Below are 144,179 nucleotides of genomic sequence, written 5' to 3'. Positions count from 1 at the left end.
TGATGGCAGTGGCTGATAGTTGTTATCGAGGGCTCTGGCATTTTTGAGAACGTGGCCTATACGCTTGAATATTTTTGGGAAATATGAGGCACGCCACTTGCGGGACCTATTTAAAAATCTTGTTTGTATATTTCAAGTACGTTTCTAATAAGTGGGTGAGTTCAAAAACAGGCCAATGTTCGGGGGAATGCTTGTAAGGTCAACTACTCCCCGGGAATAAACAAGGCAATCATCTCTCCGAGTTTCATTTTTTACCAAAGTGGATGAAGTTTACCACATGCTTTGAGAAGTATAACGGTAGCAGTGACTCTACGTGAAAGGGCACCCAGCGATTTTCTGGGTGCTTTTGCCCGATTGCTAATTATATCACAAGGACCTCATCTGTCTATGCAGCCCGTCTGGCTATGCAGCACATTTGGGGCCCAATTAAAGAAGCTTGTATGTATATCTCAAGTACGTTTCTAATAAGTGGTTATTTATAAGAAGCAGGTCAACGTTCGGAGAAATGCTCAGAATGTCAACTGAAGTGTAGTACATGCGTTGAGAAGTTTAGCATGAAGTTTCGCCCACGCTTTGAAAAGCATATAGGTAACAAGTATTCAATGTGAAGGGCATCAAGTGCTTTGCCGGGTGTTTTTCATGATACATAATTGTATCACAAGTACCTCATCTGACCGTAGGAGCGAACCTTTGCTGTTCGTATTGTTCTGAAAGGTTCTACAACTTGGTACAATCGTTATTAGAAGGTGAGCAGGTTGAAGCTGACACCATTGGCAATTCATCGTGTACGTTCGCCACTAGCTTAACACACATGCTAAAGATGGGAAGTGGCGAAGTGCTAGTGAATTTTCTAGAACTTTTTTTTCTTCTGAAGTTAGCAGTGTGATTTGATATGACAAAAATGTGTTTAAATCTCCTTCACTGCGTATAAAATACAGGACAGTACCTTGCACGCACAATGCTCCACTAAGCTCCAAAAGCTATATAGTGAGACTGCCATGAAATTTAGGTACCGTGTGCACTTTAAAATCTGCTTGTGTTAAAATGGAGTTAAAATTTTGCTGAGAAACAAAAGCGCTGGGGTTGACTACTATTAGTCCGACGTTATACAATACCACAGCGAACAGAAACCGCGGGAAGGGGCAAACAAAATAAAACATAAAAGCACCGGGTGAAAAAGAACAACATGCGAAATGGTCGCTGTAGAGGAGTGCACGTGCATAGTAGAAGGTACCACCGTGTTAAAATTTTCAGTTCTTTCTTTGTCAGAAATATGAAAGCAGAGCTAACGCACTCGCCTTTCAGTCAAACCATCAGTTAGGCGTCGATGAGTTAACTGCGCAAATACTTCGGGCTCTTGTCATGGAGGCCCACCAGATAGTTTCACAGCAAGACAAGTGAATTACCACTGCTTACATAGCACTGACAAAAAATAAACTGAAATTTTTATCCATGAGGTAGGTTTTGCCATGCGCCTGCGTTCATCTGCCGCGACACTTCACATGCATTCCTTCATCACCGAGTACGCTTTTATGTTGTGTTGTCTGGCCTCTTTCGCCCTCTTCTGTTTGTTGTGTTCCCGTATAATATCAGGCAAAGCACTGTGACGACAATAGAAATGTTAGTAGGGTAGTGTAACGTGGACTTGCTCTGTTGTTCGGCTCCCCGCTCCACTCTTTTTTCTCAGTGGATGGATCGCCCAAGTAACAACATCACTGGCAAATTCGTGAAGTTTTGGGCCTCATTGTTGAGCCTTAGATATATTTTCCTTAATAATGCATCACTTCCAATCAATTCCAACTAACCAGAAGGTAGGTTTACAGTCAGATCTATAATTGCAACGCTGTCTGAGCACTAAATCTTTATATTCCAGCTTTAATTGCAGAACAAAATGTGTGGCAGCGGAATGCCGAAATTACATCCCACACGTCAGCACGGTACTACGTTAAGGCAGACACGCCGGCATAGAAACGGTAGGAAAAAACATGATCTTTTACACAGTCCTAAAAGCTTGCATCTGACATGCAGAAGAATCTAAACAGTCCGGATTAAGAAAAATGTCCCGAAAAATTGACTTCCACTGCTCAAATACCCAGCCTAAATGTACGATAAGCTTTGAGGAAGCAAAAATTTTGAATTTGTAAAATCCCTCGCACATTCACAACCACGACCGTTTACTTTCTCGTTTATCACAAGTAGGTTTTTATGTCTTCTAAGCCTTCTTGTGATCCCACCGGAAGGAAAGGCCTACCACTAAATTTTATATAAAATAGTGGTTTGTGCTTCAATGGGTTCAGAACATCACTTCAGGAATGAAATGTGGTTTTCAAAATCAATGGTGTAGTGCACTCTTACAGTGAGCGTGCGCCCGCTACGACATTCTAAAAATCAAGTTACCCATTTATTCTACATTGCGGAATATGAATCAAACAGCCATGGATGAACCTGACAGCTCTGGTATGGTGGGCTTATGTCAGGATGCGCGGATTGAGTGCGGACAACCGAAACGTTCGTTAGGAATTTGCAAGAATATATTTACCGCCTCAAATCCAGTTTGTACGCAGTTCTTGTTGCGTTACAAAGTTTTTAGCTGGCGGCCACAGTTCCATGCATATTATGGCGCGCCTGAAGCTGGCTTAGAGAGGGAAGCCGGGTTGCGATGGTTCGCGCATTCATCGGGCCTGCTTAGTAAGGCACAAGACATATGATTTACAGTGAAAGCTGGAGCATCGAGTAGTAAAATGAATAGTAATTGAACCGGGTTTCTTCTACAGAGAGAAATAGAGTAATTCGACGTCGAGTCCATTGCGGAAAAATATTTGCATCCCTTCAAATGTTTTAACCCGAACCGTCGACAAAGTTTGGTCGAAGCATTGTATAACGAACGAGGCAGATCCAAACGTACCGGGACGGCTGAGATGGTAGACGCTGTATGGTTATTAAGTTGCGACATACTTCGACGCGGCGACTAAAAAAACATCTGAAAACAGTGATAGGGTGGTGGGAGACTCCGTAACGCTAATGAACACCCTTTTTCAAAACCCTGCTGCGATTCTGGCCGAGATTTAGAATGTACCAGGGGATCAAGAAAATACAGCTGTCAGATGGTGTAATAAAGTAAAAGTTGTTGTTGAAAGGAGCATGGCCGGACCTGACTCTCCTTCTCCTGCGCTCCCCTTACGGCGTACGCAATTCCGGCTCGGCTATGGGATTTTTTACACGCGGAGTTGGAGGGGCTTACCGCAAGAGGGCAGCACCACCTCACAACAAGCAACGCGTCGCCACGTTGCCGCGCAAGGCAAGAGGAAGGCAGCTTCAGCATCGACAACATAGCCAGTGAGCTTTCGCGGTAGCATTCCGCATGAAACGGGGCAGTTGGAGTACGTGATATGGCCGAGATTTTTTGTTCAGGTATATAAACGATATATACGCAAGGCAGTTGTTTACGCAATGAGACCAGATCAAAAGTTGTTCGTGTCTGTACTATATTTGCTTGCAACATTCCTGACTTGAGGCGTACCGTGACACATAAAGTTTTGTTTTATGCCCAGCTTTATACCATTCTGAGAAAGAAGCATCTCCCGTATATCCATACACGATTAAAAAAGCAACACTCCCTACAAGAAGTGCGTGTAAAATGCAAAAAATTACACCAAAGACGAAGGAGTACGACAGGCAGAAGCGCTACTTCCAAGTAGCATTTAATCGTTGCTCAGGGATGCGGGTTCAATTCCCGGCCACAGCGGATGCTTTTCGGATAGAGGCGAAAAGCGCAAGAGCCCGTGTGTTTGAGATTTCAGCGGACGTTTAAGATACCAAGGCGGTCAAAAGTAATCGGGAGCTTTAAACTAGGGTGCGCCTAATCTCCTGTCTAGCTTAGGCGCATTAAACTCTATAATCAATCAATCAGCATTTATTTGTAAACACGCGGTTATATCTATTACGCAAAAAAAGCGCACATCAGCGAAAAATTAGATTACGCAGCGTTTATAACCATCTGTCAGCCGACAATATGGCAGTATGTTTTGACACAGCTCGTATTCTGAAGTACAGATAACAACTAGGCAACAACCGACAACTGTGTGACACCCGGTACCACACACAAAAAAGAAAAAATAACGCAGAGAAAGCCGGTTGCGGCCGTATGGAATCATTCAGCGTTAACATACGCAATTTATTTGACCGGTAAACCCAATAACAGCATACTTACAAGAGTATGACCAAGGCGAGCCATCTAAAACGTCGCTATGGTTTCTCTTGCGAGCTGGTTTTTCTACTTTGCTATCCCTACAGTCTCATTAGGAGAAGAGCGCATTCGCATTTGCGGCAATGTGAACTGAGTTGCAGTGCACATTCTTCATGTGCCGCAGATGCTCGCACAAGCGCACGTTCAAGCATCGTGATGTCTGCTCTACGTATTTCTGGCCGCATGGTACGTGTACGATGCAATACAATTTTCCTCAGACGTCCGCCCTAATCTGCACAATACAGTACATCAGGCAAGTACTTGGGAAACAGCAGTCCTTAAAATTAAACATGGCAGAAACATACAAAGGCAGACAAGTTTTCCAGTCTGCTGCAACTACAATAATCGCGTCTGCGCTTACAGATTAAAAAATGCATTGCTTGAGAGCTGTGTTCCTACCCCGCGGTGCGAGTTTTTCTGGTTGATTTATCGGAAAAATTGGGTACGCCTGGATATTTATATACAGCTTGCCAATCCTCCTCGACAAATCGTAAATCCCATTGTTAAGTGGATAGCAGTTCAACGATGAGGCTTCAACTGATCAAATAATGCTAGCTTGTTTGAAGGCAACAGCACTACGATAAGGGGATCACTATGTGAATGCAGCCATTTCATGTCCTTGAATTGAACCTTCAAAACCCGAACCCATTTCTCCACAATGCAGTCGATCTTCAGGACATTTTTTTATGACGCCACCTTTTGTTTTTGACACTGTGAGTGCTGGCCAAATTTACTAGGTTAGAGGCTGGCACCTTACTGTACAACAGTCCATATTCGTCTGAGGATGTGAAACCATGCAATTTTCCTGTCACAAATTGCCACACATGTGGCTGTAACCGAGGCTGCGGTGCACACACTGCGCGTGGGAACGCGCTTGACAGCGGCGGAGCAACAGTGGGCCAGCAGCGCCACCTTCAACTTGCGGCGGCAGGCAGCAAAACGCCCCAATGTGAAGGGCCTAATGGGGAGCGCGTGAGAAGCAGCCGCGTCCGGCCGTGCCAGGAAGAGCGGTTTGCTATATTATAAGGTAGTTCATTTTATAGCCGGAGGACAGCAAGACATTTGAGAAGAGAGGGATACCAAAGACAAGCAAGGCAGCAGAGGCCGATGTCTCAGCACGTTCTCTTACAGCAAGCTTTCGTTCCGAACCACGGGATATATTTCGTGCGTCTTCTTGCGTCCAGCAGCTTGCGCTTACCATCATCGTACAGCGCATAATAGTCCTCCCAGCGAAACCCCATCCGCCGCAAAGGCGAGATTAGTGGATATCAACGACATGCCATGTCGCCTTGTCGGGGACTATTACCTCCACTGAAATCAACCACGTCGAAAAGAGGAGCCATTCTGTCAACTTAAGGGGATGAAAGGACAAGGGGATCGTCGTACGGCGTTACCCGTTCCATCTGCACAATTTACCTCGACGATGAAGGTCTGAGGTGGGCGTATCCGGCTGGGCGAGGTAGTTCACGGGCAATGTTTGTTTGATACTCCTATATGGGCCATGATATTTCGCAAGAAATTTCATGGAAAGACCAGGAGTGGGGCATTGAACCTGAATACATGCAAAGGATCCAGGCACAAATGTTGGTGCCGCGGCATATCTGTTATGGCGGGACTTCTAGCGCCCTTGGTCCTCTGATGCCAATGCGCGAGCGAACTGGCGACACTCCTCGGCATACCTCGCCATCTCGGAAGCTTGGTACATTCAGACTAGTCGGGGCGATAGGATAGAATAGTGTTACGAGGCAGAACTACGCAAATGCAGTGTATTGACGATAATTACAATACTGAGCAATTTCCAGCGAGAGAGTACAGAGACCGGTAGCTGTAAGCCCTTCGTCCTCTTCTAAAGTTCAGCCCAAACCGCACATAGCCGTAGCTGCCCTCATCGTCTTCTTCCAACTATTCCGTGAAACAACCCCCCCGGCGGGAAGACGCCGCCACGGCGTCTGGGGACAAACGTTTAGGTGTTGGGGTGGTAAGGCTTGAGCCGAGCCACGTGAACAAGGTCCGTGTGAGGCTGGGCAGTGGAGGGCGGGTGCGGCGTGATTTCGTACGTAACGTCGGTGACGCGGCGCAACACGCGATAAGGGCCGGTGTAAGGAGAAAGTAGTTTGGTCGAAAGTCCTACATGACGCTGGGGTACTCATTGGTACTTCATTGGGAAGTGGTTCAACACACTTTCACTCTCCCGAAAAAATGTCAAAATATCTTCCGAGTTACTGACCGAATACGGTCGTTCACTTTGAGACTACTGAGATGCTTGTGCAAAAACCAATGAATGACTCCTTGCGACGAACTTTGGCACGAACAGGACAAGGTGAAAGTGTGTTGAACCACTTGCCTGCTTTGTTTTTATAAATTTAGACGAGCCCTTTTATTCAATTTCTCAAGGGGAACGCCTGGCTTTAGTCAGAGATGCAATTGTAGAGTCTCGGCCAGTACCTCCCAAACCGGGCGGGTTTAACTATACGTAACTGTTCAAATTGCTGTCATCTTTTTGGCACATTTTTTACTTTTATCATCAATTTTTTATCCAGAAACAAGGCATCTGGATTGGGTCGTGTATTGCACCGGTTTTAAGTAATTTGTTTTTATCAAAGTATGACAGGAGTATGGAGACGCGTATTGCCACGTCCAACATAGCAAATATGTTTAGGTATGCAGATGATTACATGGTTTTTACTAGATCGCTGAGGCCAGAAGAAGTAGACCTTTTAAGTCAAGCCGGTTAAGAAAACATTTCTGGAGTGTTGGTACAGCTTGAAATTCCCTTATAAATTACCAAATGAAGGTCCCTTGTAGATCTTGTAGTTGTGTTTTGATTTCACTCTAAAACACTTGTGTTGGGCGTATAGGCCACGGTCGAAAAAGGCAATATGGGATAATCGTTCAGCGCATTTGAAGATATTGAAAAGGGGTATTGTCGTTAGCTGTCTTCGCGGTGCTCTCGAGAAGTCTTGTCAGCACCAAGTGTCCGGTCGGGGGTCGTCTCTCGCGTACACAATTTCTGCCACCGCCTTAAAAAGGTGGCGGGGAAATGTGGTGCCGGCCTTGTGTACTCCGCCCCAGAAAAACTAGAACAAATGTGATCTGCTGTGAACGGCGAGAAAAGGGGCAATGGTTGTGCTAAAAGGCACGTCACGCATTTGTTGGGTGCAAACTACGTGTTGTTTACAAAGTGTCTCTATCTTGTGGAAATTGCTATTTGGTGCAGTCGGATAGGTGCAATAATGGCGGGCTCCAGAAGCACCGTACAGCTGTTCAAGCGCATGCTGCGGGGGGTCATTTAGCTGAGCATTGCTGCCTCTGCATGTGCGTTCCACACTGTGTTCCACTGTTTGAAAAGACACTGATATTGCGCTCTTTCAAGGACCAAGCCAGCCGTGAATTGCTTGAAGACAGGTGCATCATGAAAGCTGGTGATAACGGTATAAGCACGGCCTCTACTACATAGGAAGGAACAGCCCGCATTTTGAAGAGGGACCAACAGAATTACACACCGCAAGTTTGTTTGTCAAAGTTTGTCCAAAAAGGTAATAGATTTTCTGATTGCGAACTTGTCGCGTACGTTACAAAATGAACCACTTGAGTTTTTCGTGATTTGTTTTGATACTGTGGCCATGTTCACGCATGCGCCGTTCCTGTCTATTCTCCTATGTGTGCAGTAAAAATTTCAGTTGATTTATAGCACTAGTCCAGTCGTGTCCTGTGTCCCTTACCGTGCTACTTAACCATGTTCCACCGTTCACTGCCAACCTTTGCTGAGTTCTCCGTGGGCGGATCATCATCGCTTTCAGTTTATTGACGATGTCAAATTTTCCGTCGCCACGTCGGATTCCTTTCACTCTATATATCACACCTGACACCCTCTTAACGATGCGGAAAGGACGCTTCTATTTCGGCGCTGTTTTACTCGCAAGGCCAGGGGTGTTGTATTCTACTCTCACGTATATCCTCTCTGTCATATTGTACGGCGGGATTTGGCTGTTCTTGTCAAAATTCTCGTTTTGTCTTACCGCAGCTTCATTCAGTGCCTCTGACGCGAGCTGAATGTAATCTCAGAGACGTTGAGATAGCTTTCTGCGGTAACATTTAACTGTGCCGTTACTCGTACCGGCAGGCGTGCCAACAAAATTCGGCAATGATGCGTCGCGACCATGAAGAAGGAAGAAAGGAGACTCATAAGTTCCTTCATGTACGTAGGTAGTGTAAGCAAACACTGCAAAAGGAAGCCATTGATCCCAGTACCTCTGTCGGCTGTCGATGAGTGAGATGGCATTTTTACCATAGTTTGCTTCAGCCTCTCAAGAGCCCGTTTACATTAAGGTTGGTATACAGTGGTCTGTAGATTCTTAATGCGTAAGAGGTCGTACACGTCTTTCTGACACATGACTTGAAATTTTCGCCATGGTCCGTTAACAGTTGCTTGGTAACATGTGCTTGAGAATAATGTTTATTATGAACTATCGAGTGACTGTTCGGGCTCTTTGGGTCCGCACTGAATCATTGTACTTGTGCTCTTTCGCAGACGCCGATAAGGGGTCCACTATACTTATGGCTGTCCGCTGAAAAGGTGATTTAAGCTCCTCGAACCCCTGCAGCGGTGCTACCTTTTCTTTGGACAGTACAGGAACGACACGTTCTGCAGCACAACTTGACATCCACCTCCATGCCTCGCCAGAAGTAGGCCTTACTTCTCCTCTGGCACCTTGTTCGTGCCCCGGTGTCCCCGCGTACGGGGGGTCATTGTTTAGCCGACACAGTTGCCCCTTCATTGAGGTGGGTTACACAAATCACACCTCCGCTTCTTCAGGACGGTGCCTGGATTTTAAGTCCCTCTTCTTCTTCAAAAAAGTTTGCTCTTCGGTAGCACCCGTTTTCAGTGACATGATGATCACCTCCAATTGTTGATCACCACGCTGTTTGAATAAGGGGTGGTACGCCCGTCGGCTCTTCCGGGTTTCGGTGTACGCTGTCGCCTGTTGGTATCAACATCCGAATGTCACAAGAGATACTATTAAGGTTCGTTTAGCTAAAAATACACGTGTGCGTATGGTTTAAAACAGCGAAAAAGGAGAAGTAAAAAAATTGGCTTAGCTCTCGCTAGTGGTGGAAGGCTGGAGAATGAGTAGAACTCGCGGCCCTCTCCTTTTTTCGGAGACCCGGCTATTGTACCTCACACGGACTTCAGAACTTGGCCCTTAAAGTTATCTCTAACTGGCTGGCCCGGATGGTTTCGTCCGCAGGGAGTTACATCTCTCCCCATGTAGACCACGTTGGCACGTGCCAGATCCCGTGGCCAGTTCCAAAGCTGACGCCCGCGCTACAAACCCAAACGAAATGATCTGCGCCCAGAGTGCGACGATAGTTCAATCGGATAGACGCTGGTTTCATAACACGTGGGACCCAGGATAGATTGTGACCATGGGAAGCATTTTTCTTTCCTTCCAATTGACTATCCATGTTAGTGTTCCCGCCGCTGCGAACCCTGTACCCCTAGGTCCTTTGGGGTGGCTGGTTTCAAGGCGCAAACGTCCTGTGTTCAATGTCCTGCACCTCCCAAGAAAACGTTTCTTGCCGTGAGGTTTCGAGGTTTTTGGTGTGACGGACAGATTTGCCTCGGGCTAAACAGGTCTGTTGTTACAAAAAACCAACTCCTCTCCTACAGAGAACAGGGGCTAGCAGCGAAGCTTGTCACTCTTCACTCTAAACCAAACAAAAGCTCAAAACCACACACCAGAGCTTAACCAAACCGAAACCCACCCCCAATCAGCCCCAAACAATTCTGTGACAAAAGTCCAACCAAATCGCACATAACCCGCAACCATACATCGCACGCTCCAGAGGAAGAAATCGCCTCTCAGGACACAAAAAACAACCATACCAACTGATGACCTACAGATTCCTTGCCGCTGGCATCCCCGCTATCACGCCATAGTTGTCGGCAACTTTCCGGGAAGCCGCCAATCTCTATCAATGATACCGTTCATATACAGCAACATGGACGGAAAAACAAGTAAACAGGTACATGAGTCCTCAAGGCCTCCATTTCAAAATTACCTTAGCCTAGGAATCGGAAGGCGGCCTAGGAATCGCAGTGTCCGTTCTTCGCGTGTGAATACCATGTCTGAGTGGCGCAAGGGACTAGACAGTAGATTCAGAACGCGAGAGAACTGGTTTCGTATCGGGCAATGCACGACACAGGTCAGTAAACACACGTTTCAATTGAAAAGAATATTTTAACCAAAAATACACAACGGTCCTATGATCGCGGGTCGTGCACCAAGCTAAACACACAAAAAAATCCATGCTGATGGCGACTGTTGCCCGAAAAGCGCTATTCGATATAACGAAAGGACGAAAACATATTGAGTAATTCATAAAAGCAGCCAATTTGCTCTCAACTACATACTCACCCCATTGAGATTCTCTACGGAAAAACTGTACCACTGCTACCGCTACATTCGACGATAACAAACTGTACCAAAAAAGGTCTACATCGTAAGTGTCAAGCCAAATAATCCGGAGCTTTTGGAAGATAAATTTCTCTGGCTTAGTAAAAAAGACATATTTTTTGAAAACGCATTTTTCTCATTTACGTGCCTTAATATATGTCCGCGGGATATTTTCAGTGTCTAGTCGCAGAAGCTGTACCTTTCGGTTTATGAGTCTGTCGGTAGGCTGGTTGCCCACTTTTCTTTGCAGATAAAAAATTTTTGTAATCAATAAATGAAAGCTCGCAGGCTTATTCTGGCGTTTGGGCGATAGACTGTAAAATAAAGTAGCCAAGGCGATGAATTTGTTCAGGTGTTTCGGCCGAGGTGCCAAGGAAGATGCTTGTTGCAATCGTGATAAGAGTTCTTCAGCGATTCATCTATTTCCTCTGATAGTGGTATTAAACGTTTCCGATATTTTGCCCCGAAGATGACCATTCAAAATGTGCTCAGTGCTGCACTGTAAAACACTGTACACCACGTTCAACACGAGTACTCATACTCACACCCTGATCAGAGCTCCTAATCATAATTCCCCGGAGAAAGAAAGGAGAGCAAGAGAAGAGAGAGACGAGAATGAGTGCAGCTTCTGTGTGCAAATAGGCACTCTCCGGCCCGTCATCGGAGAGTTAGAGTTCACCGAGACCATCCCCCCACCCCTTACCCAGCCCTGTACCACCCTTCCTACACCTTTGACGAGCGGTCGGAGAACTTGCTAACCAGCGCTGCCTTGGAAGACCAGCTCGTCCTGATCTCCAGGGGCCAGGGAGCCGAGGAAGCACATAGGTCCCGTGAAGAGAGAACACCCTCATCCGGCACGTAATCGCCGCAAGTTTGCTTGGCTAAATAAAGTTGCTCTCTCGCTCCCTGATTCAAGCAGCCTAATTTCTTACTGCATATGGTAACCTTTTGTAATAGAGAAGGGCCAGAACAGAAAAAGGTCATCTAAGGTTTCGGGAACGTTACTTAAGGCGCCCTTATCTAGGGCACTCTATTCGAAAGCTCACAACTACGCTAGCGTGCAAGCGCTAGTCTACAAGCACGTAGTGGGCGAGACACGAATTTCGCACCAATAGAAAAGGACGCTAACTGGGGGTGGATTTGAAGCGTTCAAATCAGCCAGCACTGTTCGTGGCCTGTCTTCCCAGGAAATCAGGCCGAATGTTTTATTTTCCTCACATAATGGTGTCCGTGTGGAGTGTTTGCGGCTTGACGTTGCGGCCCATATTCGATTGCCGCTTGCGCGCACGTTCTGACGATCAATAATTGGCCACACTAATAACGCTTTCCCGCATTTGTAACTTTGTGTAAACCGTCATAATTATTCTAGCAAGTGGAAAGAAACCCTTGTCGCAAGTGCCTGCGTCCTTCCACGCGGGGTACAACCAAAATTATGCAGGGACGGGCAGCGTCGCGCTTAGCCGGGGTAAGTGCCTTGGCCGCATAAGAACAGGTAGCGTATGCACCCGATGGTTTTTACTTAGAAAGAATGGTTTATTGTTTTCAGCTCGATACATTTGCCGCACTGGATTTGTTAAACCTGCCATTTATTGTATTCTGCAAAGTTAGCCAACAAAAGGTACTTTTGGGATGCGGAGCCACGTACCTTAATTGTAAACCGAATAAGTTAGGAAAAAGACGCGACTTCGGCATACGTTTGGTACTCCAAACGCGTCCAATCGCTTAAACATGCGGGAAGACAAAAGGTAAGTAAGGTCACCGCATTTGCCACTGACATCTATTGCAGCCTTTACGCCTTCTATCTTGCCTACTCACCCGTATAAAGTGCCCTTCACAATTTAAATTGCAACTTTATTCACCTGTAGGTTCCCCCACTTCCATTCTCACGCTTTTAAAGCACAGAATTCTACCTCTACCAGCGAACGGCTCTTTTGTGGCATTAGGGATGAGAAATTTCCCACGCGTCAGCGGAGGGAAGAGCGGTTTTCACTTACGAAGCACACTGTAGATGGCGCAGCCAATTTACGGAGCATGCCCCGCGCGTTAGGCTGGCAGGCGTATCGACGCGACCAGGCTTTGTCGTCCCCTTTAGCGACGATTGTTTTTTCCTGTTTAGGTGCAGCTTCGCGTCCAGTGCGCGCTTCCTTCGCGCGGCTTGAATAAATTGTTCGACAGCACCTCCTGGGTGACCCGGACACGACGGAATTAAGGGGTAGTATAGCGAAGATACGTTAAAGACTGGTTTGTACGGCACGGAAACAAAATGTAGAGACAACATACAGACATCTGCGCCTGAGCAGACTACCTTTAGCGCAATGCTGACCATGAATGGCACTCTGTGTTCTAAATTGGTGAATACCAATTCGGTTTTGTTTTAACAGGTATTTGAAAAGGCGAAAGGAGCTACTGGTTTTGATAAATAGAGACTATAAAAGTTCCCTCAGCTTTGTCACTATTCTCAAACTTACTAAACTAAAGAGTTTAAATCGGTATCAATAGAAATCACTATGCTCACATGCGGCATTATTTCGTTACCAGCGCTTGTACCACGTGGTGATGTAGCCCCGAGATAGCACATCAGGATGGCTAGGTTCCAGTATCTCACCCTTCGAATGACGCTCCTTGCCATTTTCTTTCTGCCAACGCACGTCCGGGCTACAGTAGCGGCGTCCGCCGATCTAGCCTGGCCGTAGCCGACACTTCTGCATTCATGATGCCACTCCTGCTAATTTTAGGTAACAATAGGCCGAATCTCTGGTTTCACACTTTGTAGAGCCACGTGTGTGAATTTCAATGTTGTCGCAAAGGCAATTTCTGTGGGTATCATTTACAGCTTTGCTTTGCAACCACCTTCACGACGCGGATTAGAGGCAATTTTTTCCTTTTACTTTTTGATGCTGCTGCGATTTAAGGCCAGTTGCAATGTTCATCACTCTACATGAGCACTGCGGACGCTTAGAGTGCCGTTAACGTACGCTGGTTTACCGCCTAAACATAGTTAGTGCATCGTTGTGATAGTTTAAGACGGTAGTCTTTTGTGCGGTACTTGGAAGCGGTAATTTTGGTCGGTCTGTATATCTGTCGGTCTGTCTGTCCCTCAATTCATCCGACCGGCCGAAATTTAGGCAAATGATGAACGAGACGCCTATATACGCAAAGCCACTTCTAAGCTACTAAATCTGGAGGCATTGTTAAACCATGTTAATTTTTAATTGAAAGCGAAACATTACTCATATGTCAAGCAAAAGATCTATATATACGTGATTCTTGCAGTATTCAATTTGTTTTCAAAAAATACATGCATGCATCAGTTTTGCAAAAGCAAATCATACACTACAGCCACTGTATAAAACTCGGACGTCTGAGGCACTGGTTGCGTCACCTGGCAGTTGCTCTGGGTGGGCCCATTTGTTTGTTTCGTGATATCGCTGCAGGCTAGACAACCAGTCTCGTCCGATAAACGGACTGAGTGGCTATCGAAACAGCGTGAGGCGAGTCGCACCGGAGACATCACGGCACACACCAGGCGCGCCACGCACGAATCGTCGTTTTCCTTCTTTCAACGAGCATGCCAGTAGTCATAAAGTGCTAAAATGTGAATACGTAACCAGAAAACGCGAGGGAAAGACCACAGATGACATGAGGTTGAGAAGCCTAATCTCGATGATCCCGTCGTCCCAAGCATGTCCAGGAAACGTCCTTGGCCTGTACACGGACCCAGCCAGCGGTCCTTCTTCACCATAAAATGCATTCAAACTCACAAATAAATCTGCTATGAAAGCCATCATGCTATACTGTACCAAACGTGACACTAACGTTGCGATGTGGTGTACGTATCAATACACGGCACGGAAGCAGTGAAAACGCTGCAAAAATGAAATCTCCTTAAAGAAAACCCCATTGCAATTGTCATGCCAGGACCGAAATCGAGGCAAAGCAACACGGTTGGGCCGTGGAGAGGCGAGGATTTCTGTAGCAGGGGCGACAGAAGACTATTGTTTTTCAATGACATTTGCGGCGAAGCAACCAGATAAGCGGCCATTTTTTGCTCTTGGCACCATGCAACAGTTATTTGTTTACGGTTGATATTGAGATGATTGATAAATATTCATTTCGCTGAGGTGGGGATGCAAGCCAACCCGCCTAATGGGGGCGTTCGTAGTTTCTTATGTCATGTGGTCTTTGAGCGGTCTAAGCGTTCGTCTCTAGTTCACGCTAGATTCCAAGTTCCGGGCTTGTCAGGCGTTTCCTCCAGTTCCCTTTGATGACTACAGTATTTTGACGAGTAGGGTAGGGCCTAGGGCCAGTTGGCGCACCCAAATATAATGACATAGTTTTGCAGTTGTTATAAAGATACAGCAAATTAGCTTTAGGTGTGATAACTTGCATTTGTACGCCCGTACGTATTTTTATTCTATCTTCGACGGATGTCGGCGTTTCCGCTTGTGATCTGGAGACACAGTGCCGAGATTCGTTTCTGTCCTGACGATTGTGAGTGAAAAGTTTTTTTTTTACTTGACAAGCGGTTCTCTCTCTGCAGTCCCGAACAGTATTTGCCCCTTTCGAGCAATCATATTGTCACGAAGCCAAAGACGACGCAGTTGTCTTCATGGAAAACATGTTATTTGGAGCGAACTTGTACTCTCCTAACAACTCAAAGAATACAAAGGTGTGGAAACAGCAGCCAGCAAAGTGATGTGCGAGAGAGAAAAAGCGATAACGCAGTTTATTGGTGCTGACGAGGTCTGTCCAGCAGATAGCCTAACATGCTACGCCAGGTGAACAATGACACCAATGAAAAAAAAACGACATCAGGTCTGTAGACAGAGTTTATTAGTTCGAGGTAAAAAACGACGTGTCAAAACACACTAGACAAATTTTCTACCGCACTGGTGAAATGTTCGATTTCAATTTTAGCAGAGTTCAGGAAACCGCGGAGCGACTACACGTGGTCATGTGATCACTAGGTCAGGTTACAAATAAAAGAAATGGTAAACACGCAGTGTATAAAGGTTCGCTTTGAATTTGAGCAAAGTTTAGGAAACCGCGGAGTAACCACAAGCGATCACGGCACGTTGACAGACAACCTAGCAGTCACGGTGATCACAGCCCCGAAATATTCACTGGGACACCACTAAGAGTTTTACAGCGCAAAGGTGACGATCAAGGTCCTGTAGCACATGTCAAATCAATGCTTGGCACTATTACACACTGTGAACCAGGCCTGAACTGCGAAGGAAGCTTAGGAAGGTCCTCGTCGCACGGGAAGCCATCTTTGCGCATGACAAGGGGCCAAACACATCATTCAACGTAAGACACGATGTGGGTAGCCTGACCAAAGTGACTGTCAAGGAGAGTCTTGGTTCGTCATATTGGTTACACACACATAAGAGATGGTGAATATCTTTTTGACAGTCACAGTCTGGACAGAGGGGTGAGCTGGTCTGCTGAAGCTTGAAACGAAAAAGGCGAGTGTAGGCGACGTTCAGGGGCATGCGGTGTAATACGGCTGCATCGTGTTTGGTCGGATTAGAGGGCAACTTGAAAGTACATTCTGGGTCGACAGAATAGAGCGGGGTATAGCGGCGTGACGCTTCCACCCATATTGAAAGCTGAATGTGCCGCGCAACACGACACACAAGTGCGGCCGCATCCTTCCTAGAGAACGGTATTGCCGCAGTAGGCACTTGGCAATTGTGAGCTTGGGAACCTGCAGCGCCTGCTGTAGATTACCCTATACACCGCAATAAGACGGTATCCACTGTAGTTCGACAAAATGGCATGCACTGACGGCTTGGTGATGTAAAAACGAAATGTTCCAGAATACCTGGTCAATATCAAAAGACTAAAGGCATTGAAGGGCCGCGGGAATCCGCAAAGATAACCCATTGGCTGGGCGACTGCGGGGTGATGTATTCAAGAGCAGCATGCATGGCGGCGACCTAAGTCGGTGTTGATGACGTCCTGTGACTGCGTTTTTTGGTTATAGTAGTGCACGACGCAAGTATCCAAACACCAATAGTGGAAGATCCTTCTTTCACTGAGCCATCAGTGCATATATGTTTATGTCCGATGTATTTGCTGTCTAGAAGTTGTAGAGTACAAAACGTAAGAGCTGGAGCTGGAATATTTGCTCTTCGCGTCACTCCTGCAAGGGCTGTGTGAATACTTATGGGTGGGAAGAACCATAGCGCGTACGAAGGCAGGGATGGGATCTCGTAATGTTGCGATGCAGCGATTGCGTAGAGGTAGAGCATCCACCTCGCGTGCAGAAGAACCATGGTTCGAATCCCGGTGCCGGACAATTCTCACCTGATTGATGGAACGCGTATTGATGGAATTGCACAACGGGCTTGGCGTGCGGCCTGACCCCGGCGACCATTGCCGGCAACGCATTCCCTCACCAGAACAGGATTGGCCACCCTGGTGTAGTAACGGCCGCAACCTCCCATGAATACGCCAATTACCCACGGCCCTCAGTCCCGAGCGGCTGCGAAGCAACTGACCATTGCGGCGGTCAGACCTGTGACGCAGCAGAGGGTGCTAAGAATCCCTGGATCTGGACAGGCCGCCCTTGGAATATGAACCTGGCAACGTTTAACGCGCGAACCTTGTTTAGCGAAGCGAGTCTCTAGGTGTTGTTCGAGGAATTAGAGGGCATTAAATGGGATGTAATAGGGCTTAGCGAGGTTAGGAGAGCAGGCGAAGCCTTTACGGTGCTGAAAAATGGGCACGCCTTATGTTACCGGGGTCTAGAGAACAGAAGAGAACTGGGAGTGGTATTTGTAGTCAATAAAGGCATAGCTGACAACATAGAATAATACTATACCATTAACGAAAGGGCAGCAGGTCTTGTAATTAGGCTCAATAAGAGGTACAAGCTCAAGGTGGTGCAGCGCTACGCACCCACATCCAGCCACGACGACCAAGCAGTGGAATGCTTCTATGAAGACATGGAATTGGCAAGAGCTAAAGTAAAAAAAAACAAGTACACCGTAGTTATGGGGGACTTCAATGCTAAAGTGGGCAAGAATCATGCTGGAGACAAGGCAGTTGGGAACTAAGGTCTGGGCTGTAGAAATAGCAGGGGGGACCTACTAGTTGAGTTTGCGGAACGGAATAACCTACACATAATGAATACCTTCTTCTGTAAACGGGAGTCGGAAGTGGACCTGGAGGAGCCCGAATGGGGAGCATAAAAATGAAATAGACTTCATATTATGCGGTAACCCTGGCGTGGTGCAGGAAGTGGAAGTACTCGGAAGGGTAAGGAGTAGTGACCACCGCATGGTAAGATCTCGAATTAGGCTAGATCTGAGGAGGAACCGCAACAAGCCAGTACGAAAGAAGCTGATAAATGAGCTAAAAGCAAGACGTAAAGAAGAAGAATTAAGAACCGCGCTGCAGAACCGATATTCAGCTCTTAACGAGGAACCCGAACTTACGACACAGGAAGCCAGCGACAACCTTACCCGTATTATCACAGAGAGTGCAGTAGAAGTCGGGGGCACTATGGCTAGACAGGATACTGGCAAACTTTCACAGGAGACGAAATATCTAATTAGGAAACGGCAAACCAAGGCAATATCTACCACAGCTGACAGAATAGAACTAGCGGAGCTTTCGAAGTTAATCAATAAGCGTAAGACAGCTGTCATACGGAAGTATAATATGGAGAGGATCGAATACGCTGTAAAGAACGGAGGTAGCCTGAAAGCTGTGAAGAGGCGTCTTGGCGTGGGGAAAAATCAGATGTATTCACCTAAAGATAAGCAAGGCAATGTCATCACAAATAGAGATAAAATAGTCACAGTGACCGAGGAGTTATACAGGGATCTGTACAGTAGCCGGGACATCCAGAATAATGCCGAACGAGACAGTAGCTCAGATGAGATAGACATCCTACTAGTAACGAAAGAAGTAGTAAGGAAGGCTTTGAAAGAAATGAAAGGGGGCAAAGCACCTGGTAAGGATCAGATTACAGCAAACCTCTTGTAGGGTGGCGGAGAAATTGTGCTAAAAAAACTGACAAACCTGTATACGCAATGCCTAATGACCGCAATGGTACCGTAATCTTGGAAGAACGCGAACATCATCCTAATCCATAAGAAAGCTGTCATGAAGCACGTGAAAAATTACAGGCCGATCAGCTTACTGTCAGTCGTCTACAAGGTACTTACCAAGGTAACCGCTAACACAATTTCTGCAACCTTAGATTTCAGTCAACCTAAATAACAAGCAGGGTTCCGTAAAGGTTATTCACCATCTTCACACGATCAATCCGGTGATAGAGAAGTGCGCTGAGTATGCTGAACCCCTATATATAGCCTTTATTGATTATGAGAAAGCATTTGACTCGGTCGAAACCCTAGAAGTCATTCAGGCATTACGGAACCAGGGGGTAGATGAGCATTATGTAAGAATACTAGAGGATATCTACAATGGGTCCACAGCTACCATCATCCTCCATAAGGAGAGCAGTAATATACCTATAAGGAAGGGTGTCACACAAGGAGACGCAATCTCTCCAATGTTATTCACAGCATGTTTACAAGAAGTATTCAGAACGTTGGATTCGGAACAGGTGGGAGTAAGGGTTATTACAGAATACCTCAGCAACCTCAGATTTGCTGCTGACATTGCCTTGCTAAGCAACTCGGGGGACGAATTGCAAAGCATGCTTTCCGCACTGGACGAACAGAGTAGAACAGTGGGCCTGAAAATTAATATGCAGAAAACTAAGGTAATGATCAATAACCTCGGGACAGTACAGCGGTATGAGATAGGTGGGGAGGCAGTGGAAGTGGTAAGCGAATATATCTACTCCAAGTTGTGAACCCAGATCCCAACCATGAGGCAGAGATAATTAGAGGGATCAGAATGGGGTGGAGTACATATGGCAGGCATTCTCAGATAATGAATAGCAGCCTACCATTGTCGCTGAAGAAGAAAGTGTATGACAACTGCATCTTACCGGTACTCACCTACGGGGCAGAAACTTGGAGGCTCACTAAGAGGGTTCAACTTAAATTGAGAACGACTCAGCGGGAAATGGAGCGCAGAATAATAGGTGTAACATTAAGCGACAAGAAGAGAGCGGAGTGGTTCAGGGAACAAACACGTGTTAAGGACATATTAGAAGAGATAAAGATGAAGAAATGGACGTGGGCACGACATGTAATGCGAAGGCAAGATAACCGCTGGTCAATAAGGGCAACAGAGTAGATCCCTAGAGAAGGCAAGCGTTGCAGGTGGCGGCAGAAAGTTAGATGGCCAGATGAGATTAAGAAGTTTTGGGGGATAAATTGGTCAGAGTTGGCACAGGACCGAAGTAATTGGAGAATAATGGGAGAGGCCTTTGCCCTGCAGTGGGCGTAGATAGGCTGATGATGATGATGATGATGATGAATGTTGCGGTAAAAGATCTTGCACATCTGAAGCAGAGTTCAGCCAATGGATGGTGACGTTGCCTCGTGACAAAACGCAAACATGCCCGAAGCAATTACTGATTGTGCAGCGCTACCGGCGTCAGTCGTCTACTTTCAATGACAATTGCCAGAGTGGATGTTGTTTTTGGGACGCCGATACACACCCGGAGTATGCACTCCTTCATGCTTTCCAAAGCCTAGAGATTTCCTGCTGAGAGGGGAAGCAACGCAGGAAGGCGCTAGCGTAAAAGACCTTCGCAGAGACCGTCGTGTAGACGAAGAAGCGAGTAAACTGTGCAGCCACCACTGTTGCTGGAAAGAATTCGGAAGATGTTGAAAAATGAAGAGAACTTTTCTTTCAAACTGCGAATATGGGGTGTCCATGTCAACAATCAGTCGAATGTGACGCCGAGAAATTTATGATTTTTTACATAAGGTATAGGTATCCTCATTGCCGCGAGCTCGCACCGTGTCACATCACGTATTGTAAAAGCGATGGCTGTTGATTTTGTTGCCGAGATTTCGAGTCCACGCACTGCGAAGAATTCTGAGATAGAATCTCTGCCCCGCTGAAGCCTCGCACAAAGCACACGCCTATTTCGGCGGAAGCACCATATGCATATATCATCGGCATATAAGAAAAGCGCGATATGAGGTGGCAAACATTTTTCAATGCCGATGAGGGAAATAATATAAAGCGCTGGGCTGAGTACACCTCCTTGTGGAACGCCACGAGTTACGGTGTGCTTCGATGTGTCTCCATCACACGTGGTCATGAAGATGCTTCTGTCGCTAAGGTAATTCGACAGCCAATCGTACATCCGACCACTAATACCCAATGAGTGCATTTGGAAGCGGATAGCGTCATGCGTGACAGTCATGCGCACAGTTGATGTCCGAAAACACCGCTATAACGGTGTTACGGAGTGCTTTTTGGCGCTTGACGCAATTAGCAAGGACGATTACATTGTCGATACTGCTCCTGCCTTTGCGGAAACCGGATATTTGTGGGGTGTAAATATTTCTAGTACTTAGATCCCAATCTAGCCGAAGCAGCACCATTTTTTCCATCAGCTTGCCTACGCAGCCAAAAAGCGCAATGGGTCGATACGATTGAATGTTTGCGGGATCTTTTCATGGTTTCAATATAGGCACAATGGCTAGTCGATTCAATCTGTAAATTGGTCCTACTTGGAGCACCCCAACAGGAGCCACGGACTCCAATGCGCATTTCACGGCAAGGAGATTGAAACGGGTGATGAGTTTTGAAGGAACTTCGTTTTATAACAACGAGACCACGTTTTGGAGCATAAGAAGCAAAGTTTCTGTCGGCGACGTGCTGACATTGTGAAGAATTAGGGGGGCGCTTTTGCCGGAGGGGGCAAAATTTGTCTGATTCCTCAGAGTGCGAGATGGTATCACCCTCTACTGCTGGGAAAACGGCATATGCTTCTTCTTGTAGCTGTGGCTTTGCATCAGGTGACGTCGACTTTGAAGATACTGAGGCCATAACTGAGCTTACTTGACAAGGAGGTAAAGGTGGCCAAATAGACTCGCAAATTCGGCTCGTGAGTGGAGGCATCCGGTTGCACTAGAAGACCATGTAGAACGAAAGCGGCAACAATTACGGGCTCGGGGTCATGTCCTGTTGCTGATGAATGGCTGTGAGGCAGACTATACCGCGCTGATACTGGCCGCACTCCTGCCACGGGTTGTATATGGGATGCTCACAGTATCGTCACAGTAGGATTACATCGTGAAAAATGGCTTCGAGTCTAAAATAGGATCCAGAGGAAAAAGGCTGACGCGTCTCGTCTTCTTCCTCTTCCTCTCAGTGAGGTGCGCAGACTCGTGTTGCCGAATGAAATACCGCGGCGTCTGCTCTGCAGGCTTTTATCGTTCTGCGCGAGTGTTTCTCGAAACGTCCAATTACATCCAGAACATTGTAGATCAAAGAAGATTATTCTAAGCAAGTGAAGTTAGGGCGAAACGCTCGCCATGTCATAATGAGATAACCAGTGTGGCATAAAAATAAAGAATGCAACATTCCCTTCGCTTAGGACACATAACACAACCGGATGCGGCCGGGCAGTAAAAATAAATCATAAACAAACCGAATGTATGGTTCGCAATATTACTCCCACTCTTAGAGTGCGTCGATCCGGTAAAAAAAGAAAACTACAATTCTAACAAACATAAAAAACAAAAAAATTACACCATCTCCCCGAAGGGAACTATGTGGTGATGCAAAGCAAAATTGTTGGCGTCCATTCAGCTCATCTGACGGTGCAGCGTGTCTCAACCGAAGGAGCAACTGAGGACGCGGCGCGCGGACTGGGTTTATTATATAGAGCAGATGGAGTGGAGAGGCGGAAATGAGAGACGAGATGAGCACACGCGCTTATCACGCAGCTGGAGTGTCGCCGGTATGTTGAGTGATCTGGTGTTTAGTAGCGCCAGAGCGAATTCCACGTCCGGGTCCACATGGGTGGCAAAGGCATGCAAGTACTATTGTGTAACGATGGGTAGGCGGTGGTGCTCGAGGCGCCGAAACTCGTCGATCATGTTCTTGTCGATGTTGTCGTCTCTGTGGTAGAATAGGTAGTCTCCGTCACCGTTGGTGAGGTAAAGGTTGTTGACGTTGGTGAAGCGACTGGGACCAGCGTACACGCCCTCGTCTTCGCAGCTTTGTCTTCTTCTCCTTCTTCTTCTATAGCGGTTCCCCTACGGGAAGATGACGGCGGTGGTTCAACGTGAAGCTATCTCGTGATGAATTCTTTGGTTGGCCCATCCCTAGGGCATCCTGCCCAAATCATCATCAGAAGCGCGCCGGCGGGGCGAGAGCAACGTACACGTCCACCTGTTCGCGGCTTTGTCTTCTTCTCCTTCTTCTTCAGCGGTTCCCCTACGGGAAGATGACGACGGTGGTTGAACGCGAAGCTATCTCGTGATTGATTCTTTGGTTCGCCAGTCCCTAGGGGCGTCGTGCCACAATCATCATCAGAGGCGCTCTGGACGGGGCACGGACACGAGAAATCCCCCCGAGCAAGATGCGCTAACATCCTCCTCTAAAGTTTTCAGTTCGTCATTTCTATTGACGTTCAGCTTCGCGTGCCTTCGTTGTATCAGTAGCTTCTTGACGTAGTTTTATTAAGTCAAGGACATAAGGCGCATTCGTACCACTTGTACCTTGGCTGGCCTTTGCACCAAATAAGGAACTCGGGACCACACTGGTCTTCAGCACTCACGCATGTCAAGCGTGCCTCGCAGGCATGGATGGGGCGAGAACTTTCTGTATTTGCCCGTGCGCAAGTCTGCAATGTCTTCTTTGTAGCAAAGCTTGTTTATCTGCTTCAGGTACTGCACTGTTCGCGGGCGAAAGTCCAGGCTCTACACAGAGTGTTTGCTACCTTCGTGTGGGGATCTGAATGGTACCCAATGCGCAGGGATAATTTATTTCTTCCTTTACGGTCTGGTGGTGTTGGGTTAATGCATTTGTTTGTGCACCAACTTGTGTCTCGGTTTTTTTTGTGCAAGTTGGCGGAAGATCCATTTTTACGTACTGTAATTGAAGAGCGCAAAAGTTACCATTTCCTATTTCTCCTTGTTTCTACGGGTGAGGTGAAGCAAAAGGCGCCATGAGGTTTTCTAAAAGTAGTTGTGGATACTTTTCATTTCCTTACGTCCTTACGGCGCGCTTTTCTCTGGAGTACCTGTTTAGTCTTTCAAGGACGGCTAAAATGAACACTTTAATTTATAATCTATTCCCTAATCCTCTTTTTCGGCAGCCATACTTGTGGGACCATACGAATAATATTTTAGACCGTGTCAAGCGTATGTTCGTGCCGCCAAACGCCAAAACGTCTTTCTTTAAGCTTCCTTCGCAAACGCGTCCAGTTAAAACATGGCTGCGAGACAAAGGAATGTGGGTCAGACAATTGCCGCTTGTGCAGCCAACCAGAAACTATTTACAACTGTTTTGTGCTGTGCCGTGACGCGGTGTTTTTCTGGGACGTTTTGCAACGGCCACTAAAAAAGGACATTGACATCACCCCATACATCATTCGCTTCTTGCCATTTCAGGACGTTAATCGGGTCCCATATGACGTTTCTGTGCTCCTAGGTTTGTTTAGCTTGTGGAAGTGCCGCATGACGGATCGGCATGCTGAACCGCCTACGCCGACCAAGTGCATTTTTCGGGAACAGGCGGCGTTGGTACGGAGCGTTTATGTTGCGCAGAGTGATCCACCAGAGTCGCTGCATGTTTTGGATGCGTGCGTTTGCTTCCTGAGTTTTGAATTGGTGCCGACCTTTGTTAGACTGACGCGCTTACCCTTTGCTGTCTGTTAGTGTTTATGTGTTTATATTGTGTGTCAATTATCTTGGCTGACGTCTCTCTAAAATTTCCATGTATTAAAGAAACAAAAGTTTTGTAGCGCAGTGGGAAGAGCACCGCGTACCTACCGTTGCGGCCACAGAGTCGTGCGATCGCAACCGGGTGCCGCTATTTCTTTTAGATGCAAAGCATCTCTTGCTAGGGGCTATGTCTGGCGTCCGTCCGTTGTCCGCACCTCTCCCCTACACTACGAAAAAAAGAAACAGTTAGTGGCACCCGGTTTTGATCCCACGACTCTCTGGCCGCAACGGGAGGTACGCTGCACTCTTCCCACTGCGCTACAAAACCGATACAGGAGCAGGTCCTACGAACGCGCCTTATGTCCTTGACTCATTCAAACTACGTCAAGAAGCTACTGATACAACGAAGGCACGCGAAGCTGAACGTCAATACAAACGACGAACTGAAAACTTTAGAGGAGGATGTTAGCGTCTCTTGCTCGGGGCGATGTCCCGCGTCCTTGCCCATTCCGCAGTGCCTGTGATGATGATTGTGGCAGGATGCCCCTACGGACTGGCCAACCAAAGATTCCATCACGATATAGCCTCGCGTTCAACCACCGTCGTCATCTTCCCGTAGGGGAACGGCTGCAGACGAAGAAGGAGAAGACAAAGCTGCGCAGAGGAGGGCGTGTACGTTGCTCTCGCCCCGTCCGCAGCGCTTCTGAAGATGATTTCGGCAGGATGCCCCTAGGGATTGACAAACCAAAGAACCCATCACGAGATAGCTTCGTGTTCAACCACTGTCGTCATCTTCCGGTAGGGGAACCGCTGAAGAAGAAGAAGGAGAAGAAGACAAGGCTGAGAAAACGAGAGCGTGTACGTTGGACTCAGCCAGTGCAACAACGTCAACAACCTTTACCTCACCAACGCTGACGGAGACTGCCGATTCTACCACAGAGATGACAACATCTACAAGAACATGATGGGCTAGTTTCGGTGCCTTGAGCACTACCGCCTACTCACCATAACACAACAATGATGATGATGGTTGGATGTTTATGGCGCAAGGCCAACTGGGGCAAAGAGCGCTAAATCAATAGTCATATATGAGGGGTGGAACCCTAAACACTAAGTAAATTCAGCAAAAATAAAAGTAAAATCACAAAACGACAATGAGCATGGCTGGTGTTCAGGGCCAGTTTCATTATGCGTGATAGGAAATGAGGTTTAAAAACTTGACGTCTGACAAATACCCAAAAAATTAAAGCCTTTCCACTTAATGTGGAAGCTGTCGGAAGTGCAGAGCAGTGATTCGCCATAATGGGCTGTAGCGCCGTTATCCGCTCACTGCTGCCACCCAATGAATTGAAATTTCCAGCATTTGCAGTGCTCGCGCGCCCCCTGCCTGAAACTACGCCAGCGGGAGTTCTGTTTTTATTGTGCTTGCTTTTCCACCCGCACGCGCCGGCATTGCACTGCCACTTTTTTTCGCTTACTATCCTAATTTGGGGAGTTGGTGGTAGTGAATGCGTTGTATCAGCAGCGTCTTGACGTAGTTTGAATGAGTCAAGGATATAAGGCGCGTGTACATTGCGTTCCGCCCGCAGGGTCTAGCGGTCGAAAGGAGGCGCCGGATATTCTTTTTTTTATATAGTGTAGGGGGAGGGGTGCGGACTACGACTACGGACGTCAACGCGGGTGACATCGTGAGTTACTGAAGTGCTCTGCATTTAACACACGTTTCACGGAAACAATCGCATCGTCACCTAGAAAAAACGATGGATGTAGGGGAATATGTTATCTGTAGAGTTCTCTGAAGTGTTTGTGTCGTGTTGTGTGAAGTGCGTTGCATGTGATTAGTATGTGCACTACGAATAGGGCCTCTCCGCACCTGCTGCACTGGGGTCTAGAAGATTCCGTCAGCAGATACGAGTGCGTTGCATGGGTGTGCCCTATCCGCAGCCTACCCAAGGCGACTTCCGTGTGCTGTTGAGTGAGTCAGTTGTGTATCGTCCCAAGTGTGGCTTTATTACATGTAGTTTGTTATCTGTCTGTGCATTCCACTTTGCTTTCCATTTCCTACGAAGGTATTGTCGAATTTGTGGCTTAAGGTCACTCTGTGGTAGTATTGTTATATCTACTGTGTTCCTGAGTGCAGCAACTGCGGCCTTCTGGTCCGCAACCTCATTGCCAGCAATCCCAGCATGGCCTGGAACCCAGCACAACACCAGAACACGTTTATGGGCATATATAGACATGATAGTATTGAAAACCATATGAACAATTCTGTTTTTGCATGGCTTGTATGATGCCAATGCCCGCCCAACGCTCAAGGAATCTGTATATATGATGGACTTCGAGATTTTGTGTTCAAGAACGTGTTGTGCAAAGAGTAAGATGCCATATGCTTCAGCTGAGTAAATTGTGGTGTATGTGCTCATGGTTCTGCATGCATCAAAGTTTGGTCCATGAGCAGCGCAGGACACTATGGTTGCAGTTTTTGATGCGTCACTATAAAACTCTGCACATTGATACTTGTACTGCAGGGAAAAGAAGTGCTGCAAAATTGCAGTTTGTGGTACCCTGGTTTTATCAATATTCATGAAAGACAAGTCACAACGCACAGATTGAAGCTCCCAGGGTGGTAAAACGTCAGTAAAAGAAGATGTGTAAATGTCTGAAAAGGAGATGTTGAAATTCGAAGCTTCCTCTCTAACTCTAAGTGAGAATGGCAAAGGAACGGACGGGCGATTTACAAACACTGGTGATGTGGATGCATCATTAAAAACAGGTTTAAAAGGATGGTTATTCATCCATGAAATTTTGAAAGCGTAGAGCAAGTCTATGTACGTTCGTTGGTCCTCAAGGCACCATTTTTTACATTCAACGTATAGACTCTTTACCGGGCTAGTGCGGAACGCACCTGACGCAAGGCGGAGGCCCAAGTGGAGTACTGATTCAAGCATTTTTAGTGCGGTTTTTGATGCCGACCCATCCACGACGCTGCCGTAGTCTAACCGGCACCCGACTAAGGCGGTAAAGACCCGGAGAAGTAGTTCTTTGTCTGCACCATAGGATTGGTGGGAGAGGACCTTGAGAATGTTTAGTGTTTTGTGGCTTTTATGTTTAAGTGCTTTGACGTGAGGTATGAAAGTGAACTTGTTATCAAATATGACACCGAAAAACTTGTGCTCCCTTTTAACAGGAATAGATGCACGGCCAAGAGCAATCTCAGGGTCCGCATTAAGCCCGCGCTTGTGGGAGGACAGAACGCAAGTACTTTTGCGCGGGTTCAGTTTAAAACCGTTAAGGTGCGTCCATACAGCAAGCTTCTTAACACCGAGCTGTACTTGACGTTCGCAAATTGACAGGTTACAGGATTTAAAAGATATTTGAACATCGTCTACATAGATGGAACAGGAAATGGTTGGTGGCAATGCCTTAAGGAGGGAGTTCATCTAAACTATAAACAATGTGCAGCTTAGAACTCCACCTTGCGGCAGACCATTTACCTGCACATGTATCCTGAACAGGGATGACCCAACCTTAACACGAAATGTCCTCGTGGGCATGTAGCTAGAAATGGTATTTAACATGTTGCCTGACAGAGCAAAGGTTTTCAGGTCGCTAAGGATGCCATATCGCCAGGCTGTGTCGTAAGCCTGTTCAAGATCAAAGAATACCGTAAGGCAGAACTGCTTATGAGCAAATGCATCTTTTATGAAGGATTGCAACGCAACAAGTTGATCGTTGGTAGTTCGCCCCACCCTAAAGCCTGCCTGGCAGCTCTCGAGAAGACCGTTGTACTCAAGGAAGTACACGAGCCTGCGATTTATCATCTTCTCGAGCAGCTTGCACAGGCAGCTTGTCAGAGCGATGGGACGATAACTGGCGGGAGAGGCAGGGTCCTTCCCTTCCTTCAGGAACGCCACTACTATGGCCTCCCTCCAAGAGGGTTGAATCGGCCCCGAAAGCCATATTTTATTATAGGTGTAGCAGTGTTTCAAGTGTGTCTGGGTGTAGGTGTTGTATCATGGCGTATGTAATCTTATCTGCCCCTGGAGCTGAAGGTTTACATGTACTCAGAGCAACCCTCAACTCATAGAGTGTAAATTCAGAATTGTAACGAGATTATGACCTGTTATTGTCATGTAGGGACTTCTTTTCACAAGTATTTTTATATTTTAGGAAAGTGTTTGTGTAGTGTGCAGAGCTGGAAACGTGTGGGAAGTGTTGTGCAAGTGTGTTAGCCTGGTCTTCTAGTGTGTCCCCTGTTATACTGACCAGGGGCAGGCTGTGTGTCTGTTGTCCTTTAAGGTTACGTATTCGTGTCCAGACTTTGTGAGTGTCGGTGTATGAGTTGATGGAAGTGAGGAAGGCGCGCCAACTCTCCCTTTTCGCCTCACGACGCACACGCTTCCCAAGAGCGTTTGCCCGTTTAAAGGAAATGAGATTATCTGGCGTGGGGTACCGGCGAAGGACACCCCACGCCTTGTGCTGGGCCTCTCGCACCCACCTACAGTCCTCGTTCAACAAGGGCCTCCTTGGGTTGCGGGACGCACTGAAGGCCTGGGGCATAGACTTTTCGGCGGCGTCGAGTATGTGTGCCGTGACGAGGTGGGCTGCTTCCTCCACGTGTAGGTGTTTTATGGTGTGTGGTGTAGTTTAGATGTTTCTGTGAATGTACTCCGGTTTGCTTTTGATTCATTAAACCTTTTATGGGAAGATGGACTGCATGGGCCTTTACCTATGTACGTTAGGGAATTGGGGAAGTGGTCACTACCATATGGGTCCGTGCCCACACCCCACTCAAGACATGGACAGAGAATTGCAGAACCAATAGCCAGGTCAAGATGTGAGTATGTGTTGTGACCTATGTTATGGTATGTAGGCTGCTTATTGTTGAAAAGGCATGCTTCTGAAGATGTAAGAAATTTCTCTATCAGGCGACCTCGGGCATCCGTTCTGGAGGAGCCCCAAAGAGAGCGGTGTGCCTTAAGGTCGCCTGTTAGAACGCGCGGTTTGGGCAGCTGGTCAACCAGTGCCTCGAAGTCAGAGCTCAAAAGTGCATGATCAGGAGGAATGTAAATGAAGCATACCGTTATCAACCTATTAAATAATATGGTACGGATTGGTACAGCCTCGAGAACACTGTTCAGAGTGACAGGGTGGCAGGCTAAGGATTTCCTGGTGACAATTGCCACACCTCCTGAAGAGTGTGTGCAGCCAACCCTGTCCTTTCTGAATACCATGTAACTATTTAAGAAATTTGTTTGTTTAGAATTGAGGTGGGTTTCCTGGAGATACATGATACTTGGCGGACTGGCATGCAGAATCTCATACACATCGTCAAGATTTTTAAGGAGGCCGCTGCAGTTCCATTGGATGATGTTTTCTTTTCCCATTATTTAAATTAAAGAATGACTGGAGTGTGTGTGTTCGTGTGTGTTCATGTGTCGTCTTTCAGGGATGTTACTCTTGTATTTTTAGGATTTTCTGTCGGCTTGGACATCGGAGGCCGCTACTTGCGCTGCGTTGCAGGGAGGAACGGCGTGACATCCATCTCCTCGTCGGATGCCAGAAGGGTGCCCGGTGGACCAGGCCCCTCGGACTTGGCCCCCTATCGGGAGCCCTTCGTTTGAGCCGCCACCTCCGAGGGCGTCCGGGGCACCAGAGGTGGCATGGGAGGTGCGGTGGCGGTGGGAGCCGATGCGGGGCCCTTGGTGTCCATCCGGTCGGCCCCTCCAACGCACTGGAGGACGGGGAGTCAGAGGCGGGAGCAGCACCGCTCCCTACAGAAGAGGTTGTCACCACAACCGCTGCTGCCTCAGCAAGCGGCGTGGCAACAGATTGGGCTGCCTGAGGCACCCTAGGGGGGTACAGGAGGGACCAGGTCAGACTCGCTGAACTGGGTCCCTGTAGACACGAGACGCGGCTCCGCCCCCCGGGCGAGCTGCGTCGGCGTACCTCCCCAGAGGGAAAGAGGCGAACCTCTTTCTCGCCTCTGGAAAGGTGATGTTCTCAGTGACCTTTACATTTATGGTTTCTTTTTCTTGCTTAATTTTCTGACAAGTGCGGGACCACGCTGCGTGGGGCCCCTGGCAGTTGGCACAGGTGAAACTCTGGGTGTTGCAGTTTTCGGACGGGTGGTAATGTTGGCCGCATTTTGCACAGGTAAGGCGGCCGCGGCAGGAGTTGGTGCCATGCCCAAACCGTTGGCACTTAAAACAGCGCCGCGGGTTAGGGATGTAAGGCCGGACCAGCAATCGAACAATACCGGCACTGATGTATTCTGGAAGGGTCGACCTGTCAAAAGTTAAGGTAAGATGCTTTGTAGGTATTTGTCCTCTCTACGTATGTTTATAAGCCTGACCCCTGTTCCGTCCTGACCTCGAAGGCCTTCCAACAGGTCGGCTTCAGTTTTGTTCAGTAGATCGGGATCGGAGATTACGCCCTGGGAGCTGTTTAAGCTGTGGTGGGGCATGACCCTGATATCAAGATCACCGATTCGGGTCTGGCTCAAGAGTTTTTCTGCCTGCTGCTGCTTGGTGACTCCGACCGGCAATTGCCCAGTTCTTTGTTTCTTGGCTTTGTACGCCTCACCAATTATACTTGTCAGGAACTTCGATACCAAGAAGAGAGACAATGAAGCGACAGATCTTTCGGTGTCAGTTGACTCAACTACAAAAAACGGTAATAGTTGTTTACGGTTGTTCGAAAGACAGTTGTTCAAAGAGGTGGAAATAAAACTTCGGTGCGTCCCCTTTTCGGAGGACGATCACGTTTGGAGGGGGGTTTTCAAAATGCCATATAGCATAGTATAAAAGCAGGGAGACGGCGGTACTTTCTCCTTTGACCTTACCCTGGTAGTCAAAGAGGTCCCGGAGCTCCCTGTCGGAGCTCCCTGGTAGACAGGCAGGGAGCCCATCGGCCGGAGCTTGACCAAGGCTCTGACGGCCACCGTTTATGGCTTCTACCCTTCACCTTTAAACACCTCGCCACGGTTGGACACAGCTTATGTTTGGGAGCTCGGGGTCCGCGGTGTCGCTGCTCACCGTCACCATGAATACTCAAGGTGCCCCGTGCGGGGCATAACACAACAATACTTGCGTGTCTTTGCCCCCGGTGTGGACCAGGACGTGGAATTCCCTCTGGCGCTACTAAACACCAGACCACTCAACATAATGGCAACACGCTAGCTGCGCGATAAGCGCTCATGCGCGTCCCCTCTCTCATCTACTCTCTCCACTTCATCTGCTCTAAAAAATAAACCCGGCCCGTGCACCGCTTCCTCAGTTGCTGCTTCGGTTGAGACACGCTGCACCGTCCGATGAGCTGAATGGACGCCAACAATTCTGCTTTGCATCACCACATAGTTCTCTTTGGGGAGATGGTGTAATTTTTGATATAGTGTGGGGGGAGAGGTGCGGACAACTGATGGACGCCGGACATAGCCCCGAGCAAGAGATGCTTTTCATCTAAAATTCATCATCTTTCTCGGTAAGGTTTGAGGCGAACCACGTGGACGACTTCGGGTCACGTGCGTCGCCGTGATGTGCCGGAATCACCACCGGGAATCACCTCGTAGGTAAGTTGGCCAACACGTTGTAGAATGTGATAGGTTCGGAAATACTGTCGAAGAAGCTTCTGACTGAGTCCGCGTCGTCGGACGGCAGTCCAAACCCACACGCAATCCCCTAGGTGCTACTCGGCGTCTTGACGTGGAAGGTTGTAGTGTCCGGCACCCATCAGCTGCTGGCCCGTTGTGTGAAGTCGAGCAAGCTGGCGAGCCTTTTCCGCACGCTGATGGTGTCCTTGACCTTTGGCCTTGAGGTCGTCGTCTACTACGTGGGGAAGCATGGCGTCAAGAATCGTACTGGCCAGTCTTCAGTAGGCAGGCTGGAACGGTGCTATTTTCGTTGTTTCCGGTATCGCTCTGTTGTACGCACACGTGACATATGGGAGAACCTCGTCCCAAATCTTATGTTCAACGTCGACGTACATAGACAGCATATCCGCGATCGTTTTGTTCAGGCGTTCTGTTAGTCCGTTCGTTTGGGGGTGGTACGCTGTCGTTCATCGGTGATCCGTGTAGCTGTAGCGTAAGATTCCTTGCATAAGCTCCGGAGATAAGGCCGTTCCCCTGTCAGTGATTACGTTTTCAGGGGCCCCATGTCGGAGCACAACTTGGTTTATCCAGAACTTCGCGACTTCTTGTGCAGTCCCCCTCAGAAGAGCGGCTGTCTCTGCGTAGCGCGTCATGTAATCTGTCACTACGACAATCAACTTGTTCTCGGATCGTGACGTAGGGAACGAGCCCAGAAGGTCCATTCCAATCTCTTGGAAGGGCCTCGACGGGATGGCGTTTGGCAGAACAATTCCTGTAGGTCTTCACTTTCTTTACACGAATGTATGTCGGAATTGTTCCTGTACTACTGTCTGTATTCTTGCTATGTGTGTACTATGATTTCGCCCCCCCCCTTATGTAATACCCCGCAAGGGGCCTTTAAGGGTACAATAAATGATGATGATGATGATGGTCTCATCGACGGCGTGTTTCGTCGTGGTAGTCACGGCAGGTCCAAACGTAGTACTGGAATGTCCGGAAGACGGGTCGTCGTGGCACGCTTCCAGAATTTCGTCGCAAGGTCCACGGGGCCGACAAAAAGATAATTCCTTCTCGTTCCGGGGCTGAAATTTGTTCTCGTACCGGGATGAAGCACCGGTAGTATGCGCACAGTCCGAGAAAGCTTGGCACGCTCTTCTTGCCTTTCGGTTTTGGGAAGTTCGCTATGGCTGATGTATTTCTGGGTAAGGCAGGACTTCCGCGGCGTGGACGACATGGCCAAAAGGTGGAGTTCCTCGTATGCAAGGGGAACTTCTCAGGCTTCAGTATTAACCCCGACGTGCGAATAGCCTCGAGTGCAAACTCTAATCTTGCGAGGTGTTCGTCGACATATCGGGCTAATAACACAATGTCGTCGAGGTATATGAGTCAGGTTTGCCACTTCAGGCCAGCTAGCACGGTGTCCATGACTTTTTGAGACGTTGCTGTTGCCGTGGACAGCCCGCTCGGAATCACCTTGAACTCGTAAAGGCCGTTCGGGGTTATGAATTTATTCTTTTTTCGGGGTGTCTCATGTACTTTTATTTGCTATTCTATTTCCATCTTTCGGCGCGAGTGAATGTATGAGGTCAGTGAAAACGGCATGAGTCGTCTTATCGTCTTCAAGCGATTCATGGGTGCCAATGAATGAGCTGTGTTCGTTATATAGTGAATGCTATCTTGTTCGCAGTTGCGGCACTGTGCCTCCGTGTCTAGGAGAATTGTGATGCCGTCTTTTCTGGTGTTCGCGCCTAGGGCAATAGCGAATTCTTAGAAACTTCCGTTGATGTGGTACGGAAGCTGAGGGCGGTTGCCCTTTTGTATGATGGGTTTGTAAAACACACTATGTGGTGTGTCATACAAATGTGGTCACCGTGGCGGGTGTTCATGAATTGTACTGACGCGATGCATCGGTCTTTGTTGTGTAGTGTGGGTGTGCGTTTTTGCTAGCAAGGGCACCTTCCAACCTTGATATTTAAAGAACACACAAATTTTACGCAAGAAGAAAACTTGAATGCTTTCTTGTCTTCTTCGTGCCCGTGTTGTCTTCTTGTGTATCGACTGTCAGCGCTTTAAATATGAGTCGAACCAACTAGTTGACTTTTCTGTTCTAGTTTAAGACATGTCTGCAATGAAGTGACACTTGTTCATTGCGGCACTGTGATGGCGGTGAGGTATATTCCAGCATTTGCAGTGTTACTTACCCGGTTGGTGTTAGGAGTGATCAGTCGGGTCGAGAGATGTGGTGCGCGCCTGCATTTTCATCATTGTGTTATCTTCTCCAGCGTAAAATATTCTTATCGTGGAGGTATTTTGTGCACTCGATAAATATCTCGTAGACTGGACTAACAAACGTGTGGGGCCTTACCTTTTGTGCTGTTTTGACCACTACATTAGGGGTCGCATGGGCTACTTGGCTTATGATATTCTGTTATTCTTCACTTTCTGAAATTTTCACTGAAGAAATATAAAAGCTAGAAAAAAAACAAAGAACACAAAGTTTGTGGTTTGCATGAAAAAATATATTTTGCGTGTTCAGTTTGGGCGCCATGTTTCAATAAAGCATATATTTAAAAGAATTTATTCCGCTGTCGATCGAACATGAAGAAAACCACGTATTTTGGTGTTCGATGACCTCGCCTGCTTCTCCAATCAGAGTATGCAATTAAAATTAATAGAATGTAATTTAATTTTATACTGAGCACGTAGAGACTCACTTGTTTGCTGCAGGTTACCATGGTGTTAGTGTGTCTGTTGTATAAAACATTGGGCTGGAAGTATACGAAAAGCCAACAAAGCCGTTACATTCCAGCTCAGGAAAATCATGTTTATTGACTATTCTAAGCAACAGTATTTTCTGAAGAGCCGTAGCAGCGATCGTCATTAACATTTATACTGAGTTTAGGGCATTTCTGTTGATAAACAGCCATACAGCATTCACTTGGGATTGATTTACTTGTACCCTTCACTTCAGGCAAAGGGTTTTGAACCACCCATACTTGACAGTGGTATTCCTCTTCCTCTGTTGGGTAGTTGTATGTTGCTTCAGCGCCTGGAAAACAAAAAAGAAACTGACGTTGGCGGTAACAGATTACCACTAACCTGATTACACTAGAAACTAAACGAGTGGGTATAATAAACCTTGACTACAAGAAATAAAATGCGGTAGCAGATTGGGTGTGTTGGAAGGTGCTCGTGATGGTGAGCACTAACCAGAACACGGGACAAGAACTGCCTATATCTGCTTTCTTCTTGTCCTGTGTTTTGGTGTCGCTCCCAATCATCATAAAAGCGAAAAGACTCGCCGTTAAACTAAGTCCAAGCGCAATTACAGCGAAAAAATATTTATTGTGAACCCTGTAAGGAGTTATATGGGTGCTGCAATAGACCCTATGCGAAATTGCTTGGTGATCTAGCAACACTGATGTAAACGAGACCGCCGGCCATATTGGTACGGGCGCCGATCGGGAAGTCTCGTATTGTTTACTGTGGAAGAGTAGGTGACGGTAACGCGGTATGGCTCGAACTGGACGGTGTTTTCCGACTCTCGACCGCGGATTGTAGACGAAGGACTTGCCTGCGCTGCCGACTGTGTCTGAAGACTCATACCACTCGGGGTGCCGCGCCAAAGACCCATCCGAGCGGCAGCGGAGCAGGGCATGCCGCCTAGCCACCGAGGCGCATTGCTCGCCTTCATCGGTGCGGACAAACACGTGCGACTCACAGTAAGTAAATCCTTCTTTGTTTTTACTTGACGCGAGTTAACCGGTATGAGCATTTGTAGAGCACTTTGTTCATTGTTGTTTACCACGCAAATGCGTAGCGGCGACCCTGTTGCAGTAACCCTGAAAGAGGAGAGCGACAAACGCCAGACCGTACCGCTAGTGGGTGGATTAAGTATTTTCAAATGCTGTACATGGAATTTACGGGATGATTTTTGGCGAAGATGTTTACGGAAAGGTTGCGGCCGTTTTCCGTGACGGTCGTCCACCCGCGCGTTTGTCGCAAAGCAATCGTGCTTTGCAGCGAAGTCAACTACAAAAGCGCACATACGCCTTGAATTTTATTTTTTTGTGTGTTTTCATTATTTATTGCGCATGTTCTACGCAAAAATCTGTTTGTGTGTCTTTCTTCTCCGTTTTTGGCGGTGGGGTGGTTGTGTTTATTTCTAAAGCGCATGTTTTTGGTGTGCACGAATAGATAATACAGTAAAACCTCGTTAGCTCGAACTCATGAACTAGAAGATTTTTTTTAATTCGATGGGTCATCGGTATAGCCCGAATGTTTACCAGTTTATCTCGAAAGATTCTGGAAGTGAGTTCCAGATAATCATATTATTGCTTGCTTAAGTTATGACGAACACGATTATGCGGGTACTGGTATCATTACCCACGCTGAGGTTTTTAAATGTTAAACTTCCTTCTCTTGAAAAATGCATTAACAAACCATGCAGAGATACTTACACACTCGAACTTGACAAACAATTTTGACATCATTGCTGTTTGAGGTGTAGATTATTGCCCTTGCAACAGTGTTAAGCAAGACACAAAATCTGGTCATTTTGAGTCTGTTCCTTGTGGACACTTCTTTCTGCTCTGTCCCTTTACCATAAACTGTAGCGGACTAGTCCTGTTCTTCCCTGAGTGTTATTTACTGATATTCTCTCGGTTCTTGCAGGTTGGGCCTCATCCATGTGCTCAGCAGCTGCTTTCGCTCCCAGAAGAAAAGTGGCCGGCCCTATGTTGTGTGCCTCACCTTTGAGACGGACAGTGGGGCGATGGAGAGGCATCGTGCGAGTACCCAGTGGGTTTCAGTGGAGCATGGAGTCACATCCTGGCTGCTGTGCACCTATTCGCCCTCTTGCAAGCCGAAGGTTTTAAGAGGCGCCAGCGGCGCTTGCGTGCACTGAGTTGCCACAACAGTGGGGACGTCCGAGACAGCAGGGCATCAAGCCAGCGAGTGTCCAAAACATTGACTGGAGAAGCCCGCGATAAAATGGCCCCTCCCTTCCATTGCCAATGCGTCTGTTCGATGCACGTCGAGTACAGGAGCAATGCGAGCAGCAGCAAAGTGCCGTGCAGGCGCTTGGGAGAAAACTTGGTAGCCTCGGGAATGAGTTTTTTGCCCCAGTTGTGCTGGCCTCCCGCTCCTCCCCCCCCCCCCCCCCCCCCCAGTGACAGAAACAAGGACTAGCATGGCACCTGAAGGGTCACCTATGAGCTACCAGCAAGCATTCATGCCACATTTCGCCGTGGTCATCTCGCGAGCACGCAGAGGCTGGGCAACATCGTGTTTACTAGACCGCGACATGCAGGGGTGCGCGAATGCTTCTGTTTGTTCCATTTATATTCACAGTTGGCTATACTGCACGCGCTATAAATCAGCGAAGTAGTTTAATTTACTGGGATTTTCACTGTGGATACAAAACACGCAAAAGCACTCAAGCTGATGCGCGGCGGCCTGATGCAACTGTGGCCGTTTTCTTTTTTCTTTTTGAATAAAACTTGAAAATTGTCTCAGCTACCTACATCAATGGCCACTATCATTACGTCGGAGGCATGCATGCAGCATGTGACAAACTGGAGGAGTGAGTGTGTATTTTAGTCGCAAAATATTCGACAGTAAATACATCGTTGCTGGAATGACAATGGGCACCAAGTTAACTTGACGTAACAACAAACCTTTGAGCCCGGCAAATCGGGAACCAAGTGCAAAAGCTCGAATTTTCCACCGTTAGATCATCATAAAACAGTGTTCGCCACTTCTGCAATGACACGCGGCTAAATGCAACGTAAAGAAACCAACAACATACTCCCATACCGTGCGCGCCCGCCACAGAGGAAATTTTCAACCGCGCCGTGACGGCGTAGTGCGGCAGGAAAAGTTTGTTTACAGCCCTAGGGAAGATAAAGGCTCGTGTAGGGGCTAAGCGGTACCATTTAACAATGAAATGAAGCGGGTGCAGAGCCACGGGACGAGTAAAGAAACAGCCTAATTTTGGCAACTTGTGGTGCTGTTTTCCCGGTCGAGCGCCGCTGTCAGTCGCCTGAATAGGCGGCGCACGCTCAGGCTTCATTTAGAATACAAAGGCTGGACAACAGAACTCCAACGCAGCTGTATTTTTCATACGGACAGCGACTACGGAACCCGCGCTTAGCGAACCAACGACAAATATTCGCTCCAAGCGCACCGCGCCCAGCGTGTCACTAAGGTTGCTCGCGCCGGCACAGTTCGCGTCACAAAGTTCGTTCAAAAGCGTGGAACTTCAGGTGCCTTTTTTCCATTTGAACCGGTATTTCCGCATTGCGTGCTCTGCGGCACGAAGCAATGCTCCGGCATTGTAGTCAATCACCAAGAGCGGTCAATGCCCGCCTGCTATGTTTTGCTAATTGGTTTCGGTTTCAAACGACCGTACCAAAATGGCGGACCTAGTTACCGGAGTCGACGTGAGATGGCGGGGCGCATTTTGCATAGGGTCTATTGCGGTACCAAACGCGGTCCCGCCTTTTTATGGGAGAGTTCAATTAGGAGCCGCACAAAATTTAGATGCAATACCATTGCAGTAAGATAAGCAACCATTTCACCGGAAAATATATGAATAACAATTTATTCATGAGGACTAGAGAAATTGAGCCTGACTCTTGGTTTGCTGAATTACAACATATAATTATCACCGGCATTTAAAAACGTCACCATTGGTTGGTATTTTTGAATCACTCGGTGTGGAAGCAAAAATATCGTCTCTACAAACTCTGCTTCAAGGAGACAATGAATAGTGCTGTGACAAAATCGGGGAAGTATTGAAGTTTTAATGCTAAAACGCGACGCTTTGTGGTGGCTGGTTATAAAAAAATACCCCCTCCTAATGAAAGTAAACGCTACTCTAATGGCAGGGAACCCACTGCAGCCTCTAAACAGCCATCTTCCTACAGAAAACGCCGGCTGATACGGCTTCCATGGATTGTGCATAGTGAAGTTGTGTATGTGACCCTTTTCCGAGGCCTGACGAACGTGCCTTGCGAATGAGGCAGCGGGAGAGTAAAGCACGTGCTCCCCAAGGTTGCGCTACAATAAATAGGCGACGACGCCTGGGTGGCAGGCGCGTCCAGTGATATTTGAATAACATAAAAAACTTTGCACAGTTTTGGTCTTATACCTAAAGTATTGCGTGAAAACAACCACATGTATTTCCTAGTAAAAATGGCTGTGCATTGTCCGGGCAGGCAGACGCAAAATTGTTTATGAGAAAAATCACTGATGCACAAATATTAAACGATACCGTTCTTTGCCGGTTCGTTTGAGATTTTTTGTTTGCCCATGAAAATAAAACGTGTTTTGCACATCTAAAATAATGATTAGTAGGTTAAACTTCTAATGTGTTTATTTATTTACAATACCGGTAAAGGCCCTCTAGCGGGAGGCTGTTGGTTTAAAGGGGGGAGTAACATACAAAATATAATCAATGTGTAACTGGTGGCACAAATACACAAACTGCAAAATCGATAAACATTACAAATGAAATACAAGGCTGGATATTTTGCTGTATAATAATAATAATCCAGACTATAAAAGTTACAGTACCAATCAACGAAACACAAACAGGAAAGTAGTCTGGGTTACACAAACAAAGGAGCACTTACATTTTTTCTTATAAGATCCGGCACATAACAAAAAATGCGTAAAGCGGATAAGGCAATCACCTTATAAATTGCTTGGAAGCAAACAAGAAGAAAAAAAGTGGAGAAGTGGTCACTAAATTGGCATGCACTGGTGAACGTTGCTAACTTCAGTTGCCGAATTGACCATGCGCGTTAACTTGCTATTTTGCTTTGTCATTTTCTTACGCAGCATTTGTTCTAACATAAACCGAACCCTTCCACCCCCCCCCTCGGAAATCGAAATATTATGTGCACAGTTCGGTACTAACTGATGCCCCAAGGCATCAAAAATAACATCTTGTGCGGTGGCGCAAAATCCTGCCATAGAAATACAGTTTCTATAAAATTCACCATTTTATAGAATTCATGGCGCATGTCTAGAAGACGTCACTGTAATAATAGCAACTAATCACTTCACATGCATTTTTTTTATGTTCATTTCAAATATTTTTATTGACGCGCCGTTGTCTCCACAGGATGAACGCTTGGATATGCGCCCAAAAAATTGTTTCCCTGTTGTTGCCCGCTTCATATAAACTGCGTTTCTCAAGGCGCTCCGTTCACGCCAAAAAATTTGGCTCGGCGTAATTTGTTCATTTACTCGCTATTACGGCACTACAAGGGTCGAGCGAAGCATGTTATTCAGGATTATTACACGATTTATATAGTATTCTGCGGTAGTTGATTTTGACGTTCAAGATTTATTGCGCTACTTCACCTACAATTCGTCTTGCCCCGTTAATTAGGCGTTACATCATTGCCGGTGGAGACGTACATGAGTCTTTTGAGATGCACCGAATGGCTGTTTTACACCTATATTAGTGTTATATAATATTTCAGTGACGTCGGCATACCATTCGCTCAATTTCGTTAGGTTGAGGGGTGCAGAAAGGACGTTTTTCGGTCCTCCTTAAGCACACCAGCTATCTAATGACGAGCGATGCCGTAAGTATACACATTAGCCGTGGTATCTAGTGTATGAGAAGATATGACCAACCGAAAAAAAACAAGTTATCGCACTACCGAAAATGTTCACTCCGAAGTAATTAGATAGTTTATCATCCTATTAAGAAATTTATGTCTAATTAAGCATAAGCTTCTCCTCGTACTAGCAGTACAGCAATTGGTTTACAACGTGGAACCTCCTACTCTGGTTTACAGTGCTCCAGGTTGGTTCGTATTAAAGATATAAAAATTGGCTTTACAGTTAAAACATTCGTAGGATCCGGATGGCATTTTTATGCAAGCCTGCTTCACAGAAGAAATGTTAAATAAATAACAATAAAAGAAGGCGGCGAAGCTACCAATTCGAATGTATTGTCTACTCAGCTTCTTGGGTGCCCAGACTACTTAAGACTGCGCCTTCCTTGCGTTCGTCCGCACTAGAATGCACAATTATCCACTTCTAAAAAGTGAAAGTTCTTTGTTCCCACGAGTTGAAGTGGGACAACTCCAGTGTCGGGTGGTAACTTTGTTATCATTACTTATTTTCGATTTCTTCAAAAATGATTGGTCTTGCCACCAAGGGCGTCCGCAGAACTTTTTGCAAGGGGGGGCATCCATAGCTGGGGGGGGGGGGGAGGGGGGGTATTGTTGGGTAGCACCAAAAATGCGCTATTTGTGGTTTGAAGTACGCATATGAAACAAAAATGATAAACAGCGAATTAGAACCACATTTGGAGAATATACGTCGGATTTTATTACCGAGCAAAGAACTAAAGTTAATAAAGTAAATGCGAAAAGTTACTGTCCCTTCGTAAATAAAAGTGGTACGTCTTGCTGCGTGAGGCTCCTCGACTCACGCCAACAGATCACCTGCACACAGCAAAATACGTTCACAAACGTACAACTGCACTCCGTCAATCTTCCTTGAACAGCAGCTGCAGACGCCTCGGGTTTTTCTGGGCAAATTGCGAGATGACATGTGTGATGAAGTCATTCTTATGTTTCATTACACGCTCTCGGTGCACACTCATCATACAAAGTCCGTCCAGCCTGCCATTTGTCATATCGTAGCCAAGTTTTTACCCTTCTCATTGTGCTGAAGGAGCGTTCGACGTTCGACAGTGCAGGTCGTAACTGGCAAGGCAAGTGCTACTTCAATTGCTTTTGCTACAGCAGGAAAGAATGGCTTGGCCTGAAGCAAAATTTCGGCGTAAGTTATTTGTGAGGGGTCCCCCGTTTTGTTGCGCCACATTTCGTACCAAGAGATGCCTTCTTCCTTGAAGTTTTCAATGCTGTAAAAGCCTTGGAGCTCTTCAGCAATACCATGAAATTCAACGCAGCTCAAACACTTCATTTTTGCTGGATGCAGTTGGAGGAGTTTAAAACTCTTCGCAGTGCTTTCAGAGAAGCGGCGAGCCAAAGAAGCAGTAAGCGAGTCCAAGTATGGCACATATATTGCCACGCGGTAGTATTCCTCCGGTGACTGAATCCTGTAGTTTTGTCGGTGGGCCTGACGAGAGACTTGTCTTGGCACAGATATCAACCCGTTTAGGTGATCGGCTGCCTCACTTGCTGTTTTCATGATGTCAGAAAACTGCTCTTCAGCGTTAGTCCGGTGGCCACCAAAAATATTCTGCAACTCAGTGATGTGGTCGTGTACAGAATGGATGTCCATGGATACGCTCTGCAGAACGTTCGTAACCGTTACAGCCGTGCGCTATACTTCGCTACAATGTGCAAGCAGACAATAAAAGATGAACTTGTTATTGCACAGTAGAGGATGTGAGCTCGTTGCCTACTTGCAGCGTTAGATGTTGATTCCATTGACGCGAGCTGTTCGAGTGCTTCGACTATGGCCACGTAATGCTGAGAGAAGATCCTAATTGACTTGTATTTTGCAGACCACCTTGTTTCATAGAGCATCGGAATGTTGGGCACTAATTTCCTTCGAAGCACGCTCTCACGGAAGAAGTTTATGGTTTGTTTGATAACCCCTATTGTGTTACGAATTTCAGACACTTCATTCAAATCGTTGATCACGAGATTCAGCTTGTGACTTGCGCAATGGAAGAACAGTGCCTTTGGAAGCTCGTTCTGTATTAATCTGTTGATTCCAGCTTCTCTTCCAGCCATTGTAGAGCATCCATCGTACCCTTGCCCAACGAGGTTTGAAAGAATCAGCCCGGCGTCCTTTAAAACTTCACGATCGTAGCAGCGATGCAAGCAGAGTTCAGTTGCTCCAGCTCAACAAATCCCATAAACTGCTCTCGAACGTATACATTAGTTCCCGTCTTGTCAATGAAGCGAATACCTATAGACATCTGCTCTCTTCCTGCAATATCTGCGGTTTCATCCGCGAGGACCGAAAACGCAAACGCTGTGTTAGCTTCGGACACTATCTGCTCTCTCAGGATGTCGCACAGATTGTGATGATCTCGTTCTGGACTCGTACGGACGTGTACTTAGCATTGCCAGCAACGGATGCGAAGTGTTCCTGAAGACGAATATCTCCAGCTTCTACCCGAAAGTCAAGGAGATCATTGAAGACTCCACTGCCAGACTGCTTCCCGCGAATTGGCATGTCATGCGTTGCGCAAAAGATGATGGTAGAAACAATCGGAAATAGTTTCTGGCGGTTCCTTTCAGCTTGATCTTGGAGTGATCTGTTGAGCTGCTGAACAATGGGTAGCTGCTTGCCTGTCATCACATCCATAAAGTTCTGTGAGGCTGCCATTGCCTCCTGGTGCCATTGGGATTTTACGTGATCCCTGCAAGCCTTGTGAATTTTTTTGTAGTTGGTGAAAGCGCGCACGATAAAACTACCCTGGGTACCCCGGTGAGCATTCGGCGGAAAAATGACGCAGAAATGACAAAGGGCGCCTTTCAATAGACAGATTTAGTTGGGCGTTCTGGGCGTTAGCGTATTGCTGGGCGTAAAGCGGAGCGTACGCTCGTCGCGACGCGCCCATGTATAGTTTTAGTACAGCGTTTTTCGTAGCGTGCGCTACCGCTTGTGGCGCCACCTGTTGAACCCAACGCGAAGTACCCAAATTTAACCTTGCGGCGCCACCTGTTGAACCCAACGCGAAGTACCCAAATTTAACTTTTTTACGTGGCTAACCAAGGCAAACTGTAGCTGGACGGCGTTTCTTTTTTTTTTTTTTTTCAATACGTTCACGCTGGTTTCGATTGTAAAAATCTTGCAAGTACGATAAAAAAATACCCTCTTACCTTGATTCAGTATTAGGGAAAAATATGATACACCCGTCGCGATTGTTTTGCTCAACCGCGCGACGCCGAAGTTTTGAAGCAACACGCAGTGCTCGGGATACTCACTTTATTCAGCTCTGAAATATGGCAGGACCATGCGACAAATACAACTGAGCATGGCATGCGACGCTAATGCGACGCGCAAAATGAAACAGCGGGTAGGCTGGCACGGCGGTTTAGTGATACACTTCACCCGGGTGTAGCAACTCATTGAGATACACGATGCGTTCCTATTACTCACTTCCTCTTATTCGTGCAGTCCAACTACAAATCCGTCACGTTTCACACGGTAGCGCAACGTCCTCGGCTCGCACCCGAGGGCGCGACGACGGCGCAGGCGAAAATTCTTGAATTCCCTAAATGGAGGCCGCCGATCTGCACCAACACTGCACGCATTCCACCGCCGCGATACGCACACAAACACCGCCGCCCGCTTCGGGAGCCATCCAGGTTGCCCTTGGTCGCTCATTTCTGGTCTGCATGCTTGTCGGAACTGAAACGTTGTCGCCCAACGAGAAAAACACGCGACGGTCCGCGTTTTCAGTCGATGAACCTCCTGCCACGACCGGCCGCCGACATCGCCGAGGCAGCAGCCATTTTGAAAGCAAGGGGCCTCCCAGCAGGTCCGCAACGCCCCGCAAGCGCCCCGGAGCATACGCTCCCAGCCGTTGCGTGCGTAGCACCGCATCGCCGGGGCGTTTACGTAGCGTACTGCGCATGCGCAGTCGCGAGCCGCCCCGCCGGGGCGTACGCTCGTCCGGAGCGCGCGCCCAACTAAATCTGTCTAATGTCGCTGAATACGCAAGCCAAGGGGCGTAATCTGCCAGCCATTGGTAGCGAAATGTCCTCTTGTCAGACATCTTTCTTAAAGTCGTATGTAACATTTGGCGACCATGGGTTAGTCAGAAGGCGTAACTTCAAACAGTCCGAAATGTCCGTGTGTTTAGCTTTGCCCAGAAAGTCTCCTAAACCGTGTTCTTGAGACAAGTTGGTTGCTTTCTTGCTACTCTCACCGCAATTCAATCCCAAGGAAGGACAAAGGGAATCATCATGACTTACTACGTCACGGGAGCTCACTGATGACGGAGTCCCTTCCATGGAGTCGACGACCTCAGCTACTGTCCGCTGATGAAAGTCTGCATCACTCTGGTCAAGTGGTGTAACGCTGTCACATGTCACACTAGATTCTTCGGCTCGGCTGCTGGATAACCCTTCGTCAGACACCCGCTGACGCTTGAAGAAGCGTCGGATATCCGTCATTTAGGCCCTCACAAGGTAAATCTCGCTAGAGAGTTCCTGGTGGTTGATAATATTAGAAAATATACGCCGATTGAGTGGATGGATAAATAGTTATGCGGGAGTTGAAAACAGAAAAGCGCCTCATTTACAGGGAAAACTTATTTACAGGCTAAACTACACGCTCACAGCTTCGTACATGTCGCTCGATCTCGCTCGCGCACCCACACAGTCGAGCAAACCCACACACACTGCTGGCCACTGTCGTTCTCTCGTCGGCTGTCCTGGTTGTTCCCAGCTCCGTTGACAGCTGGACACTTAAAAACACCGAATCACACAAACACACACAGAAACGCACGTGCAGGGGCTTACTATCGAAGGAACGCCACAATGTGCAGCTCAGAAACACGTTTCCGTGTCGGCTCTTGTAAACGGGTGTTAGAGATGAGGGGCCATTAGGTTGCCTGACTCGTTCAGGCCCACAGGTCCCGGTTCGGCGTGGTGTCGGACTAGAGACTCGAGATGACTGCTTAGGAGGAAAATGTACAGTAGGTTTATTCACATGGTGACGGTCGAGACAGGAGTACCAGAATAGCACAAATACAGTCGTTCAAATAAAGTTCGTATTCCCCATATCCCTAGCTAGGGAATTCAGCTTCACACAAGTTGTCCAATCAGGTGAGCAGTTGACGGCACTTGATGTACCGCCCACTACATGAGGCGGGGCTGATGCACACGGGCCACTTGGTCGATGGAAAGGGTGAATGTCCACGTCACCGATCATGCCTTGTGCCGGAGTTGCACCACTTTGCGCAAGTCTTGATTTTGGAGGCCCCGTGAGAACGGAATCTCAACTCGCCTCCCAGCATGTGAAGAGGACTGACCTCTTGCTCTCGCCGACGGTTGGAAACCGAAGAGCTTGGGCACTTGAAACCGCAGCTTCCTTTCGGTGAACCCTTCTATTGTCCGGGTATGAAGGAAAGAAGTGGCCTGCAGCGTCCGGTGAACCGAGGGTAGAAGCCGCAACTTGAAACCGTCGCCGCCGCCGTTGGCGCCAGCGGTTCTTGCTGCCTCGTGCCTCTGGGTCCACGTAGACCTTGCTAGAGAGCTTGCGGGGAATTTTTCCCAGGCCCGCGTTGGCCGATCCTAACACGGGGTATTGCCCGCCGCAAAGTGGGCGGATGGTCGGAACCGTTTACGCGCAGCCGCCGCTGTGGCGAGGTTCCCCGGCTACGGAGAGGCGGCATAAATCTAGAGTTTAGATAAAGAAAACGTAAAACCTTTAGAACTGTTCGCTATCTTCAATAGCCAACACGTTCGATTCCCGGCCGCGGCGGCTGCTTTTCTGATGGAGGCGAAGAGCAAAAACGCCTGTGTGTACGAGATTTCGGCGCACGTTAAAGATCCCCAGGTGGTCAAAATTAATCCGGAGCCCTCCACTACGGCGCGCCTCATCGCCTGCGTTGCGTCGGCGCGTTAAACCCTACAATCAATCAATCAATAGCCAACACAGGCAGTCTGTTTCACTCCCGTGACATGACCGTGACAATGTTAGTCAGTGTTTAATGAGCAATGTTGACTCGCAGTCCTGAATGGCGTTTACGGATACCCAGGACCTGAGTGTGCTGTCATTTGAATAGCGTGGATTGTTGGGCTGGTTGGTTCACGTACACAATTTTAAAAACTTTGCGCTAAAGGACTGGACACAGGAGAAAACGTCGGTGTTCTTCTCTCCTCTCTTTCGTCCTTCAGGGCAAAGTTATCTTTTACAGGCCAACAAAGATGTGCAGCTTTTATGTAGTGCATGAAAATATCCGAAACTCCAGGGGGGGGGGCAGTTGCCCCCCCTTGCCCCCCCTTCCGGACGCCCATGCCTAAGGGTCAACAAACCCATTCCCCCTTCATATTTACGGCGTTGAACTTCGCAAGCATGAAGCGAGCATACATAGTGCATAAAGTGCAGGTCGTCGGAAAATTTCGGCAAAATAGATGCGATAGGGGTCATACGCTGCGCGAACACGGGACGATAATGCCATTTTAGCATGTATTTACCAATGACCTGCCTACAACCCCTCTGTAACCAGACTTTTTTACATACTGTCGTCCTGTTTGACTACATTTAAACACTGCACTCTACCATCGTATATAGAGGAGCCGGTTTGCTCATCTCCTCCACCCCATTGGCGTTGCATTTTATTGCAGTTGTGTCTGTTCGGTGCATTTTGTCGTCGTGGCAATGATTAGCAGGATTCGGAATCCTGCCAAAAAGCAGTCTGTGTTTTAAAGGATACGGAACACAGCGCTTTTGCACTCAATGCTAGCCCCCGTAAATACCCTGCCCGGGGAGGCCAAACTGGACGGAACCAAATCTCCCAGGGTGTCACCGCCTTCCACAATATTTGCGTCGTCCTGGCCCGTATGAGCCATATGATCCCCTCCCACCCAGGTGATTTGAGGGCGAACCGCTGCGGCCTTCTGCTACGCTTATCAGAAGGCACGCCGGCTGCCGGCTGTTCAGAATGCGGCTTTACTGCGGCAACATGGCGGAGTGCCTGCACAGGCAAGGGCCCAAAGACTGGATCCCCTGCATGTGCGGACTCTTCGTAATCAGAGGCGCTGGGAACGTGCTCTGCTTCTGCCGGCGCTGAGGATTGTGGTGGAAGAAGCAGGGTAGGTGCTCTGGTGTCGAAGCTTTTCTGAGCCGTCTTGGGCTACCTAGTATGCCGGCATAGTGCCGGCCGCCAAACAGCTTAGAAGTTTACAATAATTTCTAGCTACCATTGGCATTTAATGTGTAACGTATGCGTAGAGAATGTTTATTGCTATTTCTTGAAATATGTTTCCTGTTAAGGCGGATTGCTTACTGTGTTTATTACTTACCGTGTTATTAGTAATGTTGCTTGTGCTATTGATCAGTTAGATTACTAGTATTACTCCCTGACAAGTTGTTTTACCGATGCTTTGGGTATCCTCCTGTATGTATCCTCCTTATGTAATATCTAGTTGGCTCTTATTCCTAACGTATTTAAATAAAAAAATAAATAAATAAAAAAAAATTAAACAACCAACGTTTTCGACCAGCTGCCCCTTATACTTCAAGGCGACCAAACTCACGCAGCGGCTTTAGCCCGGACTGACGTGCTGCTGACTGACGTGCCTGGACTGACAGAGAGAGAGAGAGAGAGAGAGAGAGAGAGAGAGAGAGAGCGAGAGAGAAGGCTTTTTATCAAAAATGCAGAGCGTTTTGCCGGTGTATACAACCGCCTACATGCTTCTCTGTTTAGGTTTGCGGATATAGGGAAAAATCCTAGAAAAAGGTGGGAAGGAAGGAAAAAAGAACTGGCGTGGCTTGAAGTACTCGATGGGCTATTTTTTTAAATTGCGCACAGAATTCAAAATTTTCAAATGTCACCATTTTCCTACAAGTAGGACAGCAAACTTGACTGAAGGCTGGCGCTGCTTTGATGGAGTAGTCCATGTTCCTAGAATAGGGTTCTATATTACCTGCCCTTATTTAAGGTGATTGATGCCTTAAAAATGTGAACTTGCTTTCATTTAGGCGGCACATACTAATACTATGTGGCAGCGGCTTCTACAAAACAACAATTGTCGAAAAGCGGTTTGTTATAAGTTCAAGGCAAAGAAGGTAACTTATTGGGTAACTGAATTCATCGTAGGCGATGGTATAATATTTCAGCATAAGAAGGAGCTGTCTTGGAAGTCTTGATTTTAACTCAGTGTCAGTCGTGTGCAAAACGCAGTGGTTATTTTACTGGTTACACCATAGCCGGTTTCTTTGACATACTATAAAATGGTGCGCCACGGTAGAAGACTCTGTTTTGGAAAGAAAACTTTGAGGTATTTCTTGTAAAGGCCCTTACGGGCTGCTTTAGTGGCTTTTTTATTTCCAGTAATGCCACTTCGACGAGATATCTGTTGCAGTTAATACTGTGTCCAGCAATGCAAGTTAGGTGCAGGTGGAGGGAGACATCACAGGCTGCTTTAAAGGAGCCATGAAGAGAAAACACAAGTTTGGTTCATTCGAAAGATTGCCTCGTTAGAACCATAACGACACCACTTATAACGCAAACTTCGCTCAAATAAGCTACATAATTAGGAAAAAAGGAAATGACCATGCGACCCACCAGCTCATTTTCCGCAACAGAACCTGTGATGTCACTTGGGAATGCTCTGCGATTGGCGGAGGCCGGCAAAAGCAAACGCATGTTAGGCAGGGCTAACAGTTTGCATAGCGAGCTAAATGCCCGTGAAACATACTGCACATTCTTTTTATGACAAAGAACGGTGGAGTAAACGGTTGAAGGTCCGAACGAACTCGCAAGCATGTGCACCAACGCGTACGAAACTAGCGCCGGCCGAGCTCGACATCTCGCCGTCGCGCAGACGAATTTTCGGGTTCGAGGCTCTTCGGGGCCAACGAACCGTTCCAGCACGCACAGCCGCGACCTTGCTTCGTATCCTAATCCCTTCACAGGAGGTTGGCCGTCATATCGCCAACCAGCAAAGGTAAAAATCGAAACGAGGGAAGAAAGGAACAGCAAGAAGCGACGAGATAGTGCCAGTCGTCGCGTAAGTTTCGAATGGTGTTGGCTTGCTGCTGTCGTTACGAGCTCGTTTCCAGTTTACAACCACTGAAAACTTCAGTTTGTTCGAGTACTTTACAATGAAATTTCGTTGCTGCGTTTTGAAATGCCGATGTAGTACGGGCAAATCGTCGAGGGAGTGCGACATCCCCGCCGGTGAAGAGATCTCCTTTCATGTGCTGCCCAAGGACGAACCTCGGCGAAGCAAGTGGCTACGTTTTGTGAACTTTGCAAACGGAGGAGAAATGGAGCTAAAGGAAGTACGAGTGTGCTCGGTTCATTTCCGACGAAGTGATTACGGCAGGGACCCTTACGTTAGCTCACTCCTGGGACATGCTGGCGCTCGTCGCCGACTTCGTCAAATCGCTCTGACCTTGGGGAAAAAAATGCCGTAAACACCGCGCATTGACGCTCGTATCTTTCTGGTCGAAGCAGAGAGCTCGCGCGAACGGCTTTCCATACACGACACCGGCCAACTGGCATAAGCGATACTGCTACTGAAATTGAACTATTATTAACCGTAATCAAAATACGGCACGTACGTACCAGTCTATATTCGTCCGTCGCGACGGGGCTGACGAGGCAGCGGTGCCGACGGCTGGGCGTTCGTCTGTTGTGGCTATCGCGGAATGGTCGCTTTCCCGTCCACCGCGTATACCACAACTCTTGCCGCTCGTGCACTTAAAGCATTGAGCGTTTTTGTGGTGTGAGGTTGTTAAATGCAAGCCCGAGCTCCTCGGCGAGAGTTTTGTTCTCCGGATCAGGCGATTCCATGACTAGGGCTGCGGGTGCGCTAGGTTTTACTAGTATTTTTAAAATGGCCGCCGTCTCGATCGACTCCCGCGTGTGGGTGCTATATGGAGTCGACGTACTAAGTATCTGTTTCATGGACCGGCTCTATGACGCCATTGTACACGTCACGGAATGTTCAATTTTAGCGGTAGATTTAAAATGTTGGCTTAAATTGCCTTAGTTCTCAGTGAATAAAGCATCATTTGCTTCCGGGAAAGCGCTTGGGGTACTATGAAACACCTAATCTTCCGAATAAAACAAACTTTTGTTTTCTCTTCATGGCTCCTTTAAGTTGGGGGAAGACGTACTCCTCCGGGAAAAAAAAACTTGCAGCGATGCCTTGGAGTCCGTAAAGATGCTGCACTGGTGCGACACGTTGCGCAGAATGTAAATAATCGATTCTTTCAAGGAATGGAGCTCAGCCACTGTAGACGATGTTGGTAGGCCGAAACGAACTGAAAAAAGTGCACCACTGAGTGGCTCGCACAATATAGAGGAATCGCTCTGCGGAAATGATCCATCAGTAATTGTGTATGTTCTATTTGAATACATTCTATACCTGCATTCTAGCTCTATGTGTAGGATTTCAGTCCGTTGCATTGCCTTTTTTGGGCCAATTCCAAGGATGCGGCACTGAATTTAAAAGGGTGCGATGCTCCAAACAGCAACATTTGGCGGCATTAATTGTATCAGTTGGGTTGGAATGAATAGCGATATACTGCCAGCTGCTTTTCCAAATCCACAGCTGGAGCAGCTTGCAATTATGCAACTTAGGAAGTGGTTCGTGCACGATGTCAATGTCTCGGCTGCACTCGGAGTCTGCTGTTGGCTAATTACAAATAAAACGCGGACAACGTGCTTCTGGAAGGGTTCCGACGCTCCAAGATCCCTTTGGACACCCGCGACAGATCCGTAAATTGTGGTTTGTACCTGGTTCAAGACTCTTCCTTATTTCCGATAATCGATGTAGCATAGTTGGTCTGTACCTCAGTACTCCATCCACACATATTTTGGGCAGCATAACTATTGAGTGTAAATCACTGCCTGAGCGCAAACCTGCAAGACACTTCACAACCCTAGTAACCGAGAAAGTCCAGGCCCCTAACCATTTCCTCAGGGGACAAAGTCAAGTTGCGGTCTATTAAAATTCCATAAAATGTCTGTACTCGTCCACACAAAATTTTGCAGAATAGTTTCAGTACATAACAATTCATGCTTTTCTGTGTGAGCGCAATGGCTACGTTCTTATCTGGTGAGATTTAAAGAACGCGGGATGCGACGCAGCTGCAGTTGCTATGAATGGCTTCGTTTATCGTCGAGAACGTCAGGCACACCAGATACAAATTATGTCTGCATATAGCGTGATCCTCACTCCACCCCACAGGATTCGCTAGATTGAAACAAGTGTCACGTAAATACCAATTGTCTTAACACGGAACCTTGTGGTGCACCCTTTTCAACAGCATCGTAAGAGGTGCAGTTTGGATTAAACATAAAACATTGTGATGCATCAAGGTAGCCTCCTTTCTGTGCTGATGTGCTGCCCCCGAAACCAGGATATTCATGAGCAGGAAGGATTCCTGCGTGGAGGACCGAGTTGGAGGCCGCTGTGATATCAAGCAAAATGGCAGCTTGTGTTTAGTCACAAAGGAGTGACTCCTCGGTAGACGATACTAGACCAATTTTGTCATCTATCGCTGAACTGTTCTGGCAGAAACCATTAACTCCTTTAGAAAAATTTTCATGCTAAACAAGGTCATCCTTGAATGTATCATTTTTACATTACGTTCCAACACAACTGAACAAAGCGATAGGCCGGAAAGGTGCGTAACTTGTTGGCGCTTTCCCAGGTATTAAAAGGGAAGCTTTTTTGTAAGCTTTCACTCAGTAGGCGCTTCGCCTCTTTGCCACGTTGAAATATAAAACTCCATGAGACGCAGCTTAAAGGTTCAGTACAAAGGAGCTATAATTCATAGCTGATGATGCTATGGCCTGCTGTGGAGCACTTGTTTACATCCAAGATGAGCGAAGAAAGTTGCTGTATGGTAGAAGGAAGATCAAGAGCTTGTTTCGACGCTCCATTCGTATAGAAGACACACGTACAAGGCGTGGTGGAGTCATTGATGGCGTTGAGAGATACCTGCTATATTCCTCGAATACTTCTTTTAAAGCTGCGCGGTCATGGAGTCACAGGGCATTGAATGAATGTAGCTGCTGGCTGCCTTTGTGCCTTACACTAATACCGCGCCGTATGCGTCTTAAAGGCTGCCCAGCGCTCTGCGTAGCAACAAGGCTCCTCTCAGGTCATATTAACACAGCTACAGGACCTGGTCTGCTATTTCACTATAATTACTTGAAGTCCACCGTTTTCAAGTGGAAAGCATTTGATACTTGAGATCATTTGGGTATATTGCGGTGCTTGATTATGCTGCGCGTGGTTTTGCACAGATAAAACGCAATCGCAGCTATGAGTTCGTCCTCAGCAATCTGAGCAGGCACACATCTGCTCGTAGAGCTGGGAAAGACGTCTCATTTCGTATAGTTCTCTTTCTCAAGGCGCGTTGATGGCAAAGCGTCGAGTGCGGTTATAACAATAGTGTGGTGGTCACTTCCTCTTGTTTCTCTGTCAGTGGTCTATGTTATTCGTCCAACAAACTCAGCCGCGAAGAATGACCTGTCAACGCAGCTCGTGACGATTGGGCACAGTTTATGCTGCCATCATTCAATGACGGAAAAACATGGGTAAGTACAATATCAGCACTTGCATTTGTTTGCGTGCTCCCCCACATTGCAACATAGGCTGTTTGTCACCTCAAGTTATGTACGGTGCGGAAGTAGTCCTAACGAGATTGTCTGGCCATGTAATGTCCAAAACAGCGCCTAGCTCGTTATAGGCAGCTAATATAAAGAGAAAATTTGACGGGCGATAACCGTAGTGGCACTAGCATAGTAGTTTCTATCGTGTGATGTCACGGCAACCGCAGCGAATCTCATGTCGTCACGAAAGGCCGCATATAGTAGGCTTGATCCGGTAAATTCCCTCTGGTGCTATATTTGGTAGCCCCATATCCGAAATTCTTTGCCCACACGCTATTCAGAGATAGCACTGAATAGGAAGCCGTAAATTTCCACACAATAGCGAAAATCGGCAAGCTCTGCACGCATGCTGCGCGCATTCCGCTATCTCCGAGCTATCTGCACTATCTGCGCATGCTGCGCGCATTCCAGTTTTCTCGATTATTGTAAAGTGGCAGTCCGAAGCTGTATCTTTTATCCTAACGTGCCCCCCAAAGAACCGCGCAGCGTTTGAAACGGGGCGTTCACTAATGCCTCCAAAGGAAAAAGAGATTCTACCTAGTGGAGCCTTCGGGAGGGCAGAAAGTTATGGAGAATAGCCTTGATAGCGCCAAAAAGCATAGAAAGTAGAATCTATGCGAAGTCAGAACAGAACATACCTGGACCGACTGATGGGCTAGCCAGATATAACTCCTTATTTCTTTTTTTTCTTATCTCTTTGTTTATTTCTGTTGCCCCTCCTGTTCTTTACCCTCTATCCTCTTCTGCCACACTAGGTTGAATGCATGCCAGCTCCCTGTCCACGTCAATAATATACTTGCGACGACGACTCGTGGAATACCGACCCGCGAATCTCGTTTGGGTATGGACGCCTATTCGCCGCAGCGGGCTTGCACAGAAGCTGGTTCGGCGCTACTTCGTGCCCTATAAAGTTATCCGCCGTGTGTCAGGCGTCAACTACGAGGTTCTACGAGAGAGCGAGGCCCCTATTTCCCCTAGACGGTAGCCACATGCTAAAGTCCTTCACGTGGTACGTCTTAAACCGTACCATGCCCGGACATTTGACACTACCAGTTGACCTGCCGTTCATGCACTTCTTTTTTTTTCTTTTTTCCGTCCCCGTCTTGTCAACCTGCGTTTCCTCTTCCGTCTGTTTGTTCTGTGAACCTCTTCTCTTCCATCGTGCCCGGCGTGCTTACGGCATCGAGTCGATGCCTACCGGGAGGGGGGGGGGGGGCGGGGTGTTATAAAACATGTTTGAATATTACGCGTCGACTGGACACTGACGTCACGCATCAGCGAACGAGTGAAAGGCAAGAAAGAAGAAGTCGAGTGGCACTAAAGGAAAAGAAGAGGAGGTAGACGACGTTCCAGCTCTTAGTCTACGAGCAGCGCATCATTTCTGGGCACTTGTTAGCCTTGTAAATAACCTTTTCCAGTCCTCATTCGTAACCATTGTTACAATATCCCTACTGCACAATTCCTTCGTTCCATTTCACTCGGACCACAACTAACATCTGAGGCAGTGACAGTAAGAATACAGAAAAGGAGAGCTCCGAATAGTGTGGTATTGCCACTACAAAACTTCGGCTCGACCACGTCCCCTGTCTCATATTAACGGCGCGGACTACGGGCGAAGCACACGAAATTGCCGTGGCTTTGCCTAATTACACGGCGAACGGGAAATATTTAACTCACCTGCCCAGTGTAAAGCCCCCAGCAGTCGTATTTTTGCCACTCAAGCCGACAGTGCGTGACAAGGTATGTTGATTCCACCGCGTTTCTTTGATGGTTTCTCGCAAGTGGGCATGCGGCTGCCATTCAGGTTATTCTATTTTATTTATTACACTTATTCCCGCGGTAAATGAAGGAGGGAATACCTAAGTCTGGCGTCCGCAAAAAGCGGCCGTAAATGATGACCCCATGGCACGCTGAATCCCATTGCTTACGAAGGGTTTCATAACGGCCGCAACCAAAATAATGAAAGAAAGAAAAGTGGGTGCATAAAAACTACCTCTCCGAGGTTCGGTTTGCTTTGTGGCTTTGTATGGGCAGTGTTTTGGCAACAACAAGCATGATTCGGCAGTATCTAGCTGAAGTGAGTCTGATGGCGACGTTGTTGAATATAGTAGTCCTGCACCGAACACCCGTCAACAAAACCAGGCAAAAACATGTTACTTCCTCATTCAAAAAGAATAAACTTAAGTATAAACAGCTACATTTCTTTTACGTTTTCAGTCATGCTGATATCTTTGCTTTTTCTGACACCACACTTAAACCCAGATGTTTTTTTGTTATGGCGAGGTTCGTGTTAAAGCTTGTTTTTTTAAATATCGTAATTCTGGTATTCTATGAAATATCACTTTTCAATCCAATGCGACCTAGTTTTTTTTCCGGCTAAATATTAATGACATTCGTCACCCTTTTAACCACTTATACTTGTTTCGTACACCTTTGACGATACATAATTATGTTCAGACTTGTACGTTTTATACAAGCTTTTTCAAACCGTATTAAGTGTTTTGGGACCAGAAGATTTCTTCAAATAAAGCGCTGATATAAAACATTAGTGTCCTTCCACTCCGTCACGAACAACGATCTGCGAACCCAGACGGACTTTACAGAGTGAACGAAACAAAAAACATTTTCTTGCATGTCGAGATTGAGCATACTTTTAGCCAAAAAGTTCAATGAACCATGGAAGGACCCGAGCTTGATTCGAGAGGACAAATATGGAGCGTATTATCCTCCTCCCGCGTGGTAGGCATATTAATGTTTTCATAAAACACCAACCAAATCCGCACGACCACTGAGTACACCTGACATGTTTCATTTTGCCGATTGACGCCAGCTTTTAAACCACCTGCCAGCACAATGGAGGTATCATAGTGCAGGCATGAAACCTATAACTGCGCGAGAACCCTCCCTCCATCCACTCCCAACCTGTGCAACCATACACCGCTAACCATTTATGTGCACGTGCTTAAAGGTGAAAGACCATATCTTACCACTTACCACTGTCGAAACTGTCGCTGTGAAAGCGCCTCATGCTGAACAATGTCAAAAAATAGCATTTGCGTACGTGGGCGTTCCAAGCAGGAGAGGTGCATTTTATCCGGAGGGGGGAGAGGTGGGGCGGGTAGCTACTGAACTAGCTGAAACTAGAGGCGTCAACGGGGGCGGAATAGGCTTTTCGTTGTTTTAGCGGCCATTGGCGCTTCTGTTGCTGCCGACGCTTCTTCAATTCCTGCTCTTCTTCCTCCAAGCGAATGACATGCGTCTTTCCTAGAGCGAGTTATAACCTGAAAAGCCTCAGGCTTTATTTTAAAGGGCTAACATGACGCGGTTTCTTTCCCTCCCGTGTCTTAGGCATCTTACTGTCTTACCCTTACCCAGAACCAATCACTCCATTACAGAGTGCAGCTGACAGGGAGCATTCGGCCATAGGACATCCGTGTTTAAATGTCTCACCAGTACAATGCGCATGGCATCGGTAGCGGCATGAAGCCAAGGGGAGCGTGCAAGCCTCATCCTTCCGACCTGATTAGTGCACGCGTATACCGGGAACTGGTGATAGCGCTTGCTTAAGCGTGAAATACAGCCGCAAAAATGTTGCTCGGAAAGCCTTTCAAACTGAAATATTATAGGCTCACGCCGGCGTTCGAACCGGGCAAGTTGCTCCTAAACCATGAGGGATTCGCAGCTACTGGGGAGGTGTTGTTTCATGCCTATTCACGCGTATGGTAATTCTCGGCAATCTTCTGATAACCGTGTTACCGTCCTTGATAGCCGATATCTTCACTAGTCAAACAAATAGGTCATCAGTGCTGGTGAGTGAATAACAGTTCTGAAAGAGAAGCCACGGAGCGGCGTCGAGTAAAGCGACTTCACCGTAACGAAAACTGTGGCGGTTAGACATACAGTGGAACACGGATATATCGAACACGGGTATATCGAATTATTGTGTATATCGAACTCATAAATTATCCCCTTGAAAATTCTGTGTAAAAGTATAGGAATTCGTACGTTTATATCGAACCGTATTTTTCCCGACATTGGGTATATCGAACGCCGCGCGAGTTGGAAGGTGCTCTTCGGTGGTCGCTGCACTCCCGATTGAGGTTGAGGAGGATGTGGAGGAATGCGCGGGCATGGCGAAGACTGGCTCGCGTAACTAATCTCCTTTACCGGGACGAATTTGCGCTTGCCCAGTCGGGCCCCGCTACCGGCCGCCGTAGCGTTAGCGGACGGAGCCCGGTATGCTAAATCTCTCTAGGCACACAAGCCCTAACGCTCGGAAAATATGACATTGCGAGGTAGGCATCTGCCCCGACTGCACACGTCCTTTTTTTTTCGGCTGCGTGCGTTCCCCCGCTTGCCGAAAAAGAGTTTTTCTTTCTCTCTCTCTGGGTCTGTCTTCCCCAGATGTCGTCTCGGGAAAGGGAAGAGGGAACGAAGGCGCTGGCGGCCTCCTCCTTCTTTTGCATTTTGCTGCTGTTGCTGCTGTTTGGCGAGTTGTCCCGCACCTTTCGGAAATCACTGTTTCTCTCGGAGATGACCATTGAGAGTGCTTTGTTGGAGTCCGTTCAGAGAGCCTTGGAATTGTTACCTTCAAAGTTCTTGTGGTACGTGCGCGCTGTTCTTTTGCGTACGTGTTGTGCGTGGTGTGCGAAGGCGCAGCGTGCTGCTGGAATTTTCTAGTTGTGCGGCCTCGAGAAGATCGAGACCAGCGTCTTTAATTTCATTTCCAGGACGAAGAAGCAGGCCAAGATGAGCGATTTTTTTTTCACGGAAATAAAGTGTCCTGTTGCGTCGTGAGGGCGGAATTATTTGTCATCCTTGAATGCGACGATCGTCCGCCATAGGTGAGGTCTCAGAGCCCATTTTTGTTATATCGAATTTTTCATATATCGAACTAATTCGCGATCCCCTTGGAGTTCGATATATCCGTGTTCGACTGTATACTGCTTCGTAGCAAAACGCTGCATCCACGTATCGATGCTAAAAAACGTCCTGGTGCTCTACAACACATTTTTCGGGCGTATACCTTTTCTGCTTACCCTTACGTTTTGATTTCCTGGAGTATGTTTTCACCACTGTGCAGTTTCCATCGGTGTACAAGTGGTCCCAGCTTGATGACAGCAGTGAGAAAGTTAGATGACCTAAAATAATTTCGTAGTGTAAATATTCTGCAATGCACATTGGGCAATGAGCACGATGTAACATCTCCGCAATTCAACAGAAAGCCATCCGCGCTCTGATCTTGTTGAGCCACTATGAAAAATGGGAATTGAAAATATTCCTGTAGACCCGAAATGATTCGTAAGCCCTGTAACATTCACTAGTGCGTAATTCCTTTGACCATGTGTAATATTTGTAAAAACAAAACCTTCCGCACTTTTACTTATTTATTTTAAAGTGAACAGATGCTTCACATTTAGAAACTAAAATACTACTTTTGACTAACAGGCTAGAAGAGTCTTTGATAATCTAACAAGTGTGTGTACAGATGCTGATGCTTGCAATATGGGTAGATCACTTTTTACGGGGCCCGCACAATATGCACAATAGCTTCGGCTAATGCTATTTGCTGTCAGCATTTCCAAGTATTTTTTAAGCGCACTCAGTCCGGGTATGATAGGTTCATCTTAAATACTTTTACAGTCAATAATAGACGTGGGCAGGTCATGTAATGCGAAGGCAAGATAACTGTTGGTCATTGAGGGTAACAGAGTGGATCCCTATAGACGGCAAGCGTAGCAGGGGTCGTCAGAAAGTTAGATGAGCAGATAAGATTGAGAAGTTTGCAGGAATAAATTGGTCGCAGTTAGTGCAGGACTGGGGCACTTGGAGATTATTGGGAGAGGCCTCTACCCTGTAGTGGACGTAGATAGGTTGGTGATGATGACAGTCATTATCACCGGCGAGGGAGGTGCAGTTTTTGCAGAGTCATTGCTTGCAAATCAGTGTGTATTGTACCCTCAACGTTTAAGAAGGAACGGGTGCTAAAAAGTCAGGCTACTGGCTATCCAGACTGATGGAACAATAATCTTTTCGTTTCAAGCATGCAGCTTCCCCATGCTTCCTCCAGTCTCAACAATTTAGTATGAACTGGTAAGATCCATGACAATACTCATGGTCAAAATAAAATACACACACAATACCTGAACAAAGTGACCCATCATGCACGTTAGGAACTACCCTATCGGTACATATTATTGCTATGTCTAACTGCGCGCTCCGTAACGCCTCTCAAACGGAAGGTACGCTCGCAGCGTACTTTTGTGCTCTAGAAATCCTCTGAAATGTCAAGCGGCCTAAGCTACTCAGCGATTTCAAAGCGTGGTCTGCATTTAAAAGCGGAGGCGGGGGGGGGGGGGGGAGGGGGAGGGGGGCGGCGGCGGCGGGCGGGAGCGCAAGCGTTGCTGCGGTTTACGTCCACCGGCCGTAAGCGCGTTCTTTCATATCATTAATATATAGTCCATTCCACCAGTTTGCAATCTGCCGTGAGATACAAGGGCACAATATACCACCAAATTGAGATCATGACAAACAATTTGGCGTTTTCCCCTGAATTTGCGAAAGAAGGAGAGAAAAAAAAAACTAAATGGCTTAGGCAGCATAGTTCGGGCGGTCGTGCCCGAGTCTCTTCATTAGAAAACAGACAGTCCGTACCTCTCTGGAAGTCCTTACACTGTCGAAGGCAGTCATCGACGGGAGTTCCTTCATTGAGTTGACATCTACGCCATTACCTTGATTACATCTAAGATCCTAGTTGTCTTCGATAAAAAAATGTGGGAATCAACCTGTTGTTGCTGGTGTTTTTATGAAGATAAATTCCAATTTTGTAAAGTTTAGAATAACTAGTTTTCGATAACTCATCCAGCCATTTTCTAGCATCACAGATGTTTTCTAGCCGGAACAAAAACGCGCGTGGTAATAGAAGACATGGAATGTTTGCTCTGGGAGATGCTAGCCGGGATGCAATAGAGAGATTATTGACGCCAAATTGGCACACTGAAAATTTACTTAGTGTTTTACCTGCACATTAGCATTTAAGTGATACAAGTCAATGGAACCAGAGGCGTGTTTCTTGTGGGTTGTGCTTGTGGCGGAAGGAAATCAGATAAACAAGGTACTGTGGCGTCACAGACACCTCACCAAAAGGTGACGCGGGTGTCAGTTACGGCTTATTAGTTTTCTCTATTATGTAAAACATACGTCGAACCTTGCAATAAAATTGGTATATTTCTTTTCTGGACAAAGCAGTATTGTTAAGAACCAAAACTGGGCATTTGTTTCTGTTGCACCATTACACGTCTCTTTTTGCATAGCACTAATTGAACGAACAAACGATTGCTCGCTCTACAAAATGGGTGCACTTGGTGAACTTTTAACGGCTGACGGCAGTGACGGGGGCACTCAGTGGGATGCTCCTAAGACAGTGAGCAAAAGTAACGGGTCAATAACAAGGATAGTGCCTTCGAACCAAGGCAGCAGTGCGAACAACCACAAAAGTGCGAGCGGCTGTTAAAATTTAACTATAGCTGAACTTTTCCGTAAAGTGTAAGTTGTACTGCATTAGTTATGGTAGTGGTTTAGTGTTGTGCAACGGAACCGATATTATGGGCGCTGTTTTCAGGGAAAGAGTTATAATGTGGAACAATCCGTTTCGATTTTGCAGCTTTCCTTCTGAGGGTCGGGCATAAAGTTCACAAATGAGCATGTCATAGAGGCAGGCCATAAAACTTGATAGTTATTTCTAATGGCGTTCGTTGTTTCATAATGAACCATTCCGCGGATTGCAGTTACAGCTGGCTTTGTTAGAACATATGCTGAAAAAAACGCTAATTTTATGTTGTACTTTATCACATAGTAGGGCCTTCTTATAAAAAACGTTGCGGGATCACTATGCATCTAAAATGCCAATTTTCCCTGAAGCTTCCACAAGATTGAACATAGTGCGCTGATGCTTAGAATTGCCTTTACCAAAAAAATTTTCTACAATTTCGCCAGCTTGCAAATACCTACCACTAACCAAAGCTCGTTTCTTCTAAGTTTGTACCATAACACCCCATACAACAATTAGCACTTTTTTTCGTCTCATGCAAGTTAGCCTTTTTATGCCTTTTTATGCTACGAACATCACCTGGCGCTTATAAGGACACTAACGGCAACATTAATTGACTCACATAGATATACAGATATGTCAGCAGCCGTAATTTCGTTACTCTCAATTAAGCTGTATACTGTTACGCGTTTTATAGGATCATTGGTCATACTAACTTACTGTCAAGCTTTGCCGATTTCATGTGGTTGTAGTGACCCTCCGGCGGTGTTCTGTTGGAGCTGTACTGCATGATGAACGTGGCACTGGGCCTGTTTGAAATATAATTTGTTATAAATGTCTTAGCTCATTGCAGCAAAAACTGATTCAGTGCAGTGTATGACTGTTCTTGAAACAGCCCATATTTTGCAAAAGAAACATTTTATTTCGGAGCAGACCATTCCGCATGTAAGGCCCCTAAACTGATTCATCAATAAATAAGCCATCACTTACGGAATTCTGGGAAAGCAGCGTGGTGGAAACCAAAACAAAAAGTTAGGAATGAAGGAAGTTACAATAAAAATATTGGGCACTAATACTAAGCAGCTGTCGATTAGACACATTTCAGTTCCTAAGCGCGATTTCTTATCAATAGCGCACTATCCTTTTTTTACTGTACATTAACACATTCATACTAGCAATCTGAAAGCTCTGTGGGGACTAATTTGTCATACAGTCAAATTTTCCGCATGTACGGAGTTTTTTTTACCACTTTATTTTTGCCGTAGCAGCTCTACCATATGAGTATGTAGAACCTTGAACAAAACATTAGTCGCTATTTATTGTTTTTCTGATACCCGTAGGCGACTAAGGATGGTATAAAAAGTCTACATTTGTCGCCATATATAAGTAATGTTTTTTGCTCCCTGACGTCGGTCTGCGGAGTTTGAAGAGGAAGGGCTGGCCATTAAAAAAACTTTTCAAAGCTACATCTTTTATTTTTTTAATTATTTTTCAGAACACCTGCTACGGCGTAAGGTATTTTGGCAAGCAGGGGTACAACCTTAAAGAAGTTAGATAATCAAACACAAAAATAAGATTATTGTACTAAAATTGCTTCAGCAACCCGTTTGTGAGCCATCAACAAAATCAAGTCGCATGGCGAAGGAACGCATTGAACTCTGTATCAGTTGTTAATTGAACAGTGCGATTCGGCAACTTACTCCAAACAGAAAGAATATGCGAATAAAAAAACAAGCTCTGAAAAGCAAGTGTATAACACCTGTATTCAAGAAATTTGAAACTGCTGTCGCAGCCCTACGATAAAGAATTTGCTTTGTGAAGACACACGTCCTTATCGATTCCTGTTTTATCAAAATATACACAATAAAATAGTTCCAGCAAGTTTGTTTCTAATTTTCTTGTGCTTTTTGTCTTCGTGTTGCTTCCTCTGTATTTCGGTGCGTATTACTTTGGCAGACAGACGATCCCACTTAACGCGGCCGCTTCTTCAGAAACTTGGCTCCTATACCCCTGCTACACTAGGGTTAAAATGTCATTTGAACCAAATGTCATTTCACTCAAATACCAAGTTGTGTTGCTACACTACGTTTTCGAATGCCATTTGGCTCAAATGACATTCGAGCCAAATGAGCACCGAGAGAGCCATTTGGGATTTCAAATGCCATTTCCAACACTCTAGGACGCAGCATCTTCGATCGGCAATAAAAAATATATTTCCGTACGCAAAACAAACAAAATATTTATTTATTTATTTATTTATTTATTATTTCAAGTACCTACATCGCCCATTGGGCATTGTTGTAGGTGGGTTACAGTAGAAAATAAAATACAAACTGCAAAATTGTGACCGAACTGAAATCATGCATAACATTATACATGACAAATCTAAACACTTGCAGTTCAGCATTGTAACAACAGTACAAAAGACACGATTATACAACCAAAGCAGTAATTATACATATCAAAAATCAACAACGACGAGAAGTACAAAGCAACGTTAAATACTTGGGCTATTTCAGCAACTCAAAATGCTGCTTCAATTGCTGTTAGGAAATTAGAATCAGAGAATATTGATATTTTTAGTGCATTCCAGTCGCGAATAGAGTTTGGAAAGAAAGTGTATTTACTGAGATTCAATCGACAGGTAAATTCTCTAATTTTATATAAGTGATCTTTCCGTTCGGACATATAACTAGGCGTCTTTAAATACCGCTCTTTATTTATTCCAGTCTTACCATGATATATATTGACACGGTCGTAGGGAATGAGATGGGCTTTATTAAAGATGGGGCGGCCAGTGCGCAGGGAATCCGCAGGCGGGGAGCGGTGAGCACAGAGCGAGTAGCGCGCAGCACCAACGTCTTCCTCCTCTTTACCACTCGCGGCCGGTCAGTTCGTTTTCGTCGTCTTCTCTGCAAGTTTCGTTTCTTCCGTTTCCCTCGTAACATTTTCCCCCGGGGCAGACGAAGCTCGCCGAGCGAGTTAAGGGGTGCGAGAGTGACAGCGTTTCAGGCGAGCTACATGCACGACCTGTGTCCTGCTCGAGCGGCGACCATTAGACGTGACTTTGGCGACGACATAGTTGACATCGTTGAAGCGGGAGAGCACCACGAACGGTCCGGAGTAAGTGGAGAGGAATTTTTGGTGCAGTCCTTTCTTGCGCACCGGAGTCCATAACCAAACTTGTTCGCCCGGAGTGAAAGCGATGGGAGGATGTCGGTCATCGTAGCGAGCCTTGGTACGAGCTTGCGAGCTCAGAGTACGAATACGGGAGAGCCGGCGCGCCTCTTCAGCACGGCACAAAGTTTGGGCAAGTGAAAGGTGGTGATGTGGTGAGAAGGGCAAGATACTGTCGAGAAATGTACGTGGAGCACGGACATAGAGTAGGAAAAATGGAGCATAGCCAGTAATTTCGTGTTTGGCGGTATTGTAGGCGTACGTAACGAATGGCAGCACAGTGTCCCAATTCTTCTGGTCGGACGCAACATACATTGATAGCATATTGGTCAGCGTGCGGTTTGTGCGCTCCGTCAGACCATTAGTTTGCGGATGGTATGCGGTGCTATGGCGAGAGACAGAGCCACAAAGTCTCAATAGTTCTTCTAAAACGTCTGCCGTAAACTGTCGCCCGCGGTCACTGATGATAACGCGCGGAGCGCCATGACGAAGGATAACAGAATGCAGAAGGAAGGCTGAGACGTCCTCAGCTGTAGCTGCAACGAGAGAGGCCGTCTCGACGTATCGTGTCAAGTAATCGACGCACACGATAATCCACCGGTGACCTGTCGAAGACTTCGGTAGAGGTCCAAGAAGATCTATTCCGACTTGTTCAAATGGTGACGTAGGTGGAGTCACGGGGTGCAGAGGTCCCGGCGAAGGGCTCCCAGGGCGTTTATGACGCTGGCATTGCAGGCAGCCGGCAACGTATTGCTTCGCAAGTCGCCGCATTCCTGGCCAGTAAAAATTCTGTTTGAGCCGATGTAGCGTGCGCACAAAGCCAAGGTGACCAGCTGTGGGGTTGTCGTGCGTAGCATGCAAAATGGCGGCGCGAAGGCTAGCTGGAACAACCAAAAGGAAGCGGGCGCCATCCACCGAATAGTTCCTCTTGAACAACAAGCCGTCGCGCACGACAAACGGGCACGATGGCTGTGCTCGCTGCGCTGCATCAAACATGGTTTTTAAAGAAGTATCCTTCAGTTGTTCTTCCTTCAAGTTGGAGGCGGTGGGAATTGCAGTCGACAGAGATGCCAGACAGTCATCAAAGTGATCGTCGTCACACGGAGGCGCCGGGACAGGAAGGCGTGACAAGCAGTCTGCGTCAGTGTGTCGGCGTCCGCTCTTGTACGACACAGAGAAATCGTACTCTTGTAAGCGCAATGCCCAGCGAGCGAGCCGACCAGATGGGTCCCGCAGGCCAACGAGCCAGCATAGTGAGTGGTGGTCCGTGATGATGGAGAAGTGACGCCCATACAGGTATGGACGAAACTTTTGAACGGCGAAGATCACAGCGAGACACTCAAGTTCAGTAACGGTGTAGTTACGTTCGGCTTTCGTTAACGTTCGGCTGGCATAAGCGATGACGTGCTGCGCACCGCTATTGAGCTGGACGAGTACAGCACCAACGCCGACTCCACTGGCGTCGGTGTGAAGTTCGGTAGGAGCAGCTGGGTTGAAGTGGCGAAGAACTGGGCTCGAAGTAAGTAAAAACTTTAGTTGCTGAAAGGCGGCTTCACATTCTGGCGTCCACACAAAAGGGGTGTCTTTCTGTAGCAGGCAATTCAGGGGGTGAGAAAGTTGGGCGAAATCCTTAATAAAACGTCGAAAATAGGAACAAAGGCCCAAAAAACTTCTGAGGTCTTTTAACGAACGTGGTGTGACGAAGCCTCGAACTGCTGAGATCTTTTGCGGGTCGGGCCGAATACCGTCCTTGTCGACGAGAAACCCGAGCACGATTGCTTGACGTTCTGCGAAATGACACTTCTTTGAATTCAAAACCAACCCTGCTTTTTGAATCCTGTCGAGAACAATTCCAAGGCGTTGGTTATGCTCGCTAAACGTCGTGCCATAGATTATGATGTCGTCCAAATAGCACATACATATCTCCCATTTAAGGCCGCGCAAAATGGTGTCCATAAACCTTTCAAACGTCGCAGGCGCATTGCAAAGCCCAAAAGGCATGACGTTGAATTCGAATAGGCCGTCTGGGGTCACGAAGGCTGTTTTTTCCTTGTCGGATGGGTGCACCGGAATTTGCCAATATCCTGACCTGAGATCGAGAGAGGAGAAATATGAAGCGGAATGAAGGCAGTCGATAGCGTCGTCGATGCGCGGTAGGGGATATACGTCCTTTTTGGTGACAGCATTGAGACGACGATAGTCGACACAAAATCGCCATGAGTTATCTTTTTTCTTGACCAAGATCACGGGTGCGGCCCAAGGGCTTGAGGACTCGCGGATCACCCCTTTGCTTAGCATCTCTTGCGCCTGGTCATTGATTATTTTTCGTTCGGAAGGCGACACTCGATATGGCTTCTGGCGTATAGGGGTCGCATCGCCGGTGTTGATTCGATGCTGTAGCCGGGAGGCAGGAACGGAAAAGGAATGATCGCCCTGGGCAAAGTCGAAAGTCGAGGCATAAGGAGCGAGCGTTTTCAGTAGTTCGCACTGTTCGACGGACGAAAGGGAGTTGTTGATCATGCGCTTAAAGGCGGCGGTATAGTCAGGTTTTTCTGTCGTGGTATGGTCGGGGTTGTGATTCACCGCTTGAATGGCGACGTTGACTTGTTCGTCGAAGCTGGCTATCTTGAATCCACAGGGAAGGACTACTGGCTCACTGGATGCATTTACCGTCCACACATGACTGCGTCCGTCTGTGGCCTCGACCAGAGCTCGGGGCACCAAAATATTTTTCTTGACCATGTTGTTCGCATCGCCTTCAATTAAAATAGTGCAGCTTTTCGAATGAAAACGAGCAGAATTCACCGGAATAAACGAAGCTGCCATAGCTGGTAACAGGGTGTCTTCAGCAACTGAAAGCACACCTTTGCTGGTCTCGCTGGGATCGTCAATTGGTGTGGGCAGAATTTCACTCCGGAAAGAAATCTCACCAGTACCACAGTCGAGCGTAGCTCCGCTGTCGCGTAGGAAATCTATACCCAAAATAACATCATGGGTAGCTTGCGCCAGCACAATAAACTCCGTTCGGAATGCCTCTTCACCAAGCGTAACTGTCGCGGAACAAACGCCGATAGCGCGCAGATGCTCGCCCCCGACACCGCGGAAATGAACGTTGCGATCACACGCAAACATAACTTTGTGTCCAAGACGATTCTTGAAAGAAAGACTCATAACCGAAACTGCGGCACCAGTGTCTACTAAAGCTAACGTTTCTACACCATTCACACTAACGATCACTTTGTTTTTTGACATTATCACAGGTGGGGGAATTGGTGAAAGCGACCGTCTCGCGACCTCACCCCCGTGGGTCGCAGAAGCTAGTTTCCCAGCGTCGGCGATCCTCGCCTTCCCCGCGGCGAGGGTGATCGGGCTTGGTGCGTACGTGGAGGAGAGAAGCTGCGGTCGGACGCGGGCGAGTCATGGCGCATGTTGCTTGACTGGCTGGACCGGTAGAAAGTGGAAGTCGGTATAGTCGTGTCGTGAGGCGGGTTATTGCGCATTGCCGTAGGTGGTCTCGCGAAGTTTCCTTGAGGCTGCCGTAGGCGATAGGGACAAAATCGGGATATATGACCGGGGAGGTCGCAGTTATAACAAACAGGAGGCGGTCGGGGCGCAACATACCCTTGGTAGGGTCGCCTGTGATCATCAGGAGGTCGGCGCGGAGGGTCACTATTGGACGATGCAAACCTCCGAAACGGGGACCGATTAGCCCGGGTTCCAGAGCGTTCATTCCGAAAAGTGGTTGACCGAAACCTCGAACTGTCCTCACACCAGGGCATCGGAGGCTCTTCTGGTGACTCTTGCAATGCACACTGATGGTAGACGTGGCGGACTGGAGCGGGACAATGTTGGCAGGGCGAGTCGCGGCAGACGCTTTGCTGGCCAAGCTCTTCTCTGATAATTCTGCGAACCAGTGACGCGATATCTTCGGAAGGGTTCGAATTGAAGTCCACACTCGCTACGGTGGTGACGTTTGCTAGACGACCGAACTTGGGAGCGATTCGCCGCATCTTCAGTGCCTCAAACGCCCTACAGTGGCGAATCACGTCCTGTGCAGTCACAAGGTCTTCCTTCGTTATTAAAAAGTTGTACGCGTCCTCAGCAATTCCTTTGAGGAGGTGCCCCACCTGGTCCTCATCAGACATGCTACGGTTAACCAAGCGGCACAGCTGGAGCACTTCTTCGATGTAGGTTGTGCAGGTTTCTCCTGGAACCTGGGCTCGTTGCGCGAGAGTTTGCTCAGCCTTTTTCTTTTTAGCGCCTGAATCCCCGAAAGACTTCTTAATCTCGGTAACAAAGTTATCCCACGTAGTCAACTTATCCTCGTTGTTTTCGAACCACACAAGGGCGGTTTTGTCGAGAGAGAAGGGCACGTTGACGAGCTGTGATGCCGGGTCCCAGTGGTTGTACTTGCTGACCCTTTCATAATGCTTCAGCCAATCTTCTACGTCCTCATCAGGAGCCCCCAAAAACTTGCGCGGTTCCCTCGGGTAGGGCCAGATGCTCACCCTTGATGGTGCAGCGGCGTCAGTAGCTCGGGTGTTCGGCATGCCGGTCTGTCTGGAGGGTAGCCCAGGAATCCGCCTGCTCCGTCAAGAGTCGTCGGTTGTTTCCAGGGGGTGTCGATACCCGGCTCCTCCACCAATTGACACGGTCGTAGGGAATGAGATGGGCTTTATTAAAGATGGGGCGGCCAGTGCGCAGGGAATCCGCAGGCGGGGAGCGGTGAGCACAGAGCGAGTAGCGCGCAGCACCAACGTCTTCCTCCTCTTTACCACTCGCGGCCGGTCAGTTCGTTTTCGTCGTCTTCTCTGCAAGTTTCGTTTCTTCCGTTTCCCTCGTAACAATATTATAAAGAAATTTAAGTCTTTTAACTTTCCGTCGTCCACAAAGGGGTTTCCATCTCAGGGCCTGAAGAATTCCAGAATACCTTATTCTGAAATCGTAATTACCTGTTACAAACCTGGCAGCCCTTTTTTGCTCCCTCTCCAACTTTTCTTTCAGTACATTCATGAAAGGGTCCCAAGAAACACAACCATACTCTAGAATTGGACGCACATTTGAAATTTACAGGGTTTCTTTGAGTGTTTGCGGCACGTCGATGAAATTTCTTTGGAAAAAATGAATTAGGCCCGAAGCCTTGGCTGTGATTAAATCTACGTGACTGGTCCAATCTAGTGTTGCCGTGAATGTTACGCCAAGATACTTTTCTTGATTTACATTTTGTACTACGCAGGAATTTAAGTAATAAGACCTGGATACTACCTTTTTTTGTTAGTAAATTGCACATGAAAACATTTAGTTAGGTTTAAACTCATTTGCCACTGAGCACACCAAGACACAATCTTATCGAGGTCAGACTGCAGTACTGTGGCGTCGTCAACAGACTTGACTGGGCAATACAAAACACAATCATCAGCATAAAGCCTCACTTTACATTTCAAACCCAGTGGGAAAATCATTGATAAAAATAAAAAAAAGAAGCGGTCCCACAAGCGACCCCTGTGGCACACCGAACAGTACATCAGCTGTTGATGAAGACACACCATTTATCACAACACATTGCTTACGACCGCTGAGATAATCCTTAATCCAGTCTATGAGGGTTTTAGGAATACCAAGAAACGACAACTTATGCAGCAAAAGACTGTGGGGGACGACATCAAAAGCTTTTTTGAAGTCCAAAAATACAGCGTTCAATTGAATGCCCTGGTTGAATGATGAAGCTATGTCATGTACGAATTCGGTTAGCTGTGTAACACAAGAAAGGCCTGCGCGAAAACAATGTTGAGACGGAGTGAAAAAATTATTATCGTGAAGGTGTTTTATAAGGCAAGAATAAATTATGTGCTCCAGTTTCTAGCAACGAACGGGGGTTAGCGATACCGGTCTATAGTTAGATACTTTATCACGGTCACCGGTTTTGTGGAAAGGCATGATATTGGGTAACTTCCACTCTTGCGGCAATTTTCCACACCTTATTCATACATCATACAATGCGGCTAGAAACGGAGCTATGTGATCAGTACAACGTTTAAGGATGTGGTTTGAAATAATGTAGGGACCATGCGCAGACTGGGGATTCAGCTTATTCAAAAGTTTTCTTATACCTGATTCAGTAATTATGATATCATTCAATGCTGCTAACGACCTGAGTGTCGTAACGGGAGATATCGGGCTTGGCAGAGAAAAAACGGATTGAAAATATGTATTGAAACATTCTGCTCTACTCATATCATCTTTAACAAGTTCGTCATTGTGCATGATAAAGGGAATACCACTGATGTCTTTTTTGCTACTTTTAACATATCGCCGTACTTACTTTGGATTTGTTGTGATTTCGCTATTAAGGGACGATAAATATTTGCGCTTTGCCAGCTTTATCTGCGTCTTCAGGCTAGAGCCTAATGCTTTAACCTTTCTAAATAAATCAGCGCTTCGCGTGCGACAATAATCTTTGTACACCCTAGCCTTCCGTTTAATTGGCGCACGTATATCTTTAGTAATCCAAGGTTTATCACCACGACGATTGGCAGTTACAATTTTCGATGGGACATAAACGTTTGCCAGAGACAACAGTTTTTCTTCAAACAACCCCCACAATAATTCAATGTCATTGGGCTGACAGCATTGGATAAACATCGGAAGGTATGTATTGTTGCGACCGGGCGGGGGCACCCGATCCGAGCTCCGTGGCCTCCGACACACGAGTGGTACCGTGTATGATGCGAGCGGCTAGCCGCCGCTGTTGCAGCCGTGAAGAAGTCCAGAAGCCGTAGGCTAACGTAACTGTTTACTTCATAGCGAGAGGTGAGCCGAAGCCAAAGAACAATGCCCCGACGGGCGAAGTTACAATACAGGACTCGAGCAGTGTAACAGCATGGATTCGCTGCTCAAACAGAAATGGTTTGCAACGCTTGCGGGGGTCTATTTATACCCAAAAGCGGTAACGGTCAAAACGCAACAAGCGACAACACGCCACGAACGTCGCAGACACACACAACGCTCTTTCCAGAGTTCGTAAGCCGTTCATAGCCTCGGGGCACGTTGAGTCCGGGAGAGGGGAGAGAGGACGACTTCGCTGAGTTCGCGGGGCCTCTGTGTCCTTGAAGAGCGTGGAGACGAGCCTCGCAGGCAGCCGCCGAAGTTTTGAAATGTGCAGAAAGTGAAGCGTCTGACGCGGCTTGTCGCAACTTGTCACCGACATGGTGGCGCCTGTTTTCAAAGGCGCACGTGGTGGCTTCGCCGCACAGCCGAGGAGTGATGCGGGGAAGTACTGCGGCGCTGGCCGATCCGTAACAGCTTCTCCGCCGGGGGTCCGAGATCCCGATGGATAGGGGTCTTCAACCGTTGTCCGGAGGGATGCTTTGGAAGTGAAGTGCTCGACAGACGCTCGACTCCAGGCCTTGGCTGTACGACACCGTGCTGGAGTTTCAACGGCCGGGTCACTGGACGAGTAGTGGCGCCCCAAGAATGTCTCTGGCTTGGTCAGGCAAGCAACAGAACAAGACAGGAAGACACAACCGCATCGCCGGCAAGTGCTAAGACAAATCCACACTGAAGCTCTACCAGGCTTTTAGTTGCGATAAAATACGCTAATAACTAACTACAGTAGTTATATTTTAGCGCAGCAGTACCTTAGACAAGTGTACAAACTTGAAAGGTGACATTTCGCGTGATTGGAAATGTCCCACAATAAGTAACGTAATCGTAAAGGGCGAAACCTGCTCCGGGAAAAATAATGAAATTGAGAAAGTCAGGCGTCTACAGGCCACTTCTCGCCCAGAGAGCCGCGACCTGAGCTCTCGTCATTGCTCCTTGATTTCCCCAATTTGTACCGCACTTTAGGTGCGCCCGTTCTCTGAAAGCGAGTGCTGCGACCGAGTCAAATGACACCAGCCCTTGTTTTCGACAAAGGTCGAGCGCGCGGAGGAGCGAGCGAGATTTTCCAGCGTTCGAACGTGAGGCGCGCACTCCTTCCTGGAGGCGGCGTTCCCCTGGCGCGATGAGAGCTCACGGCTTTGCCCCTTGGCGTGCCCGCACTCAAACACGCGCCACAAGTACGTGCGGAAATTCTCCCTCTATCCTTCTTGCTCGCCTTTTCACCAACGCGTTCAGCAAGCCAACAACGGAACGTGTTTATGCTCTCTCCTCTAGGCTGGTCGGTTCCCGACTTCGGCTCAGCCACAGGCGCCACCGAAATCTCAACTAGCTTAGCCCATATTGGCCTATCGTCGGGAGCATCAGCTGGGAGTAACAAGGGCACGACGTGCTCATACGACACCTGGTAGCTGCGAACAGTCACTACCTCGTCGTCCCTCGCGCCTTCAGCCATAGCTTCGGCACACTAAGACCGAAGCGTGTTCCCGTTCTCCTTCCTCACTGCCAGAACTACACTACAACCAGGCTGCCCTGTCTCGAAAGACGGCTCAGTTGCGCGGGTCACCGGAATCTCTACGAGCTCAGCTGGCTGTTGCTCGAGGTCAGTTACCTGAGCTGGTGGCAGGACGGAATCGGCTTGCTCAGTGGCGAGATCGTCATTACTCCCAACTGAGCTGTGCAAACCGCTCGCTGCTTCGACTGCAGGCTTTGCCACCACATAGCTTGTTTCTGTGCTACCGTCCGAAGGAACAACCTCCGTTTCGGCGGACTCGTGTTGGCTTTCGGTAGCCTCATCGTTTACGCATTCCTGCGAAACGTCGCTATCTCGCGAAATGTTCACGTTCAAGTCCGTAGCCGTTCCCACGGCCTCCCGCGAATTTGAACCGTCCGAACCCTCCGCCGAGATCTCCAAAACAAACGCCTACACATTATCACACTCAGTGCACACGCACTGCTCTCTGCCGCCTCTGCCGACAGTCTGAGCTAATGCGCCGTCGGTATCTCTCTCAGCAACCTTGCCGCGCTGCTGGGCCGCAACCGTCGCGTCCGACTCGCGCTCCCGAACGTCTGCTACTGGCAGCGCTGGCACGGTGCTTCCATCGACAACGAGGTCTTTTTTCGAGCAACAATTCTAACTCTGGCTTCACTTCTTCCTGCTCGAGTTGAATTTCGTGCTCTCGGTTCTTGTTCTCCCATTGGAGTCTCTCTCGTTCGAGCCTCTTTCTTTCCCGTTCGAGGCGCTCGAGTTCGAGGTCGTACCATCGCATCTTTTCCTCGTGTTTGAGTTCGAGATCGCGTATTCTTTAGTTGCGTTCCTGTTCTTGTTTGTGCCAGTCGAGCTCCTGTACTCGCTTTCTTTCCTCGCGTTCCTGTTCTTGTTTCGGCCTCTCGAGCTCCTTACGCTGGCTCTCTGCCTCTGCCTCGGTGGCCTGATGTTTCGCGGTCTCCCTGCCATTGACGAGCTCAATGCATTCTGACAGCTCCTCATCGTCAGCCCCGACAGCGAGTATACCTTTTATCAGCTCTGGCTTTCTCAGCATGTCCGTAACATCCAAGCGCAACTCTTTTGCAAGCTCCAACAACTGCGGTTTTTTCAACGCTTTCAAATTCATGGCCGGTCTAGAGTACTGCTTTCCCACACCTCCAGAAATGTTTTGCGCGAATAACCCACGCGACAAAAACACACGCCCTACCAGCTATCCTCAGAAGCCTGGTAAAACTCAGTGAAGAAACGTCCCGCAATCACCCTTGACCGCCGTGAATTCTGCGAAGTCCGAAGCCACCATGACGTCCGTGGTGTTGGGTATCGCACTGCTGGCTCCAGGTGTTACGAAGTTGCCACCCGACCGCTGCCAACCAGTTGTTGCGACCGAGTGGGGGCACCCGATCCGAGCTCCGTGCCCTCCGACATACGAGAGGTAGCGTGTATGACGCAAGCGGCCAGCCGCCGCTGTTGCAGCCGTGAAGAACTCCAGAAGCCGTAGGCCTACGTAACTGTTTACTTCATAGCGAGAGGTGAGCCGAAGCCAAAGAACAATGCCCCGACGGGTGAGGTTACAATACAGGACTCGAGCAGAGTAACAGCATGGATTCGCTGCTCAAACAGGAATGGTTTACAACGCTTGCGGGGGTCTATTTATACCCAAAAGCGGTAACGGTCAAAACGCAACAAGCGACAACACGCCACGAACGTCACAGACACACACAACGCTCTTTCCAGAGTTCGTAAGCCGTTCATAGCCTCGGCGCGCGTTGAGTCCGGTAGAGAGGAGAGAGGACGCCTTCGCTGAGTTCGCGGGGCCCCTGTGTCCTTGAAGAGCGTGGAGACGAGCCTCGCAGGCAGCCGGCGAAGTTTTGAAACGCGCCGATAGTGAAGCGTCTGACGCGGCTTGTCGCAACTTGTCACCGACATGGTGGCGCCTGTTTTCAAAGGCGCACGTAGTGGCTTCGCAGCACAGCCGAGGAGTGATGTGGGGAAGTACTGCGGCGCTGGCCGATTGGTAACAGTATGAAGTTCAGAATTGATGGCATCAAACCTGCCTCTATCGTATGCGAAAACTTTTCGTGAACGAGGTCTACTGCTTTCTATCTTTTTCCACTCTATGGTAGTCGCAACAACATCGTGATCCCTTATGCCTGGAGTTAGAATAACCGACTTCATTAAAGTATTACGATTCATAAAAAGCAGGTCCAGGACGCTATCACTTGCCGAACCCAGTCGTGTTTAAAAGTTAACAAACAGGAAAAGGTCATCAACTATGGTAAGCTCGCAAAAAGCAGAATGAAGTTTTGACCGACTATTTTCAACCGGACGAAAATTGCACCATTGAACATTAGGCTTGTTAAAATCACCTGCAAGCATAATTGGTTCGGAGGAACATTGTTTGTGGAACTTCGGTCACTATTTATTTACTTAAAATACAAAATCAACATATTTAATTTTCATACTCTCAAGACCAGTGGGTCAGTTGCAAAAAAAAACACAAACATCAGACGCGTTAGAGTCAAAACAGCTGTCTCTTCTAATTTGATATAATTTTACTGCCTCAGACTGCTCTTAAGTTTGATTGTTGTATTAGTGTACGAAAGCGGAACTGAGCAACAACAGCGCCACTGCAGCATAGCGCACAGTTATGAAAGCTTTCAAATGCCATCGAAATTGTAGTGTAGCACGGCGGAGTCTGAATGGCATTCGAAGCAACCCATTTGAGTCAAATGACATATGGCTCAAATGACATTTGGACCCTAGTGTAGCAGGGGTATTAGAGCTGTCATGTGCACCTGTTCTACCAACGTCCGTCACAATCACCTATGATAGGGTACTCATGAGTCTAATGTTTATAATGTTTTTTAAAACAATTCAGGTTGCTTTATAAATGCGCCAGACTCTTGTAAAAGTGCAAATTTTGCGAAACGATATTTTCTTATGTTGTCGCTGTTGGGAGCGCACACGAGGCGGTGCTTACACATAGGCGTTGCTAGAGGCAATGCTTCAATCGTTTCTCTACAATCACATTTGTCACCTTACGTCACGACCCGTTTACGGAGTGCAGTTTTCCAGAATTCCACATGTGGAGTCTACAGGGTTTACTTGACATACAATAGAAAACATACTCACCTGTCAAATGTACCAGTTGTAGAATCACCCGCTGTGACGTTTCTCAATCCCATCAGGTTTGTGTAAGAGAAACGACGCTTAACACGCTTAAACGCATACATGTCCTCGATAAGTGTTGACGTCTCACATCTTACTATCTCAAGGCCTTTACCAACCTCTTGGGTTCTGTTTGTCATTGTTAAGGTTACATTCCGGCGAAAAAACTGAAATGAGAAATAGGGCACCACGAAAGTGTCTTCGTCCTTTTGTTCATCATTTGTTCCATGTGCTTTTAGACAACGGTTCATGGATATATTTGTAAGAGGAGAAATAAGGGTTTAATATACACACTTCACAGCAATAAGTAATTAAATGCTGTATTTCCTTACAAAAAAATCAGAGAAAAGGAAAATTTTGAAATGAAAATGAAACGAGAAGTCCTGTGGTGGGTCCCACGATAAGGGAGAGAACGCATTAGGAAGACAGCTTTTCATCTTGCCCTACAAAGTGTTTTTTCTTCTTCAAGACCAGTCCTTGCATCATCGCAGTGTCTCTTGCTGCCCAGAAAATATCTGCTAAAGCAAGAGCAATGGATCTAATATGGCGTATGCATTGTGAGAGACTATATTTTGTCGTAAAATAGAAATATAGGCTGGAATGCGTGTGAGCCTGATATAGCACCTGTAAAAAGCACAAAAACTGGTCGTTGCAACATAGATTTAAGAAAACAGCGCATTTCATATAATTTTAAGGTGGTTCCAATAAATGCTACAAGGCACAGTTGTTTCATGCCGAGCAGAGTAAAGAGTGAAAACTTATGGGGTATCATTGGGAATCTCGAACAGTTGGACAGCAAAGGGCTACTTGAACATTCTTCTGATCTTGAGTTTAACACTCTGTTCACCTTATTGGCCACGCGCATCACCGATGAAGCAGTCCCTGGCACGCAGCCTCCGAAGCTCGTTCCACTCGCTCGCCATTGCCTGGTTCTACCTGTTCGGTCCGTCGCTCGCGTAGCTAAATTCATTGCTCAAGGCGGCTCGTGCAGGATGTCATCACTGCCATCGCCCGCATGCCGGAAACAATGTCTGTGCACCGCCATGCCGCAGCTTGCGTGTCCCCTTTGTTAATGATGACGGATTGATTTTATTGGCGCAAGGCCGACATGGGCAAAGAGCGCCAAACACAAAGTGATTTGATAGGAGAGAACACGAAATAAAATCAGTTAAAAACAATGAGCACGGCTGGTGTAAAGGGCCAGGGTGAAGAACAAGAGTGGTTAAAAATTAAATAACGTGGCTGGTGTATAGGACCAGGGATAAAACTATGGGTGAAAAGAGATGAGTTGTAAGAAATGAACTTCAGATAGGAACCTTAAGGTTCGCTGAACAGAGAACATGGCTTCATCTCCTAAGAAGTATGACGGGTGTGGTGGAATATGTCGTGTGTGTAGTTGTGGGAAGTGTTTTCGTCGTGTAATGTCGAGTGCCTTACATTGTATGAGGATGTGGATCACGGATAGGGCCTCTCCGCACCTGCTGCACAGAGGTCTTGGAGACCCCGTGAGAAGGTGCGAGTGCGTTGCATGAGTGTGCCCTATCCGTAATCTAGCCAAGGCGACTTCAGTGTATCTATTACGTGTGTCGGTGGTGTATGGTCCCAAGTGTGGTTTTATTACGTGTAACTTGTTGTCTGTTTGTTCACTCCAGTGCGTTTGCCATGTTTTGCGAAGTTGTCTGATGTGTGGTTTCACGTCGGTGTAGGGTAATGTGGTTATGTCTACTGTATTCGAGAGTGTAGCAGCAGCAGCCATTCGGTCCGCTGCTTCGTTCCCGGCTATACCACTGTGGCCAGGGACCCAGCAAAGAACCAGTTCAAACTTGCGTACATACACCGACATAATACCCTTGACTATTAGATTTACAACGTGATTTTTCGAAGACTTTGTTGACGACAACGCCCGCACGACACTGAGGGAGTCTGTATATATAATGGATTGTGGGATGTGACTTTGAAGTATATGATTGACAACAAGAAGTACACCGTAAGCCTCTGCCGTAAATATACTAGTATGACTATTCAGAGTTTTGGTGACACTAAGGCCGGGCCCACGCGCCGCGCAGGACACAGAGGTGGAAGTCTTAGAGGCATCCGTATAAAATTCAGAGCACTCATACTTCTGCTGCAAATACAAGAAATGCTGCAGAATTGCACATGTGGGAGCTCGGTTTTTATCTACATGTGTGAATGATGTGTCGCATGAGACAGGGCGGAGATTCCATGGTGCTATGAGATCTGTTACAGAAATTTGGATGGTATCTAAAAAGGAGACAACAAGCTCTGACGCTTCCTCTCTAACTCTGTAAGAGAAGGGCGCAGAGAAAGATGGTCGATTTAAAAGGAGTTCAGTCATGGAGGTATCATGAAAAACTGATTTAAAAGGATGGTGAGGCATGGATGAAATTTTAAACGCATAAAGAAGGTCTGTGTATGCTCGCTGACATTGTAGGTTCCATTTGTTGCACTCTACATACAGGCTTTCGACTGGACTAGTCCGAAAGGCACCACAGGACAAGCGGAGCCCTAGATGAAGCACAGGGGCCAGCATTCTGAGGGATGTTTTAGTGGCTGACCCATCGACAACGCTGCCATAGTCCAATCGTGAGCCTATCAAGCTGGTAAAAACACGCAACAGAAGCTGTTTGTCAGCACCAAAAGAGATATGCGAGAGAACCTTCAGGATATTCATTGTTTTTAAGCATTTATGTTTTAGTTGTTTTATGTGTGGGATGAATGTGAGCTTTTCGTCAAAGATTATACCTAAAAACTTGTGTTCCTTTTTGACAGGAATCGAGACACCGTGGAGTTGAATGTCTGGATCCGGCCGGATGCCACGCCTCTTTGAAAACAAGACACAAGTGCACTTCCCTGGATTAAATTTAAAACCGTTGCTGTCTGCCCAACCAGCTAGCTTGTTAACACCAAGCTGGACTTGGCGCTCGCAGACAGACAGGTTACAAGGCTTAAAGGATAATTGTACGTCGTCTACATAAATTGAGCAGGAAATCGACGGTGGCAATGCCTTCCTCAGGGAATTCATTTTCACAATAAAAAGGGTGCAACTTAAAACTCCACCTTGTGGCACTCCATTTTCCTGCACATGCACCCTAGAGAGTGCAGTTCCAAGTCGCACGCGAAACGTCCTTTCGGACATGTAACTGGAAAGCGTGTTTATCATGTTACCCGACATGCCAAAGGACTTCAAGTCGCTAAGGATGCCGTACCGCCAAGCAGTATCGTACGCCTTTTCAAGATCAAAGAAGACTGTCATACAGTACTGCTTGTGGAGGAAAGCATCTTTGATATAAGACTCTAATGCAACGAGTTGATCGTTGGTAGATCGTCCCGCCCTGAAGCCCGCCTGGCAGCTCTCGAGAAGGCCATTGTACTCTAAGAAGTACACAAGTCTCTTGTTTATCATCTTCTCGAAGAGCTTACACAGGCAGCTTGTCAGGGCAATGGGACGATAACTGGCGGGAGAGGAAGGGTCCTTCCCTTCCTTTAGGAAAGCCACTACTATGGCCTCCCTCCAAGAGCGTGGAATGTGCCCCGAAAGCCATATTTTATTGTATAGGTGTAAGAGTGTTTCAAGAGTGTCTGGGTGTAGGTGCTGTATCATGGTGTATGTAATCTTATCTGCGCCTGGAGCTGAAGGTTTGCACGAGCTCAGGGCAGCCCTCAACTCATAGAGAGTGAATTCAGAGTTGTAAGAAGTTTTTGATCTGTCTTTGTCGTGTAAGGGCTTTTTTTCTGCAGATGTTTTGTGTTTCATGAAAGTGTTCATGTAGTGTGCTGAACTGGACACGTGTTCGAAGTGTTGTGCAAGCGTGTTAGCCTGGTCTTCAAGTGTGTCCCCTGTTGTGCTAACCAGGGGCAGGCTGTGTGTCTGTTGTCCTTTGAGCTTGCGTATACGTGTCCAGACTTTGTGTGTGTCTGTGTATGAATTAATGGATGTCAAGAAGTTGTTCCAACTCTCTCGTTTCGCCTCACGGCGCACACGTTTTCCTAAAGCCTTGGCCCGTTTGAACAAAATGAGGTTACCCGACGTGGGGTACCGACGAAGGATACCCCACGCCTTGTTCTGGGCCTCTCGCGCCCGCCTGCAGTCCTCATTCCACCACGGCCTCCGCTGGTTACGCGGGGCACCAGAAGCGTGGGGAATGGACTTTTCGGCGGCGTCGAGGATGTGCGCCGTGAGGAGTTGGGTGGCTTCTTCAACGTGTAGGTGTCCTATGGATGTGTGGTGTAGTTTCGATGTCTCTGTAAATGTGTTCCAGTTAGCTCGTGCTTCATTGAACCTATTATGGGAAGAAGAGCTGCTTGGGCCGTTACCTATATATGTTAGTGAAGTGGGGAAGTGGTCACTGCCATATGGGTCAGTGCCCACTCCCCACTCAAGACATGGAAAGAGAATTGCCGAACCAATAGCCAAGTCAAGATTTGAGTATGTATTGTGTCCTATGTTATGGTATGTAGGCTGTTTATTGTTGAAAAGGCACGCTCCAGAAGATGTAAGGAATTTCTCTATCAGGCGACCTCGGGCATCCGTTCTGGAAGAGCCCCAAAGAGAGTTGTGAGCATTAAGGTCGCCTGTAATTATGTATGGTTCGGGCAGCTGGTCAACCAGCGCCTCGAAGTCGGTGCTCGTAAGTGCAACATCAGGAGGAATGTATATGGAGCATACCGTTATCAATCTACTAAATATTATTGTGCGGACGGCTACAGCCTCGAGGACAGTGTTCAAGGTGACAGGGTGGCATGCTAAGGATTTGTGGGTGATTATGGCAACACCGCCAGAAGAGTGTGTGCAGCCATCCCTGTCTTTCCTGTATACCATGTAACTATTCAAGAAATTTCTGTGTTTGGAATTCAGATGTGTTTCCTGGACACAAATTATCCTTGGCTGATTGGCATGCAGAATCTCATAAACGTCGTCAAGATTATTCAGAAGGCCTCTGCAGTTCCATTGAACTATGTTTTCTCTTCCCATTATTATGTGTTCAGAGCTAGTGGAGTGTGACTGTTTATATGGGGTCTTTCGGGGCTTGGACTCTTGGGAGGGGTTTTCTGACCTTCTCTACTGACCTGGACTTCGCAGCCCGTTCCTTCCGCTGCGATGAAAGCCGGAAGGGCTCGACGTCCATGTCGTCATCTGAAGGCAAGGGGGTGCCCAGCGGGCTGGGCCCCCTTGGCGTGGTACCCTTTCGGGTGTTCTGTGCCTGCGCTGCCAGTGCCGAAGGCGTGGGGAGCACGACAGACGGCAAAGGCAGTGAGGCGGCGAAGGGGGTCGCTGCGACTGCCTCCGTCTCCATCTCCGTGCCCTTGCATGTGCTTTGGGCCGGTGGAGAGGAAGCAGTGGATGCAGCGGCATCCCCAACAGATGTTGCCACCACAGCCGCTGCTGGGTGAGCGAGCGGTGCAGAGGCTGGTTGGGCTGCCTGGGGCAACCCTGGGGGGGGCGGGGGCGGGACCAAGTCCGACTCGCGGTACTGGGTCCCCGCCGAAACCAGACGCCGCTCCGCCCCCCGGCGAGCCGCGTCGGCGTACCTTCCCAGGGGGAAAGAGGCGAACCTCTTTCGCGCCTCTGGGATGGTGATGTTCTCAGTTACCTTCACATTAATAATCGCCTTCTCCTGCTTAAACTTCTCCACGTTCGAGAGTAGGCGGCATGGGGTCCTTGGCAGTTGGCGCAGGTGAGGGTTGACGATGGACAATTATCAGATGGATGATCATGCTGAGCGCATTTTGCGCAGGTCAGACGACCACGGCAGGAGTTGGTTCCGTGCCCGAACCGCTGGCACTTAAAGTAGCGGCGCTGGTTTGGAATGTAGGGCCGGACATTACAGTGTACAAAACCTGCATTGACGTACTCTGGGAGTGTGGACCGGTCAAAAGTAAGGATAATGTGCTTGGTCGAAACTACTTTGTCATCCCTCCTCATAGTTATGCGCCTCACAGCTGTCACGCCCTGATTTCTCAGGCCCTCCAGCAGGTCAGCATCTGTCTCATTGATCAGGTCTACTTCAGAGATGACACCTTGAGTACTGTTCAGGCTCCGGTGGGGTGTCACCCTGATTTCAAGATTGGCTATGTGAGTTTGTTCAAGGAGGATCTTTGCATGCTGTTGGTTGTGTACTTCAACCAGGATTTCTCCAGTTCTTTGTTTTTTGGCCTTATATTTGTCACCAATGATGCCCTCCAGAAATTTCGATATTAGGAACACGGACTGTGATGCAAGAGGCTTTTCTTGGTCACTAGATTCCAACACCAAAAAACGGGGGTAGTTATCGGGCTTTGGAAGACTGGGTTGGGAGTGGCGGAAATGAACCTTCGGTGCGGCCCCTTTTCAGGGGCCGATCATGTTTGGGGGGGATTTACGATTTACCATAAGGCATGTAAAAGAAGCAGGGGACGGGGGCACTTTCTTCTCAAACCTTACCCTGATAGCCTGAGAGGTCCCGGAGCTCCCTGCCTGGTAAACAGACAGGGAGCCCATCCGCCGGAGCTTGACCTGGGCTCCGACGGCCACCGTTTGAGGCTTCTACCCTTCACCTTTAAACACATCACCACGGTAGGTTACAGTTTATGTTGGGGGCTCGGGGTCCGCGGTATCGCCAGTACCGTCACCAAGATTACTCAAGGTGCCCCGTGCGGGGTCCCCTTTGTTAAGGCTACGTCGTATGCAAGGGTCGTGTGCATCGTTGGTTCGGGCACTACCAGCACCAGGAGGAGCAGTTTTGGGTCGCAGTGAACTCGAAAGCATTACCTCGACGTCAATGAATATTCCACGCAGCGTCGTAAAGTCTACCTGTCGCAACACACGAGCGGAGTCCCCACCACCGATGAGCTGACTACCAGCAGGCGTGTTTCGGTATTGGTCACAGATTGCTCAGCTGTCGGCGATCGCGTTCCCTTTGGGGCGCTCTGCCACTTACCGGTTAATTTTGCTAGTCTCCCAGCTAACCATGCAATAATTGCTAGACAAACGATGTATTTCAAAATGCCTGAGCTGAATAATCACTATTTCTTTGGAAGCATTATTCGGCTTTTCTACTGAACGACGCATAGGGCGCACTTACCTGGGATGACAGCACAGGAGACTCTTTGTTCGCAGGCAATCACTGTTCGCAGGCAACTGCACTGGACCGTAAACCTTTCATGCGTCGTTTCGCCTTAATACGCAACCGCGGCTACATGTTATGTTGTTGACGGAGAGTTCCCGATGGCACGTAGACCATCACCGCACAATTCCACTGTGATTATTGATAGCTGTTGACGCCACTGCTGAAAAGGGGGTGGTTACGGCACACATGAAGGGTGTCAGGACCTATTTTCTTCTGAACGACGTGGGTGCATGCGCAGACAGGATGGGCAATGTCATTGCGGTTTTTACTGCTGCTAAGAGAACAAATTGCTCGCTAAACTTCAATGTAAATACAATCTATTTCCTGTGCAGCAGGGGCCTACCTTTTTCCGCCGTGGCGGTTTTTATTTGCACGAGTGGCTTCGCCCTTTCTGAGAGCACTCCTCCAGCCCTCCCCAGTGTACATCATGAGGCACCTAATCAGAGAAGATCTCCACTCTACACCCTGACCCCCGAGGACATCCGGCAGGCTACCTCACCCCGCTTCCTTCGAGGGGACTTACCCGAGCTGACCGCACTCCTCCCGTTTCTGCAAACCGATTGTCCACCATCTTGAATACACAGCGCAAACAAAAACCACGACGATAGTGAGAGCACAAAAAAAAGGCGCTGACTAACAAGTAAAGTATATTGCGCTGACATCGAGTATGTTGTTACGAGGCGAGGATGCGGTAGAGAAAAGTGTGTTTAAAGTATGTGCACCATTTAAAGGAGGAAAGGCTGGGCTGCCTTTAACATTCAGAATGACCCACAAAAGACCTCATCGTCTTCCTCTACCAACGCCAGTCGCTGAACGTCCTGTTTTTGAGTGTGCAGCAATTCCTCATGACTACATCGTTCGTCGTCTACCCGTTTGCCCCGTGGAATTACTCCTCAGCGGGACGAGCGCCATCGCGGCGCTACTGAGAATTTATGAGAAACGGTTTGTGCGGCTTTAGACGGCAAAACATGGACAATGTCCGTAGGAGGTACACGACTCGACGAGGGTGGAGAAACGAGGGAGATCTCATACGTGACATCGGTCACTTGACGCAGTACACGATACAGGCTACAGTAGCGGGACAGCAGTTTTTCAGAAAGCCCGACTTTGCTTGTAGGTGTCCTAAGAAGAACAAGGCGCCCCGTTGTGAAGTGGGCCACGTGGTGTTTGCGGTGGTAAATCGTATTGTGAACAGCTTGCGAGGAAGAAAGTCGGTGGCGGGCTATTTGGCGCGCATGATCAGCGCGAGGAACGGCTTACCGGGAGACCTACCGCCGCAGCGCTAGGTCTCCCACGTGGGGAAGAGTGTGTCCAATGGTAGATTGGGATAACGGCCGTGTAGAAAGTAGACTGGTGAATACCCGGCTGTATGATGCCGGGATAAATTATAAGCGAAAGTCACATCAGGCATCATAACGTTCCAGTCGCGATGATCTGCAGCAATGTAGCAATAGAGCATATCTGAGGGTGCGATTGAGGCGTTCCGTAAGGCCTTTAGTTTGGGGGTGATATTCTGTCGATAGCTTGTGTTTAGCAGGGCATGAGCGAATAATATCGTGAACTACTTGGCAGAGGAAGTAACGTTCGTGGTCAGTGAGCTACTGCCAAGGCGCCCGGTGCTGGAGATATATATCTCGAAGCAGAAAATCAGCTACATCAGTAGGGCAGCTTGTCGGCAAAGCACGCGTTATTGCGTAGCGAGTGCTGTAATCGGTCGCGACAGCAATCCACTCGTTTCGCGATGAGTACAAGGGAAAAGGTCCAAGCAGGCCAAGACCTACATGGAAGAAAGGCTCTGCCGGGATGTCAAGAGGATGGAGTTGTCGCGCTGGAAGCGACGTTGGTGCTTTTCTATGGTGGCATTAATCGCAAACCCTGGCGTAGCGGCGTATGGAACGGTATAGGCAAGGTCAGGAGAAACGACGGTGGTCTCGAATCTCTCGATCATAAGTGCGAGAGATGCTGAGATGCCCAGCAGTCGGCATGTCGAGCACAGTAGATCGCAGGTGCTGGGGAACCACTAGCAACAGCTCAGTACTCCCAGGACGGCCTTCGCGACGGTTTACAATGTTGTCACGGAGCAGGAACATTGCCGTTGAAGTGCCGGGTGAGGCCGAGTTAAAGGTCGTCTTAATCGATCGTAGTTCCGGGTCTTGACGCTGCTCTGTCGTAATATTTATAAGGCCAGATATAGTACATAGAAACGATGCACTGTCATCTTTATTATAGTCAGCTGAGTTGACAGGTTTGGCGGTACAGGCAATCAGCGTCTTGATGCAAACATCCAGATTTATATTTTACATCAAATATGTACTCTTAGAGACACAATGCCCGCCGACCTAGCCGCACTACGGGGTCCGTTAGCGAAGAGAACCAGCAAAGCGCGTGAGGGTCGGTCACAACCGTAAACAAGCGGCCGTGCAGGTGAGGACGGAATTTGGTCACTGACCACACAAGAGCGAGACATTCTCTTTCAACGATGGAGTAGTTGCGCTCTGGGGTGGAAGGAAGACGGCTGGCATAGGCGATAACACGCTGCAGTCGACCTTGTCGTTGCGCCAAGACAGCCCCGATACCGTAACCACTGGCATCCGTGCGGACTTCTGTTGGAGCATAAGGAGCAAAATGAGCCAGAAGGGAACCATTGGTGAGCATGGAAATTAGGATGGTAAAAGCGGCCGCTTGATTGGAGCCCCAGGAAAAGGGAACGTTTTTCTTCAGCAGGCCGGTAAATGGTTGGGCAATGTTTCAAAGTCCTTGATAAAGTGGCGGAAGTATGAACAGAGTCATAGAAAGCTTCTAACGTCTTTTGTTGAGTACGGTGCCGGGAAGTCGTCGACTGCGCTAACTTTATCCGGGTCAGGTTGAACTCCCCTGGCTTCAACAAGGTGCCCCGGTATTGCGATTTGTCTACGCCGAAATGACATTTTCAGGAGTTAGGCTGGAGACCCACCCAACGGAAAAGTGCCAGAATCTTAGAGACCTGCTCGGCATGCGTTGTAAACGAAGGTGCGAAAACTACAACATCATCCAAGTACCAGAGGCACGTGAACCGCTTAAATGCCTGGAGCAGTGAGTCCATCATGCATTAAAATGTTTCTGGGGCGTTCCAGAGGCCAAAGGGCATCATCTTGAACTTATAAAGACCATCAGGTGCTATGAAGGTGGTATTCTCACGGTACATTTCATCCACGGCAATTTGCCAATATCCCGACCGAATGTCGACGGATCAAAAATACTTGGCTACGTGGAGGCAGTCAACGGCGTAGTCTATCCGCAGAAGGGGATAAACGTCCTTCTTCGTGATAGCATTGAGGTGTCGAAAGTGCGCAGAAAACCGCCATGTGCCATCTTTTGTCTTGACAAGCACCACTGGTGAAGCCCATGGGCTGCAGGAAAGCTCAATGATATCCTTCACTGGTATCTTATCCACTTCTTGTTGGATTACTCTCCTCTCAGCGCGGGAAACGGTACGGGCGTGTTCGTGAGTGGTGCTTGCGATTCGTGTACTAATTCTATGTGTGACCGACGAAGCTTTACCTAAAGGGCGATCTTTGAGATCGAGAATGTCCCAGAAGGAAGCTGGTAGGCGGCGGAGCTCACAGGACTGGGCAGGGAGGAGATCGGGTGCAAACATCGTTGAGTATGGTTCGGTCGCTGTAGGCGCGCAAGGAATGTCATTGGCGGGGTGTTTTTTGGATCGGCCACTAAACCATAAAGGTTCTAGTGTCCCAAAGGGGACAGAACACCAAGAGTAATGCCTTTGGGCAGTGATTGCCCAGAAAAGCTGTAATTTAGAAACGAAAGAGAGGTTCTGCTTTGCTTGACTGTGACAACCATGTATGATAGTTTTACATTGCGTTCCAGTGCGTCAGCTGAGGTTGGCGAGATGATGTAGTCCCCGTCCGGTACAAGGAAAGAGATGAACAGCGGGATGTAAGTGAATGCTTGAGGCGGTAAACGAACATCTTCGAGGCAACACAGATGCGGCAAGGATTCTTTTATGCTGATTGGTGACACTGGAAGGCCGAGGTGGACGACGTTGAGAGAACAATCAATGAGCAATGAATTATACGACAAAAAATCTTGGCCTGGAATAGCTAATGAGTGCAGTGGTCTAAAACGTCGAACAAGACTGTTGTGTCATGGCCAGCGAGAGTGACACTCGTGGTGCACATACCAGCGATAGCAGGGGTTACTCCGTCAGCGACCCGGAGAGACAAAGTGGCTGGTGTCAAATCTTTTCGCCGACGACACCAAGGCTTCGCATTCATGACCGATTATTGCGCCCCTGTGTCAATGAGTGCGCTCTCATCGAAACCATCAACTTTAACGTTCAACAAGTTTTTTTCGGCTTGCAGTATTATTGGAGGATTTTCAGGTAGGTCGGAAAATGCAGCCTCACCTCCGGGGGCTGCATCCTCTGGTTTTCCTGTGAGGGTCCGGAGTAGCCGGTTGGTAGGGTGGGCGAGGAAAAGCGGCCAGGAGATGGGACTGGCCACGCTCAGGCGATGGGGAACGACCAGGCCAGCGATCGCTGGCGGAATCGGCGGTGTTCTGTTGGGGCTGACGGCAGGAGTAGAAGCGTCGAGGAGGGTCGTTGGCGTACGCGTAGAAGTTGTTCTGGCAGAGCGGAAATGAACGGCTTGGGAGTATCGAGTGACGTGACCTACACGCCTGCAGTTGAACATGTCGACCGGTCGTCAGGAGTCCGTCATTAATCGGCGAGACGGCTCAGGCAATGCAGCCGCATCTTGTCGCGTCGAGAACAGCTGACGGGAGGACCATAACGAACACCTGGGTGACTGACGGGGCAAATTGGCTGCACTCACTAGGTCCAGCAGCTCTTCGCGCACGACTGCCTCTTTGAGAGGTACAGGGACCACGCAGGAGTTTTGGGCGTCATGCGGAAATCAAGTTCGGGCCATTGCCTAAATATCCCGATGTACAATTTTCGTGATATTTTCCAGAGTTGGTGCCATCCCTGTGGAAGTGCGCTGTTTTGCAGGGGGCTGCAGGTTATCTTCGCAGGAAGAGGTCAGCGCCTTGTCTGGCAGCCGGGTGATCGTTTGAGCGATTTGTTTCTGCTTCTATAGCAATATGGAGCGGTCTGTTTCTATAACCCACCACAACCTCCCCTTTGCATTCCGAGGTTTTCTTGACTGCCAATCCTTTTTTTCTGTCTTATTTCACCCCGCCCCTCATTTCCCTCTTTCTGAATTGCTATATATATATAAATATATATATATATAAATATATATATATATATATATATATATATATATATATATATATATATATATATATATATATATATACATATATATATATATATATATATATATATATATATATATATATATATATATATATATATATATATATATATATATATATATATATATATATATATATATATATATATTTCGTGAGAATGTGTACTAGTGGTAGGCGAATCAGGGGTGTCTCGAAAACGGCCCAGCAAACCACTAACATCTCTGCGACGTCCCAAAAAGATCCGAACGTCTACGTCTTAGCAGTATCTCTATTAGACATCTATACAACGTGCAATATTTTAATACAAATTTCTGGATGTTGAGATAACGTTGCTGGTACCTTAGTGTCGGACGTTCTTTCTACATTGTTAAAGACGTACTCTCGATGTTGCTGCTGCTTCATTTGGAGACGGTATTTAGACATATTTTTCTGACGTTGTTCAGATGTTTCTGGTATGTTCGTTTTTTACTTCGAACGTGTCTATCTCAGTTACATTCACTTTAGCTATATTTGCTATACTTTATATTCAAACTCTCCGCAGGCGTACTCTATTGAACTTACCGAGGGGTTTTGTATGTGGTTTGTAAGGGTTTTGTACCAAGGGGTTTTGTGCAAGTATTGTAATCCACCACTATTGTTTGAACCTTTCACCTTCAAAACAGTAGCCCAATACCGAACCTCACGGAAGGAGGCAGAGACTTAGTGCAGAATTCGTTTACAAGCGACGTTGCCAACGAGCCTCGTAAGGTTTTTTTTGGTGGTGGGGGGGAAAGGAGGTGGGGGTCATTGCCGTCAAATCTGAACAAAATAAGTTGGGATGATGCACGAAGACGCAATTAGCACAACTTGACTTGCTACTTGATTTAACCTTGATGTTACGTACCGACTGCAGCTTTATGAATTCAAAGTCTAAGCAAAGCAAATTTCGGGGCGGCCTTGATACTGAGGTTACCGTCAAACGTCACTTGTAGGTTAAACGGCAAGGTACCTGCCTTTTTTTGCCTTGAAAAAAAAAGTGGATGACACCCTAAAAAAACTAAAAAAATCCGTGAGGTTTTGCCAAGATTCCAAACATAGACTTTCAAAACACAACACCAGCACCTAAGCTCCAATCCACTCGACCACGCCGCAAAGCAATGCGTGGACCCAAGAATTTGGTACCCTGACAGAGGCTGCCCTCGAATATTGTCGGGCGATTGGTCTTAGTCGTATTTGACAAATTTCTGCAGTGCGCTTGTTTCTTCCGCACCGATCGTGGAGGCGAGGTCGAATATGCTAATACTGCAGGTAATGTAACCAAAGCTCGCCTATTTAGGCCAAGAAAAGCTATCGCGCTTCATCGTTCCCCCTATGCAAGCTACGGTAGCCGCGAATAACATTGAATGCACCGCTAGATTTCTGGCGTTGATAAACTTTATTCGTTACGCACCGATCTTGCAGACAAGCCCACCATGCTAACACTACAAGCGATGTAACCAGAGCTCCCGTATTTAACTCGCAAGAAGCTTTCCCAAACCCCCGATCTCCCCGATGAAAGCCAAGCTAGCTACGGAGGATTGCGCACTTTCGAACAGAAATAGCTTGTTATTTGTCTCAAGGCACCAAATTACCACACGTTAAAAAATGATTGTTTTCTGCAAACGCAATGACCCCAAACCAGGAGATGGACATGGAATCCGGACGATATCGCCTGCTTTCGGATGCTTTCTGGCGCTGCGTCGACGCTGATATCTGGCGAGCAGCATAGACATCGGCGTAGCTACATAGGAGCAGTGGGAGAGTTAACTTGCCAGCTCGAACCTAAGGAAGCAGCTTTGGCTCGCTGAAAGGGCAAAGACGGCAGGCCGCACCAACGGAGTCCTGGACTGAGGACCCCGCCCACTTCGAAGCTCGATATACCTTTTTTTTTCTTTAATGCCGGTCTTCGACACAACACAGAAACACAAAACAAACTTATTCACATGAGCAACTCGAGCGACAAGCCACAAACCTATATGAAGGCTGATGTCTCTCTAAAATTCCCTAAGTGTAGTCAAGGGTTCTATCCTTGACAGCCACTCAGGAGTGCATGCCTTGCGCTTCTGGACTTCTACGTACAGGGATATAGACTCATGAAAACATTGCCGCGTAGGGCGGGCGTCCACGTCACCGTGGAGCCAGGCCATGCGCGACCGCCATATGCTATGCAAGGCCACCAACATAACGAGGTCCAAGGGCGCCCCCTCCTCGTTTTCCACCGCTAGATAGCGTATGCCATGGGGGCTCAGCGGGAAATCTGGAGGACATCCCAAAAACATACCGCAGCCCAACATTTGGAGGACATCCCAGAAACATACCGCAGCCCAACAATGCAGAAAAACGTGCTCTATCGTTTCTAGTTGTTTACACATTGAACACTGAGTTCCCCATGGCACAGATATCCCTGTATCCTGCATCCAGGTTCCAACAGAAAAGGTGCCTGTGTGTAATGTGAAGAAAAAGGTTTTCACACCAGGGTGAACCTCCATTCTTTTGACGCGTTTTAGCACATTTTGGCTTGGCCCACCAAGGTAATTATATCTATACATAGGGACGGGAAAAACAACATCGCAAATGTCCTCATACAGTTTTTTGCGTGTCACAGAGGACAGGTACTCGCCAGAAAAACGTGCGAATAGAAAACGGGCCGTCTTAACTATTTCCATAAAATACCCATACACGCCACCTGGCATGCATCATGTTGATACTACATATTCCGGCATAGCACGCGCCAGCCGTACTTTCATGACACTCTGCAAGAACGAGTCACGAACATCTCGCCAAAACCAAAACCGGTTTACCAGCTGTCGCACATAAAGGTGCGCCAGCCCCAAGCCACCATCTCGGACTCTCCGAAACAGGTTTGTTCTGCTGCACCTCTCCCATGTTGAGCCCCAAACGAACACCGCAAATACCCGGTGAAGCCTTTGGACGTTGTTTCGCGAACAATGCAGTACCTGCATGATGTACCAAATCTTCGTTACAAAGAATAAGTTACATGCCGTGGCCCTTGCAAGCATTGACAACCTTGCCCCCTTCCATTTCTCGGCCGTTTCCTCACCGCCTGTGTCTGGCTACCCCAGTATGGTTCACTCTTGTGCCTCACACCAGGGCACACCAAGAGCCTGTTGTGCCTCACACCAAGGCACAACAGGCTCTTCTGGTGACTCTTGCAATGCACACTGATGGTAGACGGGGCGGACTGGAGCGATGCAAAGATGTCTGGGCAAGTCGCGGCAGACGCTTTGCTGGCCAAGCTCATCTCTAACAATTCTGCGAACCAGTGACGCGATATCTTTTGAAGGGTTTGAATTGAAGTCCACACTCGCTACGAGGGTGACGCTTGCTAGACGACCGAACTTGGTTGCAATACGCCGCATTTTCTGTGCCAATATTCCCGTGCACTGGCGAATCACGTCCTGTGCAGACGCAAGGTTTTCCTTCGGTATTAAAACGTTGCACGCGTGCTCAGTAATTTCCTTGAGCAGGTGACCCACCTGGTCCTCATCGGACATGCTGCGGTTAAGTTTTCTTTTCTTATGTTCTCTACCATGTTCCAAGTTTCACTGTTCCTTACACGCACACACGCATATATATATATATATATATATATATATATATATATATATATATAAACAGAAATAAGGGTAGGCAGTCTTGACTGCCAACCCTTATTTATGTCTTACTGTCAACGAGGCCCGCATTTGCTATTCTGATTCACTATATATATATATATATATATATATATATATATATATATATATATATATATATATCTATACAGAAAGATAGGTCGGCAGTCTACAATGCCAAAGGACGCATAGGGGTGTGGTTAGGCTCTTTTCTTTTTCACTACGGTTAATTAGGTAAACATTTTTTTAAATATACAGAAGAAAGAAAGAAAGAAAACACACGCCCAGGGGACCGAACCCACGCCTTTCGATTACAAAGGCGTGGGTTCGGTCCCCACTCTGGGCGCGTGTTTTTCTTTCTTTCTTTCTTCTGTATATTAAAAAAATGTTTACTTAATTAACCGCAGTGAAAAAGAAAAGAGCCTAACCACACCCCTATGCGTCCTTTGGCATTGTAAACTGCCGACCTATCTTTCTGTATTTTCTCAACGAGCCCCTCATTTCCTTACTATATTATTCTGCGAAAGCCTAGCGAGGGTCTCGGTTCTGGCAGCCTTGATGCCTAGGTAGCATAAGAGGGCTTCCCGCCAGTAACCCGCTCATGACAGGCTGTAGACGTTCTAGTCACGCCCCGGGGGTTGAAAAGAAGGTCCCCTTCTCCCCGTGGAGTCAGAGTGGCGCTGGCTACCACCCTCAAGAGTCAGATACACTTCTACTAAATATAATTAGCCCAGAAAGTGAAGGAGAACACAGTCGCCCAGATAGCCGAATTGGTAAGGCATTCGACATGTAATCGAAAGGCGTGGGTTCGGTCCCCACTCTGGGCGCGTGTTTTTCTTTATTTCTTCTGTATATTTAAAAAAAATGTTTACTTAATTAACCGTAGTGAAAAAGAAAAGAGCCTAACCACACCCCTATGCGTCCTTTGGCATTGTAGACTGCCGACCTATCTTTCTGTATTTCCTCAACGAGCCCCTCATTTCCTTACTATATATATATATATATATATACACAAACATCGACAAATATATTCCGAAATTTTCGAACCTCTGTCTTCGACATACCTATTTTTATATCAGCTCACAACTAGCCCGACGCGACAGAAGTGACCTGCTGTTAACACTACACGTTATAAGGTTTGTCATGGCAGCAATGAAAAAACTTTGCAGCAGCACTGACGGTGCACAGAACCACTTTTCTAATACTCGGGAATCGCTATCGCTTTCTGCAGGTTTTGTTGCCGCGCGCCCTTTCATATGTGCCTTCAGCGTAGGTGTACCTGGACAACCACAGCGTCGTCATCACCGGTCGTATTAATCAAACAAGCGCGCGCGTCTCATCAACTGCTCATAGGTGCGAAGGGTTATGGCTTGTGGCGCTCACTTCAACCTGGGGCGGCAGCCAACAAGGCAATCGTTTTTTAACCGCAAAGCTGTCTAAGATTGTAATATGCGCTGTTACGCGTTACAGAAAATGTACGATGAAAATGTACCAACCTGGGGTGACCATGCGCCTTATGTGGAGCACTCTGCGTCGGCCAGCTTGACGTTCAAAAATTCTCTGCGACGCACTCATGGCGTGATCTATCGTGACCTCTTCTTCGGCATTTCACGTATGTTCGCGCCTGAAGGGGGGAGCAAAAACGTCGAGTTCGCGCCACAGACGCCGAGTTCGCGAAAGTGGTTGCTGCGGGCTCTAGGGCGTGCTACCGCGGCTGTCTTTTGGAGAGAGGTGAAAGGTTCCGGACAAAACAATCTCGGCCAGCCAGCCAAGGAGAACTTTCAGGGGAAAGTTGGGAAATCCATATGAGCTTCAACAGCCGGGTCTCCGAGGAAGGGAGAGAGACCCCCAGCTCTCTTGTTTCTATAACCTTCCAACAACAATGGGAGCTGCGCCAATTTTTTTCTCACCCGACAGCAACGTGTACTCGACTCCAGTGAATGGTTGCGAATAAGCGAAGGGGCAGCGGAAGGCACGAAGTTGAGTATACACGTGCATGGGTCTTTGTCGTTGTTTTTGGATTCACTCTGCAGATAACGTTGCAGCGTAGAAAGTTTGTACCCTGTGTTAGGTGTACGCGAAAAGTAGGCGGAGAGGAGTTTCAACCTGCTCGGGGCAAGGCAGAGTAAAAAGTAGGCATGTGTGATATCGTTTAAACAACGAAGTTAAGCGGATAACTTCAGGTTACCTAAACGAGTCAAAGAACTTGAGCGAATGCTCATTACTTAACGTGAATACCGTAGAATCTCTGAGTGATAGTTAGAAGCAGTTGAAGAGAATCAGGGAGCACCGTCGTACATTTCGAACTCCTCGGCAGAGAAAACTAAGCAGTATCTTACTGCCAGGCGGCACATGCAGCGGAACGAAGGAAAGGCGATGGGTACTCCCCTGTGCTAAATATACGCATGACAAAACGGGCGTATAGCAGGTTGCAGATAGCGTCATCATTGCGGGGGTTTCTAACATGTTCAGCTGCGCTGCAGCCGTAATAAAAAGAGAAGGGTGGGATAAGCTGGTAACGCTTGTTGCTTGTGTGGTAAAACCATGCCGACTGGAATGGCAAGAGCAATGAAGCAGCTCGCCTCGCACAGAAAGAGTAGAAACCTTGTGATGATTGTCTGGAAGCGTAATGATATCAACTCAGATGAGAGAAGATTGGTCAGGAGATGGCGAAGAGGGTCAATGGTTTCAAGAGCATGGCCTAAACTGCGCTGATCGCAGCCTGAACCGTGCTGGAGGCGGTGAATCTGAACGTGCACAATAGGGCAGCACTATTACTAACAGCAAGTTTGTGAGGTGCGGTGAAGCCGTTAGGCTTGAAGTGAAGGACATATGACAGGTGGAGACCATTGGAGGCAGGCAGACGGCATTCGAAAACGGCATTCAAAATTTTCCCACGGGGCTTCTGTCCCCCTAGCCACTCCAACTTCTCTCTCAAAATCTCTCATCCACCTCCGCATAACTGATCTGGATTCGTGCTCACGCCTGGCTGGGAGGTGATCAGGCGGCCGATTCTGCTGCTCGAGAGTTGACTTTCCCAGCCAGCCCCAGCATCGTAGACAGCGCACTCAGCTAGAGATAGCGCGCTTAGCTACCATGACGTAGCATTCCATTTCACCCCCGCCCGCCCCATATATCCTCCTGCTCACATCAGTCTTGTCAACGTATAAGACGTGCATCTACTGGAGAAACGTAGCCCCCGATTTCGCGCGCTCCTCCATCACAATCACCCGTCTATATGTCCCTTCCCGAACTGCCCATCATGCTCCATTCCTCCCGCCCTACCACACACGATGTGTGCTTGTCCCAATGGTCCATTTCCCTCTATAATCTGTGACGATCACTAGGAGCGGGCGCTGGGTAGCTCCGATCCCGAGGTTCAAGGTTGTGTGTGATGAATCGGGCTGTCATCGATCTGATGAATACGGCTGCCGTCGGCTAAAGCCAGCGGCCACCACATCCCTGTTGCAGAACTTGGTTCAATAATGTTTCGCTCTCAATCTCCTTGTCTCATGTGACGTAAGCCCAAGCTCAAACCTGGACGACGCCGGGCGGTCGCCGTGAAGCATGCGCTCACGTGCGCTGGGGGTTTTCTGTTTATGCCGGACACATTTGCGTCGGCCTAACCAGTTCTGGTGTTTACAAATACGGCGCCGCTGCTCCCCTTCAAATTCCAGCTCTTCAAGTAGCTGTGAATCCTGGCGTATGAACAGCAACTTGCCGCATGGATCGCCGCATGGGCACCATGTAAATGCAAAATATTAATAACTATATTATCGACAATCCTTCGGGGTTGATGAGGCGAAATGTTTTGGTGAGCAGGCATTGCAGTATATTTATCAAGGGATTAGTGGGAAGCCTAGGAAAACAAAGTAAATGATATCTCTGGAGGTGGCGACTGCAACCAAATTACTGCGGATACGAAATAAATTTGAGAAGGTTGTACTGAAAAAAAAGTTAAGCAGGTTTTCCTTCCCACAGCAGTTGGCCGAGACAAAATACTAATCCTGCGGGCGAACAAGCATTCGATCTAGCGGCAAGACATCACAGCTAATGGGGCTGGGTAATTTGATAGCAGGAAAATTAGTGGATGGTGTTCTGAAGAGTGAAATAATTTGTTAGACAAAGCCAAGCGCAACAAAGCTACTATTTATCAGTGCATACACTCTACAGTAACGCCTGTGGTATGATGGATGCTATTGAAGGAGATAAAATGGAAAGTGCTATCATACACAACAAATGAAATATTAGGGGAATAGCCGCATAGACATAGGAAATGCAGAGGCCTGAAAGAACTTACGGTGCTGGTTGAACGTGTTAAATAGTGTTTCTAGAGCGATACCTTGGTTTTTCCACCGACCACACGAATAAATCCCGCAGAATTGCACCACACGACAGAACACACACGCTGCTTGGAGCACTGCCGGTCTAATGGCCTATGCATAGTGAAACTAAATTAAGCAAACAACTGCCTTCCTAATTTTTTTATTGCACGCGCAGCTGCATTTTTCCAGTTTCTCTGCAGCCCTGCAAATGAACTAACAGCCATTTGAAAGCCTTCACTGCGCAAAATCACGAGCCACCAACTTGACCTTGCACGATCTTAAACGTCACATTGATGCTAGGAGGCGCTTTCCGAATGTGTATATAAATAATGGTGCGTATGTTCTAATTACTTGTTTGTGTAAACGTTCCCACAAAAGATACCATCCCTTCCCTCCGGAAGCGAGTGCTCTGGAAGCTTGACCTCAGTGAAAACGAAAGCGGCCGGAAGAGAAAGGCAATTAAAGCAAAGAAAACACGAAAACAATTGTGCAAAAAAGTCGTCATCGCGGCATGCGAAAGTGGATCCACAGCGAAGCTGTAATAAACCACTAAAATGTCTCATGGGGTAGGGTATGAAATGTTTCTAGTCGTCCCGGAAGGCTTGTCGCTCTCGCTCGGCTTCCCTGCGAACAAATTTTAAGTACTGCCTAGCCTGACGCACGCGCTCGGCGTCTTGGGAAACAACTGTTCGACGTAGTTGCACTAGTCCAGCGGAGGCTTCTACGTAAGAGCAAACATAACCTTTACCATGGTGGTGGGAGCATTGCCCACAGGCGGCTTATCATTCATAAGCGGTTTAGATGCTTGTTTTGCGGTTTTCATCAAAAAGGGAGCTATATGCTTTATTACTTATTAGCTTACAGCATGAACTAGGCATTTTAGGCGAGAACTGCTGGGTCCTGCCTTGGTAGTTTGTTTACAACACAAAATTTTCTAACTGTTGGCTAACAGCTTCACTGTAAAAGCAAAAGGCAATGAACAAGTGAAAACACAAAACCTTTGACCTATAAAACGACAGATGTTTATTTTTCTAAGAGCAAACCGAAATATATGATTTAGTATGCATTATTGTAGGCAATTCTTCAACAGGAACGTCATGTACGTTCCAGATAACAAGGTGCTGCATACCCAAGCACATCTCAAAAATGAACCCCCCATCGTAGCGAGCGACATCACCTGTGATGTGGCGTGGCAGGAATGAGGCTAATGCTTGGCCCCCATTGTGGCGTGACCTAGTGCGAAAATCCACAGTGTTACTCTTAATGACCAACGGTTATCTTGCATTCGCATTACATGCCCTGCCCACGTCCATTTCTTCTTCATTTCTATTATATGTCCTTAACACGCGTTTGTTCTCTGACCCACTCCGCTCTCTTCTTGTCCCTTAGTGTTACACCTATCATCTTCCGATCCATTGCGCGCTGAGTAGTCCTCAATTTAGGTTGAATCCTGTTAGTGAGCCTCCAAGTTTCTGCCCCGTAGGTGAGTACCGGTAAGACGCTGCTGTCATACACATTCTTCTTAAGGGAGAATGGTAGGCTGTCATTTATTATCTGACAATGCCTGCCGAATGCAGTCCACCCCATTCTAATTGTTCGAATTATCTCTGCCTCATGTTTGGGATCTGGGGTCACAGCTTGGCCTAAGTAGATGTATTCGCTTACCACTTCCATGGCTTCGCCACCTATCTGAAACCGCGCCGATGTGCCAAGGTTATTGATCATTACCTTAGTTTTTTTGTATTAATTTTCAGGCCCACCGTTCTACTCTATTTTTCTAGTGTGGTAAGCATGCTTTGCATTTCCTCCCCCGAGTCACTTAACCAGGCAACGTCATCAGCAAAGCTTAGGTTACTCAGGTATTCTCCTTTAACCCTTACTCCCACCTTTTCCCAATTCAATGTTCTGAATACTTCTTCTAAACATGCTGTGAATAACATCGAAGAGATTGAGTCTCCTTGTCCGACACCCTTTCTTATAGGTATTTTACTGCTCTCCTTATGGAGGATGACAGTAGCTGTGGACCCATTGTAGATATCCTCTAGTTTTCTTACATAATATTAATCTACACCCTGGTTCCGTAATGCCTGAATGAATGAACCGAGTCAATTGCTTTCTCATAATCTATGAAGGCTATATATAGGGGTTAAGTGTACTCAGCGCACTTCTCTATCATCTGATTGATCGTGTGAATATGGTCTATTGTTGAATAGCCTTTACGGAACCCTGCTTGTTCTTTAGGTTGTCTGAAATATAATGCTGCAGATATTCTGTTAGCGATTACCTTGGTAAGTACCTTGTAGACGTCTGACAGTAAGCTGATCAGCCTGCAATTTTTCAAGTCCTTCATATCAACTTTCTTACGGATTAGGATGATGTTCGCGTACTTCCAAGATTCCAGTACACTTGCGGTCATTAGGCACTGCATATGAAGCTTTGCCAATTTTTCAAGCACAATTTCTCCGCGACCCTTCTAGAGGTTTGCTGTTATCTGATCCTCACCAGGTGCTTTGCCACCTTTCATTTCTTTCAAAGCCTTCCTTACTTCTTCTTTCGGTACTGGTAGGATGTCTATCTCCTCTGAACTACTTTCTCGTTCGGCATAATCCTCCGTGTCCCAGCTACTGTACAGATCCGTATAGAACTCCTCGGCTACTGTGACTATTTTATCTATTCTTGTGATGTCATTGCCTTGCTTGTCTTTGAGTGCATATATCTGAATTTTCCCCACGCCAAGACGCATCTTCACTTCTTTGATTGTACCTCCGTTCTTTACAGCGTAATCGATCGTCTCCATATTATACCTCCGCATGCCAGCTGACTTACGCCTATTAATTAACTTGGAAAGCTCCGCTAGTTCTATTTCGTCAAGACTTTATCCGTGGCAAATCCCCCCTTAGCCCTGGCCAATCCCCCCTTTATCCCGGGCAAATTTCTCCTTGTAAGTGGTCGTATCCGGGTAAGGTTAGGCTGCTGAGGCCCTCGCACTTCGCGTCAGCACGGTCACCGACAAGCTATGTATGGATAGAGAAATCTCACAGTTGAAAGGAGACTTTTTACAGTAATTGGAAGAACAGTGCTTTCCTCTTTGAAGGTAGAGCAAGTTGCATAATCTGACAAAGCTTTGTGAAAATGTATACAGAAAATGAAGACAAACCTAAGGGATTGCGCACATTTTGTGGAATTGTGGTGGCATCTGTCCAAATCTATATAGCAGAAACATTTGTCTTCCGAAAACCCTGAGTTTAATTGTAGCACCGAGAGAGTACACTTCAATGCACTAGAGAAGGCCTAAGCGATTATAAGAATGGTTATAGAAGAGCAAAGATCATATAGCTTAAGAGGGGGACCAATTGCAACAGACAAATTTAATTTGATCCTGCTCCATATAGGATCACTCGAATTAGAGACATCGTACAAAAGAGATACGTTCTTTAGCGAGGTAGTACACATATGTAACCCGCTGCAAAACAGGTACATAGAATGTCAGTAAAAATCCTTTGAAAAGCCAGCCACGCTCAAGGCCCAGCACTTCGCCACATGCACTTGGCATCCCGGGCAACACACGCAAGTACTGGAATGACACCTTGGATTTATTGGCTTTGAACAGATAGGGCAAGTCTACTTTCTGAAACTATTAACAAATGCAGCAACATTGGTTGTTCGTAGAGCTCTGCCACTGTTAGTCACCTCTCAACCACACAATACGTGAACCCCTAGGTCATATATTAGCTGAGACACAACTCGGACAGGTGCGACGATATGGGTTTGCTTTTATTGTGCCATCTTTCATTTTCACTTTGCAGGGGAGAATTTCCACTTTGGCGCCAGTGAAAAAATGCATTTGCTTCAACGCTCGCTCTCACTTGGTTGTTTCAGTCTAACTTTTTAAGACGCATCTTTTCCACCCTGAAGCTACAAAATCCCACGTCCTAGCCCACGACAGAATGAATGTTGAAATTTAAAGAGCGCCTTTATTCCTCAGCGAATCATTCAACTAATCATATGAGCCGTTTTTTTTCTCGATCAGCCAGACCCACCTTACGCGAATTTCAGCAACAAGTGGAAGTTTGTTACCGGATTCAAATACAGCGCCCTCCAAGCTATTATACGATATATTTTTAATGTCAGCTGCGGGAAGTCTATGGCCACAAATAAAGAAATATTATGCCATGAATTTGAGCAATATTAGGAATAAAAGTTAGGGTTTGGCACATATGCAAATGAAAAAGTGAATTTGATGCGTGATTCCTTGTGAGAACTTTATTTATATTGACAATAAAGCGTGGTGCAATGAAGGTTTCGTGGGAAACGCATTGAATTATGCAACCGCGCTAGAACAGTACAACCATACACGGAGAGTATTGGCACCATTAGCAGCTCTTTTAAAATTCTTCCCTAGAATAATTTTCTTGGGCACGCCTGAAGCCACTCATGAAGTAACCAAGCTCTCCTTTGTTTTGCCATGACTTACCAAAACGCTTCGCAAGATGTCTTGCTAATATCTTCTTCACGTTAATGAAGTGGTTCTTACTATGAGAAGTCGCGGGAGTATTGCCAGGGATGGTAACAGGCGGTTATTTAGTGAAGTACTAAAATGGTAAACACGCGAGTTGAAGGTTAATATCACCTCAGTTTTTTTGTAGGGACAGGAGAGACGAAATAAAATAATGATTTCACAACTCTGTTTGAATTCATTCACTTCCTCCGTTAACTTTACTGTTGATATCTGTAGGAGATCTTCCGCCTATCTCCTAATTACTGCCTGAATTTAGAATAAACTGGCTCCCAAAAGCAAAAACCAAACCGAAAGCACTCACAAAACAATCTGAACTGCCAAGCCAAAAGCAAACTCCCATTGGGCCAATTGACTTTGCTCATTTCCACCCGTGGAAAAGCAGGATCTGGTACATTTTTCATACGAACTACCATCTGCGTACACGTTTTTAGGGTGTTATCCCAGCTATTTTCTTGCCACCCTTTTTTTAGGGGACAGTTGCCAGGTTTTTCTTCTGATGGCAGTTTTACCTGATTTAGTTTTGGTTTATGGCGTTGCCTCAATTTGAAAAAAAAACGCCTCATATGTACTCTTTGGTTAAGCGTTTTCCTTTGCATGTTAGGCGTGGTGTTTATTTTCCTGTGACTCTAAACTGCCAGGGCATGCATACGCAGAATGTCATCCAATCAGTATTGATGGCTCTACCAGCTTGGTGTTACTCTAAATTCCACAAAACGCGTATCTGTCCCCTCGGTAGGCTCAAATCACATCGCTTTGCATGCAAGAACTGAGGCGGCGCTGGTAACAAAACCGAATGTATAAATACATGCTCCCTTTGGATAAATAATTACCAAGAGACAGCTTAAAACGCATTAGGACAGCTTAAGAGACAGCTTAAAACGCCTCCGTCTACCTCATTTCCTATCACAGCATAAAAGATTGTAATAATGCAGAAATGTTAGGTCAATGAGCATCACTTTTCTGAATTATCGACGTTCTTCTGACGTTTCCCAATAAGCACACAAACAAAACCTGGGTGATGCCGCATTTAGTATATTAAAAATGGTGAGGCGGACAGTTTTCTTTGTAATGAAAGACAGAAACCTAATCTATGTCAAATAGTACCCAGTAACACCAAGAGTTTTGGTGCAGGCGACACTTATATCAGTTGGCCGTTACTTATCACTGAGCCATTAAATGCGTCTATTTTATGCTGATTGCTAAAATTTGTTTACTTGCAGTGACATCGGCGAAGCGAAACCTGACTTCGCCTTCATTACGAAATAAAACAGGGGCTAAAATAGACCACAAAAATATCTGTTCGGTGAAAAGTGCCCGAACGCTCTGCAGTAAAAGTTGGTGTAAGAAAGGGAAACGCGCAATGATAAAGCGAAGGAAAGGTAACGTTTTAAAAGTGATTTAGTATTCCTCTCAACACTCCTAGACTGCTTTATCTGCCAGAAGTTCACCTGGCATAAATGCGCAAACACCGACAGGCACGTGACATAGAGGATACAAAGCGGACAGATAAATGGCTTCGGGTGGCGCAATTTATATTTCCCTTTTCTTCCTTTAAGTGATTGTTTGAAAACCGTCGCAGCATACGTTGCCTTCTTTGGGAAGTTCTCCTTCCTCTTATTGCGCATGTGTATTTTCAAAAGTAAAAAAATTCCCCTCCAGATTTCAGGTCCTTTTAGAGTTAATGCTTATCCTGCAGTGGCGGGAGTCCCTCTTTATGTATTCTGTACGGTCCGCTAATATTGTTGAATACATTGTTCGAAGCAACTTCGAAGCAAAAAAAGCTTTGTCCTGTTCGAGGCAGTGCATTTATACACAAAATTTGAAATCACCTGAGAACTACATTAGAGCACTAATCTACACTGAAGTTAAACACATAAGCCTGTGTATTGGGGCGTATTACAAAGTGATGTGTTCCTGGAAGTCTTTGTACGATATGGCTTTAGAATGCGACTTACCGAATAACCATCCATTAAATTACCATCTGGGCAGTCCTGAGGTTTTGCTGTTACTGTGGTTGGTGTGTGTGTGGAGGTTTCTTCTTCTTTCGTCGGTGTTAATGTTCCTTCGGGTGGTACTGTGGACAATGGTGAAGTATCTAAGCCATTTTCGCTGCTTTTTGCTGAAGAAGTTGTCTGCGTATAGGTCGTTTTTTCTTCTTCCTTGAAGGTTTGTGTTGATCCACTTGTTGTTATTGACGAAGATGTTGTTCCTGTGCAATCTTCAGTGTTGCTTTCATTGGTAGAAGGCACCTTGAGGAGCAAAATAAGGACACAGAGCAGTGTTTGTTTCATTCTCATTGTGGCCACACAGCTCTAATATTTGGACTCAAACACCGCTGATCCAGAGCAGCGCTTTAAATGCAGAATATTCACTCAGATCTTTTACTTGGATTGCCACCCACCCACATAAAAAAAAGCTTTTGCAAAAGATGCCCAATGTCTCTTGAACATTGTCGGTAATTTGATCCATATGCCCTGGCTTTAGCCCTAAGTTTTCAACCTAAAAAAAACACGCACAAATACTCCCTTACAGCGAAATGGCAGAAAGAGCGCTCAAGACCGCGTTTTTCTCTTCGAAGCAAGAATCCGCCTCATGAAACTGACCTCTGCAAAGCAAGTTTGCTCACGCGGGTTTGGTTTCTTGGTGATGTCTTTTTCCAGAAGATGAAACCTCAAGCGGCCTCGTTATACGTTGATAAAAATTTAGGATTACGTTCAAAAGGGCACTTGTATATAAGCGTATGATTTGGCAGCCACACTGGCGTCTTGTAAACGTAATATCTTTCTTGGAATGAATTTAGGGAGCACTTGGTATGAACAAATGACGATAACCAGATGTTAAGCTGTGCTGTGGCTCCTGCATGTACCTTCTTGTTGACAGATATCTTTGTCCAGTACCCAACCTTTCCACTAGACTGGCAAGTGTTCTAAAACCAGTAAATTGTTGTAACACTAAAAGGAGTGATAAAAGGTCGTAATAAAAACAAACACAAACAAAAATGTTCCCATACACGAATACAGAGATTTCTAAAATCAAGTTGAAACGACAATTTAACAAAATCTTTGTAGTATGCACCACACGGACGAAAATGGCCTAATTTTATTTTAGGAAACCCACACTCAGGCGCTCAATACAAATTCCATTTTCAATGCATTATTACTGACCACATCAGCACTTATTGTTCACTGTTTGTTTTGTCATCACCACTGCCCTGACCACATAATTTTGAAGTGGTCACTGCACCCAATGTTGCAAATATAGGGAGAATTCGGGCATTATCCCTTATTTGCGTACATATTAAAATTCATGTTTATTTCTCGTAATTTATTATCATTCAGCCCCTCCTTGAACTAAACTCGAGTTTGGTGAGAATGTCTGTGCTTTGCATGTAACATTTGAACACCTTATTTTTCGCCTTGCCACATTGCCTGTAGATCTAAAAGCGCTCGCCAGACAGGCCAGCGGTGGAATCCAACGACCCACAGTCAGCCTGTAACCAAAGGACTATAACGATTGCTGGAAAGGCCGTGGTAGAGTGCAACGATATGGAGACCATTAGGATAAAGCTCACATAGGAGAATTGCTAAGCGATGCGTTTCCCAGGAGCGTTTCTGACTTATGTTAGGCACCGTGATTACATGAAGTATTGCTGTTTTAAAATGTTTTATTTGCTTTCTCAGCTGGATGCAAGTTGTAACCTGAACCAGTGTTTTCGGCGTGACAAGTTTAAGTAACCGCTGTGGACGGGAACTGGTGCACCCAAGCAGCACGAACATTTTAGAGGAAGCTGTCGTGTGTACCGCCAGTCGGCCTGTTTAATTATTTTCGCAAAAAATACACAACGAACCAGAGTAAGCATGGAAATGGACGAAAATACGGTGTACTAGCAAACATTTCTTTGATAGGTATTGCCAGGCTTTCCCCTAGGAAGCACGTAGCAGTCTTGAATGCCGGAGCATTTGCTTAGTTGTTATCTTGCCACGTTCCTCCTCTGCATATCCGTCTCTCTCTAGCAGCCACAACATTTTATTGACCTCCCTTCTATGCACTTTATACAGGCTGGCTTACTAATTCATATTTTTGAACAAATTCACCTGCTTAACTAACACAGCTTCTTGTGTCTTGGCTCTTTCGGATGCGTTTGAGGTGCGGGGTACCTTAAGACCGCACAATGTCAGTCTACGTCCGTGCGCATAGGATTTACAGTCGCAACAAATCAAACAGGCACCACCAGGATTTGAGCCTGTGTCTGGTAGGCCAGACAGAGTTATTGTCAGTCGTCATACCCATTCGGCTGCGACCGTTAGTTAGTGCCCGAGAGTCAAACGTCTAGCTCCCTCGCCTGTAACATTGCGGAGTACCTTACGACCTTCCAATGTTCATCCGTGTCCATCCGTGCGCACACCACCATCAAGCGAAAATCACAGCAAAATTTGACTTGAGCCGTGAGTTGCAGTTTCATTTAGGGAATAATTAAGGTGCAACTCAGCTCAAATCGAGTGGCGGTCGGGGCGCAAATCGGATGTCACTCGAGGCGCAGCTTGGATGTCATTTCGAGTACCCATACTCCGCACTTTTTCCATTATCCACGGAGTAGAGCTGATGCCATTTTTCTCATTGCTTGATATGCAGGGGAAGCTTACTACTCCAGATAGAGATCCCGAACAGGCGTGCTTACACGCCTGTCCGTGATTTACACACCTAGAGCGCCCTGTGACCTTCAAGCACAGCAAAAGCAAGCAAGCACTTCGTGCATTTTTGCGGCGCTGAAAGAAGCGCCACCGACGACAACGCCTTGTACACACAACCAATTCGAGGCGCGGACGCTAACTCGCAGAACGTGCTTCATACCCCTCTGTGAGGAAATACCGGTAACGTTCGGTTGTAAACACAATTTAGTCAACGAAGACGGCCAGTCTCTATCGTGGGGTTCTGTGTGCCTCGAAGAGGAAGAAGAGGCGTGCTAGACAATTCCGGAGGAGGGGACGATGTGTTCCGGATTGCAAGGCGGTGGTCGTGAGCAAGAGGGCAGCCTGCAAACCAGACGCCGCTGTTCTACTAGCGGGTGCGCGGCCATGGTTCACCTGCGATGGCCTAGAAGGCAACGGCCAGGGAACTACAGCACATTTGAGGAAGTTCCGCCGGCGCGCCGACAAAGCTCCAGCCAACCTGCACCTTCCCGAGCAGCTCATCCAACCCGCGAGACTGTTGAGGTTTTCCAACTGGACTTCCGTTACAACGGACTCGTGTTTTTTTGTTAGCTGCCCTGTTTATTTTCTTCCCTTCGCCTTTCAACCACGCGTGTTTTGCGATAACCCAACCCTAAAAAGCGTGCTATCTTCAGTTCTTTTCTATGTTCCGGTGCCCTGTCTCATTATTCTCCCGTCCGTAATGCTGGGGATTGTTAGGAGCCTGTATTCCATCACACCCTCCCGATACATTCGCTTTAACGGTTGAAGTGTTTCCGGCTCCGATTGGGTCACCATACGAACAGATTAGTGGAGCCGTGGAAGAGTCACCGACCATGCTTTGGTTGTCGGCCGAAGGAAAATTGAAGTCAGTGCTCTAAGCAAGCGTCTGGACAGCGTGCGTGCCACGTATGCGGCGCCACGGTACACGGAGTGGTGTGCTAATAAGACTACCACCAGTGACTACTATACCAACGTCCCCTTGGCTTGCTAGAGCACCACGTCTTGTTTGTCACCGCAGATTATTACTTCGAAAAACACTTTGTGAGGTGTGAGATCGAAGCGGCACAAATATGAAGCGTTGCTTCACGTCAACGTGCACCTATACATGGGATACGTCAATATTTTGTACGATAGTTGCCTCAGTGGCGCTGCACACCGAACAAACAATAAATAACACGGAGGTTTTGCCTTCAAACGCAAACCACTTAACATTCCGACCTTACAAGACATTGTCACAAACGAAGATTCATGGCCAGCGCCACAACGATATCCCAAAGTTGTTAATACTTCTTGTACTTCGGGTGGCATAATTTGATTCATCGAAACCTGAAGGATTCTTCAGGTGACTTTTACATCACATATCATGCCGCCGTATTTAACTCACGACCTTCATACCATTTCTCGATCAGTGTGCTATCTTTTGATATTCCGGATATTCCTTCATGCGAGTTAAGTACCAATGTTAGTAATTGTTCAGCGTATATCCTTTGAGGTTAATATTTCTGACCAGGCAAGATTGTTGGTAAGAATTTAAGGGCTCGCCTCCGTTAGTATTCGGATACAAAGCATTCCTTCTAGAGAACCAGCAATTCCCAAAACTGCATATATGCCGACAAGCTGAGCCGTTGTACTTTTCTCATTGTAGGTGACTTTTTTGAAGAAGTTTTGAAGAAGCTCGTTCAACTTGTAGAGTACGTGAACCGTTTCTTTCATTTGATTGTTTAGTTTTACTCCAAAGTGTAAGGTTAACTCAACACGTCAGTCATCGAAATATCCGGCTACTTGTAATATAAAAATAGTTTTCATCGTCATTACCATTTGATTGGCGTATTCGTAGAAGTGTGCGACCAATACTACACCAGTGTGGCAAATCCTGCTCTGGTGAGGGAGAGCGTTACCGCCAATTGACAAGCATAGCAGAACCGTGGGCTTGAAAATTATTATGCAGAAAACCAAAACAATGACAGCCAGCAGTTTGAGATGGGTGGCGAGGCAGTGGAAGTGGTAAGTGAATGTGGCTACCTAAACCAAGTTGTGACCCAGGATCCTAAGCACGAGGAAGAATTAGTAGGAAAACAATAGGGTGGAGGTCATTCGCCAGGCATCCTCACATAATCAAGTGCTGTGTACCATCGTCCCCGAAGAATAAAGTGTATGACAGCTGCATCTTACCGGTACTCGCCTTCGGGGCCAAAACGTGGAAACTTGGCTCACTGATAGGGTTTAACGTAAATTGAGTATGACTGAGCGAGCAATAAGCATAGGATAGTAGGTGTAACATTATTGCACAAGAAGACAGCAGACTGGGTGACAAACGCTTGTTGAGGACGTATTAGTAGAAATTAGGAAGAAATGGATGTGGGCAGGGCATGAATACAAAGGCAAGGTAAGTGTTGTCATTGAGGGCAACAGAGTGGATCCCTAGAGCAGGCAATGGCGGCACGGGCTGGCATAAAGTTAGACGGGCAGATGCGGTCAAGCAGGTTGCGGGGATAAATTGGTCGCAGGTAGCACAGCACCGGATAACTGGAGATCTATGAGAGAAACCTCTTCCCAGCAGCCCACGAAGATGGCATTATGATGATGACAAGGATGAACATTTGATTTCTTTTCGTTTGTTGGAGCTGTTTTTTTCTACAGGATTCTTGAACATTGAGCAAATGGGTAACAGATAGAGAATAAAAACCCCATTAAACAAATCTGTTGGGCAAGTTGGTGCATTATGCTTGAAAAGGTAAAAAGCGCGACTTGGACAACGACAGTAGAGAAGGACGACGGGACAAGCGCTTGTCCCGTCGTCCTTCTCTACTGTCGTTGTCCAAGTCGCGCTTTTTACCTTTTCAAGAATAAAAACCCCCCTTGCATGGAACGACTTTGAAAGGAACACAGGATAACTACTTTTTGTGTAGAAATTTTTTATCAATTGTGCTGAGCAAACATATAGTGAAAATAGTGGGGTTGAAAAGACGCTCGCTTGCAAAAAGCAGGAACAGAAAATCTAAAAATACAACGTAAAGGTTGTGTCATGGTCAAGAACTGGTGAGGCTTCTATACTATAAGATCATAAGGCTATCCAGCAGAAACTGTCACAAAACGATGACGCTATCACGGAGATTAACTAAATAGAAAAAGACTGTGAATCAGTAGTGCACATAAAACGCAATTAAAAATTTAAGTGCGCCTTCTGATCAAAATACGCAAGATATCACTGCAACCATGACCAGACTGAATGACTTTGAACACCGAGCACATCGATGGAACCTTGTAATTTTGGTTTACAAGATTGCGAGCGTGAGACATCGGCCGAATCAGAAGCCCCAGAGCTCGAATTTTGTGGCATACAATTAAACACCAAATTGATGCGCTGGATATGTAAAAAAAATCTGAGCAGTCATCAATAAATTTGCACACTTTAAGGTTATAGAGAAGTTCTTTCGTGTGGCTGCAAGCTAAGAGATGTGAACTACTGTATATCGGAGAACTACTCACCTAACTAACTTAAAGCAAGAAATCTTCTCCGTGAATTTGGAACGGTACAGCAGCAACCATATAAACTCCGACATGACAAAATTAATATGGGCAACGAAACCTTCGTTTACGATTGTAACACTAAGGAAGTCATCCCGCGCACTTTGAAAACATAGGCCTCAGCAGTCAGGAAATTTATTCAGAAAATTCTTCTCCTTTCTTTAAACTAACACAAGAAGCATTATTCCGAAAGTTGGCAACTTGCAAAACCTAATTAGCTTATCTGAGTCAGATTTATTCAGAAAAACCAAAACTTAGCTTAACCCTTCAATTGCCGACTCAGAGTTGCTGCAATATTTCCCGGACTTACTGATAAACAAACGTGGCGGTGCAGTGCTGATAGACAGTCATAAAAGCATTCAATGTACAGATATTTGTGTATCGTCGTGGTTAGGCATTACGTTCACTGTCTGCAATGCTTACTACCCCCCCCCCCACAATATTTGGAGTTTGTTACCACCCTCTCGGTCTTGACCCCCTTTTTGTACCCACATTCCAAGAGACTATTCACTGCTTAACTTAAACTTTCACTCATTATCTGATACTTCTCTTCCGTGGTGTACGTTTTCCATCACTATCGTAGACGAACTTGGCAAGCACAGCAGCCAAGCATGGTCATGAATGCGATTTTGTGAACATATGCCTAACATTTGTATTAACGCAACTCGTCACACAACCCACACGTCACAACGCTAGATCCTCCAATCTTCTTGATCTTATTCTCACTTCTACGCCTAAGAAGGTTTCCAAGATGATGTTCTTGCATCGTTTAGGAGACCATTCAGTGACCCATGATTGCAACCCCTGTCACCTAACACGCTCATACAAAATAAAAACAATACAATTGCATGACAAAGGGAAGTATTCCGCTGAAAACGATGAACTCGCAGAATTCGGAAGTTACCTTCTCGGTAATGTTTCACAGCGCTCTGTCGAGACTAAGTGGTTACTCTACAAAAATAAAATCCATGACCTGTTCCTAAATATGTGCCCACCAGTACCACTACCTAAAAAAAGGCGTCCCGCTTGTTCACTGCCACGTTACAACGGCTATACAATAAAAAAATACTTTTGATCAGCAAAACGATCCAATAACACCGTGCATTGAACAACTACTACGCTGCAGAAAAAAACATTCAGTCAACTCAAGCTATCAAAGAAAAACTTATCTTTTATTCACAGACTTTGCCGGCTATGCTGACAAATAACCCGAAAACGTTTTGGAGCGTTATCGACTCTACAAATTCCCAACCACTATCATTGTATGCAAATCAGAAGCCTCCAGTCCGGGATAATAAAGCCGCTAAAAACTTAATCATTTTTTCTCTTCCATGTGTACTATTGAAACTAACGGCAACTTACCTTTATTCTGTCACCGCGATTACGACATGATGCCAAACATCACGTTTTCTCAACGGGGCATTACCAAACTAATTCAGTGAAAATAAAAGCTTAGGCCTTTTGTGGCGCCAATAGAAGCAAAGCTAAAATGCTAAAACACACAAAACTCACTGTTAGTGTATAATTACGGCATGTATTTAAGCAATCACAATCGTCAGGAGTGGTGCCGGAAGACCACAAAGTGGGTAAGATTGTCCCAGTCCTTAAAAAGGGCCCTCTATCCCAGCCTAGCACCTATCGTCATATCTCTATCACTAGCATTTGCTAACTAATCGAACATGTGATTTACTCTAATGTCGTAAAGTACTTAAAGCACAACACCTTCTTTCACCAAAGTCAGCATGGCATTCGCACAAGGTTATCGTGGAAAAGGCAACTTGCTTCGTTCTACAATGATATCGGTTACAGCTATGCTTTAATTGTACCCACCGGTGCTCTCTTTTTAGACTTTGAAAAAGCATTTGACAATGTTTGGCATAAACGGCTACTCCCCAAACTTTCTTTCTTAAATATTAATACATTGACGTTCAATTGGATTCGTTGCTTTTTAGCCAATTACAAAAATTACAAAAATTTATCTAGGCAGCTTGCCGTAGCCTCTGGTGCCGTGCAGGGCACAGTACTCGCACACTACTTTTTCTTATAATATTTACCTGTCAGCTAATATTTCACCAAATATGCACCTGTTTGCAGATGATAGCGTCGTGTACCTTCCAATGAAAAGACCACTGATATTTTTATACTCCAAAAGAACCTTTTTTGAATCCTGGTGCTGTGATCGGCTAATGTCTGAACGGAAATAAACATCGCTAATATAATTCCACCGTAGGCAACATTACAGGCAAGGGACTTACACCATTTCCTGCTCCGTAATTTTAAGAGCAGGATTTTATAAATTCCTCGGCGTAACATTCTCAAGCAACCTTACCCGGTTGACCCACCTTAACAACGTAGCATGATCTCTAATCGTGGGCTGGGTTTACTTAGTCGAAAGGTAAAACTTGTTCCATTGTCAGTGAAGTTCTTAGCTTATACCACATTTGTCCACCATAAACTGAAGTACGAATGCGTGGTTTAAGAACCTCATCAATGTAATTTAACTTACTCGAATTTGTGAAAACTCACACAGCCCGGTTCTTCTACTCTGTGTCCTCTGTCATTCCAGCGTTTCAGAACTTAAAGCTAGTGGACACCTCAACAACCTATAATCACGTCGTCATATATCTAGACTCTGTCTTTTTAACAAATGTTATCACGTTTCTTTTAACGTTCCCGGTATCTTGCCTGTTCATCGATTGTCCAGCCGTACAAACCTTCACAGAGCCGCATGTGCACCGCCAGCACGAAATACTGCTCTTCTTCGTTCCTCTTTTTTTTAAACAGCACGTTTCTGGAAGAACTTGTCTGCATTCGCGTGCACCACCCCGACCCACATCAGCTCAAGACTGTTGTTGGATTGCTAATCTCTTAACTAATTATGACCTTCCCACATGTAATATCCCAATGGACGCTTTCAATTTTATTAAATAAATAAATATTAAACAAATAAATACACAAAAATAAACAAAACACTTTTTCTTTGGGCAGTCCGGAATAAGAATGACGACGTAGAACGACATGTAGCGGCCTAAGGCACGTGTAAACAGTCAGACGTGTGTAAGCTGCACATGCGCGCTTCAATATAATACAGAAATCTCTTAAAATTCACCCGACTTCACGTTTACTATATTAGAATGAAAGGTGGGAACTGGCAGCTCACATTGTTTTAATGGACAGATTTCGCGCAAGAGCGCAGTAACAGGTAATATCTTTGTACTAACTAATGGTACAGTAGCAACAGTTTACACCACCACAATATAACGAGAAATATAGCTGTTCGTGTCCTCATGTTCTAATCAAATTCTTTGCATCAGTCACTCTTAAACTATTGGTCTACCTTAGTACAACCGTTTTCTATGCGTGTGCATCGCTCGCATATTTCCTGGCGCCATCTAAAAAATCATTCCCCTGCCAGCACCAGTGAACCAGTGCAGGCAAATTCCCTTTGTTTGATCGTAGCCTGAAACCTCTCACCTACTTGCACTATTCGGACTCTAAGGCGGTCTTGTTCGAGCAGTTTAAAACAGCGGGTTTGCTGCCTCCTTCCGGTCGCGATGCATATAAGGCTCCTGAGCATCCAAGAAGACTCACAACAGTTAGCGCTATTGCACTGTGTACGGCTCCTGCTACGGCGACACGCCTTAAAATTGCTCACAAGCCAAAATGGGTTTTTAAGGAAGAAGCTTTCTTATTAGGACAGATGGCGTCCTTTAAAAAGGGTGTATTTCTCCGCAGACCAGTTGGTTCACCGAAAATCTTTAATAAGTTGTCTATACACATGGCGGGTGCGTTCAAGCGGGCTTCTATTGTGTCAAAAGGGTTACTTTAAAATCACAAAACGGGAACGGTTCCAGATAAGACAATAGAAGCATCGATCATGAGAAGGGATGCAATAATACGCGTTTGTCCCATAATCCATGTATACGTATACACCGTTCGTAGATATATTCACTTAGTGCGCGAGAAAAGGTCACACGGGTTCGTTTTTCGTTCGCGATTTGGGTCTTTCATTGTTTGCCGATCGATGGAGCGAACTTCCATCAAAGGCTCGATTCACCTTTTCTGAAGGTTTGATGTAGGAAAGCTCTCGCGCTTTTTTCAACTTTCTTTCGTAGGGGATAGTAAAGTTTTCATCTCTTCGTAGTGGCGATTGTGTTTTGTATTGGGCAGCAAGGTAAACTTTTTTTGCAGATTAAGACGCCTAAATATATCCCATTAGGAGCAGTCTTCATAGAAGCATTGTTTCAATATTTCTGGACATGAAAGTGTCCGTGTCCATATCTCGTTAGTTCTCATTGCCACCTGTTTATCTGCGCACCCAAACTATTAACTAAGCGTCTTCCACCAGACAATTGTACGCAAAGCGAACCTCTATTACACAAAAAAAGCTAAAATCTAAACTAGGACACCAGGAAAATTTGCCTAGATGAGCAAGACTACCAATCGAGTGCTTGCTGAAGATCTAGCAAATCCGTAGCTCTAAGCGCACCACTAATATTATATAAATTGTGTTCCAGCAATCACGCACAGAGATGTAGCTATGCCGTTACTCGAAGAAATTCTAGTGCCTAATGTATGCAGTACTTTTGAGAAGCGGACAGTATTTTTTCGTTAATAAGACAGTAATCATTTAAAATATTTAGTTAGCTCCAGAACTTCTTTTCTAATCAATACAGTGTCGACGAGGCACGCGTAGGTAACCAGGAGAGGCATCTAACTGCGGTATTTGCACCGACAATCGCGTACTCGTTGTTTGACTGACAAAGAAACCCCGCGAAATATAAAAAATACGAGGTGTTGGCGCTGCGTGACCGAATCGTCCGCAGGAAAGGAGGCATTCTCATTTCAATCACAAACACCATAGCTTCATCACTCATATGTCACGACGACTCGCTTGAACTGACACGGGCACTGATTCATTCTCACCCTGCAAAAACTATTATCGGCATATGCTGCAGACCTACGGATAGCGGCGAATTTTTTTCAAGCTACTCAGGCAATCCATAACTCAAATTACAAAACATTTTCCCGACGTTCCTCTCTTCCCATTCGGCGAATTCAATTTTCAGCATATTAATTGCCCTCAGCTCTCAATACGTAACAGCTCTACGTTCAACGAAGCAAATCAATTCGTCAATTTATTACTCAATTGCCCGCAGTGACACCTTGTGTAATCAAGCTGACGGTAGTGGCAGCACCGTGGACCCCCAATCCAATGTGGGGCGGACCCACCCACACCCCAGCTGTGCATGGCTTAGCCGCGTCCGGGGAAAGGCAATCCTGGTGGCTGAGCCAAATCCGGGGTTGTTTTAGACCTTCACAGCCCTCCGGTAAAGGAAACACCTCACTTTGGCACCTTCTTCTCTCAGACGGTGCCCCCGGTCTGACCCGCACGGGGGGAATCAGCCAGTCGCCTTTTCCTCCTTCCCTCTGAGCTCTTTCACCTTCCGAACTTCTTTGCTACCCCTGTCCTGTCATCTCTTGTTTTCCACAGTTCCACACATTTCCAGACTGCGAGGGCTAACCCTGGGTAGGGAATCAACCTTGAGGACTTAAACAGGGTTAACTTTTGCCCCCAGTGATACGGAAAGCAGACAGTGGTCACTAAACGTCTGTGGCGATTTCCGGTAATTATAAGAGAGTGAGACCAGGTCTGAAGACATTTACAGTGGTACAAACGTGCATGGCTAAATCCTTAGAAGTGGCTGAACTTCACATCGCCTTGAGCTGCCACAAACGTAGTTACGTCAAGCAAAATGTTTTCGAGTGCACTGGCTTCCCAAAAAACTGCACCAGGTTCCGCAGGGGTATTCCTATTTGAGCGGTCACAATTACTGAGGATAAATTGAAGTCCCTCGTAAAAATTGTGTTCCTATCGCATGCAAAGAACTTTGTCAGTTCTTTCAAAAACTTCTTACGTGCCTTCGTTTTGTTGGCGCGTACACACAGTTAGTTCTAAATTTTTTCTTCCCACAAATAAAATCCACGGCAACGAAACGCCCAGAACCGCAAGAAACAACACTCTACACTTCAATGCCTGCTGAATTTCGCAAAAACAGACGGCATGTTGCAGAGTTTTCCACTGAGTTTTCCACTATATAGTAACGATCATGGAAGGTTTCAACCATGCTGACAGTCCCATCCCGCTGTCAATATCTCGTCTCTTGCACTGCAAGTAAATCAAGGTCGCTTTTCAGCAAAACCCTTTTGAATTGATACTTGAACCGTCTAGTTCCAATACCTCTAATATTTAGAGGGACCACGCATACCGGTGCAAAAGCGATGTCACTGCTTCTATTAAGTAGGATGAAAGCATGGTCCGTACCAATAATTACACAATTAACCGAATCAGTTCATTCACCGCACTTACTTTGGGGGTTTTGGGACGAAGTGGGGCGGCGTTCCTGATTCAGGACACGCTCCTCATGCCCCACCACCAACCAGTTCTTTTCTGTCTTATTTCACCTAGCCCGTCATTTTCATTTTCTCATTCGCTATTTAGATATATATATATATAAATATAGGGTTCAGATTCCATTGGCGGCCTGTCCGGATCCAGGGATTCTTAGCACCCTCTGCTGCATCACAGGTCTGACCGCCGCCGTGGTCAGTTGCTTCGCAGCCGCTGGGGACTGAGGGCCGAGGGTTAATTGGCGTATTCATGGGAGGTTGTGGCCATTACTACACCAGGGTGGCCAATCCTGCTGTGGTGAGGGAGTGCATTGCCGGAAATGGTCGCCGGGGTCAGGCCACACCCCAAGCCCCTTTGTGCAATTCCATCAATACGCGGAATATTATTATCATTTTTTTTAATCCGGTGGGAATTGTCCGGCGCCGGGATTCGAACCACGGTCCTTCTGCACGCGAGGCGGGTGTTCTACCTCTACGCCATCGCCGCCTCCCTGGAATCTGAACCTGGCAACGTTTAACGCGTGAACCTTATCTAGCGAAGAAAGTCTCGAGGTGTTGTTCGAGGAATTAGAGGGCATTAAATGGGATGTAATAGGGCTTAGCGAGGTTAGGAGGGCAGGCGAAGCCTTTACGGTGCTGAAAAATGGACACGTCCTATGTTACCGTGGTCTAGAGGACAGAAGAGAACTGGGAGTGGGATTTCTAGTCAATAAAAGCATAGCTGGCAATATAGACGAATACTATAGCATTAACGAAAGGGCAGCAGGTCTTGTAATAAGGCTCAATAAGAGGTACAAGCTCAAGGTGGTGCAGGGCTACGCGCCCACATCCAGCCACGACGACCAAATAGTGGAACGCTTCTATGAAGATGTGGAATCGGCAATGGCTAATGTAAAAACACAGTATACCGTAGTTATGGGGGACTTCAATGCTAAAGTAGGCAAGAATCAGGCTGGAGACAACGCAGTTAGGAACTATGGTCTGGGCTGTAGAAATAGCAGGGGGGACCTACTAGTTAATTTTGCAGAACGGAATAACCTACGCATAATGAATACCTTCTTCTGTAAACGTGAGAGTCGGAAGTGGACCTGGAGGAGCCCGAATGGGGAGCACAAAAATGAAATCGATTTCATATTATGCGATAACCCTGGCGTCGTGCAGGATGTGGAAGTGCTAGGAAGGGTACGTTGTAGTGGCGACCGTATGGTAAGATCTCGAATTAGGCTAGATTTGAGGAGGGACCGCAACAAGCTAGTACGAAAGAAGCCGATAAATGAACTAACAGTAAGACGTAAAGTAGAAGAATTCAGGATCGCGCTGCAGAACCGATATTCTGCCCTTAACGAGGAAGCCGAGCCTACGAAACAGGAAGCCAGCTACAACCTTACACGCATTATCCCGGAGTGTGCAGTAGAAGTCGGGGGCACTATGGCTAGACAGGATACTGGTAAACTTTCACAGGAGACGAAAGATCTAATCAGGAAACGGCAAACCATGAGAATCTCCACCGCAGCTGACAGAATAGAACTAGCCGAGCTCTCGAAGTTAATCAATAAGCGTAAGACAGCTGACATACGGAAGTATAATATGGAGAGGACCGAATACGCTGTAAAAAACGGAGGTAGCCTGAAAGCAGTGAAGAGACGTCTTGGCGTGTGGAAAAATCAGGTGTATGCACTTAAGGATAAGCAAGGCAATGTCATCACAAATAGGGATAAAATAGTCACAGTGGCCGAGGAGTTCTATAGGGATCTGTACAGTAGCCGGGACATACAGGATACTGCCGAACGAGACAGTAGTTCAGAGGAGATAGACATCCAACCAGTAACGACCGAAGAAGTAAGGAAGGCTTTGAAAGAAATGAAAGGGGGCAAAGCACCTGCTGAGGATCAGACAACCGCAGACCTCTTGAAGGATGGCGGAGAAATTGTACTTGAAAAACTGGCAAACCTGTATACGCAATGCCTAATGACCGCAATGGTACCAGAATCTTGGAAGAACGCAAACATCATCCTAATTCATAAGAAAGGCGGCATGAAGGACTTGAAAAATTACAGGCCGATCAGCTTACTGTCAGTCGTCTACAAGGTATTTACCAAGGTAATCGCTAACCAAATCTCTGCAACCTTAGATATCAGTCAACCTAAAGAACAAGCAGGGTTCCCTAAAGGTTATTCAACAATCGACCATATTCCCACGATCAATCAGGTGATAGAGAAGTGCGCTGAGTATACTGAACCCCTATATATAGCCTTCATAGATTATGAGAAAGCATTTGACTCGGTCGAAACTTCCGCAGTCATTCAGGCATTACGGAACCAGGGGGTAGATGAGCATTATGTAAGAATACTAGAGGATATCTACAATGGGTCTACAGCTACCATCATCCTCCATAGCGAGAGCAGTAAAATACCTATAAGGAATGGTGTCAGACAAGGAGACACAATCTATCCAATGTTATTCACAGCATGCTTACAAGAAGTATTCAGAACGTTGGATTGGGAACAGGTGGGAGTAAGGGTTAATGGAGAATACCTCAGTAACCTCAGATTTGCTGATGACGTTGCCTTGATAAGTAACTCGGGGGACGAATTGCAAAGCATGCTCTCCGCACTCGGGGTGAAGGGGGTGAAGGGGTGAAGGGGACCTTCTTTTTAACCCCCGGGCCTTGACTCGTGTGCCTACGACATGTCTAGAGTGGTCGATCAGCGTTGAACCCTCTTAAAGGGACAGACAATCGATTTTTGTCGCGTATTTGTTCTCTAGCTCATATGAAAGCCAGCGTTTTATATAGCCCGGTAACCACAAGCAATTTCTAAACAAATCGGCGGAAATAATTTTAATTTGGAAGCAAACTTCCTGAAATCGGAAGGGTGGCGGTTCGTAGTGTTGAAACGTGGCAGTACAATATGTGTCCCTGTCATGTGACCTGCAAACCTGGCAGCTATTGCAACTGCTGAAACGTTTTTTTACGTATTGAAAACCTTTTAACACAAGTATTTGTACAGGGTAAATTGTATGTGTATTTCAAAAGTATATTTTGAAAATTCTAAAGTCACCCCGCCTGCTGCCGCTGGATAGCTCTCTGTGTGGCTTACTGAGCCACCATGCCCAGAATCAACGGCAGCGTTCAGTAAACAGACCCAGTGAAGGAGCTTTGACGATTCCGCCTGAGGCAGAGGCGTTTTTTCTGCCAAAATATTTCATTTCGGTTTCCAAATACGCCAACGGCAGCCTAAAAAAACGTCGCGCCCAGGGAGAATCGAACTTCCCACCTGCAGAACGTGAAGCCAGATTCTACCAATCGTCGATCCCAACCGATGGCGCATTCATGCACACTAGACCGTTGCATTAAAAAACACATAACGGAACAGGAAAGCTTTCGATTCAAAATTTTTTAGGTGGGAACAAGTTTTAAATATCGTTTTTTATTTCGCATACAGAAAAAAATATGTTGCCGAGCTACTCTATTGCATGGTTGCCAGCATCATTTTCGGGAGGGACACATACGGCTCGCAGATCTAAAAATTTCGATTTAAAAAGTTCTAGGGCGTAATCAGCAAAACCATTTCTCATTTCTCGTAAAGGTGCTTTAAGGGATGCCCTTTCATTTGGGATAGAGAATATATACTTGACAAAAATCGATTATCTCTCCCTTTAAAGTACCCTTGGCACCAAGACTGCCAGAACAGGGGCCCTCGCTAAGCATGTAGAGAATCAGTAATGGGAAATGAGGGGCTCGGTGAAATAAGACCGAAAATAAAGGTTGGCAGTCAAGAAAACCTCGGAAAGCAAAGGGGAGGTTGTAGTGGGTCATAGAAACAGATAAAAAAGTTTTTGTGTCAGAAAGTGGGTAAAAAAGTTCCGCTGGGTGGGATCCGAAACCACGACCTCCAGAACACCAATCTGGTGCGATAGCCACTACGCTACCGGCGGGGCTGTTTCCCCACCACCTTTGCGGGTATTTATGTTAAGGTATTTTTTTATTCCTGCGCTTGAGGGTGGTAGCCAGCGCCACTCGGACCCGGAGCAGTCCCAGTGGTGCTGGCTACATCAATGAAACATCAACATCAATGAAGCAGGCTTTTTATGAAACTCATAACAAAACATCAAGTTAAAAGCACATATGGGGTGCAAGACCAAGCGGGGCAAAAAAGGCAGAAAAAATAAAATTCTAGAGCAACGGCTGGAGGAATGCCTACGCGAAATAAACTTGAAGCTACGGAGTTGAAATAAAAAAGGGATTGGATTACCCTATAGGAGGCATAGGGAGGCGACATATTCTTTAGATAAGGTACAAGCAAGACAATGCGTAATGCTCTGTTCCCTGGGAATATCGAAAGGATTCCAAATTGCGCCTAGACGCATGAATTACAGCAGGTTGCAGGGAGTTGAATTTGTGAATTAAGCAGGATTCTCTGTATTTTCTGTCCCTAGGAGACTTAAAGTTTGACTGAAGTGTATACAACTTAAGCTTATCAAAGTTAGTGCCTGGTTGATTGAAATCCTGCGCGACAGCTATGTAAGATTTGCTAAGAGTGTCTGACCGGTGACCGTTAAGACGTACGCTCATAGGTCGACTTGTTTCGCCGATGTACTGTTTGTGATACAGTGAGCATTCTAACATATGCACAGTGTTCGACGAAGTGCACGTAAAACGAAATAATCTTGTCAACATAATCTCTGGTTGTGCTTTTTACATTGCATTCTGTCTGCAGGTGCCTACAGATCTTGCACCTGGGGCGGAAGCAGCTGGCTATGACTGGTTGGTTCGACGGCCCTGTTTTAGCATGCACTAAAATATCTTTTACGTTCCTATTTCTACGGTAGGTAAGCCTTGGTGCTTCAAGGAATGCCTTTTTAAGTAGGTCATCACTGGATAAGATATGGCAGTATTTCCACACGTTGTGGTTTGCGTTAGTCAGAGCATTTGAAGTTTGAGTTGTTAAGGCAGGCGCCTGGCGATTTCGTTTTGTCCCGGTTGGTTGAGGACGTCATTCCTTTTGAGATCAGATGCATGTTGGTTCGCCTGATCGAGTGATCTTTTGGGGTGGTTCCTGTTCATGAAGGTGAACTTTATTTTGTCTAGATGCTTTACGTAGTCATAGTCATCACTGCATACCCTTTTAAGTCTGGTGGCTTGTCCTACAACAATCCCTTGTGGGCAGTGTCTCGTGTGATGGCTTTTATAATCTCGATACTGCTGCCTGTCTGTCAGTTTTTACAAAAGTGTGGTTTTAAGTTTACCGCTGTCTAGAATGACGGTAGTATCCAGGAAGTTTACTTCTTTATTTATAATGGTGGCATGATAATTTATTAGTCGGATGCGAAGAATTGAGATGGGATATAAACATTTGTACACTCGCCCAACCGTGTTCCCAAATCATGAAGATGGCGTCTATGTAGCGGAGATAAACCAGAATTTTATATGGAAATAAGTTTACAAACTTTTAACAGGGTGTCTTCAAGTTGCACCTTGAAAATATTGGCAGAGGTCGGCGCGAATGGTGTACCGTTGCTGGTGCCAAAAACGTGCAAGAAGTAAGACGAGTCAAATTCAAAATACTTGAGATTTAAAGTACTTTTAACACAGTGATGTTCACTTCTGGCACATGTTGGTGCGGGTTCTCCGATAAAGCTTTTGAAATAGCTTCGATTCATTCGACGAAAGGGTTGTTTGTATGCAAGGTGGCAACGTCAAGAGTAACAAGGAGAGTTCCACTGGGTAGCGACCCATGCCTATTTATCTCTTCTATTATGCGGAGCAAGTCGTGGGTGTCCTGAACGAATGATGGAACAAGAGTCGGAATGTCGGATAGGTAATAATTCAGAAACAGAGATAATGCTTCAGTTCAGGTATTGTTATTCGAAACTATGGGTCTGTCAGGAATTCCGGCATTAAATAATGACTCTACGAGGACGTTGTGAACTTTTGCGAGGAAGTAAAAACATCGTCCCTGCTTAATATTCGGTTTCATGAAGTTCATGTCACTGATTCGTATTATTTCTCTAGATCACTGGTCTGTGAGGCTCTGAAGGTGTTATGCTGCACGCCTGGCTCGGGTCATTATCTTAGCGCTTGTAGTGGCAAGGGTTGTTGAGCTGCCTATAAGCTTCTTCGTGGTATTTTCCCATTGGTAAAACAACTAGGCTACCACGCTTGTCGGCTGGCTTTATGACTATGTCGGCTCTGGCTGATAAGCTATTCAGGGTAACTTCTTCCGAAGGAGCTGGGTTCCTGCGCTTGTTTGATTGCTTGGTTCTTGTCAGTATTTCTTTTGATACTGATTTTAAGTACAGATCTAATTCTGGAGATTGAGCTACATCTGGAGTCCAAGATCTAGGTGGGTGGAGGGCTCGTCATAATATTAGGGCGGTCCTGATATCAAAGGCCTTCAGACGCCCCAAAGCCAGCCCATGCCCCGTACAACCTCCGCAAGAAATTGTCTTCTGAGCCAATGAAGTGACTAGGTCTTAGAAAACCCGGTAACGCAGCCTCCTACCCAGTGGCAAAACAGTTCTCAACATTAAAAAAGATTACTGAAAATCGCATAGTTTCCGAATGGCAAGTTTCCAAACTTTCAGCGAATTTTTGTCGAGGTAGCTCCCATTAGTTCGGGAGTTGGGCTTAGACTTGCAACTGTCGAACTCTGGCCATCAAACATCACGAAGTGGCAACAGGTACTAGACAACGCATCCTGGAAATATAACGCAGATAATTCGTAATCACTACGAGACTACGTCCCATTCCCTCCGTCAGGAAGAGTAAATTCATAGTCAGGAGCACAGAATGGAGCCTTCTGCGCCGCTACGAATTTAAAAAGGCATCCGTCATATCCGAAATAAACGTCCGCAAATTTTCCCGAGATAATATTCCCAGCAATGACTACGCCCGTAAGATTAAACTTAGCCCCACTACTAATGGCTGTCCATCATCTGGTAATGCACATAAAAATCGCCCCCTCAACGCGAATAACGCTTCAAATACTGACCGTTCACCCGCTCATAATAGCGCTGGTACTAACCAGTCTGCCAACGCAAAACCAATTTCTTACCCCTTCTGTTCACTCTCCAGTTTATCAACGCTAACCAAAATCTCACTGGAAATGTTATGAACCTCTCTAGTATTACACTGTCAGCAGGTCCGATGAGCGAAATATCAAAAGTTTTCAACTTTTCTCAGGCAACTGGCGGTTTCGACAATATTCAACTTTTTAAGGACTTTTATAACTTCGCCATGAATATGAGACTCCGAGAATGCTTCCATGAACGGCCTCCAGTCGACGGAGCCCGAACTGCACTACCTAGCCATAAGTACTGGACCCCTCCCACGCAGCGCGATACATGCCTCGACATGTACAATAAAGCCTTTCATTGCGATGTACGAGGAGCATACCAAAAGCAAATCTCTTGGGGCAGTAATATTTCTAACAAGGAAAAGGAAGCCCTGGAGGAACTCGCAAGTTTCCCCCGCAAGTTGCCCCGAAATCAAACCGGCCGATTAAGGAGGCGCCATCGTGATACTCGACAAAGCTGACTATGCCAAAGAGCCTCATGACTATCAGTATCAGTATTAGTATCGACAAAGTACTCTTTAGTGATTCCACTAATGATAATAAGCTAATTCTGAAAGATAAACTGACTGAGCTTGTTCAAAGTCAGGCGACAACCATAAACAACTGCCCTTTCTCTTATTTCCTAAACCCAAGTAGCCAGTAGATTCAACCTTCCCCATACGATTCATAAAGATAACAACCCAGGTCGCCCCATTCTTTCTAGTGTTAGTACTGTCACCGAGAACCTCTCGCGCTATGTCGACTCTCCTATTCGCGACATCCCCCCATTCTATTCTTTGTTAAGGATAAAAATGAGTTTCTCTCGGATATCATGAAGATTGAAATTCCTAACTGTTTACTTGTTACCCTGAATGTCGTGTCACTATAGACTAACATTCCGCATGCGGATGGAATCACCGCTGTAATATGTGCTTATGAGCAGTCAGCGGGTGACACACCTACCGATTCACTCATGCTTGAAACTTTTCGTCACTTTATCCTTGAGCTTAACAATTCTAAGTTTGATGGTGTAAATTATGCGCAAGTCCGCGGAACGCAAATGGGAACCAAAATCGGGCCCGACAACGCGAACATCTTTATAGGATGTCTAGAGTCAAACTTCTTCGCAACCCAAAATTTGAAACTACTGTACTGCAAAAGGGATACCGACGATAGATTCATGATATGGCAGCATGGTGAAATTGTACTTCTTACGTATATTGACGCTGTTAACCTTGCGCATGCTACTATCTCCCTCTCTCATTCCTACTCTACGCACAGCATAAATTTCCTGGATGTTACAGTCACAGTTTTTAGAGGAGGCTTCAGACTAATCTCAATAGGAAACGTACGGACACTCGCCAGTATTTGCATTTATACAGCAGTCATGTCAGACACTGCAAGTCTGCAACACCTTATAGCCAATCTCACTGTTTTCGGCGAAACTGTGCAAGCCAAGTGGATTTCGATTCTTACTGCAGAGAACCTAAAAGTTATAAAGTTAGTGACAGAAAATCACTTATTTTGGTGAGCTATTGGGTTGTAGCAACCACAGCTGCGAAAAAACAGCCGTATTTATAGCGTAACCAAGCTCAGTAAGGTGGGCAAACGTGGATGGTAAAGGAAATAAGTACCTCAATCTGAGCTTTTACAGTGAAATTGTAACACCCTAAGAAAAAGAATAGCTATCGATGGTCTACGTGAATGTCCGAAGTGATATTCTGCAACAAACAAAATAATATCCATGTCGTTATTCTATCACAGTTCAGGATTTGCCTTTTTATTAACCTTACGCAAGATTAAAGACCCTACGAATTTTTAAGAATGGCAGATATCCACACTCGCTCAGCTCGACTCGCATACCCTTTGTGGAGTTTCTATATATGTATCTTTCACCTAGGTTCGGGCACAATACCTGGCTCCTAAGCATAAAAGTTGGCAGACAACCGAGGCCAGAGCTAAGAATAGAATTTGCAGCTTGTACTATGAGATCGCCTTAGTACTTCGGGATATTGTTATATATACTTTACCCGAATGATAGCAGCACGCTTCTAAATTGTGAATTAAACATAAAGCATAAAAATAGCCTTCACTCGCTTTAAATCCCGTGCGAGTAACATCAGCACCCACATAAAAAATCATCGCTTGGGCTCTTTCTCATTTTGAGCTAAAAGGGAATTTACAGGAAGTTGCCTTTTCAACATGTTGTACTGAACCTTTCTAAATTCGTGAAACTCCGTCCTTAAATCTTCCGCCCGCAATCACGCCGCTTTTTTGCATAAACTAGTTAAAACGCCTGCAAGATGGAGAACAAAACAAAAAATGGGGACGCTTCATCTAAGTCGCGCAGGGCTTCAACACAAGGAACTCTGGAGGATTTCTTTTTATGCAAGCTCTTGAGGACAGAGCACCACGCATTGCTTTATGTTTATATGAATCATTTACATGTTCCATCATGTATTTTTAATTATATTTTAGTCTTCCTCATGCAGGACTGGTCAACCTGTATCGTTTATTGCGTAGGCTTTCACATCTCTCTGAAAGCGGAACGCGACAGCACGCCCTAGAACAAGCGGTAACCGGCTTCGCGAACTGGTCGTCTGTAGCACGTGCTGTCTTGTTCTCCCCATATGAGGCGCTAACGAACGTAAACTGTTTTCGTGGTATTTTCTTGCGGGTGCCACTTGAAAGCCTGGACGAAGCTGGGAGATCCTTGTAAAACACGTGCTCATGGTGCGGGAAACTGCGGGAGTAACTAACTATAAATCAATCTTTAGCGACACCATACTACCGCCAGCAACACCGGGTTTGCTTGTAAATGCTTGTGTGTTGAAGTTCAAGATGTCGTTAAAAATCCCCAGGTTGTCCAAATGTATCCGCATACCTTAACCAAGGCGCTGTTTATAGTCGGGGTGTTGCATCGGAGCGTAAAATTACGTGAAATATTAAAAAAAAACATGGGCTATTGCACCCTGTGGAAGTGGTTGAGCAGCCAAGCTCCTTGAAAAAAAAAAAGAACCGGAGCTGACAAACCAATAGCGACACAGGAAGCCTGGCAGGAACTTCAAGCCCTGACCTGCAACGCCACTCCGAGTAAAGACAAGGTCGATAAGAAGCTACTCAGGAGCCTCGACGACAGGAGCATTGAAGTCTTAACAGGGTATTTCAGTGAGCACTGTAGCGGGGCACAGTACCGGCTCAATGAAAATGTACTCAAATCGTGCGCATACCTAAGCCAGGAAAACTATGAAGCTAGCCACATTGCGCCCCATGTCACGAACGTCTGCGTAGGGAAGCATTTGAGCGCGTGATCATCCACCACCTACAACCACACACAGAAGCACAAGACATTTATTCCCACACAATGTTCCGATTCCGGCCCCGCCTGCCAGTTCATGACATCCTCCTTCAATAAAGAAAGACGTATTTGCACACAGTTCTCCTTACTCCAGGAGCGAGATCCTCGCTCTCGATTTAAAATGACAGTTTGACCATTTGAGCCACGACGCCATCCTCGAAACTTTAGGTGACACTGACAGTGGAAAAGGGATGTTGCAGTATATCCAGGAATTCGTCACGGATCGCACAGCGACTGTAAACATCGGGCCACTGTGAACGGCCCTTCAAACCTAGCCGAATAATGGAACGCCACAAGAAGCGGTGCTTTCCCCAACACTACCTAATATAGCGTTGATGAAGCTCCCGCAACACCTTAAAACCATCCCGGGGAATAACCTGCGCTGTAACCAGATGATATCCCGATTTAAACTACTGGTGGGTCAGAAGGCGACATGCAGGATGCGTTCGAGCAACCCACTGAGGCAATCCAACAGCACGCCAGTGTGCAAAGTCTTCAATGCTGCCTGGAGAAGGCCGAGCTCATCATTCTGAGGCACAAGCCACGTGGCACGCCAATAAAACACACCAGAATCTAAATAAAGCTGCAGGTTGGCGACATCCCCATAGTCACAACCATCCGCATACTGGAACTTTACGTCCAGCAAGACGGATGAGAAACGCTTACCATCCAGCTCCTCAATCACACTACCTCGCGAATCATGCCTATAGAAAGTACAGTCACAAACTGGCACAAGGGTATGAAGGAGGATGATGTGATCAAGTTGGTGTAAGCACTGGTTGTCCACCGCGTGGTGTACTCTACTCCTTACCTCCCTCTGACACCGAGGTAAATAGACCAAGTTCAAACTTCACATACTCCTGCGGAAGGGGCACGAACAAGAGCTAGACCTACCTCCTTACACCCCCACTTGTGAGCTGGAAGCGCTCGGGGCGCACAACAAGATGCGACAGATCATTGGGGCCAACCTTGTCAACTAACTAGAGCGGCTGTGGAAACCTTCGACCTGCCGCACGGTGCTGACGCAGCTCGGCCACCAGGTAGCGGACGTCAGTCACCCTCGATCGGAAACTGTTTTACAAGGCATCCGTACGCTCATCAAGACTGCTCCGCTCCCGCGAAACATGCATTCTGAGCATCACGCATAGCGGAGACAAACCCGGGTACAATTCCTGAAAGGGAAGTACTCTGGTAATCCCTATGTGCGATTCACGGACGCGGCCCAGTACGCATCCCATCCAGGCAGAGTAGTAAGCGTCATTGACAACTCAGGCGATGTGGTTCGCACTGCGACGTTAAAACCTGAAACATCGTTGAAGCCAAAGAAACGGCAATTGCACTGGCGATTCAGTCTCCAAGTTCGAATAAACATATTAACATAGTTACAGGCTGTCAACAGGCGTGCAGAAATAACGGCAACGGTCGTATCTCAACATCCACCCTCCGACAAAAAAAAAAGCACTGGATACCCTAAACCCCACTATATCTAAATGGACGCCAGGTCACAGACAGACGCCAGTCACTCGACAGAAAGGAGCGAGCACACGCTACAGCCCGTGCATTCACCCGCCGGGCACCTCACCAGTCGCTCCGCGACCGAGAGCCTCTCCAGCAGCAGTGCCGTGCACTCCTACAACACCACCGTCTTGCCAGATGTCCCTACCCCCCACCGCACCAGGAGCTCACCCTAGCGGAGACTGTAGCCTGGCGGTAACTATACACAAACACATATCCCTCCCGCCTTATCTTCCCACATATCATAAACCCCACAATATATTCACCAACATGCCCACACTGCAGCGAACATCCAACGCTGTACTACACCACGTAGGCTTGCAAAAACACACTAGGAGCCCCCATTATTCACGCCCACACTTGAGCAGTGGAAGGCCGCGCTGTGCAGTTGAGACCCTGAGGACCAGCGGCAGTTGGTGGACCGGGCACGCAGGACCGTAGCCGCTACAGGGGCCCTGGAATAAGGGCTTCTCCCACTTTAACGGGCAACTTCGGTTACTTGACTAATTTTAGATGCGAAGCATCTCATGCTCGAGGCTGTGTCCCTCCCTCCCTTGTTGTTGTCCGCCGTCCGCACTCTACTGCGCATGCGCGTCTCTTCAGCCCCGTCGGCGTTTGGCCTGACGTCAGCGCAGTACACTATAAAAAGAAATAGTTAGGCGACGCCCGGTTTCGATCTCACGAATCTCCGACCGCAACGGGAGGTACGTGGCACTCATCCCACTGCGCTACAAACCGATTTTTTAAATGCAGAGCATTTCTTTAACTCACGATGTCACCCGGCGTTGGCGTGCCTCGACGTCCGCAACAGCCATTCCAGGTGCGCCCTCTCCCCCACTCCTCCGCTCCCGCATCACGCTACCCTCCTCGCTCTCAACAACAGGTCCGCACCCCTCCCCCTACACTATATAAAAAAATAATACTTACCGGCGCCTGGTTTTGATCCCACGACCCTGCGGGCGGAACGCAAGGTACATGGTGCTCTACCCACTGCGCCAAAAAGCCGACACAGAATGGAACGCTACGAACGCGCCTTATATCCTTGACTCATTCAAACTACGTCAAGAAGTTCTCATACAACGCATTCACTACGTGTGGGCGGAACGCGAGGTACATGGTGCTCTTCCCACTGCGCCACAAAACCGACACAGAATGAAAGGCTATGAACGCGCCTTATATCCTTGACTCATTCAAACTACGTCAAGAAGCTGCTGATACAACGCATTCGCTACCACCAACTCCCCAAACACTAAACGTTAACTCAATACACCCACCCCCTATGCGACGCATTTACTCTCGAGTCCCCCTCGCGGGGAGATGGGCCCTTTTTCAATAACACGGCGCTACAACCGAGACGGGAGCATGTGCTACGAACGCGCCTTATGCCCTTCACTCATAGAAACTACGTCAAGAAGCTACTGATAGGCACGCGAAGCTGAGCGTCAACGGGAACGACGAACTGAAAGCTTTGGAGGAGGATGTTGAATTTCCCGTGGGAAAGCTGTGACGGGAAGCGCCACGCACCTTACAGCTCAACCAGAGAAGAGGACGTAGAGGGCGTGCAGTGGGATAGGAGTGTGAGTACGCCCTTAAAGAAAGACGAGAACCAGGAGGTGTTCGATCAGGTAACACGGGTGTCGGTCTCCTCGCTGTCTCTACATTTCTATTCATTTCTCTGTCTCTACATGCGGGTTCACACTACGTTCCCATTCGTGCTCCGATAAATGAAACAACACAACAGCAACACAATGGAACCTACACCGAACCCCCATGGTCCTTCGCATCCTCCTCATGGTTACCCACGGGAAGATGGTGTAATTTTTTTCACCACCAGCACCACCACCACCTGCGTGGTTAGTAGAGCTCGCCCTCTTTTGGTCTGCTTGTCAGAATCGCATGCCCGGACGCACCCCGTCATACTTAAAAAGACAGCTCGCGATATGGTTTTAATGCGTAGCGCTCTTTGCCGAGTACCCCCACAGCCAGTACCCTTTAACGGACATTTCCACAAAGATGCAGATTTCGCGAAGGTTCGCAATGCAATCGTTAGAATTACGAGAGTGGATATAATTGGTATAGGGAAATTTGAAAAAGTAAAAAATCAGAAAATATTTAAAAAATGCGGAAAATAGCGAAACGTTACCGCTTGGCATTTCCACAATATTGAAGAATTTGCGAACGTTTCAGCTGTAATCGCTATAATCGCGTAAATGAAGATCATTGGCCGAACGAAATATCAAAAAATAAAAAAATAGGAAAAATAGAACCTAATTACCAAAAATTGAGAACCGTGTATTGCACTGCATTTCCACTATAAAGCAGATTTCGCAAAACTTCCAAATGTAATTGCTCTGATACCGTACATGGCGATAATTGATGAAAGAGAAATGTAAAAAATAATAAATAACAAAAATAAAATACTACAGAAAAAGGCAAAGCGCATAACGACCTGCGTACGGACAATAAATCAAATTTTGTGAAAGTTCTGCCTACAATCGTTATATAAGCGTAAATGAGATAATTGGTAGAAAAAAATTATTAACACTAAAAAATGGGAAAATCATCAAACAAATTACGGAAAATGGCGAGCCATGTAACGACCTGAATTTACACAATACTTACGCAATGTAACGACCTGAATTTACACTCTACTGAGCATTGGGAACGCGCGCTACACTGAAGCCAGCTCGAAGAACCGAAAGCCCTGATCCTCTGTTCACAGACTGCAGGCACATCCCACGGCATACCGGAAGAGGATAGCCACCCATCGTTCCACTTTTTAGCCCTACTTCCTTCCCGTCTTTTCTAATAAACGTTTTCAACAAGTCCACGGAAACGCTGTTCTTCAGCCAGAAGATTCCTGGGTGGAATTTACGCTATATTTACAGATTGTGCATGTACAGTACTGTAGTGGCGTAAGTTGATTCTCGGGCTCCAGACACCGAGTGGAAATGCTGCAGAAAAGTCCATTCCGCCAACCTCTTGTGTCATCCGCAATCCTAGGAGGCCTTGGTAGAACTAAGAAAGTAGGCAGGTACGACAAACTCAAAATAAGGCCTAGGGTGTTCTTCGTAGAAGCCCACTGCCCAAAATCCTTCACGTTTTAAGCGTAATAAAGCCATGCGAAAGCGCATTCGCCGAGAGACACAAACCAACAGCTGGAGGTCCTTCGTAACCTCTTGTAATTCCTACACCGATACAACCAAAACACACATGAAGGACTTAAAAAATTACAGGCCGTCAGCTGTCAGTCGTTTACAAGGCACTTACCAAGGTAATCGACAACAGAATTTCTGCAACCTTAAATTTCAGTCAACCTAGAGAACAAGCAGGGTTCCGTTAAGGCTATTCAACAATAACCCATATTCCTACGATCAATCAGGTGATACATAAGTGCGCTGAGTATACTGAACCCCTATAGATAGCCTTCATAGACGATGACAAAGCATTTGATTCGGTAGAAGCCTCAGCAGTAGTTTAGGCATTACGGAACCAAGAGGTAGATGAGAATTCTGTAAGAATACTACGTAAGAATACTAGAGGATATCTACAACGGGTCCACAGCTACCATCATCCTCCATAAGGAAGGCAGTAAAATACCTATAAGGAAGGGCGTCAGACAAGGAGACCCTATCTCTCCAATGTTATTTCAGCATGTATAAAAGAACTATTCAGAACGTTGGATTGGGAACAGGAGGGAGTAAGGGTTAATGGAGAATACCTCAGTAACCTATGATTTGCTGATGAAGTTGCCTTGCTAAGTACTTCGGGGGGTCGGATTGTAAAGCATGCTTTCGGCACTGGACAAACCGAGTAGAACCGTGGGCCTAAAAAATAATATGTAGAAAACCAAAGTAATGATCAATAACCTGGGGACAGCACAGAGGTTTGAGATATGCGGCAAGGCAGTGCAAGTGGTAAGCGAATATATCTACTTAGGCCATGTTGTGATCCCGGATCCCAACCGTGAGGTAGAGATCTGTTAGAAGGATAAGAATGGGGTGAATTGCAAACGGCAGACATTTTCGGTTAATGAATGACAGCCTACCATTGTCTCTGAAGAAGAAAGTGTATGGCAGCTGCATCTTACTTGTACTCACCTACGGAACAGAAACTTGGGGGCTCACTAAAAGGGTGCGACTTAAATTGAGAACGACTCAGCGGGCAAGGGAGCGGAAGATGATAGGGTTAACATTAAGGGACAAGAAGAGAGTGGAGTGGGTGAGGAAACAAATGCGTGTCAAGGACATATCACTATAAATTAAGAAGAAGAAGAAATGTGCGTGGGCAGGACATGTAATGCGAAGGCAATATAACCGTTGATCATTAAAGGGACCCTGAAGCACTTACCATCGACTCTCGGAATGTATTTTCGGGTAAAGTTTATTGCCCCAGTAATGTCCTCCCGCAAGAATTATAGAAATACGTTCACTATCACCGAAACTACACGCGATGAAAAATCGCGCATAAATGTTCCCTCTCAATTCAACCGCGGATCACGCGACGAAAGCTGCGCGCTCTCTCACGGAGAGGGGGGCGGCGACTGGCGTTCTGTTCTGCGGCCTTCGATATGTCACAGGCCGGGTGGTTTCGTCCTTTTCCCCGAAACGTGGACGGGTCTCATTCCGGTCTGGTGCCACAAAAAAGCAGGCATGGTGGCCTGCTCGCAGGCAAGCGCTCAGGCTGGTAGGGCGTGTTTGGAGCAATAAACGTTTGTTGTCGAGTAGGCTCGGTGAAAGTGGAATATTTAGTTCATCACCCAAACTCCGCGCGCGCTCAAAACAAAAGAAGTACCAAAAGCATGCGGACAGGTTCAGACATAAAAGAGGTTCATACACAACGCCGACAATAGCTCATTGTCACAGGAAATGCCAGAATTTAGCCGCGAAGTTGAGCAGCGACAGCCAATAGGACAGCCAGGACAGCCATGGCCCGATGGACGTCGCAGAGGCCATGTCAGGGGTGCATAATGAGGAGAATTGAAGAGAGCGCGGTTCGTTTTTCCGCGTCTTTCACGGCGATTTGCGCGCGTACCGCTTCACGTGCAAATGTAATATTTGGCTCGGGTGTTCCGGGATGTCTAATTTAAACGTCGCGCAGGTTTACTTGCACAGCACGAAGAGTGTTGCAGGGTCCCTTTAAGGGTAACAGAGTGGATCCCTAGAGAAGGAAAGCGTTGCAGGGGGCGGCAGAAAGTTAGATGTGCAGATGAGATCAAGAAGTTTACGGAGACAAATAGCTCGCAGCTAGCACAGGACCGGGGTAATTGGAGATCAAAGGGAGAAAGAGGCCTTTGCCCTTCAGTGGGCGTAGATACGCTGGTGATGATGATGATGATGACGATGACAATGATGACAACCAAATTATGAACTCGAATAAGGAAACCTAACGGATACACGACAAACAATCTGACCTTGTCAGCATCACTGGTGATACGATTGAGCAGCAAGCCAACACACTTGCAAAACACTTTGAACGCTCATAAGGTTCGCCCTACTACACAAGTACACTTAAACTGTATAAAATTTATAAACAGTATAAACAGCATAAATATAAACAGCCATCGAAAAATTCTTCCAACTTCCCATTTTCCATCTAGGAGCTTCAGATTGCTCTCGCGACTTGTAAAAATTCAACACCTAGTATGAACCAGATCTCATGCGACATGATCCGACGCCTCCCCTGCAGACACAGTGGACACTCTTCTCTACTTCTTTAATAAAATATGGTCTCTCGGAGGCTTTCCACGGGCGTAAAGAGAATTAGTTGTCATGCCCATTGTGCAAGGGAGAAAAGATACATGCTCTCTTCCTTGTTACCGCCCCATTGCCTTGAACATCTGCCTAAGCGAGGTACTTGGAAACAACGATTAGCAGACGACCAATTGTCATGCGAAGAAATCACATGACCACAGGAAACATTACTTCAAGAAGAAAACACTTGAAACACAGCGAGAAGTTGACAAAAAAGACTACGCAAGGCACGCGGCGCCAAGGTCATTGCCTAGGCTACGCCGATGAGCGCTCGATATTAGACCACGAGCTTGCGCCGGACGCGGGCCAATCGGAAGCGGCCAGCGACAGCGGCTGGCGGAAGAGGGGAGCCAGAGAAGAACTCCGAAGAGACTGTGAACGGTGGAGCGAGACCCGGATGCGCGGCGGTCGGGCGACCAGACCCGTGCCGTGCCCCAAGAAGTCCTCCACGACTGCAGCCTACGGGACTTCTCTGCAAGGAAGTCGGCTCGCAGTGCGTCGGTGATAGACGGTGACGCCCAAGACAGCTGCGTTGACGTCTCTGCAACGGAAGCTGGGAGCGCGCTCGACCACCACGGCCACGACAACAGCTAGACCTTGCAACGCCGTAACACTACGACTGCGCCTTTGGGACGTGAGGTAGGGCAACTCCGTTTCGGCAGCGAACACATATTTTGGCCACTTCATTACCGCACTTAGTCCTCGCCCTTACACTTCCGGGCTTTGACTATTCCCCGTTTGCATGAACTCTTTACTGTGTTCTATACTGCTTTTTCACCGTTATTCAGTATTTATTAGTTCCCCGTTGTTCTTCAGTTTATCTCTGTTTGTTGTGTGTATTCGTTTGGGTCTCGGGTAAAATAAACAAAAAGTCTCGTTCCCACAGTGTATTCTATTTTTATTATTGTCCCCCAAACCTGACAATAATTGGCGTCCACGGCAGGACGACACCAGTTCGTTTTATAATACCCATAAAACCCACAGTGGATACACGGGAGCTTATTGCCATGGGCGAACGCTTGGGCTTGAGTGGCGAGGAATTGAGGCAGTGGCTCCAGGCGGAGCAGAAGCGCCTGCGCTACGAAAGAGCGTTAGAACGCAAGCACGAGCGGGTGAAATCCGAGCGGGAGCGGGCTCGTGCAGAAGTCGAAGTACACAATTTTCAGCTGCCGATTCGCTTAGCGGAACTCAATTCAGCGCGAGGAGAGGGGGCCGCAATAGATGGCGAGGGAGAAACCACTGGTCAGGCTTAGGCTGCCACCCCGCAAATTCCTGCCGCCTTTTGAGGATGCTCGAGATGATCTCGACGCATACCTTAAACGGCTTGAATGCGTAGCCCAAAGGCAAAGCTGGCCTAAGTCAAAATGGGCCATCGCCATTAGCACGTGTCTTATCGGAGAGGCACCGAAAGTCTACGGCCGCCTTTCCCAGAAGAGTCGCTATACTACGACCAGGTCAAGCTTGCATTAGTGCAGCGGTTTCGATTCACCGCAGAAGGCTACAGGGAGGGCTTCCGTCACTCAAAGCCTGAGAAGGACGAAACCGCTAAACAATACGCCGCTAGACTGAAAGGTTATTTTGAGCGGTGGGTAGAACTATCTAGCATGAACAAAACCTTCGACAGCCTCGCTGATTTGTTAATCACTGAGCAACTTCTCTCTAACTGCCACAGAAAACTCGCCACGTTCGTACGGGAGAGGGAGTGCAAAACACTCTCTGAGACCGCGACCGCTGCTGACCGTTTTATGAATGCCCAAAAGCAGAACCATTTGTTGTTTTTAATGATAATACCGGGAAGAACGAAACCCGGGAAAGAGTGAAGGTAACGTTGAACGGCAGGCTAATCCCGGTCCGGGTGGGGTAAGGAAAGAAAAATGAAGGGTGACTAATGACGTCTTAGACGTCCGTGCAGGAATGCATAATATGCCTGTTTCGGAAAACAGAGTCGAAGAGAAGCCGGCTATTATTTTAAGAGACACGGGAAATAACACAGTAATCGTTCGCCAGTCTCTCGATCCGAGAGCGGCACTTACCGGCACCTCTTGCATGTTACAGTTAGCCAATGGAAAATGTGTCACTGCCCCAGAAGCGAAAGTGTTCATCGAGTCTCCATTTTTCACTGGAATGGCGTTGGTAAGCTCTTCGAAATCTCCACTGTACGATGTGGTCATTGGCAATGTTCGAGGGGCACAAGACTTTGAGGATCTTACCCGGAGTCCAAAGCGACTGAGCCGAGAAACAGGATCGCCCGGTAACTGCAACACGTTGAAACTTCGGAGAAAAGACGTAGCCAGAGAACAGGTGAATGCCGGTTACGATGACGATCCAGGCGGCTATCAAGCCAATGGCTCCCTGTGTATCCGAGCAGAGTATTTTACTCTAAACGGCGAAAGCCCCCAAATCCACTGTGATACGCTCAACAGCACTGCTATGTTGTTTTCTTGTTTTTTGGCTTGGCGCTCATTTGGTGTACGTTCAGTTTCAGGAAATTTGACTACAGTTGGTCAGCATGTGGGTTAAGTTGTGCTTGTGTGTCGTTGTTTAGTACGATGATGCTGTTAAAGACTAGGAATGGAGTAGGCGAGCTATATTGTGAGTGTTCCGGCGACAGTTTCGTGAAGTTTTGGTAACTGTGCGTGGTAGGACTGCGAACATTTTTGTGAAGTGATATTTAACTGTGCGCGGGGTGTGAACATTTTTCAGTGAAAACTGCTTCAGTGGGGGGACGTGTCATGCGAAGAAATCACATGACCACAGGAAACATTACTCCAAGAAGAAAACACTTGAAACTCAGCGAGAAGTTGACAAAGAAGACGACGCAAGGCACGCGGCGCCAAGGTCATTGCCCAGGCTACGGCGATGTGCGCTCGAGATTAGAGCACGAGCTTGCGCCGGACGCGGAGCAATCGGAAGCGGCCAGCGACAGCTGCTGGCGGCAGAGGGGAGCCAGAGAGAGAGAGAGAGATAAACTTTATTTTGAAGCCTGTGTCCAAAGGACTGCTCGGCTTCTTGGTTAGGTTGCAGGGACTATAGTCCTGGCTATCTATAGTCCTGGCGTGTTTTTAACGTGGTGCACCAGCGTGGTCCAATAGAGCTCTTCAAGCTCCTTAGGGGGTGTGACCCATGCCTCCCAGCAAGTAGGGCGCTTTGTGGCAGGAATTGGTTGCAGGGAAGATCTCAGGGTGCTTTGTATGTTTGGGCATGTCCAGAGGGTGTGTTCATTGTTGGGGTATTGGTCGCAGTGTGAGCATTTTGGTGTGCCTGGAAGCCCGTCTATGTAGTGTTGTATGTGTTGTGTTGGTAGCGTGCCCGTTTGTGCACGTCGAATGAGAACAGCGTCAGGGCGGGCGAATTTTCGGGGGTAGGGAAGGGTGGTTCTCTGATCTCTGACGTCCCGTAAGTACTTTCTACGAGTCTGATGCATTTCTCGGCGGTGCTCTTTTGGGTCATAGAAGCGAGGCCAGGGTATTGGGGTGCCCGGATCAAAGAGAGCAGCTCGGGCTAAGGCATGGGCCTTCTCATTCCCCTTTACACCTGCGTGTCCAGGGACCCATATCACAGTGGTATGAAGCTCGGGGTGGTTACGTGTGATGCTGGCGAGTGTGTAGCGCATGTGGGGGTGCATGTGATTCTCCCGTAGATTGCGAATTGCTGATTTGCTGTCCGTGATGATTGCCAGTTCTGTTTGATCTTGGTGTGCTTCTATGGCGTTTACAATAGCCTGAAGCTCCAGAGATGTCGACGACGGTGCGGGGGCGTACCTGGCTACTGCGGAGAGGACGTCGCTATGAAAAGCTGTCGTTCCGATTTTGGTGTCTTTGTTGTACGCAGCGTCGGTGTAAATGACCGTAGTTCCCTGGGAAAATGTCTTCCTGTTGTAGTGGTTTGCCCTGTCAGCGCGGCGACTTGCCTGGTCTGGACCCATATTTTTGGGTATGGGCTTCAAGGTTATGTTGGCTGGACATGACCATGGTGGCGGCTCTGGTGGAATATGCTGGAGCTGCGAGATGTTGTGGCCCAGATCAAGGAGGATGAGACGACCTTGGGGCGACGTTTGTAGTCTTTGGGTTTGGGCGAGGTGGTGCGTGTCAATCTTCTCACTGAGTGTATTCAGCGCGCCTGTGGCATATAATAGGTCATTTTGGGTGAATCTTGGGGTGCCTGTTATGATACGGGTTGCGTTGCGGAGAATTACTTCGAGTTTTGTGTGCTGAGTTTTTGTCAGATAGTAGTAAGGAAGGCCGTACATGATCCGTGAGATAAGGAGAGCTTCCACCACCTTGCGACCTTCATGTTCCTTTAAACCATACTTGCTGCGGGACACCCTATTTATCATGTGGAGGATCTGGTTCGCTTGAGTAGTGATGGTTTTCAGCCAGGTTGTACCTGTGCCGTCCTGATCTATGTGAAAGCCGAGGATCCGTATGGAGTGTTTTCGCGGAATTTCTTTGCCGTTTAGGTGCAGCCTGATGAGTCCCCGGATATCGTTTGCGTGAGCCTTGCGGGAGTTGATGACTACCGTGTATTCTGTCTTCTCAGGAGAGCACACCAGTCCAATAGAGGCCGTGTATTGAGTTACTACGTCTATGCCTCGCTGCAGCGTCTCTTCTTGAGTGCCAGGAGAGCCCGTGTGACACCAAAGGGTAATATCATCGGCATAGATGGAATGTTTTAGTCCCGGGATATCATTCAGAAGGGGTGGAAGATCGCTCATGGCCAGGTTAAACAGAGTTGGAGAAAGTATGGCTCCTTGGGGCACTCCTGCTGTAAGTTTGCGGGCATTACTGATGTGGTCTTCTACTTTGATTTTGACGAGCCGGTTAGTGAGGAAATCTCTAAGATACTGGATAGTTCTGGGTCCTAATTTGTTGCGTTTTGCTTTTTCGAGTATTGGCTCGTGAGCGACGGTATCGAAAGCTTTCTTTATATCGATCCCGACTATGGTACGAGTTTGGGCAGTGCTCTTCACTTCCACTATGTCTCTATGAATGCGCAGTATGGTGTCTTGGGCAGAGACATGTCGGCGAAAACCGGTCATCGTATAACTAAAAGCCTGGTTTTCTTCTAGAGCCCATTCAATGCGGGCCTGAACCATCTTTTCCATGAGTTTGCCTATGCAGGAGGTAAGGGAAATGGGGCGCAAATTCTTAATGTCATCAGGTGATTTACCGTGTTTAGGAATAGCAACTACATGCGCCGTTTTCCACGCCATAGGGATTTGGCCACTTTCCCAGGCTTGGTTTATGTAACCTAGGAGGGCTTCTAAGTGGTTGTATGGTAGGTTCTGCAGCATTTTATACGAAATTTGGTCTGGTACAGGAGCTGTATTTCTTCGGATGCTTTGTAGGGCGTTTTGCAGTTCATGAATTGTGAATGGTTGATCAATGTCCGTAGTTGATGGTTGTGGGAGTGACGTCTTCGGGTACTTGTTAGTAGACACTGTAGTGGTGTGAGGGAAAAAATGATCCAGCAGAAGCTCAGCTAGGTCATCGAAGAACTCCGAAGAGACTGTGAACGGTGGAGCGAGACCGGGATGCGCGGTGGTCGGGCGACCAGACCCGTGCCGTGCCCCAAGAAGTCGACTGCAGCCTACAGGACTTCTTCTCTGCAAGGATATCGGCTCGCCGTGCGTCAGTGATAAACAGTGACGCCCAAGAGAGCTGCGTTGACCTCTCTGCAACGGAAGCTGGGAGCGCGCTCGACCACCATGGCCACGACATCAGCTGGACCTTGCAACGCCGTAACACTACGACTGCGCCTCTGGGACGTGAGGTAGGGCAACTCCGTTTCTGCAGAGAACAAATATTTTGGACATTTCATTACCGTACTAATTCCTCGCCCTTGACTTCCGAACTTTGACTATTACCCGTTTGCGTGAATTCTTTACTGTGTTCTATACCGCTTTTTCACCGTTATTCAGTGTTTATTAGTTCCCCGTTGTTCTTTAGTTTATCTCTGTTTGTTGTGTGTATTTGTTTGGGTCTCGAGTTACATAAACAAAAAGTCTCGTTCCCACAGTTTATTCTATTTTTATTATTGTCCCCCGAACCTGACACTTATGCATTTCTTGGAATACCATGGCATTGTTGATGGTTGCCAGGCAAGATTCAGGTCTGGGAGGTCCACGACTGAGCAGTTGGTGGAATTGGAGTAATGTGTCAACGATGCTTTTATTCACAGGCAGTACTGCGTGTCTTTTTTCTTAGATTTGCAAAAGGCGTATGGCACTGCCTGGCGTTGCGGTATCCTGCGCAACCTAAAAACTTTGGTATATTAGCAAACTTTCTGAACACAGTAGAAAGCTCCCTGTATGAACGTACCTTTCCATTAAGAGTAGGCGTGGGACTCTCCGAATTGCACACACCAGAAAACGGAGTTCCACAGGGTGGGGTACTCTGCTATACACTTTTTATCATTAGGATGAATCCCTTACAAGAGCACTGCAGCCAATTTCTTTCTATGTATATATCGCAATATTCATATCAGTAACAAATCTCCTAACGTGTCGATTTGTGAGCGGCACGTACAACTGGATGTGAGAAATCTTGCTAAGTGGGCTGATGTGAATGGCTTTAAGGTAAATGTTGTAAACAGCCCTTGTGTTGTGTTGTCCAGGTAGCGTTGCATAAGACCAGATCCCGAAATTATTTTCAATGGTGTGGCCATCCCGGTTAAAAAAGAGCTAAACTATTTTGGTGCTGTCATAAAGGATAAGCTGACGTTTATTCCACACATTATACAAATAAACAATAAGTGCATTAGGACAAAGAATATATTCTCGCATGCTGGTTAATCGCCCCAGACCTAAGCTGGTTTCACAGGCGCACGCCGGTCTTGCCGTGACGCGCGGAGCCATTGGTGCTACACCTGGCTACGCCTCGCAAGATTATCAAGTGCACTGGGCAGCCACGTGCGGGACGGAGTTCGCAGAAGAAGCTTGGCGCGTGTGTTGTGTGTGAGACGCCGAGCGGCAAGACACACCGAACATGAACTATAGCATTTTTACAGCACAAGAACATTGAATTTTTATTAGGATAGAACACATCATTAAAATCAGCATCCAACATTCTTTACAGATTCTTTACAGAGAATCTACAGATTTTCTTAGTTGTCGTGAGGGCATTACACGTGGGAAAACCAAGTAGAAATCCTGTCGTACGCAAATCACTAGGTTAATGTTGGCCTATGCATCAAGTATGACGATAATAGTATACTGGGTGCCAGGGCACTGTAGCATTCAAGGAAACAACACCGCCTACCAGTATGCTACGGCAGCGCTCTTCGCACTGGCCTGGGTGAACCTCTGGTGCTGCATTGCAACATTAAACATGGTATACGACCGAGACTCCGCAAACTATGGTAGCAGGAGTGGAGCATAGAATCACATAAAGAACTGCATACAATAAATCCACACATCGGTAAGTACCTCCCTTAGAAACAAGAGAGATCCTGTGAAGCATCTGTTCGCAGATTACTAATAGGCCACACTCACGCCACGCACGCATAACATTTGAATGGCACACTCCCTACAGTTTGTGACAAGTGTGGGGAAGGGCTCTCCGTGCTCCACGTGCTAACTGAGTGCACATCCCGCAATCCTTCAGGAACACGACACTTTCCTAAAATCTACACATACAAGATTCCACTGCTCCCGTCACTATTCCTGGAGATGAACCAATATTCACTTATAAATGTGCCTTAAAATATCTCGCATCTATTAATTTTAAAACCCATATCGTACAAGGGGTGCCCTGAGACCCTCTGATCCTTGAGGCAGTTCCTGAAGATTTTACGTACGCACAGGGAGCAGCCGTAGCACAGCACACTCTAAGGCTCTGGGCGCTGTCACGTATCAACCATAGTCCCCTTCGTGTGCCATTATAAACGTCTCATGTTTTAATCTAAGGGCCCCCTACAGCCATATATACAACTTTTTAGGCAGCACCATCCCCATCTCATACACATTTCATGCGCAACCGTGACATTGAAGGGCCGCTTAATTAAGTTTTGGCGCTCTTTGTTCGTAGACACCCTTGCGCCAATAAACATAAACATACTACTACTAAATCCTAGAAGTGACGCAAAAAACCTAATGCACTCCGGGAATTAAGGCATAGTCCTGTCAAACTTGGCTGGATCTGAAACTTCCCCGGGTTACTTAGGTCAGCGGACGTGCTTTTCAGGAAAAAGCAGAGTGAGCCTTATTAGGAACGTTGACACTGCTACATTTTTTGCATAGCTTTGTTATTTAGTTCGTTTTGCTGTTTGGAGAATATGTCCCCTGCCTTTCTTTCTGCTTCATCTTGTTTGCATCTCTCTCTGGTTTTCTTTTTTGTCACATCTTTCTTAGAATAAAGGACTGCGCGACTGGTGCACAATTCTTCTACTTCCCTGTCATCTTGTTAACGTCGCGTGTGGCACCCGATACTTTACATCTTAGTGTGTCCAAATTTATAGACTTTTCAATTTTGTGAGGCAGGCATGCTGTGCCTGAAAACTTTTCTTTCCTGGGTTGATCCTGATTTCATTCCTGGACCGAATACCTCAAGTACGCATCTCCCATAAGAAAGGAACAACAACGGCCACAACGTTTGTTCCGCGTTGGCAAATTAAAGAGATAGCACAGTTGGCAGAGCACTAGGCTGTTACTGCGCAGACCGGAAATGAAATTCTGTTGCATCACAGATGACTGTTCTTATTTACATTTTACTGCACTGACCAGTTTCTTGAACTGGCGGAAACAGCGCAGGTGGACGTATAATTTTCGGCCTGTTCCGCGCACAGCTTGTATACTTAACGTTGAAAAAAGCACGACTTTAGGAAAATACGCTTATAAAAGCCGACGTACTGCATTTGTCACAGGTGATGTATTACGAAAATCTCTTCTTGTCAAGTTTATAAAGTGAAAACTTGATTTAAGGGAACCCCATTTAACATAGTCCCGATATAACGAAGGTATCCCAGTACCCCCTTAGACGTCCATAGAGCGAGCGCAATGCTATAAACTAGCTCGAAATAACGAAAGCAACATCATGAAGAGTCCCGGTTTATTGCACGTTTTCTGAAACATGATGACCAGAAAGTGTTAATTTTTGGTATATTCTGTAGAGAACGCCTCAAAATTGATTCCTTGCGTGGCAAACTTTACTTCGCGGAACACCGTTTATCCCGCTTTTACAAACGTGCGCGGCGCAAAACGGTAGTTGTAATTTTCATTTGAATGCAGCCGGCAATTGCAAACCGTTTCAGGTCTGCTGATGTTCTGCACGCCAGGTCAATCTCAGAACCTCACCCGACTGCGCGAGTCCCGTGCACCTGCAAGAAGATGTCTGGAAGCGCCTTCGTTCGGTAGATGAAGTACACCTCAATATAAGCTTCGTCTGCGTAAGCACAGACGCACACGCAGCCACTACGGACGTTTTGGATTACGGAGATATCTTGCGGCTTGTAGGAAGCTGGAGGAAGTGGCGAGTGCAGACACGGACGAAGATGTTGGAGGTATACAAGCTCCCGTGCCGAGAACCGGCCAAGAAATGAATGCGCTTGATATGCTGCGCATGTTAGCCGGAGCGCACCAGGACACGGAAGACGCAGTGGACACACTACAAACGTACGCAAAATTCGCGTAGCCGTTGCTTACAAAGTGCACCCAATGAAGCATCACCGACGGTTTTGGTGGGATATAAATTTGTAGTCCTGCGGGAGCCGTTCCTGTTCATGTAACGATTTTTGCCGTCTAATCCAATAGGCACGTGCCATAAATTCATTTTCGGAGTATTTACGCCTGACAAATGTGTCACCATGTAAGCTTACTGGATGCTGCTACTGTATATAGTCGAATGTACCAAAGAAAGTGACCAAGGAAGGCCTAGCTTGAATTGACGAATCTCTTCATTTAACGAAATAATTCGGGTCTCCCCACAACATCGTCAAATCAAGTTTTGACACTATAACAAATAGTTTTATGCTTCATTACTCACCGGATAATTATTCATTGGGGGCTCTTGATTGCCTTTCGGTGGTAGGGGTGTTACTTGCGGTGGTTGGCTAGAAGAGGCTACGCTGTCTTCCGTCGAGGGTGATGTATATTCGCTTTCTGGTATCAACGGAGAGGCTGTAGATGTGCAATCTTCGCTGTTGTTTGATGGGAAGGTTGACATAATCGAAATCAACGTTTCTTGTCCTTGTGCGCTGGATGTTGATTCGGTGGTTGATATTGAGGAAGCTGTAGAATTCGTGCAATCGTCACTCTTGTTTACTATGGAAGTAATTTCGACCGGCGTCACTATTTCCTCTTCCTGTGACTGTGAAGCCGATTCGTTTCTTGGAGTGGGCGGAGAGGCTGTACCGTTGCAATCATCGGTGTTGTTCACTTCGGAGGAAGACACATGGAAAAACAAGATAAGGGCACAGAGTACAGTAGCTACTCTCATTGCTGCTACACAGTTGTAATATTTGTATTCGACCATTTCTTAGGCAACCAAGTGATCTAGATACTGTATAATATTCCTTAAACGCAGTGCTTACATCGAAGTCTGTTAGAAATCAAACAGAAAATTGCCTTTAAAAAGGTGCGGACTGTCTTTTGGGTATGTGTCGGTAATTCGCTCCACGTGCTCTGACATTACCCCTAGATTCCGAACCTAAATTAAATGGCACTAAAGACTGCCCTGAAGTGCACTACCAGAAATAACGCGCGGGAATATTTTTGTACTCTACCCAAGCAAGAAGCTAAAAAGGCCGCAGTCAGCCCAGCTTTCGAAAGTATAATTCCGCACGAGGGCTTCTGAATTTTAGCTGTGTTCTTATTTACTAGAACACTAGTTCTGTTACTCACTTCTGCTACACTGTTACTGAGTATTTCTGTTACTTTACGTTGATATCAGTTTAATATAAGCTTTGAAAGAGCATTTGTACATCCTAGCATGACTTCTAACACCGCATTCATTTACAATGGCAGCTTGTAAAAGTAAACCCTTTCGTAGAATAATTGTTGCAGACTCTTGTAAATTATAAGTTTGGTTTTAACTCCGGCACACATTGACTAGTCTAACGTTACAGGACCCTCCTGATGCCTGATATCTTTGTTCAGCACCAACTGTTTAGGCAATATGGACAGGTGACCTATTACTACAGATTTGTACTTTAATACGTGCTCAGACAAGCTGCTCGTAATAGCAGTGTTACTATCACAAATATTGATATACAAGAAGACGGAAACTTGAAAACTGTGCACTGCAGAAACAACTTTGAACAATTTTTGTTGGCCGCTCTGATGAAACCGGCGTAGCCTAATGTATAAAGCCTATA

At 46.9% G+C, this 144,179-nt stretch overlaps 1 long non-coding RNA gene across 1 annotated transcript; it reads right to left on the bottom strand.

Moving 5' to 3' along the window:
* Nucleotides 1-34,954: 34,954 nt before the first annotated feature.
* LOC144172525 (uncharacterized) lies at nucleotides 34,955-102,802 on the bottom strand. Its single transcript, XR_013323032.1, has 5 exons — nucleotides 102,514-102,802; nucleotides 75,625-75,827; nucleotides 61,668-61,756; nucleotides 58,444-58,539; nucleotides 34,955-35,128 (listed from the first exon to the last, which is right to left on the bottom strand). It is a non-coding gene; the product is annotated as an uncharacterized LOC144172525 (long non-coding RNA).
* Nucleotides 102,803-144,179: the final 41,377 nt, after the last annotated feature.

The sequence above is a fragment of the Haemaphysalis longicornis genome, unplaced genomic scaffold, assembly GCF_048455015.1.
Source record: "Haemaphysalis longicornis isolate Haplotype H1 unplaced genomic scaffold, Haemaphysalis longicornis Haplotype H1 scaffold_23, whole genome shotgun sequence".
NCBI lineage: Eukaryota > Metazoa > Arthropoda > Arachnida > Ixodida > Ixodidae > Haemaphysalis > Haemaphysalis longicornis.
The sequence above is the reverse complement of the archived record's forward strand: the minus strand, read 5'-3'. Positions and strand labels throughout refer to the sequence as shown.